Here is a 126,184-nt window from a genome sequence, read left to right as displayed (position 1 = left end):
GTAGTTAATAAGATAGCCTGTCAACTGACCATTAGCTTTGAACTAACATCAGACATATTCTAAGTAAGCTTAAATAGCCATTTCAAGTATATATTTCTTGAAGTGTGTAAATAAATATATTCACAGCAATTTTAAGGAAAGAGCCAAACCACAGGGCAGAGTGAGCCAGAATCATTCTGCATCTGTTACAACACTCAGGATAATGTTTTGGTTGATTTATAGTGGAAATATTTGTTTTTCAGCTGGAATTTTGGTAACTCAGAACAGATGTTTGCAGCAATGTTGGAATACTGTCTACCCATGCTTCGCTGCTAAATCAAGTGTCGTTACGCATTTAAACTAATCTAGGAAAAAATTAATATACTGTGAAATTACTAATCTTACGAAAGGTACATCGTAATGAGATTCCAATTTGATTATCTTTCCATTTTATCAGAATCTCAAGTCGTACAATAATACATGCAAAAAACTACCAAAGCTGCTAAATTTCAACTGTTTCATGACCCTGGATGGAGAAGTGCTTGTCTACCAATATTTTTTTCAAAGCCTTGTAGTGTTGAACCAACCTAGCTTTCCAGCTCTTTTCCACCTCCACTGAGCTAGGCAGTATTTAAACAAGGGGAGAGAAGAAGATTCTTCTTCTCTGTAATGAGAAAGTTATTTGTATCTCCTAAAAATCATTAAGAATTCAGTACAGTTTAAGAAAAGTCCTATTTCTATTGGTTAAAGACTTCTGACTACAGAGCAGCCACAAATACAATCCTCTTTTCCCCACTGCTTTACTCATGTCCCTCAACATTTAGCCAGAAAAGGAGAGGAGTGTGTCTCCACGCTCATTAAATTAGCTGGGGGAGCAGCACGTTCTGAAATCCAGAGACATCTTTGCATTCGCTTCACTGCATTCACTGAGCTCAGAAGTGAACAGCACTTCTGTCAATTTGGAGAGGCTGTCTTTTTTTTTTCTTCTTTTTTTTCCCTTTTTTCCTTAGGGAGGCAAGTTACAGTCTCTTCTCCAAGTGCAAACATCCAAAGCTATTTGCTGATGCGAATTCCAGATTGCCAGTGGAGCTCTGCCTGATGTCTTTACCTTATGAGGTCTGTTGTTTCTTCTAGGAACTTTCAGATGCTCTACTGCAATGTTCTTGCTTCCCAGGAAAGAGCCAAATAAGCTGGCACGCAGCTCTTCTATGGTTATCCCTTTTGCAGCTACCTTTCTTTCCTGGTGGCATCACTATATTCTTAATGGCTGAAAGCACTAATAACGTCAGAGAGGAGCCAGTGACTTGCTTCTGTGCGAGGCAAACATTTTGAATCGCAGTTACTGTATTATGCTCTTGAAGATGTACTCAGAGATGTTTCCTCACTGATTAGATGCACTCATGATAAGGCTTGATAATAGGGTCAGCCCTTAGTGCCATCAGCTGAGGAAAGGAGGGGCAGAGCACGGCTTCTCTTTGGGCCTCAGCTATTTTACACCAGTACCTCATCCTGAGAGATGCACTATTAACATTGGAAGAAGTGGAACCTTAGCACAAGCTTGTTATGCAAATGCGGTACAAATGCAGATTTTACTAGAATATACTCTTTGCAAGCAAGTTAGTATTTATAGTGGTGACATGAGTCACCTTCTTAGATACCATGGATACAGCATTTCATCCGCTAACTCCATTAAGCACCATCAGCTTTTCACAATATTTTGCACTTGCGCTTGTACAACGGAGTGATGGTTCCCCTCCTCGGAACGCTCCTTCCTCTCTGTCCTGGCGAGAGCTGGAGCCAACGGGCATTTGAAATCCCTCTATGGCCAAGAAGCTTCCGTGCAACAGGAACAAAACTTCAACTGCTGTAGACTTTTAGACAAGATTTTTGGAACTGATGCTTTGCTCAGACATCCAGCACCATTATTTTATCTTGGTCATTATCTAACTGACTTGTCAGCTGTTATATTATGTGATTTCTTCCTTGGAAATGCTGTCCCTTCTGCAGGCAGGGCCGGATTGTCTCATTAGCTGAGTTTCCTCGAGCAGTAGGCGTTAGACCCAGGCACCCCGAGATACCGGAGCATCCTGTACTCCTGCCCGCGGGGCTGAGAAATGTATTTACTCTCGGTCTGTTTACAATCCCTTACAATTGGGTTTTAAGCTCCAGGGCACCTCAAGGCTGAGGCCCCAACTGGGTGGGAAGAGCCTTGCAACAGCACTGAAAGGCGCAGAGCTAAATCCGATGTTTATCACACATGCTGTCCAGGAGTTTCCATCACTGGAAATGATCTTCCATGTGTTATCAGATGGAAAAGTTCTGCACCATTTTTTTTTAATACTGTGTTTGAAGAATAAAATTTTCTTCCAACTTAAACCTTTACACCTGATCTGGAGTTTTCACTCATCAACACAGTTCAGTACAGGGGTTAAAGCACCAGGCTGGTGACTAATGCTCATCTTGCCAGCCCCTGCCACCGCTTGCTGTGCGACCTTGGGCAAGTCCCTCGGTTTCTGTCAGCGTCGTCTCCCTCCTCGTTTGTCTCTGATTCCTGTAGGAGCAGGTAGGAGGATCTTAAGAGAGTAACACCTGTATCCCATGTGAATCTTTGCAGGAGTTAGCTGCGTGATTTCCTGTATAAATAAGGTAACGAGGTCTATTATGACACTGACAGATTGGAAGCCTCTCGTACACGAGAGCCCGGTACTTGTTTCCAGTAATAAGTCCTGTAGCAGTACACTATGTTTCTCTGAACCTCGCAGTAATATCCTCTTGTTGCTCTCTCAAGCCCCGTTAATGAGCTGCTCAGAGGTTGGGAGATGGCGTCTGCTTAGTAACGGAGTCAGTATTGATCTCAGTTACTGCAGATTTCTGCACTTTGCTAGGACAGACGAACAGTCTAATAATTGCTCGTCATACGAAATCTGAACTGCCTAGATCCCAGTTAGATTTTTCAGGGTTTAATCCTGCCGGGTGCTGAACGCTTGCTGGGAGCCGGGCCATCCTCAGCCCATCGGAGGGGTAAAGGCAGTCTGCCTGCTGCAGGGTCAGTCTGGCTTGGACAGGGAACCTCTGCAAGATACCGTCCCGCAAGAAAACACCTTGATTGCTCTCGGTTACTAATAGGCGAGACTGGTTTACTCTTAGGAGTTGCACTGAGGTCCTTTGGAAGTCAGTCAAAGGCTTTATTATGCTAAGATTAGTAGCTCGTGAGTAATCTCTACGAGAACAATTCACTCTCACTAGGCTGTTGAAATTTCTCAGGTGCTGTATCTCACTGCCACACAGACTGGATTTTAAAATCAAAGAAATCTGTGGAAACACTGTATTTCTGGCCTAAGGGTCAGAAAAGGGTCCATGCCACTGTCTTTTCTGGAAAGGTAACACTGGCTTTATTATAAATGTAGGATTTGGTGTCATCTGAAGGTGCTTGTAACTTTTAAGAAAAAGTAAAATATGCATGAGTTCTTGGGAGAGGATTTTGTAGCTCTAACACACATTGCAGTTACAGACACAAAATGTTGTGCTTTTGGTTCATTTAGAGAATACGCATTTCAGCACTCAGAGACAGCCTTACGATAAGGCATCAGCACAGAGGGCACTAAGGAGAGTTTGCAAATCAGCTGAGAAAAAATTAATTTTAAGCTGTCCAGTTTTATAACAGATAAAAGGAGATGTGATTTCTTTTCAATATTTATAACAGTTCCCCTCAAAATTAAAAAAAAAAATCAGTCTGATTTAGCTTTTTTCCAGGTTGTAGGGGTTCCAGGGGAGTAACTGCTATTCCTTAGCAGAGGACGTTGCATACAGAGAACCGAGCACGCTGACAGCCGGTTCCCGGCCATCCCTGCTCCCGGAGCGAGGGTGTAACAAAGGATGGCAGGAGCTATTCCAAGCTGATGCCTCCCCAAAGTCTCCTTGTTTTCATTCAGGCATGGGTTTTTTTCTGCTCCAATAGCTGCCATTCCCTGTTGCAAAAAAAGATGTCAGCCAGGTTTCCTGCAGCAGAATTTTGCTCTGACAGAGCCCTGCGTGAAAGCAGTTCACGTTTCCCTGTCCCTTGTTTTTTTTAGGTATTATTTTACAGCTGTTCACGTGGCTGCCGTAAAGACCAGAAGAACAGCCTGGCACCAAGCAAATCCATCGCAATATTGCCACTGGGTTGTTCAAGAAAGGTAAAATCTCACTCTAGCTCTGGATCGGACCAAAGTAGATTAGGTTTAGTCACTTCTCCTTGTGCCTCAGTGTCTGGACAATAAGGAGAACGTTTGCTTGCCTTGAGAACTCCAGAGGAACTGCGGCGTTCCCGTGAGTATCAGTCTTGTTATGAACGCAGGCGAGGCTTCCCTGGAAACGTGCTACCATTTCAAGTGGTGACTCCAGGGAGAAGTCTGCTGGCAGCCTTTTCATCTTCTCTGCACCCCGACTCATGAATAAACATAGGGAAAGAGGGAGCTAGATGAAAAGCAGCTAGGACCCCTGTTGCTGTAGAGCTGTGGATCTTCCCGAGCATTAGCTATAATTGGCTCCTCTCTTTCTGGGCTATCCAGTATTTTAGCAGGTGTTTCAGTGTCTCCCCGAAGGGAGGGAGAGCAGCCCAGTGTGCTAAAGCAGCTCTGACTGATTTTAGGTCACATTAGCAGCAAATCAGAGGGAACAGGCAGCCTCGGAGGGAGAGCTCTGCTCCCTCTCCTACCGCGACTCCAGACATCAGTCCGCTTGTGATCTGACTTCAAGGGAGGCTTGAATCTATTTGAATCCCACTGTTGTCTATAATCTTAACATGTACCCCACCTCCCAAAATTGTGTGAACTGGCACAGGGCTGTCACGGCTGAGGTTCTCAGCTAGAATCTGCACGTAGATGTGCAATAGTCTTAAAAATCTTGACAGGTTAACTTTCAAGAAAATCTCTTGTTAGGCAGTAGTCACTACTAGCAATTACCATGCTTCTATCTGTAGCTGTCATTGCACCGTAAAAAGTGGCTGTTATTCCCATTTTATAGAAGAAACAGATGTTCTAGGGACGTCTGAATAGATTTAATACAGAAATGGCATGCCTAAAAGGTGTTCTAGAAAATCCCATCATTATCACATGACTGATTTTATTCAGTGCACCCAGGAATTCAGCAGATCGGCTGGTTGTGCTCTGCTTCTCTTCTTATTTGTTTTAAAGCAATAGTTTTGGTTTGAAGTTTTCATTTTACTCCCCTTCTGGAGCAGGGAAAAAGCTGAAACGAGACTATCATAATTTTCTCTTTGAGGCAAACTTTCAGGTAGAGATTTATTTGAAACTTCTTGAGGTTTAATTTGGTTTTGTGATCAAGAGACACAGAAGTCACATTTGTGAAATCCAATTAGGCGCCAGCCCTGGCAGGGACACATGACATAAGGCACGTACGTCTGCCTGACTCCCTGTCCTTCCCTGCTCTTAAAGCCCTCAGCCTCCACGGCAGAGCCGTCCTTCTCATCTCAGGTATTTGGGATTACTGCAAACTCAATTTACCCGCTTGGGAGTTGTCAGAGCTGCAGTCTTTCCCTTGGAAACACGGCAGATGACAGGGAAAAGGCAGCTGAGAACTGCTTCGCTCTAGGGGCGCGAGCAGAACTGGGCAAGGCAAGAGGAGAGCTATAGACAGATGTTGTGCTGGCATCAGTACCGGGAACAACGACTAAGCGCGGTTAGTACAAAAAGAGATAGGAGGCTGTGCTGTGGCCTTGGGTTTGACAAGGCATTACAGACACTTCTGTGCATGTCTCTACTCCTTTAACCTTCCCACCTGGAGCTAGAGCTTGTCAGTACCTTTACAGAGCAATCTTTTTTTTTTTTTGATTGAGGACTTTCCACTACAATAAGCTAAAACTTGTTAGAGCAAGGAGGAACTTACCTGGTAATGATCCTTTCTCAGGAACCAGCTGCCATGCACTGCGGATTCAAGGACGTGGTGAAGCACCTGACCGCGTGCCACTGTCTTCACTCCCAGCTGCAGAGTCCCTTGGCTTGCCTTTCCCTTCTGGCTACAGCAAAGAAAGAAACTAGATACTTCTCCTTACTTGGAGAGCAGTAAGTTCTCTCAGCCCCACCAGAAACCAAATTGCTCATTATCCTGCTGTGCTGCTCGCCTCTCTGAGCGATAGCTGTCCTTTGCCTGGGGGAGCCCTCTTGTAGCACCCACTTGGGCTGTAGCAAAACTTCATTCCCGATGGCTAACAAGTTCTCTTTTAAGAAGAAATCTGTATTTTTATGAATGTGGTGAAGTTACTAAGGCCTTTTCCTTCACTTTCCTGAAATTGTATTCACTTGTAAGTAGGTTAATTTGTGTATACGTAAGAGCCAGGACAAGCAATGATAACAAACCTGAACTGAACCAGACTTCAGTTTTGTGCCAAATAACCTCTGAGCACAGCAGTAAAACAGACTTTTTCATTATCTTCAGCCAGCCACAGGACTTTCTGTTAGTGTACATTTACTATTGATTTGATTTTTGGTTTTATATCATTCACTGCGGGACTCTCAAAGGTTATTGGAACACCAGAGCCTGTATTACCGTGGTACTTCAGCATCCAAAATCAGAATGGGTTAAGGACATATATAGAGAGTTTAGGCTCAAGTGACTAGGCTACATTCCCAAAGACGAGCACACGGAGAAATGAATGAGATGAGATTAATCGCATTCACACATTTTCCTTTAATAACAAAATGATTCCTTTTGGTTGCATCTTTCAAATAGCCAAATAACAAGACAGTCATACTTTAACGCTGTTGGCGTCCTATTTGCCGTTCCTCTGTATCTTTATTATTCACAACACTTTTGTATTTAATTTGAAGGAATAACCTGATCTGAGAGTGACAGGTGGCTTTCTTAACGGGTTTCTCTGCTCCTGCTCATGCCATGACATCAGTTATGTACAGTTGTCTTTTACTTGGGACGTGTAACCCCCATGGTGACTAATTACAGTACCTAACATTAGGGTCCCCAATGGCACAGACTAGAGATGAAAAAAATGCAGTTCAGCCTGCTGCTTGGGGACTGAAAGCTTCACCATCCCTGGAGAGCTCAGTGCTCTTGGTTTTCTCAGGCCTTTGGGGTTGGAAAGGGATGGTGATGCATTCCCAGGCTTTGGAGCAAAAATGAAAACATTAGAAGGAACCCCAACGCTTTGCCTTTCCTAAGATCCTTTCTCTCTCCCATATCGGTGCTATTACTGTTATATTTTAACTTTAGGCCACAAACATAATTTTAATTCTTTTCCCATTCTAATCATACGTTTTAATGAGTTCTCTTCACGTACAAGAGCAAGGATTGTTCTTGATGATAATAATAATTAGGCCATAGGGAAATATTGACTGCTTAACAGCTAAAGAGCAGGGTACTTAAAAAGAGATTAAGACATCTCTGATCGGTGTGTGGCTTTTGGCGGTCAGGGTGAAATTGTGACTTATCCACAGCAGCGGCAAAACTACTGATTTTTCATGGTTTGCTTTTAGCCAAGAAGCCTAGCAATCGAACCGATATTCCCCATAATGACTGCCTTGAGAAACTGGATACTTCCTCGTCAAGACGAGCGATCATTTCAGCGAACTCTCTTGTTTGCTGCCCCCGGTGAATAATAAGGCATCATATAGTTGCAGTTCAGTATCTCTATTCATCAATAGCCTTCATAACTTGAAGAAAGAACATAGCTTAGGTATGTTTTGGAAAAGATGCTGGAGTAAATTCTGTGAGTCTCGAGCGCCGTTGTAACTACTAAACACATCATCATCCTTTCTGTTATGCTGAGAATAGCTGAACCCAGAAGAGATATATATATATATATATGTATGCTCTAATGCAAGAAAATATCCTTAGACAGTAGTTAACCCTATACATATTTAAGCTCAGCTAATCCTGGAAGTTGTAAATGGAGATCCTTATCACATACATCAGATCGACCATGGCCTTATGGCTTCAGGGACAGAATTTGCAGGGGACGCACTAACCTCCCAAAACATAACTGGGAGCAGGAGGGATAAAGATTTTTTTTTCATCTACTCTCTTTAAATGAACAGCTTTAACTAGTTTGGGTTTGACTCAGATACTGTACCATGGGGACAGAATCAGTGTTGGTTATCAGATTTCAACTTCCCATCCTCATATTTGGAAACATGAGGCTCTATTTGTAACAGATTTTGGCCCATTCCATTTTTTTCAACTATACGACTTAGTGATGAATGATACCAAACTCATTGCATCTTTGTGGGAAGAGAATTCAATACCATTACCTTGTAATAAAATAACTTAGCTTAAAAGAGTGTTATGAAAATACCAGTCTATTAAATCCATGGCAACATCAGCCACGGCTTGGGGAAAAAAATCCAGAATGAGCAATAAATAATGAAGCCACCAAAAATATGAACAGAATCTGGATGGGACAACCTGTGACATGGCTGGTATTTTTACTATTACCTGAAAACAATCCTCAGGGAAAGGCAAAGCTGGTTACAGAGGACAAAGGTTAGGCTTTATTCATTAGTACGTGATTTTTGGTACGCTATCATTGCAAGCAGTAAGGGGAAAGATTTACTAAGGTATTTAGGTACCTAAACATGCCTAGCAGCATTTATAGCAGCATCTAAGTAGGTTAGGTGCCTAATTCCCATTAACTCCATCAACATCTTTAAGCTGCTAAACATCTTTGCAAAGCTGCCCCCAGAGCCCGAGCTGACAGGTCTCTCTATTTGAACTGGTGGGGCTGTGCTCACCTGCAGCAGCTGAAGCTCAAGCTGATGCTCCTTGGAGCGGGGCGGTATGGACAACACACGAGGACCAGGAGCACCGAAGTGAACAAAGGCTCCTGAGCTGACTTTAAGTTTTGCTACCGACTTAAGGTAGAGCCATACAAAAGTCACTCAGAGCAGTTGTTGCAAAAAGAAAAAGGCCACTGAATTTTGGCGCTTGGTTTGGCGTAAGCATTACTGTTTCTGACTCGGTGAGTTTCTTGAGGTGAGTGTTAAGAATCCCATCAGTTCCCAGGAAAGTCAAGATGTCACAGGCCAAGTAATAACAGCAGTTCCTGAGCTTCAGGAGAGCCTTTCCCACTAGTCAGTCCTGCACAGCCTGGCCTGTTCCACAACCACAAACATTTTTCTCAAAGGGTTTTCCTTGCCTTAACTCAATGCCAGCAGACACTCTCCTGCGTGTCAGAAACAGACTTAAAGAAATCGACAAAACCATTTGTTTCAGGTTCATAAAGCAGCCTGTCACGAGAAGCATTTAAATAGATGGCGAACATTACGTGGGATAGATCAACCTGCGTTAAACACTTTGCTTGACTGAACCTGTCTCTCAATACTCCGGCTTGTCAGGTTTATCTTCCACAGCAAAACACGCGGTGAAACCCGGCTCGCTCTAGCAGCGGGTGCCCAAGGTAACTGCAACTCCGCTTTGAGGAACAGTTGAGGCCACCCAACAGATAGTGCCCACGAAGCAAATATATTCTGAAGTAAACCAAATGATAGTTAAAAGGTTAAGTTACAGGAATTACCTCTATTTTATTGTATTTCTCATTTTAGTGTAAGTAATTTCTTATTCCTTAATTTACAGTAGAGGCTAAAGCCTCCAACTGATATCTAGGTAGGATACACCATTAGCTTCTGTTCCTTAAACTACAACCATGGGGAGCGTAAGTAAAGTAGGTGAGGCTCCATAGAGACTGCACAGGAACTGTAGCAAGCCTGATTTGCTTTTTTAGCATCCTTTAAAAGTTGGGTTTTCATAATTCTGAAAAATTTTGTTAGAGCAGGAAAAGTGGGATTTGTTCTCTCTCTGTCCTTGGCCGACCATTGGGGTTTTGCCCCATTACACGCCTGTAACAGCTCTACAAAGTAAGGACGAGCTGATTCAGTAACATGCATAGCCCAGGTAGACAAAGAAGTGATTTGTACTGTTTAATTACCTAAGAAGTAAGTACTTTCTATCACTGAAATCTGTACGCTGAAGTACACAAGAGATTTCCACCACCACTAATGGTTTTGAGTACAAAGAGGAACGGTAGTCTGCATCAGTTATGGTTTTAAAGGGGATGGTATTAAACAGGGGGCTTTCTAAACAAAGGCCGAGTAGGATCATCCTTGGAGAATAACACTACTTGAGAATTACAGTGAAATTCTCTGTACAGAGTCTGGCACCACTGCAAACCCACGTGAGTCCTTAAGGCTCCAAATGAAATCGGTGTCAGAACAGATTTAGCGCCGTAAGGTTGTGTCCAAGGTGGTCCTTGCTTTGCATTAAATATCTTTGTGCAAACAGCAACTGTTGTTCCCCCCCTGCCCTGACTGATCATAAAAATCTAAAGGCTTTATGTATTTGCTCATGTAATATCTGTATCTTTTCTATAGACTTTACTGTAGAAAACTACAGCACAGCCATTATACGGCAGCGTGGCCGTGCACCTGCCAGCACATACGCCTGACCACTATGTGAATATTTAAATGGTGTTTATGGAATGGCCAGCTCACATAGGTATGTGTGCTTATATTTATCTGGCGGGGTTGATGAAAGGATCACCTAATTTATTGAGACACTGAGTAGTGTTACAAGGAAGTTATTTAGCACCTGCAAAGCTGAGTATCTAATATGCCTGTGTAGGTATTTGTGTTAAGCTATTTGCTTTGATGGGAGAATGTGCCATTTTAAATTTACTGGAATATTTGCAGTATTTGAAGGGCAGTGCGGTACAAGTATTCAGGTAAAGATTAACACCACTGTGTACCAGAACAGTATTTTTCACAATGTCACCTTTACATGGAAAATAAATTGAGGAACAGGAATCATTTATGGCCCTTATAAAGCTGCAGTTTCATTATTTTAAAGGATATAACATGCACTTTCATTACTTTTCCACTTACATTTTTTTATTCTGGAATAAAAATGAAAAGTTGTTGTTTACAGTGTTGCATAGTTTGACAACTGCTCTTTACAAAGTCTTTTTAAGTTATCCTAGAACCATCTTCTCAATATACACAGTTCAGCTTAATCAAAATAATTTCACAAACTATTTCACAGAAAGGAAGAGACAAGGGGAGATAGAGAGAAATAACCTAGGAAACAAGTATGCCAGCGTACAAAAATAGATTAGAACATTTGGAGATTGTAGGTATGAAAATGTAGTCTCAATAACGGAGAATTTGAACTAGCAGATTATCTGGAGAGGTAATGCTTACCGGAGAAGAAGCCAGATAGATGCAGAGATCTATTTCTAACACCTTTAATTTCTAGACAAATTTATAAGAGAGAGGGAGAAATAGTCTCCAAGTTTCTGAAATGTTCTCATCTGTGGGTGGAGGCAGTAAGCAGAGCAGGCAGATCGCCAACATTTTGTCTCGATTTCTCCCCCTCTCGTGCACAGCAGGCTGTGCATTGCATGCTCAGAGCCAGAGATCATCACCAGCTCCCCAGGAAGGGCAAGGAGTATGTGCATAGCTGTCCTCCTCCAGCTGATCTAACAGAAGGACAGCTTTAAATTGCTGTTAGGTGCCTATAAAGTCTCTGCTCATGAAGCCCGCCTGATCCATAGCCTCTGTCCCTAAATAGCTTCTCCTATTTGAAACGCCCAGCTAGTTGTCACAGAGCCACAAGCAGAATAAATCAAGACTGTGAGGGTCAAGTGGAGATTCAAACCTCACTTGAAGAGAATTGGAAAAATGGAATCTATATGCAATCTGGATAGCATAGAAGTATGAACAGAAAGCGCCCGTCATAAAGCATCCAAACAACTACTAAGGCTACAGCAAATACCACAAGGAATTCAGAACATTATAGATCCTCTATGGGTCATGAGTCTGTGCCATTTTCAGGAAAAAGGATTTAAATAAAAAAGCTTCTACGGTGTCCAACCCTGAAACTGAAGCACATGCTCTGTCCCGTCAAGACCGTGTTCTCTGGGAACACAAAGGAGTCTGTGAAGCACGTAGGAGCCATTGGAGCAAAATATGGCTAAAACATTTATGTGTTACTGCTCTGAGAAGTTTTCTTAGAAATATAAGTTATTGTGGGTCTGCTGAGCAAGCTCTTCTTCCTAATCCACACCACCTGGGTAGATTCATGGATAATTTGGTTCTGACCTAGTTAAAAGTACAAAACAATTTTTCCTATTTGCTTATTCAAAATATCCTGACATCTACTTCCAGCAAAGCCTGCAAAAAAAAACTTTTTTGTGAGCTGCACTTTGTTCCTCCAGGAAGAACATTTGGTGATGTGCTCTACAGCTCACAGGCCAAATGCAGTAGATTGCTGCACTGCCGTTCAAAGAGGAGACTTGACTTGGGCTTTAAAAAAAGGTATCTTATTTTTGATTCAAAGGATCAACAGCTACAGCGTGCCTGACTTGGCACAGCTCTGTAATGCTGAGGACAGAGAGTGTGGCATAGGCACCAGAGCTCCAAATAAGTCTGGTCTTTATATCCATTCCTCAGAGTACAAGGATTTTTAAATCCAAGGCCACACCTGCTGAAAACCGACCTTAAAAAAACGTGATTGCACAGCCTCATTCCTTTGTATCGGCCAATAGAGGTGAGCTGGCGTACAGCAGCGTGCCTGAACCTTTCCAGGGAGGTTCTGAATTCCTTAAGTCTGCTGCTCAGAAAAAAAACAGATTGCAGCCTGTGCCTTCCTCGCACTGTTACAATCCTGTTCTGCTTCTTGGGCTGAAGGTCAGAGATAGGGTTTTCCTTTGGCGTATTCATCAGTGCTTCCGCAAAGTTTCAGCTCTTTCTTTCATTCATTAGTCAACACCTACCATATATATTATACACATACACACACATATATATAAAGATCCTCCAGAAAAATGTAGCATAGAATCATGTATTTGACAAAGCTGACATCATACATTGTGCTGTGAATAATGAGATTTAAAATATCCTGTGCTATTGAGGTACAGTGAAACCTGTTCATTAGCTTGCACTAGCACCTCCCGTCATTTTCTTTATCCTCTTTAAATCATCGCCAATGTGTACAAAATGATTTTGTTCTACTTAAAGACCAACTTTGAGGAGGTGACTGATTTCTGCTGATCCTGGAGGTGGTTTCACAGGTTTCATTGTACTTGAAACTTCACAGCTTCCACTGAAGTATTTGATGCATGTATGTATCGGTTTAGCAGAGTACAAAAGTAGAATAATTTTCATTCTTCCCTCATATTGTTGACAGAGTATGGTGTCCTCTACCAAAACTGTTTCTTTTTGCTTGACAACTTATCAAAGACTGTTTTCTAAAACTTAACCACCAACCTTAATAAAGTATTATTTTTAAACGTCATCAGGGCTCCAATACTTGTAATAAGTTGCTAAATTTCTATTAGCAAAACTTATTTGCAAATTTCTTCCATAAAAATAAAATTTTTCAGTAGTTAAAGAAAAGGCATCTACATTACACTCGCTAGCATTGGTTAAAAAAAGGAAAAAGCTCACCTTGCATCTTTCAGTCAACCATGACCTGGAATTTGCCATGTGAAATTACAAGCAATGGTCCCATCTTAACACTCATGCTGGTCAAAGCTGTGAAAATTTCACTTCAGGTCAGGGGAGTTATGCCACTAGAGAAGTCATGAAAAGACTGGACTGGGCCCTAAGATAAGACTGATCCCTGCACACCAAACCAGGACAGAAGGGAGACTTCTGCAGCGCCTGCATCTTCTGTAGCACCCATCAATAAACCCACCTAAAAAATGGCAGAACTTCCTCTGACTTGAAGGGGAGAATTGTCATCAGGTACGATTATATTAGACTAGAAAGTACGTAGATTAAAAAGGGTGCGTCTCCTCACTAACGTGCGGAAACTAGACAAACTACTTTCTGTTAAAGACGTCCTCAGCTCTTGGACCTGGGAAGCTCTCTTATTCCATCGTCATCATCCTCAGAGCAAAGCAAGCTTAGTGCACTAGTTACGGGATGGATCCATGACGTTGTCTGTGTCACATGGCTAAAAAGAAACAAGAAGAAAAAAAAAGAGGTTTACCAATCTCAAAACAAGAAAGACCAGATGGAGTCTGGAGTTGTAACGATCATTACAACTCCTTCAAATACAGAATTCTCTTTCTCTTGCTAACTATGAGATTTTTACAAACAAAATGTGGAGTCTTCTGGGTGCCAGAACCTGGACTGAAGGTCTCATTTCCCAATACATTAGAGAGAATGCTTTTGTAAGAGACTCCTGATACAGACTGGTGACATTTCCTGTTAATTGAGCTGTAGACAATTAACCCAGCAACAGTGTACAGCCCAGACTAGCAAAGTTTTACAAAACTCCAACAAGCTAGTAAGGTATTAACATTGCCATCATACCAGTTAAAGCCTGACGCATAGTGGACAAGAGAAAGTTGACCAAATGTGGAATCACATCATAGAAATATGCTCAGTTTGTTAGAACATGAACTAATATTCTAGCATCATTAAGTCATTCCTCTTCTTGCAGAAAAAGGCTGACGAATAAACCCAAAAAACAATGTTCTTTACACGTCCTCTAGACCAAATTCTGGACGTGCTTCCACAGCCTTTACACATGTAATAAAAGGGAGTCAGTACTACTTTTTAAGGCTTAAACCCTACATTTGACATGCAGTCTAAGCTGCTTTATAGTTTTTGGTAAGCTTCTATATGAATGGAAAGAACCTGATCAAGGCTTGGTAAGGACAGATAAGTGGAATAGGCTTACTGTTTGTGGGTGAGAACGCTGTACACCTTATGATTGGTAGTATGCATGCTAACCATACTGTGTGTGGGCAAGACACAGCCTCTTCTCCCTTCTGGAATAATGTGTTCTTGGTAAAGGAAATAGCTTCTTTTCACTTAAAAAAATCTTGCTAATAAATTCACAGTTTTTATAGTCAAGTCAGTGCAAAGATGAATTTTGTAATATAAGTTCATTACAAGAACTAGCTGAAAAATATTGTACTTATAATATACGCCACAAAAGACAAACAGCTCTTCTCACAACTTCTAACATACAGTGTACCTAAAGACCATGCCTATAGTCACCTTTCAGGTGCACTGGTTTAATTAAATATGACATGCCATGATGGAACTACTCCAGATTTACTTTTTCAAGTGAAAACGGATTTTGTCTTTCTGTCTTCAGGAATGCTCTCTTGAATATCCGATTATGGAAACTGATACGTTAAAGTAGGAATTTGAGTCAATGATGTTCCACTCCACTGAGTTATGGGTATGGGGATCGCTATTTCACTCAACACGATTGTGCTCTGATCTTCTCTTGTATTCACACCTTTCACTTGAGTATATTGAGCTCAGAATGAGTTGGATATGATGAGGACAACAACACTGTTCACCAAGAGGTGCATACAATGCTAACGTAAATCGCATCTTGAGCTGCATTAGTAGATTAACCTATCTCTGAACTGGTAATCCGTGAATTTAGCCACTACTTCAATTGAAGCAACGCCTGAGTAAGAACCAAGCAAGAAAAACAAAATGTGGAAGATAAAGGCCATATCCTTAGCTCTTACCCTTAAAAAAAAAAAAAAAACAAACCCAACCCAAACACAAACCCAAAAGCTCCAGTTATGTGTAAAAACAAGTCATAAGTGCTTTTTTGGTCAGAGCAGCACTGGATGGACTCCATTCCTTCATGAGTATATTACAAAAATGTGCATCACCTTACTGGAGCTGTAGAGATCAGTTTCACAGAAGTTAAAACAGAAGTGTAACTGAATAACATGTAGCTACAGAAAATAACAACGCAGCAGATAGTAACCATTCTCAAGTACAGTAATCCTTTCATTCTAAGAAAGTGAATGTACCATTTTTACTAGGAATGAGAGCAACTTTCCAAAAGTTTCCAATGTTTACCTTTAGCAAGTCAGAAGATAGCCAACATGAAGACTATTAAGAGAGTCCTGTTACAATGTTTTATGAGAGATTTGTGAATAAAATCTGTCTAATCAAGAACATTGATTCCATTATTCCACAACACAGGGAAACATATGTATTCATATTTATGTTATGAATATATTTATATTTGTAAATATACTTAGGAAAACATCTTTGCTGTATTTTTTGCAAAGTTTTCTATAATGTCAGGAAATGCCATGGGTTTGTGTTTGTTTTTTTTTTTAATTAAAAAATTTAGTCAATATGGCTTAATACTGAAGATAGCACTCTAAATTAAAGTCCCAGCATGGGATTTCATTTATCTGCATAACGACACAGAACTCCTTCCAATACCTGCAGAATCATGGGAGCTGAATGAACTGGATTCCACCCATTCCAGCTCTGCCAATGCAAGATTTATTGCCTGCAGTACTATTTTAAGTGTTTATATTGCCTGCTTTTATCAAGCCATTTCTCAGCAATCCATTACTGAATTTAAATAAGAACAAAATTAATTTTAAATTTTATTTTTTCCCATTTGACTTCCCCATGTAGCGTGCCTTGACCTGCTGTGTACCTACCTCCTTAGCTCTTATCTTCTCATGAGCATGCAGTATCAATCCTGTGAAATGGGAGAAACTGCACAGGAGTAGAAGAGTTATGTGCAAAAGCATTCACGGGTCTTTGATGTAACCAACTAAAAAATTCTTTGTTAAGTGTTTATTCTTCAGAAGATTTTCCTCCTACATACTTTAGGACCAGGAGGCAAATGATAGCATGCCCAACTTTCTGCTAACCACTGTAAGAACTTGATTTTGTTCTCATACAAATTAAATGCAGAAATTCTGCAGATCTTTAATAGTGCAGAATTGTGGCATTGAAATCAAGATTACAGTTTTCTATATTCAATGGCATAACATTGTTCAATCACTGGTAAGAAAGGAGAGAACTAGTTTTTATCCATTGTCAAAATATACGGGGCCAAATTTTGCTCTAATGTCAATCTGCTGTAAATGCTTCTGATTTGAACTCAGTTCTCTTAAACTTGCACTAGACTTTATCCCATGAACGCTTCTACTAGGACAGTTTGTATTAAAACCTTTACCAAAATCCTTACTAGGAGAACAACTCTTATAAATAAACACTAAGTCCAGATACCATGTCTCACATTGTAGACAGACGCACACAATACGCACAGATTATTTAGGTACAGAATAAATGTATAACCCCCCCCCCCCCCGCTATTTATTTTTAGCTCTCCAAAAGTGCTGTGGCTAAAGAGCTTTGACATAATCAGTCCGAAGAGATAATCCCAGATTTACTGGTTTGCAGAACATTCTTGTATTAGAAATACATTCTCTCTGATTTGTGTGTTAGGGCCAGCAATAAAAGTGAGAGGGAATTAAAATCTACCTCTAGGTTTTGCTTAATTGATGAAACCGTTTTGAATATTAAAGGAATATTTGGAAAGCCAGCATTACAAATTCTAAATTTAAAACATTTTCTATTTGAAATGTTCCTGTTCGAAAGATTAATTTCACCTTTTCAGAGCAATTAACAATATTTAAAGATTTTTAGGTTTTCAAACACGTCATTGCTGTCAGAGGGTAGCCAAATTTATTGTTAGAAAACAGAAACCTTTGATCTGGAAATATGTCAGTAGCTTATTCTGTCTTTTTAACATTAGTAAATTGCAGGACAAATTTCAGAGCTTGGAAAAACAAAACATGAGGACACAGGGATTTTTTTGGCAGAGAAATGGTAGAGAATTATTTAAAATACCATTATAATTACAGTCCTTATGGCTCTTACTTCTTCGCATGGAAAATGATTTCTTTTAAAATGACAACTTCAGACAATCTTCTCTTTTAAGAAAAGAATAATTAAAGGAAAATTTCAAAGAAAAACTAATGGAAAAAATGTCTGCCCTTTGTTAGATTTTGAGCATTATCAAGACATGCTTTTCACCTTAAACTGTATTCTCCAACTAGGGCCAAGCTCTGGAGCCTAACAGGGAATCATGAAGAGTCTTACAGACAACACAACTGCTGCAGGTCACTGGGCAGGATGCTGAGCTACAAAGCAGTCATGCAGTATTCTTCGAATTTTTTTTTTTTTTTTTTCCCCTTTTGACATAGGACGACATTCATAACACCTGGCTGAATTTTTCCAGTGCACCAGGGTTATTTAGCTTTAAAAGGAACAATCTTGTGCAAGACCCATGTGTTTGAGATCTGTTCAGGAGACAAGAGGCAGCCTTAAACAACTGATCAGTCGAACTCTCATAATGAATAGGGACCATTACTCATTAGGGACCAAATAGGATTTAGCTGTATCTGAACTTGGAATCTGACTCGTATCTGGTCTCATATGAATCCTGTGCTTCCCTACCAAATTGAGCAGCACTGAAGATGAAAATGAAAGTAGAACTCTGCTCATATGAAGTAACACAAACCCCAAGGTAGCTATTTTCTTCCCTAAATGAACATACCCCATAACCTAAATCCAATTAATACACAGTAGTAATTTTGCTAAACTTTTAATCTTTCTTGTCTTACTTTTTGATTTCCCAAACTTCACTAGCCCTTTAAAATGCAATAATGCTCGGCTAAAGAGTATTGATGCTTGATGGAGCTTTTACCGATCTGTGCACAACTGAGAATTTTTGCAAAGCCATTGTCGCAGTGTAGTACTGCTGATAACCGTAAGGCTGAGACATAGGAAACTGCACGCTCTGAAAGCTTTACCCTTTAGTGCTTTCACTGTTGTTATTGAAATAATCATTTAAAAATGTAGCAAACAGCACTGCTAGATGTAGATGCAATGGGTTGGAAAGGGACATGCTCCATACTACCCAGAAATATATTCCATATTGTGCTTTTTCAGTTTTTAGACTTACACGCATACCCCAGTGGGAATTTCTGAAGTTACTGTGAAAGGAGTATACGCCATCTGCTAGATGACTAGCAATATGGGAGACTGCGTTCCTTTGTTACACGCTAGTACGCAGGCCCCCATGCAGTGGTGGTTGGGAGGCTAACGAGGGCCAGAGCAACAGGAAAATAAAGAACAATGCCACTGAAGGAAGATCCTGGAACTTAATACTTCATCTAGAGGTTATATCATCTTCCCTGCTTGCTCTTGCGCAGAATCCGTCTGCGTAGCTCTTTGCTGGACTACACACAGCTTTGCAAGATTTGTTTTAATTACTGCCTTTGTCTTTTGTTGCTGGGCCTTTCTGTTTCTGTTCCCCTTGTGCCTGGAACAGCCTTTTGCTTTGCAAGGATCCTCTTTCCTCTTTAAAACCCACTGTCCCAAATCTTGCGGCTTTGAGAAGGTACCCGGCTCTTTCATCTCTATTTTACTCATACTTCTCTAACTTGCTAATGCAAGTCTCTTGGGCCACGATCAACGTTCCTTATGCACCTTCTGCAACATTGCATAATAAAATATACCATCAAAAATAGATTCTGCACAAAAATGGAGTAGTCCCAGCTTGCTCCAGGCACCTGGAAGACCTTCATGTCTTGGTAGGGTGAGACAGAATTACCCTTCCTCATGCCAGCAGGTGGCAATGGAGTATCTAAAGGAGTACCAGGGAGCTGCTACTCCTCAAGGCAGGGCACAGGATCACGGTAATCACAGACCTTTTAGTTACAGCCCAGCCCCCTCCCATGATTGTGGAGTTTAGATAAATACTATACAGCAAGATTTGGTACACAGGATGGTCAAAATGCTGGAAGCATGCTAATTCTCTTGCCCTCAAATCTCTACCTGATAGTGTTTCTAAATCGCTTTACAATCAGATTGAATATAATGTGTCATTACTGCTGCTGCACCTGCCACATTTTGTGAATGCATTCCTTTTTTCTTTAGGATTGCATGATTTTTGGGAGCAGAACTATTTCTCAGCTTTCAAGAGCCAGGGCTTTTAACACTTTGTTGTTGTTGTCCCTTATGAATTTAAACTTGTTATTATTTTTTTGTTTCTTCAATGCCAATGCATATCATGAAATAAGCTCTCAGAGCTAGCACACGCTTGCAGACCCAGTCATGCTATCTGTCATGTTTGGTATCCCCTTTGAAAATGCCAGTGGTTGGAAAGCAGATGCTGTAAGGGGATACCAAGTCACGCAATGGAAAACTCTTGCTATTTTGAAGAGCAAATGCTGGGAGGATCTGCAAGGAATAACCTATTCTGAACTGTAACTAAAGGATTTTAATCTAGTAGATAAGCAATTACAACAAAATAAAACAACCGGGTGACATTGAGGCAAGTATAATCAATCAATCCTGAGAGCATCTAGGGAAGACAGTTTCCAGACATGGAACCTACAGGCAGTTTGGGAAGGGTTTTTGTATGGTATTGATCAAAATCAGATTATTTGAAATTAAACATTCTTTTTTCTTTCTCCTTTTTGTTAAAATCGGTTTCAGACTGTACCATCTTTCAAGACAACATTTCAAAAGGAACATACAACATCTAATAGTACCCCAGGAGTGCTGGGCAGGTCCTAGAAGACGGCAGGGACCTTAACTTCTATTGGCTGTAATAAGATCGAGAGCACTTGTCACCTCATGGAACCGTGTCCTAAGGCAACATAAATGTTTCTTGTATTTCCCTCAGGGATCGCAGATTTTGCCTGAGTATTAATTAAAGATTGAGGGATATAAAGTGAAACCCCAGAAGACAGTCTCGCTACTTATTCCTTGATTAAACCGATTAAACACTTGCCTACTAAGAAAAATCTATGAGCAATTTCAGAAGGCAGTAATCACTAGGAAGAAGATTTATATAGCCAAATAATGTGCTATATCATTAAAAAATTGTCAACAATAAACAAATGGCCCAATCTAAAATAAAAACAGTAGTAACAGAAGGATCTGAGCCAAGGCTGAATAAGCCCAAAGGTTTGAGTGACAGGATATGCAAACTTTTCACAGTTTTAAAGCACTACCTGAAATCCGTCTCACCCCAGTATTAGCCAACTGCTATTACTCTAAAAGTGCTGTTTTAATATATGCAGTTACTCATAATCCTGTGTCTCTAAGTGAACATAATAAAAATTCTGGTGCAGTTTATTTGCAAATGCATCAGAACACACTCAAGGCTTATGTTTAAACTACATGCATGCTAAAATGAAATAAAGCTGGAGCGATGGCTTAGGCCCATGCTTCAGATGAAGTGCATACTGAAAACCCCTTGCTGTGCATTGTTCTGCTTCCGACAGCTCTCCCAAAACCCAGGGAGATCTCAGGAGAACTGATGGTATAGCACGGTGTACACAACATTCCACAAGTGCCAAATCCTGCCCTAACAAAGAAAAATTTAGTAGGAGTCTGAACTGTCATATTTCCAGTCCTACTCATGGAAGTAATGAGACAGGTGAGAATCAGACCTTTGGTCACATCAGTGTAAGAGTAAAATTACCCAGCAGAGGTAACAAAAATCAGCACACTGATTTCAGTGGGATTTGTAGGTATAGGGCAAAAAAAATAATTTCAGCTTCATGTACTTTCTCACAGAAGAAATTTTAACAGCTGCCTTATATGATAGGCCAATACCTGGACAGAGTGTGCCATAGCTGTGGAAGCTGAAAGAATGTTTCTCCATTTTGGTTCTTGATATTAAAAAAACAACCAAGCTCTCAGGAAAAAAAAAGATTGCCCAACCAAAAGCAGCTTAAGGTCTTAACATTCTTGTATTACAAGCTCATGTCATAAAATCCAATGCCCAGTTTCCTAGTTTTACATCTGAGATTATTTTCCTTATAGTCATGCAAAATGATTTCAGTGAAAATCAGAGAAACTGAATTCCCTACAACCCAAGTATCTGGCAAGAAACCATTTCTAAACCTTAGAAATTACTTGGAATTTTCATCTTATCCTACCTATCTGTAAGTCTTCATGAATTTTTAGTTACAAATGTCTTACACTAAATCATTGCTGTGTCTTTTAATAAGAAGTCTTTCTTCATTCAACAGTGACTGTGGACAAAGAACAACTAGGGGATACAATTTTCAGAAGAGGACTGTTACTTGTGGATATATTTATACCTAGCGAACAACTTGAGACACAGCAAAGAGTCATGTACTTCAGACGGCAGGCATTAACACTTTGTGAAAATAAAAGTTCTCTGAGACGTCTCAAGTTGGTTATCCAAAAATCAAAAAGAAAAATGTCAGGATTACCCAAATTCATATGGTTACATCTGAAAGCTTTTGAACTGATGTTGAGCTGATGCATGCAGAGAGCTTTGGATCGTTACACATTAAAAAGCAGTAATAACAGTTAGCACTTGGTTAGTGCTGAGCCAGTTTTTTTAAATATTTGCAACTTCTTGTGACTATGTAACTATTCTTTCCTCTGTTTTCAGATAGGAGGACTGGAGGATGACAGGTAAGAGGAAACATTTTCAAAAGCAACCTCTATTTTTGAGTGACATGTAAAATAGGAAAGGTCCAATTTTAAGAGATGCAAAGTAATTGCATCTTTCTTTGAACTCAATGAAAATAGAGAGCACTCCATGCCTCAGAGTACCCATTCCTACTCACAAAACATCAAAGTTATTAAGATCGGGACACCTACAATGATGATTTTGATAACTGATAATTTTGGTGTAACTAAACTCACTGAAACTTGAGTGGAACATACAGAAGTTTACTTCTAGATCAGCTATGCTATGATCTGAATGTTATTGAACCTGATTTCTTCTAGGAAGGGCCAGTCCAACCACTAGTTAGATAACCTGCAGATAACCAGTATATTGTAATATACCAGTATATACTGGCATGGGACAGCCGAGGTGAAGCTGAACGCACCTCAGTATGTTGGGGTTTGGGTCCCTCCTGATAAGCAGAGTACACTTATCAAAGGAACAGCTTTGTTTTTTCAATTTAGCATGCAGTAAGTAAAATCAACTGTGATTTATCTTCCTTTTATGATGCTACCTTTGGCTCTAGTGCTATAAAACATCAATGTTTATACTACAGAAGTTCTTCATCTATCACACATGCTTTGCTATTCTTAGTTCAGTCATAAAATCATAAACAGTTTCTGTGAATGCCCAGCTTTCAGTAAAATTAATGATGGCTCCTTCCCAAGCAAAACCAAACAAAATAGAATATTATAAAATATATAAGTAGGATGTGTTGGCTTTCAAAGTGGAAGCCTGATTTGTTAGGTATGATTTCAAAAGCTACCAGAACATGTCATGTGTGGTTTTTATTAATCTGTATCCTACTTAACATGAACCAAATTCTATACTTTCCAGTTAAGGCACCTTCATGCCTACTTTGTCACACTGAAGCATCCAAAGCTTCCATGTAAAACTTCTGATTTTTAGATAAACTGCTGAAAAATAACCCTAAATCAAATATTACTGTTTCCCCTTTGTTATAAGATAGAAAACATCACAGGCCCTAAAATATCTAAGGAAAAGATCTCCAAAGTTTAAAATATTTGGGAACTTTTACTTGTCTTTCAGGAAAATTTAATTTAAGATAAATGTTCTTGAGGAAAATAACAGTTAATATGGAATAGTTGGAACCTAGTCCTATTAAAATGCTAGAAAAACAGTGTTTACAGGGGCAAAATTCACAGCTGGTCCTTACAAACTGTATACATATGCAAGGAGTGGGTGGGAGTGGGAGGGAGAATAGCAAGGCCCTACCTAATTTTAGGTGCCAGTCTCATGATACAGAGCTGCCATATGTTAAAGGTGAACATAGTGGGAGGATGGAAGAGATTAACTATAGTGGGTTTTCTGGGAAAAAAAATTAGTGTCCCAGCTATAGCTTTTTTATACTGTTCCTGTGTGATTCTAAGGCACCAGTGTATAACCATTAATTAATTAGCATATATGGTACTTCACTGTGAGAGCAGTTATGCATAGACTCTTTCTCCTACTTAAAAACCAAACCCAGAAATCACTGATTCACAAAATCTGTTCAATGATAGAATACACTTTCTGTTTGCACTGCTGCAAAATTAATTAATATTGAACTTTTTTACCTTATTATGTGGGGTCTCTTCAATACAGTGGCCCTCCAAGTTCAAGACAGACAATAGAAAAAGTGGAGAGGATCCAGTGGAGGGTCACCAAGATGATTAGAGGGTTGGAGAACTTGGCACATGAAGAAATGTGGAAGGAATTGGGTTTGTTCAGCCTAGAGAACAGAAAGCTTGGGGGGTGGAGGGTGGGTCTCTAATCAAAGTCTTCCAATACCTAAAAGGTAGTTATGAAGAAAATGGAGGCACTCTTCCCACAAAGATGTATTGCTTTTTGTCTGTTGCCATGGGCACAAGTTGCTTCAGGAGAAAATCTGTCCAGATTAAAAAAATATTCTTCACTGTGAGAACAACTAAACATTGGAATAGGGTGCCCAGATAGGTGGTGGAATCTCCCTCACTGGAAATATTCAAGACTTGGTTTGACAGGGCTCTGCATAACTTACTCTTCAACAGATGGTTAAATGAGATGACCTCCAGACATCCCTTCCAATGTAGACTTTTCTATGATTTTATTTTATGATTTTAGAACTGCAACAGACTGCTGAAAACCCCATTAGGGTACATTCAGTTGTCACTTTGAGCAAATGAGGTCAGCATCTCAATTCTTAACCAAACTGGCTGATATAAACAGTGACAGAAATACCAGACGTAAATTGGTGAGGAAACAGGCACCAGTAACGTGTTTCTATTACACATTAATTGATGGGGCATGAAGCTGGTGCTATGTACATATGACTGACTGGATTGCTACATGCAAAATAAAGTAGTGCTTGCCCTCTCCATTGCTTTAAAGTACACCAGGTTACCTTCAAACATACCTGGGGCCAAATTCAACCTTTACTCTCCAGCAGGAGGGAAGCACAGTTATACTAGCAATGAAGCTCATCCCTACCTTTTAGTCTACTGGTGTAATTTTTGTCCTTCTGATAACTGTTAATTTATATCATATTAGTAGGACGCTTGAACTTGCTTTTTTTTCCAATGCATACTGAGATGTAACTCAGAGAGGCTTACGTTACTGTTTGCTATTTCATGGTAAACCTATACACATGACCTTAATGCCTAGCACAGAATCATGTGAGTTTGACACACCAGCAGCCTAAAAGGAAGTTTTCTCACACTTGCCAGCACTTTGTGACTGATCTTAGCAACCTGGTTGATTGAAAATAATTTACTGAGAAACTGAAATGATTTCCTGAATAAAAGAGGTGATTTCAAAAATTGTCTTAAGGTGAGGCTTCATGGACAAGAGACAGCTTTCCCTGGTAGGTATAGAGAGCTGTTCAGCCCCTTAGGAATATAGCCATGTAAATGTTTTATTCATGTCAGTTATTCACATAAGTGGGTTTCACTTTAGTGTGTAACACAAGCCAGCTGGTTTGCTTCTTTTAAACTCTGATTTCTCATGCACTTCATATTGCTACACCCCCTTCAGAGATATTTATGGAAATTTCACAGCAAGCTGTCTCAAGCTTATGCGCTATTAAGATTCCATTCTGGGGTGTTTACTGCATTAGATTTATAACATATAGATTTATGGACTCAGCTACTTGATGGCCCAATAAAGCATGTTGGAACTGAAGGCGACTACTAATTAAAATAATATTTGATTGTCCTTAGCATATTGTAAAACTGCTGTGGATTTAAAGAGAGCCATTGCAGCTTCTATATAGCCTCACAGCCTAACTGCGTAATAGGAAAACTTACAATTCACATACAAGATCAGTTTAACTGTGGCTACACTTCGGGAATTATAACATGTTTTTCTAGCTGTTTGTATACATGGAAGTGGGCTAGCGTTTAAATACTCTTAAGCCCCTCATGGCTTCGGCTGCTCTAAACACCAACGAACGAAAGGATTGAAATTCACAGCCAAAGAGAAGAAGGAGGTTACAGTACTAGTATCAGGGCGGTAAAGTATCAACTATTCTGCTAATCCCCTTTTAAACAATTAGATTAAATCCTACTGAAAAGGATCAGCTGATACGATGCACCTCAAGCTAAGTTCCTCCTAGAAAAGGATATTTTCAATGTTGGGTAGAATTTTCATCTTGAAATCTCTACCATTCAGTGTTAGAAACAAGGGACTTAAGCAACCCCTGCTCCTTGCTCTAAATAGTTAACTTTCTCAGACTGACTTCATACACATTACAAAGTGTAGTAAGAGGTATGAATTTTCAAGCATGCAAAAAGCCTGGCTTATGCTCCGCAAAGGCATTTGGAGACAGTGATGAAAGCAAAATAAGGAAATAGTTAAAATTAATATTAATTACGATGACGTCTTATTGCAATGCTCAGTTAATTCCATTCTAATGAACTGCATTAAGAGCTCTTAACACCACTTCAGTGTGGTGGCTCCATTCAGAAGAATGTAAGTTTTTAGACAGTAATCATGAAGGGTGATTTCATACCCTTCTCCGCAATTAAAATGGATAGATTTTCCTCGCCCGCCACGTAAAGACTGGCATGCAGAACTTTACGGGACAGATTACAGAAGGCAACAACAATGGAAAAACTGGGGCACTACCACTTGTAATGCTAGGAGCACATTAAGAAGAAGGAAGAACATTCATGAGTCATTAACAATCAAAGATGAGATATGCAAAAATTCCTGAAAAAGCTTTTTCATGTGAACTACTCAATTCAAATCTGTAGTTTCAGCAAGTGGGGATAACATGCAAAACATCTGAAGCTTTCTGCAAATTAGGCTTCCACCACCTAGACTAGCTGAGATTCTGCTGTTGCTAATATACATCTTATTGTCACATCTGCAATAGTTCAGCATCCAAGCGCAGAACTTAAAAGAAATTTCTTGCGTGTTCAGCAAATCTAGCTTTCTGCTGAGTCATCAAGAGAAGTACTTGTATGAGAAGCACAGTAACAAAACCAGAAAAGAAAAAAAGCAGGAAAATTTTTCAAGAATGTGAGATTTCTTCTGTTCTGCTGCTAAATTTTATTTGCTATTATTGCTAGATAATACCATCTTCAGGCTCAGTTTCCAATTACACAGGGATAAACCTAGAGTACTGCAAGTGTTTTGCCCAGAACAGAATCCAGCATCCACCTTAACTTTCCAGCTGTCCTCTAATGGCTCCCTGTATCAACAGATGGAGAACAAGGGAACAGTGCTCTTTTTTAATAGTTGCTCTTGTATTTATTTCCATCGCTATGAAATTGGCTTTTAATTCACTTTCATTTCCTAAGTTATTTTTCTACAATTTTTTTTGGTATAAATTCCATGTAGTAACCTACATCTGTCTGAAAATAAAAGCTGCCCTTTGATTAGAGCTGGAATGCAGTATCATATACGGTGTGTTTGGAAACCTCTGCAGAAAAAAACCATGTCTGCTTTAATACATCTAGCTCGAGGCACCATGGGGTGAGTCAAGGACAACAGAGCAGTATGTTTGAAAAAAAGAAAAAAAAAAAAGTCCCTGCTTTTCTTGGCTAGCTAATACATAAACTTCAATGTTATTTATGTGACTTTTTATAAGAGTTTGGGATAAAAGTAATTTTACCTCACTGCAAAGATTTATTTGCTGCCCTTCCTGTCTTTTAGGAGACTGTGGAAGTCCACCTGCAAAACAGTGTCTTCATGGCACTATAAGAATTAAACAATATGCAAATTTCAGCAGCTAGAATAACTAGCTATTAATTAAACAATGATTAATGATATATATGGAATGGAAATGAATTACATTTTTCACCAGTTGTTCCAATCTTTTAGAGGAATAATAAAAAAACCTATTATATGAAATAATTTTCACTATATTCTGGAAAAAACAACAGCATACTGTCCAATTAACTTCCTGAAGTTTCTGGGACATACAGCACGAGCTACTTCTTTTTCATGCATTTTTCCTCCAGAATCAGAGAATACAACTGAAAAAAAAATCTTTCCTATAGTACACAACAAAATCCTATAGCTTTTATCAACCAAGTCTTTGTAAAAAAGCTTTCAATTCTCAACCTGCAAGACATCAGGAGGATATAAATCATATTTTGGATTTAGTTAAAAAAAAAAAAAAAAAAATCATTTTTGTAAATAATGAATTTGCACTGCATTTTTTCTTCTAGTCTTTCAGAAAAATGATCACTAAGGAAATCTTAGAGTTAAGGAAAGGCAAAAAGCAAATAACAAGGGCCCAAGATTAGTGCTTTGTTTTGTAGTGTTGTTTTTTTTAACCCAGATGATTACATCTTCAAACGATTACTGCTTTTAAAGCTTTTATAGAATTTTTCTTTATGCTTTAGACACTGTGTTATTGCAACATCTTATCAATGTCGCCTTTCCTCTAGTCTCTGAAGAGTTTTGAAAAATTGTTTGCAATATCTTCTAAAAAAAATCACAGGTAACTCCTGACATAGACATATTTTTCTGTAATTTTTTTGTGGGGGTGCATAATAACTGCTCACTGTTGCAATGTCTATCCTGAACACTGGTCAGTAAAATTCACTAGTAGTTAATATATTTCTAATAAGCCAGCTATGAAGAGTATGGCTTTATCTTTGGCAACCCCTTGCAAATGTAGAAAGCAAACCCTATGGAAACTGTAGGCATAATTTCATAGGTTAAAAATCAAGAACAAAAAATAGTATATATGCAGAATATGAGAGAAGGCTTTTCCATCTGGTGCAGCTTCAGTGGCATTATCAATGGAATAAAAGTTGCTTAACCTGCAGCCAGTGATACTGTGAAATGTCAATATTCTGTGATACTCAAGTTAGTAAGTCTCCATTTAGCATCTAAGTGTAAAGTCTAGGGTATAATGACTTTTCTTCTAAATGAATGGTATGGCAGTTGGAAATCTCTTGATTATTTTGTAAATATAACTAAATGCCTTCAGTCCTGTTCCTTCACCCTCTTGCGGCAACAGAACAACTTACTCCCACACAAGGGAGCTGGATATGACATCAACTGCCCTGCCAAACATCAGTAACTTTAGATTTAGGTGAAACCAGAGCATCACCTTCTAAAAATCTAAAAGAATTCTAAGAATTCTTCCACTTTCCCAAAATATAAGGGCATTTTTAAAAATAGATATTTATACTTGTAAACTATTTAGGGGATGAGATTTTTTTTTTTTCTTATCTCCTGGGTCCATTATTGGGTCAAACACATAACTGGGGAAGTTTTCAACATTGTAGACTAGGGTTTTCAAAGACACCTGAAGGACTGAGAGACACAGTTCTCACTGGATTTCAGTTGGATTTGTGACTAAGCCCTCTGGACAGTGAAGTCACAAAACCCAGAAAAGAATAAGTGATGTTGGCAATAAAGATGTATACAAAGCATGTAATAAAGATGTATATACAACAGCTTTTGTTATTTGACTCATTTTTCCATTAATTCTAGGTTCAAAAATGTGTTTAGTTTGATGTGCTTTTATTTCAACTCTAACCCATTTTCCCTCTTGCTGTAGGGCAGGACCGACTCCCTGTTGTGGTTTAACCCCAGCCAGCAACTAAGCACCACGCAGCCGCTCACTCACTCCCCCCGCCCCCAGTGGAACGGGGGAGAAAATTGGGAAAAGAAGTGAAACTCGTGGGTTGAGATTAGAACGGTTTAATAGAACAGAAAAGAAGAAACTAACATTCTTCTCATACCTAGCTCAAAAACACAGCACTATACCAGCTACTAGGAAGACAATTAACTCTATCCCAGCTGAAACCAGGACACCCCAGAACTACTCACTTGATAAAATATTTGATTCCATCTGCTGTATAAGCTTCTTCCCATCCATAAGGCAGACCTAAGATGAAATAAAGAAATAAGATGTCTCTCAAAGCTTAAGTGACACAAAGAACAGTTTTGAAATGGTGTTAAGTTAGAATGCTGTCATTTCAAACCATGTCATAAAAAGATTATAAATGAATTCTTACTATTTTTGTAACAGGTAATAATACAAACAATACAATTTAATAAGTATTTGCTGTGCTAGAAAGCTATAAACCATTTGATGATACTTTTATTACTAGCATTTCTTTTGTAGAAGCTAAGAGTCTGGTCAAATTAGAGTGTAGCAGTTAACTCTTTTTGAACTTTTTACTGTAATTTACACCTATATGAAGTGACCACAAAACCCCTATGCCTGTGGTCGACTGAGGTCTGTTTTTACAGCTATTACATAGAGAAGCTAATAACTATACGAGGTAGAAGCCTGGGCAGAAGGAAATACCCTGCTATTTGGTTTATCACCAACTTTTGTGTTTATATATAATTCTTTGGGAATTTACACACAAACTCCAAGCCACTTAGAGACAGATTCAGAGAAAATATGTACAGATATTTGTACGTAGACTTATCTATGTCTACATATCCTGACAAACGTTAATTTACTAAATGCATTGCTTAATTTTGTGATTTACAGTAATGTTTCCAGGAGTTAAAGTATTTAATACTGAAAAGTTTAGCAGAAATTAAAATAAATAATTCTGAAAGGGTGCCATTTTTACATGCACTAAGAAATTGTGCTCTCTTTTCCTCTTTTGTAACTATCAGTCACGCCAATCTTAAAAACTCAGTCTTGGACTTTGTTCTTAGTTTGAAAGTCCCATCCATGAGAATGGTGAGTAATACTTTTAGTAGGGCGCTATATTATATCACTTCAAATTTTCATAGGAAACCTTTAACTTTTTTATTACTATTTGTTCAAAACCAAATGTTTGTCGAGTTTGAAAGGTGCTGGAGAAAGAAGCATCCGTCAAAGTGCAAAAATGCTCCTGACGTATGCTTTTGAGATACTGTATTCTAATGCATATAAAGGAAAGTGCAAGGTCCTGAAAAACCTCTCTTTTTTGGAGACTAGAAATATATATAAAATTAAAATATGCATGAAAATTGTATTGCAAGCGCTTTAGCTTGAAAATCATCTTGAAATGTTAGTGTCTTAGGAGTTAAACTATTTTTGTTCAAGTCACAGTATATCTCAAAGACCAGCTCATTAGAACCATCTGTGAGCCTGCTTTAGATTTAAAACTTTTATTTGGAAAATGTGCTGGACTGCACGCACCATATGATCTTTGAAAGCTGCTTCATACCAAGGCATGCCCTAAGTGCACACATATTTTTTTGGAATTTCTTTCTTAAAAGGCTCATTTTCTTTTCTCCCATCATCACACCTTTGTCTAGTGTGGTCCTTACTTCTTAAAAACCTGGAAAGGGATAACTTCAGTTCTCAAAGATAAACAGAGTTCATGACAGCTACGGAATCATGACTTGGCACAGCGAAGCAGGTACAAAGCATCTGAGAAGTAATTATACCTGTAGGCACCAAGTGAAGAGCAACAAGTAAGTCTACCAAAACTCCAGAATTCAGGAACTTGAAAATTGGTAATTGTAGAACAGCACCATTGCTGTTTAGTACAGCTTGAAAAGCAAAAAGCACACTGGACTAATTTTTTTCCTTTCAGTTTTACCCCGTGTTAGTCACTTATCTCAGGCTTCTTCCATTTTCAATTTAGCATAGATCTATACAGTCTGTTCCTCAAAACATGCCACCTACTACCTTTGAGAGAGAATAATCCACAGCTACTTCCCTTTAAATACAAGGTAGTTGCTGTGTAATGGTTTTCAGGCTGTGACTCCTATGAAGGAAGGAAGAAAAGAATGTTTTAAGTTATAAATATGCTAGACATGATCACTAGTTCTTCCTTCCTCTCCCATAAAAGATGGGACCTTTATTCAACATGGCTATTTTCTAGTGATTTAAATGGCAATAGGATTCATCCTTCAATTGCTTCCATCTGCCCTGGCCTTTCCTTATTCCTGCATGCAACGTGCATATACAAAATAAATGACAATGGATTTGCTGTTATGAATAAAACCCTCAGCATCTGCTCTGTGCTCACATGGATCCCCTACATCACCTGTTTCATTCACCAGTGATAATTACACTTTTTCCACTAGTAATTTGACTGAAATGATTATTTTTTTTTTTTCCCTTCTAAATGAAGAACAGCACTTAGGTAGCAATGATAACTGATGCTCTGTATTCTTTTCTTAACCATGAAAGACTACGCTTTTCAAAAACACTGAATACATTTGTCACCTATAAATGAGACTCTGGAGATTATCTCCACAGCTTTATTTGCCTTGACTTTATATGCATTGGATTGTATATCCTATCCACTCTTTATATGCTTCAAAGTTCCACCTACATCTGTAGGGTTTTTAATGCCTTTATTTTCCACATCTTTACTCTTTCTCCATTCATTTTTCACTGCTGTTCCCTTTATTCCTTTCCTTCACGGTTAGATTTGTACTTATATTTCTTGGTATTTCCCATGGTAGCCAGGAGGCTCTCATGTTTTGCATCGTATTTCCCTAGACATCATCTTTGCTTCCTTCAAGCTCACTTTCTCCATGAATCATTCATAATTTGATCTACTTCCTAGTGCTCTATTTTTTCACACAATCCAGGGTCAGATTTGTTGCCTGCCCTAGGACTTGCTTTGAAAGACTGCTAAGCTCTCACCTGGAGTAAATGGGAGGTAAAGGAGCTCAAACAGTCAGAAATATAGTCTGACAGATACAGGATTTAGCCTATATAAACTTGGGCAGTATTAGGTTTCCTACATATTTATAATTTCTTCTGTGAATTGCTACAGTCTTTGATGAAACTTCATAAATAATATATCTTGGCTGCAGTTGTCTGCATATATCATCTTAAAAAAATTACAGATTTACAGTATTTAAAAATAATTTCTTTTCAGCAGAAAATACAGGGCTTCTTGCTATTCAAATGTTTGTGATTATTTATCTTTTGCAAGGTAAAGAAAAGGTAAAACTGCAAAAGTAATTACGCATGCAAAAGAAATGGAGACAGTCAAAAGCCCAAATAGAATAAATAGTCTCCTGAGAGAGTGCATGTTAGCCAAAATACATAACCTACCATTATTTTGTTCCGAGTATATGCATTTAATTAGGGTTAATGCAAAAGAGATTTCTATAATTCTACGCGAAAAAGAAAAACAACGAACCACTTGCTGTTGTATGTATACCAGTAGTGTTGCAGCTGGTCACAGAGCAGCAAGGCAGTATCCCTGGTGACTGCTTGCCTCCTCAGCTGCGAGATGCCTGCTGTGATAACCACTACTGTAAAGTTAACATTACATAAAGCAGAAAGGAATTAAAACCCTAGGGCAAACAGAATTTTCCTGATACTTGATAAAGTGTGCATCTCATTGATCTTTATCACCTCCTTGGGTTAACAGGACAAAGAAAATGCACCAGCATCAATACTTGGTTGGTTGCAGTAAGTAGAAAGATAAGCATCAGCCCAAATTATAAACTGGTATGAAGCGACAGACATTGAGGATTTTGCCTACTGTTTCCAAGATGGAATGCATACACTCTCCCTCAATAAAAGCAGCACATAGCATGATCAATCAAAGTATGTCCCTAAGGGAAGAAGGGGGAAAATACAGATATGAGGAAAAAGCCCCATTTTACTGGGCAGTTATCAAACCTAGAAACTGTGCAGTAATGTAGTTGGCTGGTTTTTTTCCAATAAGTTAGTTAAAAAATATTAAAGCAAAAGAAATGTGGAGATCAGCAGATGAAACTAATAAAAGCAGATACCATAGCATGAATATTCAGTTGACTCAAAACTGACAGTTATTTCCCTAATGCCTAAATACTGCAGTCCAAATACGTTTTATTTTTCTTATTTTCTGACAAAATTGCTCAAAGGAAACGAGAGATTTAGAGACTGTAGTAAGAATTATTCAAAAATTTACTGTTCACTAGGATTCGATCTAGATCTGGCTGAAGTGGGACTATTTAGATGCTTCAAGATGGGACTATTTAGATGCTTCAAGATAAGTATGTCCTTAAGTGCCTTATTTTGGCCTTCAGGCCAGACTTTAAAACCCTGCTTCCATTATAAACAGTCATACAAACATTACTGATGAATTTGGAAACACTGCTTAGGGATAGCTGCCTACCAGAGGTGGTAATCTCACCCCAAAAACTCTTTTGTGAAGCATAAGCTTATTTCCAGCAGCGTTCACAGCTTTGTCATCCACCATAAAAAGGATGTCTGGCTACAATGCGTTTCCTGTTAGGGCTAAACAATCTCATGGCTGTCATTAAACCACCTCATCTGGAATTAATATAAAGTATCAAGCTTAAGGGATGTAATATCAGCTGGAATTCAAAAGCCACATAGTACAAGTATTCAGTATCACATTGAACACATTCTTTGACCAACAACAGAAATAAGGATGTCTTTTTTACATATCCTTTTACCTAGCTTGACTTTTTCAGTTAAACATATTTTTTTAAGTAAGAAAGGATGAGCGAGCTCAGAACTACCCTTTATTTACCTCCTTGTAATTTATTTATATTTAATATTAGATTCTCAAAAATGATGAAGTCTTTTAAGAAATAGGAATTACCTTCTATAAGTATTTCTGATTTACAAGATTTCCTAAAGAACACGATAAACAGTTTTCTCCGTCACTTGGTAAATGAGGTTTTGAATTCTGGTCTCTTTTCAATATCCACCAATTCAGCTCTTACCAACACTTAAACCTTCTTCATGTGTCCTCAATAATAACGCAAAATTGGTTAGTTAAGTACCCAAATGCCTTTGGCTCTTCTCTTTGAGCTATCTCGGCAATGTAAAGAGGATGGAAAGCTGAAGATCTGAGTTGCTGCTTCTCAGTTATGTGGTCTTGGACTCCTGAGTGCTACTGGAATATGGGAATATCCCAGATATGAGACTAGACGTATCATATGATGCAAGACCACTCACTCTTCTGCAAGTTATGCAATTTGACACAGCTAAAGCAAAAATTTGTGGAGAAATAGCCAGCCTTGTTTGTTGAGGGTGTTCAATGGGGTGCAGGCATAAAATGGCCCTTTGTTTTTTGAGGCTGTCAATAATATATACTGTATTGTACTGCTTATTTGTGAATTAAGAACTCAGGTTCAGAAAAGCAGCTTTCAGAAGTGAGTAGGCACTTCTGGCATTTGCTTGTGTGCCACTATTCTTTAGCCCATTTCAAGTGCTCTTCCCACAAACAAATGTGTTTCATTTTATGAATAATACTCTGCTAAGGGGACATTCCATTCCTTTCTTTCACATATCAAATTCCATTTTAAAGAAATTGTTCTTTTTCTTTTGTTGTTGGTAATTTAATAAAACAAAGATGGAGTAAGTAGTTTTCAAGTGGAGACATCTGGGAAATACTAGCAACTGAAATGTATGCTAATTTAGAGCATGGTTGGCAGATCGGCTTGTCTCCTTTCAGTCTTGTTCCTAGAAACCATGCTTCAGGAAAAATATTTTTCTTACTTTGGGTATTCAGGGCATGGTGAAAGATGACCTTGTGTTTTCCCATTTCCTATTAATCATATGATTAATAACTGACCCATCTATGTTCAAACTCATTAATCTCTTATTAAAACAATTACACATCAAGTTACAGTTTAGAATGAGAGTTATAAAATAGTTCGCTTCTCATGCTAAAGGATTATATAATCAACTTTAAGATCTTTATGGTAATTTTGAAATTACAAACTGTTACAAATGTCTTTCTTCTAATACTTGTCTGTGAATAACTTGGTACAGTTAATTAGAAACAGTATGGATACAACAGAAATTGTAATATATGAACAATGACCCGTCAACTGACTAATTTAAGGAAATATGAATTACCTCAGTCAGTAAATGTGATCAGACATTACTGTAGACATATTGCTCTCCTACCTAACAAATAAGGAAATCCAAATTTAGAACAAACTCTGCCCAGCGTGTGGACTTAAGTTCTTCAGAAATGAGTGAGAGCTATAGTCATCTGAGCAATGAGGTTGCTGCTATGTGTCTTCAAGAATTGCCTTCCTGAAACATTACTTTAAAAACGTACCTTTTCAGAAGCTGAATATTGGAAATACAACAAAAAAACCCAAACCTACATATTCTTCAAATAAAGACTAATATTCTCCTTTCAAATAAAGTTTTAGGTACTGTAGGATCCAAGCAATTTGGACCGTTATTAAAATGAGAAGCAAACAGTCTAGCCGATGCTCATTTTTATCCATGCAGGAGGTTAGTAGTGAAAGTACAAAATAAGCACAACAGGCTTAACAAGGGCAATAAAATACTTTCTTCTGCTTAGTTGATGGCAATCAAATGTGTACAACCTATTATACAGAAATGGCAGAAGTCACCAGAGCTTGCAGTACATACTTCACAATAACGTTACTATAGAACATTCTGACTTTTAAAGGGAATAGAAAGAGTACAGCCAATTCAGTACTGAACAGTCTGCTTCAGCAAATAGAAGCTGTTCTTCTAAGGTACACTGGGAAAGACACAGACTTTTGTGAGAACAGGGAAGGTAAATAAGCCACTAGCAACCAACAAAAAAAACCCATCGACTTTTGGATAAGTCCTCCTTTTAGCCCAGAGGTAAAACAGAAGATTCATGCCGTTACCTACTGTCACAGGCTAGAATCTGAGCATCTGCACCAGCTACTGATGTGAAACTGGGAACAACTTTTAGCATACAAAAAGCTGAAGAAAGACTGCATTCCTTGATATGCTGATGTGAAAGGAATTCAAAGTACTACTAGTGATTATTATTTTTGTAATGTAATCACCTTTCAGAAAAAAGGAATTCTTTAGCAACTTACATTGAGAAAAACAAGCTTATCATTTCAATATGCTTATAATACAAACAATATGTATCACATTTGGCTTACAATGCCTTTTCACATACCACAGCTTTGATAGTCAGAAGTTCAACAATCAATTTTGAGAAAGCCAAGATACCATTAAGCAGTATGTCCTTCAACACTATAGCTATTTTAGCCATGAATGTAATACGTTTATTTAGTCATTAGGTCAGGAAAGCGTAAGCCCTCAAAGGTAAGGGATAATGAAAGCAGAGAGGAGTTTAAGACTAGCTCATTCTGACCAAATACAAAAAGTTTGCATAACCTACTGGCTCATATTATTGTCTTTTAAAAATGCATTTAGGACACTGATTATCTGACAATTATTTTTGTATTTTTCACCTACACTGCTTCTTACTAAAACGCTACCGGCCGTCCAGTGAAAAATACGTAAGAAAGCAGTGACCAATCTCCCCAAATTCTTTTGTTTATTGTGGTTGAAGAATCTGTGGATAAGGTGGAGGCAATACAGAAAATCAGAAAACTGCAGAATGCAGAAATCTACCTCTTTCACAGAGAAGGCTGCAAAGAAAAAAAAAAAAAAAAAATCATACCAGTGCTCCTTATCCTCTAGTGGCTCCCATCTGCTTTAGTTTGCCAACAAAAAGATGTTTTATTTTAATGTTAAAGGCTGCAATAACAGAGTCTCAATTAGTGACACAGCAAGAGAAATACAGCACTCTAAGATCAGATAGGTATTAGTGCTCCCTGATAAGGTCTTAAAAATGGTAAGCATGCTTCCCATTACATTTTTTTTCAGTCTTATCCAGCTTTTAAAAAAAATAAAATTCCTTTCTATGAATTAATTGCAGGCTTTTTTCTACAGTCTTCCAATATTGACTATTAACATGATGCTGTCTATTTGTGACTGGTCAAGAACACATTATTATTTCCCTTGCTGATTGAATACACTACAAGTAATTTTTGAGGGATATTTGCATAAGTTAATTTGAAATTCATTTTGTTTATACCTACAAATCTTAAACTGCTGAAGAAAAGTCAGGAAACACATTATTTTTTATAAAATTAGAGAAATGGCCCATAACTGGGGAATTCTACACAAATGCCACGTAGGCTAAAAAAAAAAGTTAAATTCATAGAAGTAAGTACTCTCTTGAGAACATTCTTGTTCTGAATTGGCACAATCCACCTTCAGCTGATTAAAAAGAATCTGGAATAACACATTCTTATTCCAGAAATAAAAGCCTCTGCACACAGGGCATTCACCACCAGGACTAGGTAATTAGGAATAGCCTAGAATACTTCACTGTATGGCCCAGCTCTAAACCATTTCTTTTCTCCTCAGTTTCCCTACTCTCTTGCTCCCCTGATTACTCTGTTCCGGAATTCATCCATCTCCTCCTTTCTTACTGGATCAACTTCTCTTGTCACCATCTATTGTGCTATCCACCCACTTCCATCACTGTCATCTCACATTACTCACTGACGCATGTGATTGTTAAATATAAGCTTAATTAGAAAGCATTCATTGGTAACGAATTAAAATGACTGTCTAAAATTAGAATTGAGCAGAAATTGTCTGAGATCTAAAAAGCAATAGTATTACATGATATGCCTTTCTTGCTAAGTAATATCTTACTTTTTTTCAGTGATGATGAAATTAAACTGCACAGGGGGCTGGCATGAACCACCTACAATTGAAAGACACAGAACTACGCTCTGCTGAGCTCATTTCTCAGTAAGTACAGACCAAGGTAATACTTTTTCCTTTTGAAGCAAGAATTGTAAAAATACATTAATGCAAGATATCCTTTTAGCCTGTTACTGTAGCTACGTGTAAATAAAAGAAGGGTTTTATTTACAGAAAGACATGACTTTAAAGTCAGCATATTTTAAAAATAGTGTCAAAAGTTCTTAGAAACTAGGATAGATACCTTTCCTTTTTTATTATAAATCTGAAGGGGGAAAAAAAAATCCGCCGTGTGCCTAAATTAGCATACTTTATTTTACCTTAGCTGTAAAGGATTCTAACGTAATACCTGTAGCAATCACCAATGCAAGGCAAAACCTCCATCCTTAACTGCCAGTTAACGATCCATATGCTTTATGGCATGAGGTAGTAGATCTAGTATGAGGCTTATGCATATTTTAAACATCATTTAGGTCTCCTTCATAAGCACCAAGCAATTATGTTTTCCTCTTGCAAATTCTCCTTAAAATATACTTTTAAAAAGCTTCCTATATCATTCTTGGCAATCAACTTTCTCTGTACTTCTTTCCATTTAAATTATCACATTTGTGCACCATATATGTCTAAGTAACTCTGCTAGCCCTCAGCTTCTCACTCCTACCTACTGAAAAAAAGTGAAAAAATGTGACAACTGAAGGAACTGACAGAAAAGCATACCAAACCTTTTAGACAAGATGAGCACTGATAGCTTTAGCATACATTGACATTCGAAACAAAGGTCTGATCACCCCCCCCACCCCCCGCCAGCTTTAATCCAGCTCTCTCATAGCTGTGTAGCCACAGAAAATTAACTCAGCATTAACTGCACAAAAGTATGCACAGCTCCTTTGGTTCAGCTCCATACTGTAATGGTTACTTTATTTTTTGGTACCTGAAATAATGAGACAGTTGCTCTGTGGCTGATGTGCAGACACACATATCCACAGAGAGACACCGGGTTACCCACCTCTCCTCGTAACCAGCTGACTATGTCTGAACTGTGCTTGCAAATCAAAACAGGGAGGGCAGCCTTGAGTTTGAGACACTGATTCGGGATTGAGACCTCAAGGTTCAATTCCTGTCTCATCTGTGTGTTTCCTCTGTGAGCAATTTGCATCTCCATGCTATAAAATTTGGAAGCTTTTTTCCTCCCCTCTTATGTCAAAACTTCATACTATAATTAAGGATTAATATACCAAAATTCTAAGCATTATGTCAACAGAAATTAATAGAGGGACAATTTAGGAAGCATTTACTATGCAGTAAAATTGTTGGTTCTGGAGAGTTTTGACTTCAGTCTCTGTAGTTACCAAGAGCAAGAACAACTTGTATGGGAAGAGGCACAAAGTCAATTAATTTTTTCATAGTGGGGACACAGTGTGAACTAAACGAGTCCATAGACTTCTAAAGGTTTGCTCTTTAATGAAGTCTTCCTTCAGAGATACTGGAAATTAAACTAACGAGACTGCAATAATCTTGTTAGCTCATCTGCATTTTAAGGTATAATAATATCACTTACTTGTTTTTCATTATTAAAATGTTTTGATTTGAAAGTCAGTACAGACAGTGCCTATTCAAAAGCTGACTCATCTTTTCTCATTAAAGGGAAGTGAATGGAGAGAGAATAAATTGCTTTCCTAGCAGCAACAACAGAGTTCTGAAATCTAGGTCACATTAAAGAACTGTCTTAAATTCAGGCTTTAGACATTGAATTGTCTTTTTCCTTGCTGTGAAACATTTGGAATAACATACATGTTCAATCACCAATAAATTAAGTAGCAACTTGTTCATCATTGATACTTTAAATATTTTTTTTTATTTGATCAGGTTATAAAATTATTCTGTCTTTATTAGTGTCACCTTTTATATAGCTTCTCTACTTGTACACAATTACTGTAATGTTCTGATTCTCAGACATCAAATTAAACAAGTGGGGTCTAATTTCTAGGTCCTGCAACACTATCCACAAGTAAGACCAGTTAGGTGAAAACAATGTCATTCCTCACTCACATTCAACAAAATGTAGTTTTAGTCCAAGTAAGGAAAGTTCAGGGGTAATTCAGGATTTAAAACCCACCTGTAAATGGACATTTCTTTGAAATGTCATTGAAAAACAGGATTATAATTTTGTAAGAGCTTGACTAACTGGATCAAATATTTGAAATAAATAGGGTGCAATTCAATAAAGACAAAAGTAAAGTACTACTCCAGGAGCAAATAATCAATCAGCTGCACAAAAGCAAGAGGGGTCTGTCTAGCTAGCCTTTCGTTCAGCAGAAAAGGCTCTGAAGTACAGGAAAGCCCAAACTTAATACGAATTGCTAACATGAAGCTATCAGAGAAAGGGAACACCATTTGGGGACATAAGAGCTGGTGTGCTATATATTAAAGCGAACAAACTTATTGTTCCATTTTTGTCTCCCACAGGAAGATCTCAACTACAGAACTCAATACAATTTTGACGAATTGGAGAGAACTCAGAGAAATACAAGGGTGATGAAATGGCTAGAAGACATGCTCTGTACGGAAAAAAAATGAGCAAACTGGTATCAGTTTATCTGGGGGAATGGAAAACGGAGTGGAGACACGATATGGTCTTCAAATATGTTAAAAGCTGCCACAAACAGGAAAGTAGTAGGGTGTTTCCAATAACTATAGGGATGAAGACAAGTAGTAATGGGCTTAAACTGCAACGAGGAGGGTGAGGAGGATTTAGGCCAAAGGAAAAGCTTTCTAATGGCAAAGATAATTAAAGAATGGAATAGCCTACAGAAGCTGTGGAATATGCTAGACAAATACATGTTTGGATTAATATAGATATAATTCATGTTGCTGGAGGCAGGTGGATGCACTACCCAATTGCTGGAGGTCCTTTCTAGCTGAATCTTTTCTGATTCCTTGGTGGGAAAGTACTAGCTGAGTGCTAGTTTTCTAAACTTTTGCATAATTTACATTACACGCAGACATTTCTTCTGCTTCCCATTTGCAAGGCATTTTTATGTCTTATGTTCACAGGAGTAATACATTTTAATTATATTATGTACTGAACAACTCTTCACTTGTCTCCTTCCAAGTATTTATTGTAAAACGAAACCAATCCTGGCCAAAGAAACAGGCTTTATAATATGGGGTTTTTTAGGCTTGTCAGATAGCACCTGAACTCACACCCCAATAATAATACTAAAACCAAACCAAAACAACAACAAAACCACAGCCAAAGGTGAAACCGTGGAAGTTTTTTTGCTGTCTACGACCTTTCTAATAAACTATTCAACCTTGATTTGGCTTCACAGGCCTTATTTATGTAACATTACAGGTACTGCTTTTAAGTACAGGTATGCACTTAAATACTGCTATTTCAGCAGTCATGATGCTATAGCTCAGTGGTCTCAAATTGTTTTCAGTCAGTCATCACTACCCACCCTCAAAAATTCTCATAGATTATCATAATGAATCTTGTAATTGAAAAGAATGTAAAAATGCTAAGTTTCTGTAGACAAGCTGTAAATCAGTTACAAGAGTTTTGTGGTTCAGTGGCTGTTGACAAACTACAGCTTGGAAACCACAGCTATAATTCTAAATTACTTTGAAATATGTGGATAACCATGCATTAAAAATTTATTTTGGATCAAGTACACAGCACTGAAATATAACATCAAACATATAGTACCAAAATATAGCAACTACAACAAAAAAAGGCAAGAAACCAAAACCAATAAAACTTTTTTCAGAAAACTTTAACGGAGCCTATGCTAGCTGTCTCTATTAAGTTGATGCTTCCTCATTAGTCATTTTCCTTTTCTAATGAAACCTTTAAGAGGGTAAGCCAGTGTAAAGGCGCTACTTGACACTGTTCCACAGTCAAGGCACCAACTGACATTTTTGTTCAGTGAAAATGCACTGCATAAATATAACGGAGAGTGATGGTAAAACAGAAACAAAGTATTTTTATAAATCACTAACAAACTTGACAGTTATCTAAGAATGTAGAAGAATATTACCTATATTGTAATAGAGTCTAGTAGCAGTAGGTTACTATCCAGGAAGAAAAAAAAAGCTGCTTTCAGGATTTCCTAGAGATATGACACCTAGTCAGAAAAAAAAATATTTAATTCAGAAGACTTCTGTTAAATCCTTGCCTCCCCACCACCACCTCACCATGAATGAGCAAGTCAGCTGCTTCATGGCTCAAATTCCTCCTTAAAATGGAAATAATAATTTTAATCAAGGTGTACAAAATGATGGAAATAAAGTAGATCACGTTAGATTCACAGATTCAAGAATGGACTTGTCTCACAGTGCTCCATTTTTAATTTAATATCCAAGCACACTCATTTTAATTTAATTTAAATTGGAAATATTTTAAGAATTATACATTATTATATTTCTCAAGTGGAACGCTTCCTTTCTGTTGGAATGAAACATTTTAAAAATCTTGGACAGATTTTCCTTTTCGAACAGTTCTTGAACACTGTCAAAATTACAACTCTTCATTCTTATTTACCATGCAGGCAAGATTGGAAATTTAAATGATTTGCAGAAAATTCAAAGTCTTTCTGCAGTAAACAGTTATGTAGAATAAGCTTTTAAATTCTAGATGGTGTCCTTGTAAAATTGTATTAAATATGCTTGGATTCTTTTCCTAGGGACTACAGAAACCATTCTGCCTGTTATGCAACTTTGAATTTTAATTTTTCTGAAAGGACATAAGTTGTTCACCTTTGGGCTTCTCACTGTGATCTGATTTGCAGTGTGTCTAAAGAGTTGGTGATAAGCTATCAATCTTTTTATGAAACATTCTCATTTTCAGAACGGGGCAAAAATTCAGCAATGTCTATATTACAGGGCAAAAGCTCATCTCGTGTATTTGATGTTATGTATTGGAACAATTAAAATTAAGTCAAGGGTTATTCTCAGTTTACACCACTGAAGATGTAAAAGGAAAATTACTAAGTTTTATTTCAATTCCCAAACTATATTCCTGTGTTGCACTAGCAAAGTTTTCAGATCAGTAAAGAAATGTGGGTACTCTGCAATTTAATCAAAAATAATATTGAAATTTCTTGCTACTTTAATTTTTGGACAAACTATCAGTTTGTGTAGTAGCCACTGTTTCTGCATAGTGTCACTCACTCACAGTGTGTGGTTGATAGCTGGGACCTACGATCCCGAGCACATGTTGAACTGGAAGACAACTGACCCTAGCTCCTACAAAGGGTTCTGCCCAGCAGAGCTGGAAACCAGAAAACCACTGCCCCGCAGAGACTAGATCAAGTGATGCATTCAGCACCAGCATGAAGCTCCTGTCTGGCTCTTGTCGTGACCTATGTTGCCTTTACAAGATGAGACTGAGCAAACAAGAAAGCAACTAAATTCCAAATCCAAGACAAACTGGGAGATGCTTCAACTACATAAGGAAGAGGTTTTATGTCTCATGTTGCCTTCAGAACTCAGTGGAGACCAGGAAGACATGCTACAGGCACACCTAAGTCCTGCTCTTGTGTATAGAAAAAAAATCAATTTTGGAGCATCGTTCTTGAGAAGTCGACAATGTTTGGTATAATGCCATGATGCTACATGAGGAATACAGTGCCAATATTCTGTGGCAAAAGACAGCAGTCCCCATGAGCTCAAAATTCAGCATGATTCTGCAAGTAAATGGAGCCACTGATGACCAGGTCATATATTAAGATTACCGGTTTTGGTAACTGATGGTGATTCTGGAATTTATCTTCTTTTTTTCAAAATGTCAACTTAGAAAAGATTCAACAGTAAGAAGTTCATTTAATAACTTTATATTATTACTTCCTAAAAAAATGAAATTACCCTCCCATTAAGTATTTTTGTTCTGAGGAAAAAAAATCTTCAACCTTCAGGGACTAGCAAAACTCTGAAATTTTCCACTGGATAAAACAGTTGATAAGCTCTCTTTTGGGAAAACTCACCTCTTCAGTTGTTGTTGAAAGTTTCAAAGGAAACAGATTTTAATTTCACCAAATTAATATTTTCTAATGGAAGTACTGTCTCAGAAAATGTTTAATTTTCAAACAAACACAACCTCTTTATCTTTAAAGCATACAGCACTGATTTTAAGATTTAATTCTTTTGCTAGTCAAAAACTATCAAAAAGGGGAGCTGTACAGATGCATTCAGGATATACATTATATAATTTAATAGGTCTCTTCTATTTCTGATTTCAGTAATTCACTGAAATATTTATGGCCTTGCCAGAACAATGAATACAAAGAGTTATCTCTCTAGTTATCCATTATGCTGCTCCTTCCCAAGCAGCTCTTCCAGTAAGGAAGAAAAGGTACAGTTCTAGTTTATTAGCTGAAAGAATATTAAAAGTATGCTATCCTCCCAGTGCAGAATTGTCCCCACAAAGATGATCTTGCAGGAAATAATTTTCTATTTCTGATACTAAAAACATAAAAAGACAGAATGAGTTTCAGCAAATGCTAGCAATCAGGCAATATCCTTGGGGTCAACGGAAGACTCATATTTTGATATTCAGCCTCTGCAAATGCAACTTTAATATCACTAGCCTAATTAACAACAATCAGTTAGCCAGGGTATGCCGACCCATCTTACAATTAAATCTGGATTTTGATGTACAGACATAAAGCAAAAAGGTGTGGGGGACAGCCCACAATTACATGTCAACTTTTTCAGAGCTCTCCTGATGAACTACAGCCAACTATCTGTACAAAATTATAGCACTGTTGCATCTTTAATTTCAAGAGCAAAATAGTAATAATGTATACAGCATTAATTCTGTTGTAATAAACAAACACACCAGGGCTGCAACAAATAAATAAAAGAAATATAAATACTTAACAATATTAGCTCTTCTCAAAATAGCAGATTGTTATTTGCAAAGACATGCTACTCTACCTTCTAACTTTGTTCCACCCACACTGTCAAAAGAATGGGAGGGGACAACTAACACTTTGCTGAATACGGAATGGTTTTGGCAACTGACCATAACTTAGTTAAAAAACACCTAAACTGAAAAAATGGATAGATTCCATATTTTAGCTTTTAATGCCCGAGATGTGGGACTTTGTCTGTGGTCCAAAAATCAAAAGCAACTTAAATATCAAGAGAACGAGCACTAATGGATGCTGATCACCAGCAGTCTCCATTGCCTTCTTTTTATAGATAGTCAGCGTGCAAGGAAAATGAATACAAAAACTGGGCAACTAAACTTCTGCCTGTAGGATCTTCATAATCAAATGTATAGTGACTAGCAAGATCAGTATCAGTAAGGTAAGTGGGATTTTTGGAAGCTATATTAATTTGGAGATCATTTTAGTGAACTTCAGCATGATTGCCATGTGTCAGATCCCAGGCTGACAACAGATTAAAGGAACATGATGGGAAAAAATAGTTCAAGGTGCACTGCTTGAGTTCCTGCTGAGCAGAGAAGCAGGCTTCATAGCATTTAATGGATACTGATGACTGGGATTATATCAACAACAGCAAGGTTGTATTTTTGGATAGAAATTTCAGAGGCAGAGTGAGGAAATTAGCAGTCAAAATACTTGAAAGCTGCATTATGCTAGTGCACATTTCAAAATGCCGATTGCCTGCTCTTTTATGAAGAGATAAGTATGTTCCAGGGTTAATCAGATTTTGGCCATTACCAGTACCAAGTGTATTTCTTTTCTAATTTTGTAACAGAAAAGAAGAAAATGCTTTCTCAATTCTTTTTAGCATGATTTGCACCATATGGCGTACTAAGTGCTATAGTTCTTTCACTAAGGCATTATTATCCTTTGTATGATGAAAGTAATTTTATGTCTTCAGGAGATGCTTGTATTCTACAAGGCAGAAAGGCCTCTCAAGACTTAGTGTCTAAAAATAGCTTACAGTCTTTCAAGAAGATGAAGGATGAATCTTTCAAGGGATGAGCTTGATTATTCTGTTTATTACTTTCTTATTTGCATTTTTGGATCTTGAGGATCTTGTAGTAGTAAGCACTGGATTTTTTTTTTTTCTTTTTTCAAACAGAGTCCTCACTTGAAGAATCGCCAAACTGACTTCACATAGCTGTCATTCAACCTACAAAGCTGAAAACCAATTTGCAGCATTATCACGAGGCAATATGTACTTAGAGATCTTCAGGAATACACTAAACTTCTTTAAACCTCTTCTCTCAGGCAAAATGTCGTGCTATTATGGAGGAACAGGACAGTTTGTGTGGCTAATTCATAAATATGTCACTTTGACCCAGTTGTCAAGGATGATCTTTAACAAGGGAAGCAGTATTCTTTTGGAAGAACACTCTACAACCTTGTCTTTGCACTGAGACTTTATTTCACATGTATTGTAAATGAACTGAAAAGATATTTTGGTTAGGGCTCCTTTACTTCATGTTGTACAAAACGAAGCAATTAATGAAAGAGAAGTTCTATTTAGAAGGTAAAATATATCATGATGGTTGCCCAGCTATATATTTTTATCCACTTAGCAATTTCAAAAATATTAACTCCAATTCTCTAAGAATTCATTAACAAATTATTATGCTGTGGACATCTTTCCAGAAAACAGGAAAACCTTCAGTCTGCAATGTAATGTCCATTATACTTTTTTCTTTGATGTATATTTACAAAATGCTACATACACGAGAGCCCCCTTTTTATGACAGCCCATCTGCAAGAAAACTGAAGATCACATGGGAAACATTTTGTGAGAATCTGGCATAGAGCACTGCAGACAGAATGCTATTAAATAGTTACTCTGCCTTAACTACTTTTTCTGAGAGAGAGAGAGAGAAAGCGAGCGAGGTTTAAAGCCTTAATCTCATACACAAGCTCGTCAGAGCCCAAATCTATCTGTAATACTCTCCAAATCAGAATGAACTCAGAAGGATGACGTTCAATCTTTAAATCCTTCTCTGCAGAGCTATTTTTAACTCTCGGGTTCATAAAATGGATCCCTGCTGTGGCTCCAGAGCTTTCTAACATGTATCCTACCTATTATGTTTGACACAACCACATGTTACAATTCAGTTGCATTTAAAACTAAAAGTTTTCCTTGCATGATTTCCCGTGTAGTGTGATAGAAACAACTCAATGTGACAGAACTGTACCATTGTCACTGGTGGAAAACCAATTATCTCCTCTCCTGGCCAGCGTTACTCTTTTCACTTCCACCAGTAACTCTAATATTCTAATATTCTGAACACTTCTGAACAATTTTTTTATCTTCTTATTTTGCTTTCTTCTCCATAGAGTGATGTAATAAATAAATGTTGCATAAATAATGTCAAATAAGACATTTTTCGTATCTTGAAACATTTCCTCAACAAATATATTTATTCAGTCCCTTTCTAAATTAATTCCCAACCAATGTAAAAAGGATATTCAAATCTTTGATTCAATTATTATTGTCAACCATGATTCACCTTTCCAAAAACTCCTGTAATGTGTCAGGCCATTTCTGTTCTATTTTTGCAAATCAGTCCATCTAAGCTGGATTAGAACTGACATGTCTGCTCAACTATAGGTAAATACGATCAAAATACACAATCATTTCAATGATCTGAATAGGGGATCATATAATAAGCCATAGTTGTTTCTTAGATTTCTAACTGCATGCAGTTTATTACAGTAACTGCTCATGAACTAGCATAATTTTTACCAATGCGAACAGATTTCTGTTAATGACCCGAGGATATACATGTATCTCCAAACGAAACTGCAGGCTACATTCACTCCCTACAGCAATAAAATCTTCATTAAGACACTTTGATACACGTTCATGTAAATTCAGAAGAATAACATTTTGTACACATTCCGGTATGAAAATAGAGCATTACAGTCAGGAAATTCTTCTAGTTTTACATGATTCTGGAAATCTTCATATTCCTCATTTTGGCATTAATTTTCTGCTTTAAGTTTTCCAGGAAAAAATGTACCCTGGACTAACTTTATATTCTAATTATAGTTTGATGAAGGTGCACACTGAACTGACACTGAACCTGCACTGTCCTCCGGTGCTATGAATGATTTATTCTGCCAGTTCGCATCCAATTTTAAATAAAAATATCTATCTTCTTTGCTAATGAACTGATACCAGATTTGAAAGCTCTGGAGGATTTGCTTCCTCAAGGGCATTTCCTGACTTCAAAACTCACATTTAAAAATCCTTAACAATAATGCCCTGATTTTCTAAAAATTTGAAGAAATCTTCTCCTTCTGATGCATCCTTCGTATCTTGGAAGAAGGATCTATATCTGTGTGGTTTAAGATACTGAGTTATTAAAGCTTATATTCCATAATCCTGTTGACTTAGACTGCTTTTGTTTAAAGCCCATCAAGGAAATGAAAATACTCCCACCAATGAGTTTCAATGAGTTTCAGGTAATGTCTTTTGAGACAAGGAAACCCAAGTCCCTAGAATCCCATGTGATGCTTACTTCTGACTTCTTCCTCCTAATGTTTAGGTCAAGATGATCTTGAACTACAAGAAAGTCCTTGGTATATTGTTTTTGGAAGAGTGATGAATGCTATTAACAGAACCAAAAATACTTTTTAATATTACACTTCCGTTTTTCCTTTCATGAGGTCTTTGCTAGAAAAAAGCCTGTTGAACCCAAAAGTAAAGAGATTGTGCAAAAGGCAAGGGAAACAGAAGAACAAAAGTGAAAAGAAAGATTGAATCCACTGAGAGATCTCTAAATGATCTGCTTTGTGGCAGCAAATCACTGAAGTCTCCAGTACCATCCACTGGCTTTACTGCACTCTGTAACAGGCAACTAATTTCAGCTTGCATAGAACTTATCACTTGTCCAGTCAGCCTTTCTAGAATGGGATGAAACGTATTGTGTATCTCTGAATTATTAGGTCTTTTCAGAAATGTCTACCTACTCCCAGGTTAAACCTCAGAAGAATAAATATTTTCTTGATTTATTAAACAACCGTATTCTTATTAAAAGCTAGTAAAAGAACAGTAAAAGAGGAACAAAATTCCTCTCTTTGGCTTAATATAAACAGAAGAAATTTTTAACTGACAATTAACAAAACAACATACATGCTATCAGATAAGGAAATATTCTTCCAGAAAAATGCATTGGGTATTTATGATCCAAAAAATATTTTGTGACTTCATTATAATTCAAAACACTGTTTGTTACAAAGATTTATTTAATTTACTTTTTTGTTCTTTGTTTACTCTATATATTTTCTGTATAAGTCTCACTATTATTTATTCCACAACCTTCAGTGAATTAGAAAATATACCGACCTTACTTAAATAAGGTCATTATTATTCCACCCATTTGACACTGGTAAAACACATGCAATAAACTATCCTGGGATATCTGCTTAAAGTTAAGGAGGAAATGCACTTACTATTTTAAGGGTATTAACAGGGAAAACAACTTCTAACTCTAAACAGATACTAGTTTTTCCTCATTCTGCATTCTATATCAGTCCTAGGAAGTACTGACTAAATCTTAAGCAGCTAGAATTAAGGCAGCTCTGTAATCTTGGAATGAAATGAAAAAAATAATACAGTGAACCAATTCTACTGGGTGAAGCATACAACAGAAAAGTGGCCAAATCACCACATGAAAACAGTCCAATTGTAGGAGAAGGTTCTGACTGTGGGTAGGGTAAGTTTAGGTTATGGTAAGGGTTAGGGTTAGAAAAACAAAGGGGATAGCCCTTAGCAGCAGCAGCCCTTTTCCTGTGTTTGTAGGTCTTCCACCATTCTGAAAGACACTGGACTCTGGATCCCCTACCTATACCACAGCCCTAACCCAAACCAAACAGAACCTCTACTCAGGATCCTTCTTCCATATTTAGGAAAAAAAACCCACATGGGTGATTACTGAAACATGCTACTCTCAGTTAGCAAGCAAGATGCTAAAGCCACAACATCTGATAGAAGAAAGGAAGTATTTATGCATGTGTATACATGCAGACACGCACACGAAGACACACACTCACTCACAATCTACTTCCAAAATGGCACGGACAGACTTAGCAAGGTCTCTCGCTTCTGCTGCAAGAGCTGTTGTGACAGTAGGTCCAATCCTTCCCAACCGTGCAAGAAGTGCTTTAGCAGACAATGTTGTTCTTCTGTCACTAAAAGAACAAAAAAGAGTGTTTATTTGTACAATTATGAAAGAAATGGTTATTTTAATAAAGTAAACTGGTATTTCTAGATTGGTTTTGGTCTCATTGTATGAACAAAAAAGATTCATATTACCAAATTGATGAGTTTGCCTTAGAAGCAGTTCTGTCTGTACAATAAAGGTATTAGGAAAGTTCAATTCAAACAACATTCATGTCTCAAAACCTAGCGTCAAGAACTCAGTGGGTGTCAGGAAAGTAACTTACAAGTAATTTTCATATTAGCATTTAAGAAGGGACACAGCTTTAGGGGACCCAATTCTTATCTTTTACGCTGTTAGTGAGTCAGTTTGTCACCTTAGCTTTGTGTTTTATATTTCAATCCATTTACTAAAATAAAGTCTGAGAACTTTATAAAACATGCAACATCGCTCTTGTGCGGTGCCAATGCAGGGAACTGCATTTAATTGATTAGGATTAGCATGTGAGAACACAGATATCTACAGTATAACAGATGATCTGATCCTGCAGGTTTTTTTTGAAATAAAGTTCCAGATAACTTCACTTAGATAAATTTGATTTCCTTGAGAGTTTTACTTTACTGTTACATAAATATTAATGGAAAGCTATCTGGGATATATAGGCACAATCATGCGGATATTCTGAAGGACCAAAGGCTGCTCTAAATCTTGTTGAATTTTCCTAGGTACATTTTTAAACAAGAAAAGTAATACAACTTAAATGGGTATACATGTTATCAATTTATTTATATGCTACTGGATTAATGATGATGCAAAATTTCTTGGGCAAATCTAAAAAAAAAAAATTAAAAAAAAAATTATAACCGACTGTTAAGGTTCCTTGCAATTCTAACTAATCCTTAGTATGTTACAATTATTTTATGGGACCATCCAGACAACCATAGCTATGTAATTACTAACAGTTTTAATTTGATTCTGAGGTTTTTAACGAAGCTGTATCTGGAAAGCCTAGTTTGTAATTCATGCCATTCCCTCTCCTCCAATAAAATGACACTCAGAAACATACAGCAAAAAATATAGGAAAAATAGCTACAAGACAGTTTTTGGAAACTTTGAAACAATCATAGACTTTTTCAACATTCATATTGCCATTTCAATATTAATAACTATGCCATTTCATTACCTTAAAACTGTCGAGGAAGTAGAGTTATCTGAAAGTATTTCATGCACAACCTGTTGGCCATAGTCAAGAAGTTAACAGCTTATAAATTGACACAGTCAAAAAGTTAACACCTTATTATTTGATGTTCTATTTGGGTGTGGGGGATTTGATTTGTAATTAAAAAGTCTAGTCTCTCCCAGCTAGAAGTGTAAAAGTAAAAACCAGAACACTATAACCCCTTTAAATGCAATAAATGTAACAACATAACATTTTTTGTTTCATAACATTTCAAAATATTATGAAATATTACTTCTTCTGCCTTTATCCTCTGGGGAGTTTCACAGAAATTGGTATGACTTTGTGAAAAATTAGATGAAAAAAATTATCCGATGAGATTCATTTTTTTCGTATACAGCAAAACTTAAAGATTAAGTAAATTCCTACATAGATCTGCACACTTACACACCATCTTTATTTCTAGCAATGAAAGGATCTCTGCAAACTGGTTTATAGTCGGTTTATTATGTTTATTGCTTAGAAACATCAACACAAAACTTTTCCAGATAAAAAAATCACTAGAAATGAAAGGCAAAGTTACCTCTACAAATTGTAGCAATTTTTCAGTAGCCACCTCAAAGGTCTTCCTAGCTGATTCTGATTTCCGCAGCTGGCAGTCAAGCACTGTAACTCTCTTTCTCAAGTCTTGGATGTTATCCTGGGAAAGATATTTTAAGGCTTTTATTCTAATCGTTTTCTCCCATGGCTCACATAGATATATGCTGTGAATTGAAATGGATTTCTGAAATGTTTAACCTGCACTCTTTTCTACATTTCTGAAAAACATAGCTGCTCCTGAGGCAGGTATGCCTGATCTGCTAGTAAATCAGCTCCCAAACTGCAACAGATTTTGGCAAATGATAAAAGGGTAAATTGAAATAGGCAGCTAACAACAGCAACAGGGCTAAAACCTAAGACACTTTGAACTGATTCATGAATGGATCAAAAACACCAACCTGACGGTGACAGTATCTGTCAGCAGGGTGGCATAAATAACCAGTATGTGAACAAACTCAGTCCATGAGTTTGCATCTGTACATCCTTTGGCCAACAGAGTAATTATGGCATATCTTGGAGAAAAATTACTCCCTAGGATTTCTCTACATGCACTTATATAACCTATTGATTAGTGTTATGCATCGTTCTGTACTTCAGCTACGGAGAAAGTGAGCCCCATTAGATCAAGTTCTGGAGGCTCAAGGTTTCAGCTTGAGTCCCTGGCACTGTTCGTGTGAGAGGAACACAAGTAAAGTATTCACATGTATATGGGCATGTTTGTTTAGCTGCTGAACAGAAGATCTAGACCAAAATACTCTCCAAAATTAAGAAAATATCACTATCAGTAAAAATAAACTTTTACATCACTGTAGGTGATCTTTTCTGAAAGCCCATTACCTACCATAAAACTCTTATAAAAAACAAGCAAAACCCACGTATTATATTTACTTGAAGCAAATGAGTACACATATTTGCTTGTATACACTGTACAAAGCAGCAGAATCACGATCACTCTGAACGTCAAAGAATCTGTTGATTAAAACACCTTTCTTTGGTAATCTCACTGTCCACTATTGGAGAAAGAGCTGGTAAACCTTCAGAGGGACCTCACTCTTTTATACTAAAAAGAGTATACTATAGAGTTGGTACCTACTTGATACTGCTTCTTTTGAATAAGAAATGCAGAGAATCAAATCTCAACTGAGATATTCGAGTGCTCACTCAGAATTTCAGGAATTCAAGCTAGCATCTCAGTAACAAATCTCTAAGAAAGCAACCCACATGCTCTGAATTTCTTTAAATTTTTATATTTATTCAAATCCTAGAAAACAGTGCTGCAAAAATACCTGACATAAAAGATGGGGCATCTCACCCAGATGTTCTGGAAGAAGAACTTCTAGGGGGTGATTCATCTCATCACACACACAATTAGATGAGAGGCATTCCTCCCTGGGAGCTACATGTACTTGCTATGTTGCTTCTTTGCAAGCTTGTATACCACAGAGCTCGGTTTTACCTTTTAATACCTTGTAATATTGAATTAATTCTAATGATGAAATAAGGCAACATTTCAGAAGGCTTTCTTCATCAATTCATATGCATATCCATTTTTCATGAGAAAAACAAGGTAAACACACAAATGCCAAACTGCTTGCACTTGTTCAAACTGTGTGGAGAAAATGGATCTGCAATTATGGGGAAAAATTTAAAAGTGCCTTAAATATTTTATTCCTTAGCATGTTTTGAAATGCTTCACTGGAGATGAAGTGGTTTTAAAATATGAGGCTCAATTAAAAAAAAAAAAAAATAGAAATTGGCAGGATACTGTTAGTACCATTTAAATGATTATCTTGATTAAATCTAAATTTACCTAAGAACATACTGGACTTTATGCCGTTACTATTTGCCTAACAGAAACATACAAATATACGTATAGTCTTTGAAGACAATGTATCTGCAGTCCAGAAAGTATTCCATGTTTTAATGCTTGAGATGTGCCATTTTGACCTATGACCCACATAAGCTTCTAGCTCCTATTTTTCCAGCCCAAAGATATCTGGATAAAGGAAGACTCACACACTTCACATTACCCCCTTCACTACACATCATTCCAGTTATTGAATAATACAAGACAAACAGTGACCTACTTTAGAAAAGCAGATGAAAAGAAAATGAAAACAAGATACATGACAACAGCAAGGAAACCATGGTAACTATGACAGGCGACTGCTTTGCTTACTTTATTTTGGCCAGAATGATCAGTGAGCTGAGCCTTCAGCTCTACAATTTCAGCTTCTAATAGGCGAATTACTTCTTCATAGTCCATCTCCATTCCACGAGCCTGCCTTTGTGCAGCTTCTGCAAGATGAATCCTACTTCGCAGGGCTCTTGTCTCTTCTACAGCTGCCTTGGCTTCCTATAGATGATAGAATTTAGCTGAAAAGTTACAACTCCAGCTAACAAAGAAGTACAGATTTAGCTCAAAAGTACTGGAGTTGGCATTAGAGCTACCTTTTAGTATTTATGGTCAGATGGTTCAATTGCTAATTTTTAAGTGTATGATGTGCAAACAAAGAACAGGTATTTACAGAGAAAGATAATTTTCCTAATAAATTAAATCATGAATTCTACAATTATTGTAAATCTAATTGAATGAAAGGTTTTACAGAAATGCACCTGATACTGTTAATCTGCCCCATCACTTCTATACTAAAAAAGTACTTTAATGAGATGTTATTTCATTTTATTATTGCCTGAATTCACACTCAATTCAGAGTTCGCACACCATGTAGAGGGACTAATGTAAGTATTCAGTCCACACTGTTCTCAAAATAAGTGCTGTTCTTTATTTTTCTGCCTAGTTCCTTCTCTCATATCATTATCTTGTATTATCACAGAAAAGTGTTATATAGAATTTATATATAAATAATGTATGGAAAACAGGAAATTAGAAACTGTTAGCTTTTAGTTCAGCTAAAGTAATCCCTCAATGTAAAATCTCATTTCAAGAAGGATATTGCTCAGTTCATTTTACTACTGAATATTAGTTCAAGTTAACTTTGATTTGTAAATTTAGAAAGTCAAACTAAAGGTCTGGACAACAGATGAGTTTACACTAGGAAAAAAACAAACTGCTCATTAAAAATGTAGACATATAGGCTCACTGGCACCAAAACCAGTAAGCCATCTTTCCCCTTAGCTTTTTATTAATCTGTGGAATAAGTCACTTTATATGAATTTCCTGAATCTTTAGTTATAAGCTTTAAGCATACAAATTCACAGAGCTAGAAATTCTTTGTACGAATTCCTCAGCTAAGGACACTTAGGTGAATATCCTATTCCTAGCCTACCTATTATACCTTATTATTATTATAAGGCTGGGAATGGGACTAGAAGGGAAACAGGTAGGGGTAGAGGAGAAACACACTATGAATCTACGATAAGTAGGAAATAACCTTCTAGAAACTAGGCTTAAAATCACTATTTCTGAAAAACCTAAATGACCAAATCTTCCTATTTTTGTGGAAGAAATTTCATATAGTATTTAACAGGTGTCATAATATAAATCTCTAGAGAGGTCAGTTAAGCTTACAAAAGCAGATTTATTTCTATTATTTCCTAACTTAGAAGCATTTGCTCTCTGCAGTCACTATCCTTCAAGTCAGGTTTTTCTATACTTTGTTATAATGTTTTTTCTGTAAAATGATCTACCAATCTCAGTTTCAGATTACTTTTAACCTGTACACTGTTACATATATATAGGGCATCATCTCCCTCGTATTTACAATGGTTTTGCAATATAATACCAATTTGGATGATTGCCAGGGACATTCTGGTCTCTTAGAAAATAAAGCATTAGAAAAAGTAACCACACGTGTAGCAAACAGCAACATCATTAGTGAATACAGATGACATTGGTGTTATATAGTTTAGAGGTTTCTGTTATAGGAACACAAGTGATAAGAGATAAATTTAAACAACCTTTAATTTGACAGCAAGTATAATGATTTTTTTTTTTTTTTCTTTTGGAAGCACAAAGCATTAGATGAGCCTGTTCTACATGATGATCACCTCCACCTGGAAACACAGACTAGTCAAAAGCTTATTGCTGCATGCCTTTCTGTTATTCGGCTAGTTCGTTTTACAGTTGTCTGTTTGCACAGCACTAAAAGCAGTACGAGAGGTCATTACTGAAAGCACTCACTGAAAGACCACCAGAACAATCCACCCCTCCTGCAAGCTGCTCATACCAGTTCTTTTTCCTAGAAACAATTTGGAGAACACAGGGCCTTCTAAGAAGTTATGAATCTACAGAAGTAGAGGTCAAAAATACTGCCTCTGTAGATGGCATTTTCTTGCCACTGTAAGAAACAATGTGACTCAACAGCCAGAAAAGCTGGCCCTACTGATACAAAGGATGATTTGGTAGTCTCCAGTAGCAAAGGTATCCCTCAGTAATAGGCTGGAGGGGGAAAAAGAGTCTTGGAGACAAAAAAGAGAAGATGCTCTGGTGTTAAGTTTGACTAATATAAAAGAACACAGAGGCTTTGACAAAGAGTGGCATCTTAAAAATGCACACATAGGAATTATTGAAATAAAAGTGACATCAGAAAAGTCATGGGAAAATTGCTATAATGAAAAGGGAGGTCTTCATTTCGAAATAAGACGTCCTTGAGATAAAGGTTTAATCTCTTATAATCCAGAATTGCCTTACTCCTCCATTGTTTTTTCAGAAACCCAATTGTTGAATATTAATTTCTCTGTAATAGCAGACTAAGTATGACCAGATTTCAACAGTGAAAGACCTAAAGGAATAATTAATGAACAATGCATTCTTACATTACAATGAAAAGATTATCTACACTAAACCAGAATTAGCAAAACTTTCTGACAAACCAGAGCTGTTTGCTAGAGCAGGGAGACACAAAGGGTAACAATACCATCAGGTTTCCCAGTTCTACAGTTACTGAAGCTGGCACTGCGGTGACTTGGTGGGTTCTCTTCCTTATATGCAGGTAAGGGGCCTCCATCAGTGAAGAACAGATGGATTACAGCATGCTTCAGCAACATTTTCTCTTGTCCCATTCAACTGCTTGTATGAAGGAAGACGCAACAGAAATGGAATCTGCAGCTGCTAATATTTAATCTATATAAATGCCTGATGGGACCATTTGTCCTAATCTGGTACGAAGCCACTACAACAAATAAGAAACTGCAGGCTGGAGGAGAGAAACTGAATCCCTAACAGAATCAATTTCAAGGTACAGGTTTCTTTCAAAGCCAGGTTTTATTTCTTCCTTGGATAAATTCAAGGGTCAGGAGAAGGTTTTATCTGAGTAATATTCCAGCCACCACAAACACAGGAACAAAGGTATTCTTTTAAACTACATGAAAAATTGTAGTTACAATTCAGTTATGTTTACTCATTAATTCTACAAAAACTGTATGCTGAAAACATCCTTTAAAAGAACTTTGAGTATCTTTACTATATATTAAAATAAAAAAGCTAATGAAATAAAAAATAAATCCAATGCTTCTTTCAGGCAGGGAGAAATAAATTACATATTGCTTCCAAAATAGCAGCCATTCAAGTCCTAGTCTGCAAAGCACTTCTCCTCCCCTTAGAAAACATAAGCATAGAATAGCAATTCTTAGCCCTATGAAATACAAGCACAGCAGTATGCGATACCACAAACAATATCCTATCTTTATGACCTTTGACATTTACTATGTTTAGCTGAGGTGCTTCAGCTGACCATAACTGCATAAAAAAACCTCTAGTAAAGAAATCATTCAGGTTGGTATGACCCAGGACTTTCAGGCAGCACAGAATACAGTCAAACTTGTCCAGGAAGATAGAAGACATCGTTACAGATCTCACATTCATGGTGTTGACAAGACTTCAGGTACTCAAAAGTGCCTTTCTATGTTTTGTGCCAATTTCAGCTTCCATATGATTTCAAGGAAGACCCAAAGATAGTGCTATATCAAAATCTCAAAGTAAAGATCTATAAATTAAGGTATTTTAATTGTCATAGACCAATAATAGAAAATAATTCCTACCTCATTTCAAATTTAGCAATATTTCTAATCTTAAGAGTTTGTTTATCCTGTTAGCTACTGATTCAAGCACTTTTTAATGAATCGGTACTAACAAAACATGTTCATTAACCAGAATATTTGTATGCCTGTCCTAATTAAGCTGTAATCTCTGTGATTCACAATTAGTAGACAATAGAAATACCACAAAAGATAGCTCAATATATGACTGGTACCCTATATCCTTATTTAAAACCTTTTTGGTTTTTTTCAGGAAAGCAGTGATTTTAAAAAAATGTTTAAATTGTATTGAATTCAGAAGACCTTAAGCACATACTTAAGTTTGTTTGTTTGTTTACTTTTAATCAGGCCATTAGGGCTCAATATTGTACTTATTCACTCATTTCACTAACTTCAGCTCAAGCAGGAATGCATCATCATAATTTAAATGGCAACTTGTACTGTAAATAGCGTATTTTTTTTAAACTTCATATCACCATGAATCTCAGCGTCAACACCGGTTCTGAACTACAGAAATATACAGAAAACACTTGAAAATGCACCAAGTACAAACAGAACTAAAATTTCCATTCAAAGCCTGCTTGTATCTCCTAAAATAGGTCACACAGCGCTGTAATTACATATAATTTATTATTTCTCTTTCATTTCACTACATGAAACCTTTTCAACAGCAGTTACTTAAAACGCTTACTAGAAAATCAGAATATTTATCCCCTGCAGGTTTACTGCAAAACTGACCTTCACTATCACGTGACAGTACTTGAGAGAAAAATAAAAGTACGAGGACCTCACGTGGTAGAAAATTGGCATTGCTGCCACTTAGAGCATTTTAAACCATCTTTGCCCAAGTCTACCTTCCCAGGAAGAGCAGGTATGTGAACTGAAACTCTCGATGCTGAGGACCTGATGTCCATACTGTTTGCATTTTGGGGTTTGTACTTTGTACTAGCTTTAGTCTAGACTGATAGACTGAACATCTGCTCTAGGCTAGAGCAACAGACTGAATACCCATTAGCGAATGGAAACATGAGGTGCACTACTGGAACATACTTCCAACTAAATTTTATCACAAAAAGAGTCCAATTTATTTCCCTGCTGTCCCACAGTGTATAGAGGGCAACATCACAATATTAATGGAAAAAGCTTTCAAGCAGTTCTCTCATAGTCAAGGAATAAAAGGTGATAAAGAAGGTGCTGAACAATCTACATATAGGAGCAAAACCATAAAACTAATCTTTATATAACAGTACACAGGAAGATTTTTAAACTGCATCTTGCATTTTTACATATGACATCTGATGGAACAGATAGCCATGAGAAACCTACATGGAATACGTGTAGCAGTACAGGAGAGAAGAAAGGCAGCCAGCTCATAAGAAGAAAAGAGCTGACAGGATGATGTTCAGTTGAAGAAGGAAACAGGAAAGTTACTTGGTTTTGAATCCAGGCTATAAATGACATGACACTTAGATTTATTTGGAAATTTCCTCTAAAAGACACAAGAAGGCTTAATTTCATAAGAAACTCTGATTTCTTCTCTCATAATTATAGATATATAATGGAGACAGAAACAAGACATTCCTCACAAAACACTACCATTTTTTTCCTGATAAATTCCAGGTATTGTCAAGTGCATCTAATTTTTCGTACTTAAAACTCTGGTTGACATATAAAGTAGCTAATGTTAGGACTGTAGATTAGGCATGCTGTTGCCTAAGAACAGCAAAATCACTTCAAGAACACTTAAGACCAGAAAGGTACTACTACATTATTATCTAACCTATCTGATCCAGCTTGTCTTATGGTTCCTACCTCAATTCAACAGCAGAGAAGTATTATTGCTCCAAAAAAACTTAAGGATCAATATTCTCCAATTCTAATCAAAAGCTGTGTAGTAACAAAAGAACCACTTTGTGTTGAAATCAGTGTGAAAGTATAGTCTATACGAGCATCAAGAAAGAAGTGCTCCCTTCTCCCTTCCACAAAAAACAGCAGAAAAAAAATTGTATTTTTAAGAAACTTCAACATACTTGCTTGACTATTTGTAGCTCCTCTGTTAACTGTTTCTGTAAATTCACAGATTCAGACAATTTTTCCTGTTTAAAAAAAAAAGGAATAAATAATTAATAATTAAGGCTGAAAGAGAAAGAGTTTTTATTCCTAAAACCCAGTTAGCTCTTTCAAAACTACAGGTAGGAATACTTAACTTCTATCAATGTACTTACTGCCTTCTGCACAACTACTATGTTTCTAGGCCACAACATATGTCTGCTAATCATGTTGTATAATCAGAAACACACCTATTAGGAAAGTTCTGGTGGAAATAATAAATAATCAACAGCTTTTATAAAATCTGTGACAAAACCAAATTTTAATCTCTAAGAGCTAGTTTTTCAGAGAGTTCATTGATACTGTTTAAGGTCCTTGAGCATCTGAGGATTATTTACTGAACATTCCTGTGATATAAGTAAAATACACATTTGAAGTCTCTTGTTACCTAGCCACCTAACAAACGAGCAGAATAAAGACATTTTTGTGGCTTTAACAGATTGCTGTACAACCTAATATTCACATCAACTTATTTTAAAGCATTGTACATTTGACCATTCTTTCAATCACCTACTGATACCAGAAGCCTGTAGGTACACCACTTTCAGAAGGTTAAAAGTTCTAACGAAGTTTAAAAAAAAAAAGTGCTCTAAAAGCATGAAGATTCTTATACTGAGTCAGACCAATGGTATTTCTCACTCAGGATCAAGTATTTGAGTGTAGATTGTTAAGGGAAGAGTATAAGAAATGAGGTAATTATAGACTGATCATTGACAGTTTTCGACATCAGCAATTTAGGGACTCATGATAAGTATTCACTACTTCAATGTTCAATGTAAATCGTGTTCTTTCTTTTCAGTGCAAAGTTTCCAGAAGAATCTTTATGCACAGAACGAAGAACAGATCTTTGGGCACGTCAACCCAATGTTTTTGTAACTGCAGCAAGAAAGATTTTTTTTTGGACCAGGAGGCAATTTCTAGAATTGCCTATATCCTGGGATCAATTTTCCAGTCCTGTGCAAAGACAAGAGTTGGGTACGCTGAATACAGAACCAGAATTTTTTATCTTTTGGCTTGTCAAAAAAGAAATTCAGGAGCATAGGACTGTGCTTGTCACCCAGGGTATTAAGAAACAATAAATATGTTTGTTGCTTTAGGGCTCGCATATTTTGTAATGTCTGTGAAAATATGTATTAATTTTGCAAACAGATTAATTTATCCTCCAGTTCCGACTTCTTTCAAAAGTATTAGCATATGCTCAGACACTGTGGTTACTAGGATCACACATTTCTAAATAAAATTGCTATGCAAATCAGTCAGTTCTCCAAATTCACTTTTGTGAAATGTCTGCTTAGTCTCATTTCTCTGTGAATCAGATTAAAAAGCAAGATTATTTAACAAATAAGATTCACTGTCTCCAGAAATATATTGTAAGCATACAATCTTCAAACATAATTAGGACTGTTTGCTCTGCCTTTTTATTTATTCATCAAAAATTGAACATAAGATTCAGAAGACAAACAGTAAATTACTATATACACTCAAAAAGAAATTCATCTCCTGAATAATTTAAAGCAAATAAAAATTAAGATTTACCTTTAATTTACTCATTTCTTTTAAAGCTTCATTTCTTTCTTCCTTAAGCCTTTCCATGTCATCCTCCAAAGAATCACAGGTTACAAACTGTGCGTATTTAAATACGTAAGGTTAAGAATGTATTGCTAACTGTATCTTCCATAATCTTTAACACCTTATCATAAAATGTACTGTTAATAAAATGAGGATAATAATTTTAAAATAACTTAAAGCACTGAAAATACTAAAAATGTTTAAGAAAATTCTGACCAACTTATCTTCCAAATGATCAATTATTTTTCCTGTTAAAAAGGATTAATACAAATATTTTTAGAAGTACCAAGAATACAACACTAATAGCCCCTGTTTTCTTCAATATTTTAAATAATAAGTAATTTTATTTTAGTATTCCTATGCTGCAAATGCTCTTTCTTAAAGTCACTTCTAGAATAAAGTGATGTACACTTTATTATTACTTTACTAGCAGTAGATCAAATCACTGGGCCCAATAATTGTTTATCACTCACACAGGTAGTAGCAATATGTATTCCATTAAGAAACCTCAGTAAATCACTGTTGTCCACTACTTAATAACAAATCACAACATAATTACGTGAATTGCTTTCTGCAAAGTAGGTTGCTTTAAAAAGCTTTACAGAAACTAGGTTATCTTAAAGAACACCATGATATGGAGCTGTTGTAAACATCTGCCCAAGATTTGGAGTAATCTTACATATAATAAACTCTCCAATAATCTCCTTCCAACAGTTAAACACTGTACAGGCACATATTTTACCTGTGAATCCAGTAAGCTGGCAATTTCATTGACCCCAAATGTTACAGATTTTTGGCCATCATCTGTTGCATTCAATTGCATAGAGAACAGATTCCTTGAAACTTCAATGAAATCTAAAAAACAGTTTAGATTTTGCTGCTGTAGTTCACAAGTTCAGTTTAGTAGCAGTATCACTAGGTGCAACACAATTACTAATATCGCAATGTATGCCTACTCTTTTATAAACGCAGCATCTGCCCTCCAGAAGCTTTCTAAAGGAAAATATGAAAATCAGACACATCTCTGAACAGAAACGTTTGGTAAAGCTGGTAAGAATTAGAGTAAAAATGTACGAAACAGGTCTTGGGATGAAATATCCCTGAATCAAGTTGTGAAGGAGAAAACAAAACAAAAGGTGGTGTGAAGTTCACCTTCAAAGTACCTGGTTAGAGATGCCCTATGTTTGGCAGACCCCCATGAAAAATTAAAAGAAATCTGCACACCTGTTATACAACTGTCCTTCCCAATGAATTGACTTTACTAGAGGAGATACAGTGTCTCTGCAGGAAAAAGAAAAAATTTCGTGCTAGCTCACACCTCATAGTTTCCTTTAAATCCCTGATAGAGACCTGGTAAAATTGAGGTTGACTGAGTTGAAAGTTTTAAATACAAGCACTACAGCATTCTCAATCAACATGGCTTGGATTACCCATTCATTCTGAATGTATTAAAAAAAAAATATTCTCTTATGTATGACAGAAAAGTGGAAATATAAAGGTCACTTTGTTTATACCACATAAAATCTGATGGAAGATCCCATATGTTTCTTGATAAGGTACTTAAAAATCCAGTGTCATTTTGGATGGTCAAGTACAAGAAATTATTTTTCATATACTAGTGTATGATGCTGTTTTTCGTAAACTTTAGGAAAAGTGAAATTTCCATCAGTTTTAGCATCAGAACCATCGTATGTCTCACATTTTATGAGAAATATTCTTAAATTGTTAGTGTCACCTACCAAAATTGTCACAACCAACAGAAGCAGCTCATTCCCATCAGAATTAGATTTAGCTAGAAGAAGAATCATGATTGTCTCCATGTAAATCTCTTCTACGTGCAACAGTTGCAACGCTCTTGCTTCTCACAAACTAAATAAGTTAATACTCTCTCAGTTTAGTTGCTTCAAGAAGTCTCTTTAACCATCAATACTCTCCCAAGTAATATTTGGAACAATTACAGTACCCTATTGTCGAGGCAAAAACTTAGGAATTTGTGAGCACAAAACCAAAACTTTCTCAAGGCTGCTCTTAATTAGATAAATTTGTGATTTGCTTTCCAATTACTTAGTTTCAGAATTCCAAGCTTATTTTTACACAGTAGAATAAGGTTCTTGCCTCAGAGTATCATTTTATTTGCAGTAGCAACCCAATGCTGACAGAAAATGTATTAATCGTTATTATCTATCATTTCTATATTTCTACATTTCATTATTTTCCATGGTAATTAACAAATTATTACCTCCAAAAGACACTGTTCCTTTAGAATCTTTCTGAAGTTGCTGCCTTAGGGCTTGCTGCTGTTCATCTGTGGGCTGAATCCCAAGATAATTCAATGCCTGGAAAGAGAAAACTTATTTTGGAGACAAAAAAGAAAGGACTAGGGATAATGACTGCAGGGACATGGGGGAGTAATTAAAGAGCTATACTTCAAAGAGCCTTTGTATCATAGTACACTCTCACTGACAACACTTTTATTCCAGAGACACTCTGTGACTTTTCCTTCTAATTGAGAGATATTCAGATATTATTTAACCTTGAATACAGATGAGTGTAATAAGCAAACCCCTTTGTCCTTAATAACTGCCTTAAAAATCCTGAGGGATGTTCAGATTCCCAGAAGAGTTAATCAGTAATTAGATTAACAAAAACAGTAATTTGCCCAATATATAAAATGAGATATTGGCCTGCAACCTGAAAGAACTATCCAAACAGAAAATTTAGTGTGTAATTTATACCTTAAAGTTTGTCCGCCTAAAAATATTCTCCAGATGTTTTACATGCATCGTGAAGGGGGAGAAAGGAAAACTCAAAAGATTTTAAGTATTTACCCTCTCCAGCTTTTCTGCTTTGAGACGAATAGTAGAGTTCCTTCCTTGTAGCTCATAATCGTCATTCTGGCTGGGGGCAATAACTAAGAAGAAAAAAAATTAAAATTAAATGTAACTACTGCTTTGAAAAATTTGTTCTGAAGCTCTGCTCATCAAACAGATGCCAGCTAAATGCCACAAATAAATGTTAATATTTAGATTGACTTTTTTTTTTTTTAAAGGACATAATTATAATAAACAAAAATCACTTAAACCATTTTTTCACATCAAAAAGTGACAAGTAGCAAATTAGCAGAAAGAAACCAGGAATAACTTTGAGCGATCCATCAAGCATATGGCTTAGACTTGTGATATTTTCTCTTCTCTCAGAGATACACAGTTACTCTGGAAACAGAAGGGGAAACACACTTGTGAATTCCGAGAAAGACCTTCAAGACACACCCTCAGCATAATCATCAGTTCCCAAAACCATATCTAGTGATCTAGAAAACACTGTGGAAAGAGAGGGAATGACCTGTTGCCAACTAAGGGCTGTGTGGAGGTAGCTTAGACTGAATTCCAGCAGGCTCCTCAGTATTTTTTCCTGGGGAGGAACTCTCTTCCAAGAACTACCATCCATTAAGCCATCATCCATCATCCCCTCCCCTCCAGTCCTTTTAGTCAGAAATACAAGTTTGCATAATTTTAGCTAGTTGCATTAATAACTTATGGTGCATCTATTTTATTTCCAACATACAGAAATAATTAAGCTGAGGAAAGGAAAAGAAGCTAGCAGTACTAAGCAGTCCATATGCAAGGTTTCAGAATAATTGCTTTTTTTTGTTCGGTGCGCTTAGTTTTAATGGAACTTGAGAAATGCAGTGACACCTTTGTCATGTTTCAGACACACCTGTGGATACAACACAAGAAGCAGCAACCTTTGGAAGCCTTTGATCACAGACAGTAGGCAAAAGGAGCAGTTAACTATCAATTTCTTTGGATTTTAGATGTATGCAAATAGAACAAATCCATTGACTTGTTTTTTGCAGAAGAAAATAGAATACTTATTTGCATTCATGATTTATAAATGTAATTTAGATCTTAATTCATTATTTCATTAATGGACTAGAGAGGTACTGAAACCAAAACCAGCATTTGAAAACTAAGGGATCTTGCAGTTTTGAGATTCTCTCTAAAGGAACAGAAGGAATCACACAGAATTCTCTCTCTCCTTTTTTTTTTTTTTTTTTTTTTTAGTTTCACAGCATATCTGTTTCCAAGCTCAAAGTAATTCACATTCTCTTTATATGCCAAAAGCATAAACCAAAACATCTTGAAAATCTCTGACACTAACACCTCTCACATGCTATATTAAATTCTGAAGACAGTGGGCTAGAACCTCAGCTGAATTGGCACACTTCCTTTCAACTCAGAATGAAAAAGCCTTGTGTATGAGTTATGGAAGAATTTCTCAAAATTATGCTCATTCTTCTTACAGCATTAAAAAAAAACCAACCCCAAAACTAAGAGCTACTTTACTTTTGCAAGGTCATCTTTGAAAGGTTATCCTTGAAAAAGGGCAGCATGAGAGAAGTGGCAGCTTTGACAAAGGATGTGCTATTAAGTATGACTAAAAAGAAAAATGACAAGAAACAGTACAAACCGGAGCTGCAAGTATTTCTCCTTTCCATTCTACTAGCTACATTATTCAGATATGTTAAGAAACTGTGGCCTTCTTGGTCTCTTTAAGCATCAGTGAAGTTCCTGTGTGTTGCATTTTATTAACCAAGAGTGTTATATTCTGAATATATTAAAAAATAGCCTTTTGTCTTGTTCCTCTGATTTAGTTGTGGTGTTTTTCATGATCAATATGAAAAAACTGTGTAATCATTAAACTCCAGCTGTATTCAATACTACAACCTTTCCAGTTTCAAAAGTTCACATTCAGTCAGCTCACCCTTCAAGCAAGGAAGCCAACTGGTCAGATTTGCAATAAGTAGACTGTTTCATTTAAAATTAGGGTATCTAATATGGGCCATTATAAACACAGGTACAATTTAAATAACATCAGTGGAGTGACATCTAGAATGAATCCGATCCTGTTATGTTTGTCCTCCCTCTTCTCAGTATATTAGACATTAAGTTGAGAAGCACAGGTTATGCTTACTTACTACCGCCTGAAGAAAAAGAATATAGTTCAGGTCTTCATACAGAAATACAGAACAGAATCAGTTATATTACTGTGTCAATTGAGACCCTCATTATTATGTCAGACTACTGCATTTTCACCGTAAATATAATGCATATTTGCTTCCCAAATGAATTACAATTGTTCAGATTTCGTTCTGACCAAATTCCACAACCTCTATTTTTCCTTAGTGTTGTTTTCAAAACATATATTTAGAGATATGATCAAAGTGACTATTCTCTTTCTTTGAATGTCATGACTCTCAAATATAAATATACACATATATATTCTATTTGTTATTAATTGAAAAACTGACTGTTAGAGGTCTGCATGTTATTTCTATGCTTCCAGTATGCTGCCCTGATTTAAAAAAAAAAAAAAGTGCAAGCAGTATACATCCACAGAATTTCATCAAATCAAGAAAGCACAGTTTCTATGGCAACCTAACCTTGATCTATATGTAAGTCTTCATTATCTGGTTTCTACTGAGTCTATTATCATTACTGCTGTATGGCAAATGTTGTGATCACTCATTTCTGTTTGGTTTCAGCTGTTTGTTAAAGACAATGTAAGTTATATTTGACAGAAGCTACTAAACAATCCATTGATCTCAATCCTTCATTTAGTACTACAAAATAGTGCAATATTCCTTTTTTTAAAGACTATTGAGTCTCACTATGTACTATTTTCTGTATGACAGTTATTGAAGAAAAAAAGGGTGGCAGGGAATTAAATCACCATTTACCAGTGGCAGACACATCAGTAGGACTGCTGTCTAGAGAAGTAATTGGAGATTGCTCTCCCATCTTGACTCCAGTTTCCATCTATGAAAGAAAATCAAAAGTCATGAAATACCATTTCTAAAGCAGATCACGAGCCAAACTAGAAATACACATTAATGTAAAAGAGTGGGAGAGGAAGGAAGACCAGAGGAGAAACAGGGCTGGAGAGATCAAAACAACCCATTTTCAGGAGAAAATGGAAGGCATGGGACAGGGGGGCACAGTGGTGAGAAGGAATGCTGTTCAAAAAACTTAGATCAGGGCCTTCTCAAAACCTTAGTTAGGTTTTGGATATCTTCACATATTAAGATAGCACAGTCTCTCCAGGCAACCTGTTTCAACGTTTATATCTCTAATAGGAAAGAAAAATGGGCAAAAATTTTAAGTACAAATGTAAGAACAACTGAGAATCACCTGTTTTGACTTTGTGTTTGACATGGAACATTTTAGTCTTCCTTGTTCAAAGACAATATTTAGTTTTAAAAATGTGATAAATTGAAAATGTTTTTTTTTAAATTGAAATAATAGAGTAGTTTTAAAATCTTCTGTCTTATGGTCAACATTACTTCTTCACACTAATGGGGTGCTGTATGAATTAAACCAACAATTGTTGCTTAGCCGAAAGAAAGGGGAAGAAACCCACATTCTTCTAGGACTCTGATTTTTAACCAAAATCTCATCATCATGGAGGAAGTGTAACTTGTGAGATTGTACTGTATTCACACATATGTGGTAATCAGAGAATAATTTATCTCTGAAATATATAACTAGGTATCTAATTCTGAAACTTTAGTCCCTAGAAAAACACTAAGGAGAACTCTGTATCTAAGAACCCGGTTAACGCTTATTTTATTTGATTTGTTTTCTTACCACAAGTCAACTAATACTCTTATTCCTCTCATCATTGTGGTTTACTCTACCGTTACACAACATGTTTTCTGGAAAAGTCTTGATATTCCAAAGAATTAATATCATGCAGGAAAAAGAGCCCGTCATTTTCTTACTAGAAGGGAAACTGAATTAAAATAACCCTATACTGAAATTTCAATAAAATTAGGAAGAACAACCATTTGCTCTCTGTATACTGAGAGGAGTAATAAGTATACTCACAGCATTTGGAATGAACGTTGAAACAAGCTTCCCATTAGGACATGCAAGAGAGTTAAGTACTGCAGCCTGTTGCTCTCCATATGCTACAGAAGATGCTAAGAGGCTGGAAGGACGTTGCAGATTCTCTGAATAACTGGGAACATTTTTTTGTCTAATAAAAGCTATCTCCCAAAAACTTTCAAACCTAAAATTAAAATTAAAAAAGTTTCAACATATTGTATACTACACTGTTCATAGGATTATAAGTTACTCTTGCAAAAATTACATTTTCCCAAACACTGTGTGTGATTTTATTTAATTATTTTTCTAAAAGGATGTTCTATTCCCCATCATTAAAAAAGGCAAATAATGTGGTTTTGGGTTTTGTTTTTTCTTTTGAAAGGAATTAAAGGATCATAATATTACAGGCCTAAAAGGTGCATTTGAGTCTTCTTCTACAAAATAATATTGCAACAGAATATTTCAAAAAAACTAATATCCCTTGCATTTCCTCTAAGTACACATGACAAGACATTTTGCATTAATCTGATCATAAATATCATATAATAAACCATTTTGGAGGGTTAGGTGTTTGACAGTAACAGATACCTCATCTTTGTTCTGTTGATTATACTTTTTGCCTCTTCATAGGAGACACCAATCATTGACTCTTTGTTTATGGACACAAGTTGATCTCCAGGCTTCAATCGTCCATCCTAACATAATAAATAAAAAAACAAACCCGCAAATTTTACATTAATTGCTGACGCTACAGAACGAAGTGTAGAATCACAACACTAACATATTCCTCTGGATCTGTTAAGACAAGAAATATCAAGAATGGCTATATATTCTGCCTGACAATCTTCAGAAATAAACAGCAGATCAAACGATCATTTAATCACCATGACAGCAGTCACTATAAAAGCTTCATCAGACAGAATGGATCTCAGGTATTGTGTAGAAGAAGAAATTTGGACCCAGATGCATTACTTCTGTTAAAAAAAACCCAAACAAACAAACCACAGATAGTAAATTTTCCATCAAGGAGTACCAATCCATCTGACTACAGGAAGCTTTCTGTATTCCTAACTCAGCTGTGAGCTGGATTAATTTGTATTTCAAAACCAAACATTCTTGGCTTCACATGGGACTCTTCAGGCACATACTAGCCATATTAATCTTAATGAGAAAACCAGATTAATCTATTAGGAATTCACCGGTCAAAACCACAATAGAAATAACATTGTCAAGTTTGTCCTTCTGTTGAATTCATTGCAAACTTTCTACCAACACAGGAACGTATCGCATTTCTGTCTCGAAGACTGTAAGACAAGACTTTAAAGGTGCTAGGTTAGATTTCTCACTAAGATAAAGCTTTCTTTACTCACATTTTAAAAGAGGCCTCAACAATTTAACTGAAAATTCACATAATTCACCTATGGTTACAACGTTAGTTATTACATTTGTCTAATGTAATACCCATCAAATTACACATAATGTCTGTGTTCTTCAGCTCTTAAGAAATTAATCACAGAATCAATCTGACCATGTGAAACAAACTGTATACAGAAAAAGATATATAGGAAACAAGTAAAATACCTTTTCAAGACCAGTATAATTTTAAATTTTTAATACCCACATACCATAATTTTAGCTGTATTATTTCAAACCTATGATAGCACTTACAACCTTTTTTTGTCACTTAGTGTTTTGGTTTTGATTAAAGAAAAAAGTTGTATATCTTTTATTGCGCTTGCATCCAGCCTATTAAAAGATACCCTTTTCAATGCTGCCCTCATGTGGCAGAGATTTAAAATATGCTTGCTATTTAGGTTTCTCAAACAGAATAACCAAGATTGGGAAATTACCTCCACTATTGCTAATATTAGAACCTACTACAAATTAATGTCTCAGTCTCAGTCTATCTATTATGTGTGTTAGGCTTTAAATTATATGTTTACAATGAGAAAAATGTTTTAGAAGCCACAACAAAATAGGAGAAAACAAAAGAAGAATGATTACCATTTATCTACTACAAGAAGTCTTGGAGAAACTTTGCATTTTTTCCCCCCATCTTGGCATTTTAGGATTAACTTTAATCTACAAAAATTCAGTCACAAATAGTTATAGATTGTTTTGGGGCAAAACTCATTGCTCGTGAAATTAACCCATACCCTCTTGCTTGGCAAGAGGCAGAAACTGGTTATCTACACATCAAAATAACCATAATAACTCAAGAAGCAGAAGATGACACTTGGATAAACAGTTTTGTGTACTTGAACCAGACAGTTCTGTATTTATTTTTTAGAACTGACAAGCCCTCCTGATTTACATATTGCATTTGTCGTAAATGAAAACAGTAATCAGTACTGATTCACACATTCTATTAGTCTGCATTATGAGAATATTTTTTTTCTAATTTGCCTACACAATGCTTTCCAACTGCAGGGACCCATCTAAATTAAGTCTAAGGGAAAAATGATTTTTTGAATGTCCCAGGGAAAAAAAAAAGAAAAAAAAAAAAAAAAAAAAAAAAAAAAGATGCAACCTGCAGCTCGGTCCCATCCTTGCTGATATACCTTGCATTATGCAACCTCTTAAAGAAGTCGATTTCTTACTTTCTCATAGGTAAATTGGGGAATAAGATCCTCATTTACCTCAAATGAACTCATGAATAATTTTCATTACCATGTAACCATGCTATGGTGCAATGCGATAATTATGTTTAAAGAGAAAGCAAGGAGAAACATAAACAAATTTTATATTTAAAATATAACTGTATTTATAAAATACTGAAGTAGGTACTAAATGAAGGCAAAAATACAGGTGACTGAAGGAGGAGGGAGGGAGGGAAGAACGATCTTTACCTTATGACAATCACCACCAGGGATAATTTCTTGAATATATACCAAAGGCCCTTCATTTCTGTTAATTCCTCCTACGATATTCAAACCTAGGCTTGTTCCTTTGCAAACAGAAATTATCTGAAATGCGCTATCCCTACGAAGAGAAAGAAAAGTACAATTACTTCACAGAACTAGATACTCAGTAAAGACTCAAGTGATATAGTATCTTTATCTTATTGATTGCACAAATACGTATTACAGCCACAAATAGAAATAGCGGACATTTAATCTCCATGTTCAAACATTACATTGCCTACTTAGTCCAAAATCAGCAACTTCAGGAGTTACTTCTGGCAATTACAAAAAGAATCAATACATTATTTTACAAGGCTCCTCTCTACTATATATATCCAGGGCTTATGGGAGTACCTAGGTACTCATGAACCAGAAGCATTAATTCATTAGGAGACACTGAGATCAAAAGTCAACCTGATTATTCTACTTCGACCATGTAAGCAATAAATAAATGAGAAAAATAACTTACTAAAACTGAAATTTTGCAACAGCAATGGTATCATAAGTTACAGGATTAAAAAAAAAAAAAAAAAAAAAAAATTGGACACTTAGCACTCAATGCAAAATTTTCCTGACCAGCCAAATACAGCATTTTCTACAGATCACACAAGAGAGTTACAGTCAGTTTTGGAAATTACTTTGCAAGCTTTGGAGATGGTGCTGGGACAGAATTATTTCTGCTGCTATTATCCTTCGGATGCAACTGAGGACTCTGTGACCTTGAGGATGACCCAGAAGAAGGGCTGTCTATAGATTTTGCTTAAGAAAAGAAATAATGAAGAAAAGAAATAAAACACACATTTAGGAAAAAGCACAAAATTTCAACTCATGTAAGTAAGTTCAGTATGACTATTTTCATGTTAGAAAACAGACAAACTATAAGCAATCAGACAACCAAAAGAAAGCTTAAGTCTACACAGCTAAGAATTGCGAGCCACCCAGGGTTCCAGGAATAATTCTTTAAAACATAACAAGTGATGATTTTTTTCAAACTGGGTGCAAAAAAAAAAAACCCCTCAACTGACTTTCATAAAATCACTCATGCTATATAAAGGCACCCTAATTAGGCAACAATTCCACAAGGATTAGAATTTATGGTATTCTAGCTCACATTTTTATTAGTACTTTGAAATCTTATGGTACGTTTAATCTACAAATACCAAATACTTTTCACATTTTTCATTAATTAAAATTGCTGAAAGTAGGTGGTATTATATTTCTTTTAAGAGCTGGGGAAAGTGACGCACAAACCACTCAAGTTACATGTTTAGACTACAAACTAAATGTTAAAGTCTAAGTAAACGTGTGTTTTGCCTGACTTTCAGTCACTTCCTCCAATACACCCTACCCCCAAATGAAAAGACTTTTAAGTTAAAGCTTCTACTCCACCAAAGTATGACTACTGTCCTGCAGGATTATGTCAGGCTGGGAAGCAATCTCTTACCAGCTAACAGTTGTGTTGGAGAACTTCTTGCAGAGTTGGTGTCACTGTGAGAGCCATACTTATCCATCAGGTCGTGAAATTCTTTCCTGTGGCAAAAAAAGATCGTCTCTGTCAGGGTTTGGCAATAGTTTAAATGCACCCTTTGAAACATGCTACTGTTTCTACCGAACAGCTACCCTTCCTCAGAGAGGGAAGCTCAACCTGAACCAAAAGAGGAAAGCCCTGTCAAACGTTTGAGAGAGGCAAGAAAAAGATAATGTAATACAGAAGGATAAGGATGGAATAGCAATAGACTATGAATGAAATGGACTACTGGTTGAAAAGCTTAATTATTACCTCTCTTTACCCTGGATTTCAAAACTTTAAAAACTTGGAATTCAAGTCAACTACAGATAAGACAGTGGTATTACTTAGGTCCAGAACAAGTTATTTATATCAGAAGGAATCAGAAAATATATCTATAGCATACTTGTCTTTTTAAAGAATGCTTTTAGTTCAACTATACTGAACAAGAACCCAGAAGAGTTTGGCAAACAAAGATGTGGCACCTCAAAAAAGAGGATAGAAGAAATATTTATTAATTATTCAAGAATGACTAAAACCGATGCAAATTCTTAACTTCTATTTAGCTTTCTCAGAAATTTACAGTCTATTGAATCTGAGGTCGATACCATTATATATTAAATATTGTATGTGCTTGGGCTTTGCTTATCTTTTTCATTACGAAATCTTTTTTTAAAAGCCCCAACAGATGAAATAAAGGGCAATTCTCGGTCAGGTACATTGTTGAGAAAAAAAAAATTGAAATATAAAAGCAGAAGTTCTTTGCAGAAACCAATCATATTGTAACAAACTGGCAAAAAAGCAGCAAAGATGTACATCCTGTATTACAGGCATTAAAGAGAAAACAAAACCTCTTGATTAATACTGAATGCAGCCTAATTTAAAAAAAAAGTTTATAATCTGAACTATGCTTAGGCCTCAGTGATAACAGATTAAAAAATCATATAAATAATCTAGAATGATGTAAGCCAGAAACATCAGCAAATTCATATTATAGAATTAGAGAGAGAGAACATAAATTAACTGATTGCAGGGAACGTAACTGCCAAGTAATTCCAGTGACTGCAGAGGGTTATTGAAACCTGCCGGATGCATTTTTTTTTTTAAATGAAAAAATTTATTGAACTAATGCCAGACCCAGGCAACACACATAAACACAGCTGAGTATAAATCAAATAATCTTTTAGCACAGGAATTTACAGTCACAAGAAATTAATTCACAGGTGTCTAAGTGAGGGACTGTATGTAGTGGCAAATTCTGCACAGGCCATTGGGCATACCACCAGAACAGTAAAAGGACTGATGGATTTTAATTATTCAAGGAGTTTAGAGGAAGTAGGTCAGTATGCTCTAGATAAAAGCAGATTAAGAGTGGACCTCGCATATATCTAGGCAGTCTGAAAAAAGGAGAGATCAGAGGCTACAGAGTGATTTAAATGTCTGTCAAATACAAAAAAATAAAGGAGCAGAAAGAGGAAGCTTAAATCGGACAAAAGGCTAAAGGAATTTAGAGAAAATTCATTTATGGGGAGATTACTCTGTAAGCGGAGCACCCCAGGAAAGGCAAGTAACAGCAGATTCTCTTGCAATGATTATCAAATATAGTTACGTAACAGCCATTTCCCTCCAGAGATTTAAGTCAAAAGGGTATACAGACCTGGATCCTAGCATTTCTGATTATTCTCTGCCAATATTGGTTTATATGCTTAATGTTAAACAGCAAGGTTAAAGCAATATTTAACATAAATGTCCTTATAATGGACGTATTTTGGACTACCTGCTGCAGTGAACAGTTTAACCTACTTATCCAAACTAATTCAAAGCTCATTAAAGATTGAAAAGTAAACTTCTGAGGGGAAACAATAACTAAATCTGCCTTTTTTTCAGAAGGCAAGACCAGCTTTAATCATACAGTTTTGTGGTACTGTAGGTCTAACGGATTTGTCATTTTTTATTATTTTAAAATGTGCAAAGTATTTAAAAAACTATCACAGCAAATAATTTTTAATAGTATTAGCTGGCAACATAACATTTCAATCCTCTTCATTACACTGAAATTGGCCTGAGCTTCCTACTTTAATTGATGCAAATGGTCTCAGAATGAATTGGTACTGAATACTACACAGAAAAATGTGACATGTGGTACGATTTTGTGATTAATCTGAAAGAAAAATACATGCAAGCCTGCCCACCCAACCTTAGATATAGTGCTGGCTTTTTATTAGTTTTGAGGCTAAAACAATGTTTTCTTTTTCTCTTACTTTGCTTCTTCATCTCTAGCAACTAGCAGAGACATGTGATTAGATGCTGATGCTGTTCGCAAGATGTCAACAGCCCTAGAACGGGGGGAAAACAACTAAATCAGTATACCAGGGTACTGTCAAGAAGTACATGGTAAGTAATGCTAAGAGAGCAGGAAAATGGACAAATTCTTAATGTAGTTAATCATTTTGACTGCCAGATACAGAGAAAAAAGCTCGCCAGCAGCTAACCCAAATTAAGCATTGGCAAACTGAGTGAGAGAGACCGATCGGACTGTGAGGCTGTAGCTGATGACAGGAATAACCTGGGATTGCCCTCTCTTTCCCTTCCCTTTTGTTCCCATCTCTCCTTGGCCCATCTTACTGCCTTCCTGGACCTCCTTCAGGATTAACAGAAGGTTACACCAGAATAAAACTACTGCTCAGGTATGCTTCATTGCTCAGGATTTCCCTCAGCAATATATACTGTAATTTTTCTTTGAATTTTAAATCCATGTCTCCAACACGAAGCTGCATTGATCTCTGGTGATTCAGCTACAGAAACCATCCAACATATTCTACAGATTTTTCTCCTTCATTGTCCCATTACAATGATACTTGTTAGCTGCATCATTTACATTCACCAGTATTGAACCAACAGATAGTTATAAAAATATTTTAGCAGCTTAATATGTTCTAATGCTATTTTCACATACATTCTATAATCTACATCATTAAGAAACTAGCTCATTCTGTCATTATAAAGGCATATAAAGGCCTGTCACTTTCCACAATAGTTTTGCTGAATTAGATTTATAGGATAAATTAATTGCCAGTTGAATTCCAAGGACCTCAGTGGAGTTCTGCTCTTTTAATCAGTGGTTGATAATGTCCAAAAAATCCCCATATAATATTCCAAGCTCTAATAAACATTTAGTAATAAGTACAAACATACCTTTCATTGGTTACTCCAATTAAGTTTTCTCCATTGACATCCAAAATGAGGTCGCCAGTGAGCAAACGGCCTTGTAATGAAATCGACAGTAATGCATGAATCAACAGGAAAATGGTGAACATATATCACAGTAATAAAACAGGGCTTTTTCTTTCACTTTTATGTGATCTACTGCAATAATCAACTTTATGACTTTAGCAGATTAGGTTCTGGTCCTAATTAAGCTAGGTTATTGTGATAAGACTTGTAACTATCAATCGGTCTTATTAACCACAGAATAGCCACTGAAAATAAGTGTTATTTAGCTCTTTGTATTATTTACACATAGCACAAATATTTGTGGGACTGGAATTTATATTTCACAGTTGTGGAATTACCTTTCAGCTGAATCTTGCTCTTAACATACATGTAAGTTACCATGTATAGATACAATCAATGTTTTATACATTAATAAAGACATCCAAAAGATTTTTTTTAAAACAAATTCTATTTTTAACCTTCTGCAAACCTCACGTTTAGGAACTATTACTTCTGAAGTAGATTTAGATTATTTTAAGTGATCGTTCTGCACAAGACCAGATGGAATCTCAAAAAACCCCATATACGGGCCTAGGACAGAAGTATATTCTGTAACTTTAGTATTGCAAACTCTACCTAGTATAATTTCTTCTTTCCACACTGCAGATCTTAACCACCATTTAAAAAAAAAAAAAAATCAGAACTCATTAAAAATACTAGTTCTGTAAAGGAAACAACACTCTCATCCCTTAAGAATTAACAGAGGTTCAGCATCTCAACACTTATTTAGCAGCTCTGAAAGATTGCCAATTGCTTTCATACCAGCCATATCTAGATTTGAACACATTTTCAAGAACTGAGAGTATTAAAATCTTTTTCTTCCATCTTCCATGAAGGGTCCAAGTTTCATTTCTCTATGTTAAAGTAAGCCACAACATCATGAACCCTGACTAAACCATGCTATTTTAAATATCCTTATCCACAAAGTAAAATAGACTTCTTTTGACAGCTTTTTATACGCAGCGTGTTTGCAAGAAAAAAATTAAAATTACTTACTATCTACAGCAGCAACCCCTCCAGGTAGAATTCTCTTTATGAAAATCCCATAATCTTCTGCTGTTTGTGCCCGATAACCTCCAATAATTTTAACTCCTGCAGAACAAACAAAAGAAACACACAAGAAATTGGTTATTCCCCCTACTGTGCTAAACAGATTTACAGTCAAATCCATAAAAGCCAGATAAATTTAACTTCTACTGATGACAGTGTGAACTGGAAAAGCTCACCAGGTGCTTTTAGATTTGGTTTACTCTGAATCAACAGAATGTGCAATCTAATTACCTAATCCATTTTGACAATCAGAAAAAGAAATGCGGTGAACAGCTCGATTGATTCCATGAGGGCCCATAATAGTCCTAAGAAATAAAATAAAAGTCATTAAATCCCTAATTACAGAAACGTATGTAGAGCTATGTTAATATCAAAGAAATTACAGTGACCGTGTTTTTAACTCTAATATAAACCAAAACCAGTTTTCTCCACTGACAACTTCATGTGGTTTGATACCTCTGCACCACCCCTTCCCCCAGTGAAAAATCAGTCTCCTCATAACAAATACAAGGTACCGAGGTAAAACAAAGTATATGTAGTTTACTTCCTTTACCCCCAAAGCATTTCAGGCTGAATTGTGAATCCCACTTTGTTTATAATAAAAGGATTATGATTAAATAGAAACAAAATCCCACAACCTGGTCCAGCTTAGCATTTAGGATAGAAAAACATGTCATAACATCTTAGATCAGGTAATGAATATTAAAACAAAACCACAGCTAAGACAGTGTATACAAAAATATTTTCTAAGATATCTAACATATAATTTTCTGGTTATTTAGGAACATAATCTCTTCCCTACAGTCTCTCATTTCTTCACTCAACGTTGCTTTCTTTCTCTGTTTTAAAAAAGGCTTCTTTCCAAACTCTGTTGCCTGCTCCCCTGTGTACCCTCCCACCCCAAGCCAAAATACCAGGATGGCACTTGAAATTGTCTGAAGGCAGATGAGTATTTTGGAGGCAGTTGATAATGCTACAGAATTAAGGAAGAATACAAAGTAAAATTAGAGTTTTGAAACCTCAATTTACGGTTCCATCGGAAACATGACCAGCATGCTGCTCTGAGAATATAAAGTGTTAAGAATTCCTATGAATCCAGATTACCCTTTACCATTTTTATTTTCATTTAGATGAATTACTATAAAAAAATCCAAGTTGTATCACAGCTCCTTTGTCCTCCCACTGTACCATTTTTGGAGAAGACTCACCAGATCCCTTCTAGAAAAAAGCAGAAGCACCACTTGGGTTTTTCTGCTTTGACCTACATATTGCTCTATATTAGATAGTGAGTTGCACTTTCTAGAGCATGATGTTAGAGTGAAGTGGAACAACTAGAATTCATTAGCAGGGGGGAAAAGAAGATCAAAGTGGAGGACATAGTGACCCAAATCCTCCCACGCAACCAAATCCAGCGCACAGCCTGAACTCCATGTCTGAAACTGGGTATTTCTGCAAAAGCCAGAGTACATGTCATTACAAGGTGCTGTGCCAGAGAGAAGAGAGAAATCCAGAAGGTCCAAATGTTCCTAAATTCTAGCACCAGGCAAGAGATCCAGCTACTAAAGAACACCCATAATTCTTTTGGTTTAGTATGAGAAAACCGGGTAACTGTATAATTTTCACTGTTGTAATTCCTGAAGGATTTGTTTCATAGGCTAAAAAGAAATGATGAAACCTAGTTAGTGTATTTGGCCACTGACAAGACTGCACATGACCTTGCTACTATGTGACAGAGCATAAGGCACACTTTGTAAGGCTAAAAGTGAGCCAAAGTGCTTTTACTTAATCACAGTCAGAAAGGAAGAATAAATCCTTAAGTCCGCTATTTCTCTAACAAAACTTTTTTGATAAACTACTTCTATACAACAGTAGAGTTTTTCGCATTACTACCTAGTACTGTCACTTCAATTATCCCCTGCATTCAAACTGTTTTGAAGCTGAAAGACAACATACAAATCATGTTCTTCATAGGTCTGTCCTGATTTGTATCGATCTTCGAAAACTTAAAGAAGGTACACTGATCTTTAAAATAAGTAGACAATTACTCTATTTTTTTCTGACTTGCCTTTTGCTACTACTGTTCTGTTTCTTGCTCTGCCATGCTCTCAGCAGTTTTCACATAGCAGTTTTTTATTAAAATACAAAAGAACAAATGTTATTTCAACCTCGCACAGAAGTCTACTTTCATGAAGTCTTAAAAGAGCAAATCTCAGACTTTAATTCTAAAGTTCAGAGTTCACCAGAAATCTTAGAACCTATTTATATACTACCATATAAAACGATCATGAAAGATGACCAAATATAGGCACAGAACACTTCACAGGAAAGGATCTACATTTCTAAAAGTAACAGGCAATACTTCCAAAAGAGAGCTCCTAACGAACATAAAATGGATTCTGACAAAGAGGATACAGAGAACATACAAAGTAGTAATTCACAATGGAGAGGACTAAGATATCTCTGAAACAGTGAAATTGTCATGATGTTGTCACCTGCAACTAGAACGAACTGACACTTTGAACAGACACCTTTACAAGGCATTCAGTTGTGCTTATGGTCTAAAGGCTACATTCCTCCAATACATGCGGTTTAAAATTACTTCATCCCATAAAAGTAAAGACAAGGCTCTTCAAATGCCCCAAATTTGCTTAGCATATCACATCTTGCTGATTTTCAGTGTTAGTTTTTCTCCCATATAACTTAGAGATGGATCTTCAAGTCAAGACACTTGTCATAGTTCTAATAAAATAAACAGGGCTTTAATAGTTTCACTATTAAAAAGACTTGGATTTAGCACGTATCCAACGTTATGTCATCATTATTTAATATTCATGAAATGTTAGAATACTTCCCCAAAAGCCTTAGAAATATGCTCAACAAAATAAATAAGGAAACAGGCTTCTAAACCAATTGGCAGTAGTAACAAAAAATAATTTAAATGTTCTTTGTAGAAAAAGATGCAAATTAAATAATGAGATGTCGCTGCTCATTCCTTGAGAAGTCATGTAAAAATACTTGTAAGCAAGCTTTTAGCACAGAGAAGAAAAGATGTGAGGCAATAAATGAAATAAACAAGCAAGACGCTACAAAATGTACAATATACGCTAAATACCAAACTCAACACTCCAACTGGAGTCCTGGAATGCTAACAGACTAAGTGCGTATAATTTTGTGTAGATGTTCTAGTAAAGGCAATTAAAATGAACTTTTAAAATACTTTTTTCTATTACTTTTTAGCAGCATACACAAGGAAGTTCAACAGCTTTATGTTTTGTATCTTCTAGAGATTTATCAGAACGTTCGGCTCCGGATATTCTTTTGATCTGTCTTCCTGAGAAATTATTAGTCATTTATGTGCAGAAAGTATTTATCTAGGTTTATCAATGGAAGAATAACACCCTTCCCTCACAAAATAGATATTACTTGACACTTAAACAAAAATCTAAATGGTAAACTCTGGCTGCTTATGAAAAGAAGCTAAAAATGTCTACAGCTTTTAAATTATCTTTACTATACTTTTCCCAATTACAGACTAGAAAAATGCTGTCAGAACCTAATGGTTAAGCATACCAGTATAAGAGAGAAAGACCATCAAAACGCTCTGGTTCTTCTTCATCTCCTGGTGAAAGTAAGGACATTCTTCAGTACAGCAGCAAAGACAATGACAAAGCAACCAAAATACACTGGAGGTTTCCAATTCAGCCGGATAAAGGTTACGTGCAGGACAATTTCTGCTACTAACTAAAAAAACCCAGACAGACAGAGCTTGAAACGAGCGTCTCTGCCTACTTAATCTTCTCTGAAACCCTCTGCGTCACATGGACTAATTCACCTATGGAGGTAATGTTTACTTTTTCTCTGTTTGAAATGGCAATTTATAGCAACTTTAAAGACTGATAAACGCAAAGGAGAGAAAATTTACTTGCATTTACCACAACTGTGATTATGCAATCTGTATCTAGCAGCCAAAGGCAAATGAAATCATTAAAATAAAATCAACTTATTTTCTCATGTTCTTCCAATAATTTACATGCTCCCTCCAAACCAGGTCAAAAGCAGTAACTCATGACCTTTCTAAAGCAATCTTCCTAGCAGACTGGATTATGTACATCCACACACGAAAGGGAAAGCTAACAAAGCAGACAGACCAAAAGCATTAATCAAACAAATGCCATTATGCTATTATTTTGCATTCTCAATCACAGTATTGACTTGTGTCATGCTTTAACTTGGTTTTTACTCTTTCAATATACAACAGTCCAAAGCTAACACAGAATTTGGGTTACATATTTTCTCTAGAAATGGAAGCTGACACATCTGTTTTTTTGTAAAAGCAAATAAAAATCATGAATTTCTATCATTACCCTGAGAATAATCTAGTTGAAAAAGTAAAAAATATACCACTGTTCCCAGAGGTAAGACTCTCTTCTGATATGAGGCTTGCTGTTGTAGAGATATGTGTATTTTCAGAACTTGTGAACACCTGACATGAGTTTGATTAACTACTGTTTTCTTCCAGGCTTGCATCAGAAGATGCACTCCTATTACTCCCACTCTTTCTAAAAGATCTTAAAAAGATTGCAGTTTAAAATTACAACCAAATATTCTGTGTTCACTGAGGGCTTTGTTTAAGCAAAAAGGTGAATCCTCTCTAGCAGGGAGTAACCTTGTGATGAGACAGCATCTGTCACAGCGTCTAGAGCTGCACAGCAGGACAGCTTGGCTATGCGAGGAATGCATATGCTTATCTCATCTCATGCACTTTTTTTTTTTTTAAAGTTGCAGTGACCGTGGTTTCGCTAGCACGTAATCGTTCTGGGGAAGGATTTTTTTGCTTATAGGCAACGCGCTATATGGTGTTCAAATATACAGAGGTCAGTCCCTAGAGCCCGCAGAGCCTGCATCTACACACACAAGAGAGGCAGAAGGGTGAAGTGACACACCACAGATTAAGGAGCAGATCAGTGATGGAAGTGGGAACATAAAGCAGCCTTCCCAGTTCCTGAAATGTGAAGAGCTCCACTGGCATCATTTGGATTGCTCACATCCATTCAGTGATGAAAATTTGGCCCTTTGTAGTCTTTTCTCGATGAGTTTAACTCTGTTGGCGTTAGCAGCATTACAGTCCGATGAAAGAAAAGCCACTGATATTTTAAGTTCCGTATCAATTAGATTTGCTCTAGGTAAGGTGAAAGAAGATAAAATATCAATAGCCTTTCTTCAACAAAATTGTCACTGTTCTTAACACCAGTGGAATTCAATTTGTGGTATCATTATCAGGAACATTTGTCAAAACAAATCACTCAGACCAGTATGGCTTGTTTCCAGTGTCATGTTTTCTGCAATAGAAACACCCACCCCCCACCCCTCCAATTAAAAGTATGGCTCAAGGCTGTGCATTTCCATTATTAAAAAACAAAAAATTATTTTTATTAAACCAGACATGACAAACTTCTTAACAATGTAAGCAGATATAAAGTAGTATGAAGCTTACTGCTCCCACCTCTTTTTATTAGTTATTATCAGTAATACATCACTTGTTCAAACAACTGCTCCTCCACCCCTTCATCAAAGAAATCTATGCATTGTTCAGCTTCCTGAACTCATCCCCAAGGCTTCTACCCCTCTTTACCTTAAAATTCTGCTGCTGTGCTGCATTTAATGTTTCTGAAGGATTCATATAGAAGAATGGTATTACTGCTTCTCTTGCAAGTTCTCTGCCTTTCAAGAACATACTCAGGGAAACACAAATTACTTTTTACTTCCAGAAAGATCTAGGAATACTGTAACCACTTAAGACTCCATAAAATCTAATTATCAGTAAGTAAGAATAAATTTTCAAGAGACATCATTTGTTATTTTACACAGCAAACAAACTAAGATTCTTTTTCAAACAGCTAGTAAACTACTCTATTCTGGCAATATTATTAATTATGACTCACCTTTCCTAAAGGAAGTTTTGTAATGCTTTAGCAACTGAGATGGATTACAGGGTAATTTAGCAGAGGACAAAAAGATTTGCAGAATCTTCGGAAGCACAACTCACAAGATCTTTTTGTTCTAAATGAAACAAAGGTCTTTTACAAAAATCCTATACAAGTCAATTATGCAACTATGGCCTTTCAGGTTCACTAACCCTAAAAGGTAAAAATTCATTATGATACTAAGGACCACAGTCAAGAGAACGCTGTATCGTATAGCATGAACAAACACTTACTTCTGATCTATCCAAACCCACTAATTATTCAAATTACATTTTGCTGATCAGGTCATAAAGATTAAAAGAAAACACATGTCATTATATGGCAACTGTTAAACATGAAAAAAAGCTTGAGCAACATTGTAATTGTGAAGAAGCATGAAAGGTTTCAGGCTAACTCCTTCTGTAGAGAAGAAAGGTATTATTTAAAGTTCAGGTAAACCTCAATTAACATATAACCAAGTACATTCTTGAAGCATTGTGCACTGATACTGTCTCCCAGAAAGAAAATAAATAAGTATAGAAAATTATAGTCTTCCACCATCATGTAGCTGAAGTGCAGTTACATGCACCTTTCATGTTCACCTCTTATGTGAAAAATTGCCTTTGGAATACAGTGATCTAGTAACTATTCATGTAATATACCTTCCACATCAATCTAGCAAGCTATAGCTGTTTTAAAGATGTATCTTTGTATTACACACCCTGTATTTCCATCAGACAAGCAGAGTGTTTGCTTCTTCAGATCCCAGTAAAAAGCAAGTTATTTTTTTATGTTTTGTGGATTTGTTTTTCCAAAAAAATCAAGTTATTTATGAGGTGGCATAGTTCAAAATCTATGCTAAATTGTCTGACAATTGATACTTTTGAATACTATTTGCTGGGTTCTATTGCACAAGCACAGCAAACATGGTAGTCCAGCAAGAGCTGTCTGTGCCTGTTTTTAATTATGGTTTTGATGACAGTGTTGGCATGGTTACTTAGCAGTTTGGGAAGGGTCTGGAGTTATGATTTTCAATCACAACTGAATCTGTGCTTGCCATTTAGAATCTGATCCAACTTACAACTTTTAAGTGGATAACATTACGGTTTATAGAATGAATATAATTATCATTATATATCCCATGGCATTAGTAAAAAAATAAGATGGTTCCAAAGCATTACATATAAAGCATTAAAGGCACACAGACATAGTATTCTGAACAAGTAACGCATTATAATACATAAACTCCATACAGTGTCTTATGTCACTGTAGGTACCCTAGATGTACAAGGAAGTAACCTGCTATATACCTCACAAGGGTGTCTTCAGAGCTGCAGAAGCATTAAGGAATTTCTGTGCGGGGTTTTATCTCTACAGAACCAGTCCAAACCAAGTGCCGATTAACTTAATGAAAAGCTTAAGAGCTATTTCTTCCCTTTATGTGTAAATTCACTGGTGTTGGTATTAGCTTTTCTAAGATGTTGCTTCAGGCTGTTTCAATATCAAAGTTATTTTTGTTTAAGACTTCATCAAAACAAGATCCTACTAAAAAAACTGCAAGAATTTTCATATTAAAATCCAGTAATTGTTGTATTCCTCAGGGGGTGGGGAAAGTACTTACTTTTTATCTGTATTTGTTAGGGGATCTGCACTGGACATCTTCTTAGGTGCACTATTTTAATAAAAGTTCGAAATGAAGAATTCTGACACATGAAGCACTGGCTCGTAACCAGGATAATAACTGCTGTAAAAAAGGAGAAACCACTTTTTGAAATTTACATGGCGATGTTTATTTTCAGACACCAACAACAATTCTTATTTATTACTGACTAGCTGAAATCAAGTGGGAAAAGGGAACTTTCACAATAAAACAGATACACTTCATTGCTGAAAACAATAAGCAGTTAACAACTCAGACTTCGCTGTATATTGTACCAAAACATCTGACATCCTAACTTCCTCTTAATTTATGAGGTAGGAATTAGGGTAAACCTGAAGCCCCCATGATTAAAACCTTCTAAAAAATGAAGTAACTGAGATTACAATTCCAGGATAAAGTAACATAACTGCTAAAGACAAAAACAATCTCATTTTTTTCCAGCAAAGGTTACTTGGGGAGGGAATGTTGTTTTGAATATCATGAGGTGTTGTGTGTGTCTCGCTTTCTCACATTTTTTTAACTTACTGTCTAGGATGCAGTGTCTATGGAATTCTCACATGAAGTATGTAAGACACAGGCCATAATGCTCACAAACTGGGGTTATGTACCACTAACACAGCAAAAACCCAGTAATTCACATTGTATTTTTATTAGCGCATACAACAGGTCAACAAGAAATACAACCCTAAAAGTACTGAGCTACAATCATTTGCAAAATTACTGCAAGAGCACTAATGCAAAAGTATCTGTTTGTATCAGTAGCAAATCTTCGTGACCTCACGAGCTGTATGGCTAAACCCTCACGTGGCCACGAACCAGAAAAGGTATTAGTGCCAAGACACGGTACAAGGGGCAGAAGGAACTCTCTGAACAATGCACAGGCAAAAATGGCCACAGGTGCTAGTGGTACCAGTGACACCCTACCAACCTGGGCTAAAATAAAGTAGGCTCCCTAGGTGCACAGTGTCAGCCTCCACAAAACCACACTGACCGATTCCTGCAGGTCCGCACTTCTGCATTAAAAAAAATGTTAAATTCACTTCGGAATACCACAAATTTTCCTGCAGTAAACGTTTTCAGGCCTCTTGCTAAAGGATCAAAAAACCCGCCATCTAAATACAGAGGAAACACCACAATATTGCTTCGCTCCAGGCTTTACCAACACAACTAAATGGCAAATGATTCGCTCTGGGCTTTATCAACAAAACTAAATGGGAAATGAAGAGCTGCCAAAGTCCTTGCGTGATTCACGTTACTGGAACCAGCACGAGAGAAGAAGAGCAGTGGTCTAAAGCAATAAATTCAAGCACTGATACAGCAAAGTTTGTTACAGTGCACGGGAGCAGTCCTGTGAAAAAAGGTTGCGTTTGTGAATTTGCCTGACCTTGCCCGTCCTGAAGTTACTGCTGTTTACAAACAGCGCTCAATCACTTTGCGGCATGTCAATATTTGTGCCTAAACAAAAACAAATCCCTACACAGTACAGTACAAAGAAATGAAACTGATCAGGAACCGAAGCACGGCTGCGAAAAAAAACCAAAACCGGTGTCCGCAGGACAGGGAGACCTGCAGGAAAACAAAGGGATGGAGAGTCTCCCCCTCTCCCTGTTCAAACACCCTGGCACCACTCGGTGCGCGGCACTGTGTGCTGCCGGCTCGCTGCCTGCAGAAGCACAACGCTACAAGATGAGGAGCACGGACTCAAAGGCGGCTTCCAAGCACCCTGTCGTGCGCTCGCAGCCCCAGAGGAACCAGCCAGGAAGGTTCTCGTGTCCGCCACCCCGTCCTGCGGCCCGTCGGTGCGCTCCTCCCCGCACACAACCCCGCTGAGGTACCTGGAGAGGATAACCACCCCCCCACACACACACACCTCGGCTTCGCTAGGTTAACCCGCTGCTCGCAGACTTTCCGGTGGTCCCGGACAAAGCCCGCTCGGTGCACGGCAGCGTCCCCGGCAGAGCCCGGGGCTGCGACCCGGCCACCAGCCCCGGCAGCGTCCCCGGCAGAGCCCGGGGCTACGACCCGCCGGCCTCACGGGCTGCGACAGTTACCTCGATACGCAAACCACCGCCCTCAGCGGTCTCGCTGGGGAGGGAGAGAACCGGCGGGGTCTGGCGGGAACCGTCCCCCCCCCGCCGCCCCACGCCTCAGCGCCGCTCTGAGGGAGCCCCCCCCCTCAGCGGCCGCGCTCCCTCGCCTCAGCGGCGCGATGGCGGCCCGCCCCGCTCCCCCGCCCCCGCGGCGCAAGCCCCACCGCCTCCTCGGGAAGGCGGACGCGGGGCGGCTGCCCCTCACACCGCGTCGGGCAGCCGGCGAGGCCAGGCCGGGCCAAGCCAAGGGAGGCCAAGGGAGAAGCACGCAGCCCCCGCGCCCCCCGCCGCTGGGCGGGGAGGGCGGCGGAGCGTTGTGAGCGCGGATCCACCCCGCCGCCATCTCGCGAGAAGAGCGGCGCTCCGCGGCCCGCCCCGCCCGGCGCCGGCAGCCGTGCGGGGTATGGGGCTGTGCGGGCGGGCTTGGGCCCGCTGCGGGGGCCCGCGGCTCCCCGGGGGTCCGGGAGTTCTCTGGGCCCTGGCGTTGGGCCGGGCCTTTCCCCGGCCGTGCCGTACCGGCGGGTGGGAGACCCCGGGGACGGCTCGGTACGGCCTCTGGGCGGCGGCGGCGGCGGGCGGAGGGGTGCCGGCCCCGCGGGGGGTCCGCGGGCTGAGGAGCTCCAACCCCTTCACCCGCAGGCAGGAGGAGGAATGGCGGCGCCGGAACCGGTCGGCGCTGGCCTACATCGCCGCCGCCGCCGTGGGGATGGTGGGCATGTCCTACGCGGCCGTGCCGCTCTACCGCCTCTACTGCCAGGTACGCGGGAGGCCGGCGTGGCTGCCAGCTCCTTCCCGCCCGCGAAGGGCGACGGAGTCGGGGGGAAAGGGCCGGCGCGGGTCGCTCACTGCCTTTCCTTTCCGTCAGGCCACGGGCCTGGGCGGAACGACGGGCGCGGGCCACAGCTCGGAGCAGATCGAGAGCATGGAGCCGGTGAGGGACCGGGTCATCAGGGTCACTTTCAACGCGGACGTGCATTCCAGCATCCAGTGGAACTTCAAACCCCAGCAGAGCGAAATCTACGTGAGTGACTTCGTTTTTGCCCTCGCGCAGAACCGCTTGCACTCGGAGCTGGAGGCGTCGGGTTTCGCCTCCTGCGTTTTTTGTCACACCTCGCACCCTGATGGCGCAGATCCATTGGTTTGCATATTTGGGCCCCGGTCTGGAAGAACACACAACGGAGGGCACGTTAGGCCAGTGTGCTCCCGCAGTCCTTCCGCGTCAGAGTTTAATTTTCAGTGCTGGTCGGGAAGGCAGGGCTGATGTCTCCTTCTGCCAGAGGGCAGAACGTTTATTGCCTCTTGGGGTGTAGTGAAAATATAGTTGCTCCCCTGCCATCCCATCAAGCTACCAAAACTGGATTGCCATCAAAAGTATGTTTATATATACCTGTGGGGTTTCACCAGACTTCCCCCCTAGTACTTTCTCTTCTTGCCCCTACCGTTGTAGGGTTGTTTCTATATTTAAAAAAAATGAACATTTTAATCTAACTTTGCTGTTTAAAATTAGTTCTTAATAGAAATGCTCAGGAGTCATTGGTTTCCGAGTCCAGTACTGAAAGAATGATAACCTCAAAAATTAAGTGTACACCATATATAAACCTGCATATTAGAAGAGCTCTGTATGACGCTAAACTGCTGCGAATAATACAAGTCTTCAGTGGCGAACTGGTTAAGGTTAAAAATGCACACAGATAACATTATTGATGCTTTTAATTTTGAATGTGGGTGAATTGTCTATAAGCGAAATATTTGTCAAGTAACCAACTTGAAACAGCAAAAGAGAAAATGAACTAATTCTAGCTAAAGTCTGAAGAACTCTGAGGGATGCAGTGGATTAAAAATGACCGTGCAACTACTTTATACAGGTGGTACCAGGAGAGACTGCACTGGCATTTTATAAAGCAAAAAATCCTACTGACAAACCAATAATTGGAATCTCTACCTACAACGTAATACCCTTTGAAGCAGGACAGTATTTCAATAAAATACAAGTAAGTGTGAACAAAGCAAAGATTGCATTTTTCTTTACATGAATGAGAATTGTTATCCATACACTAACTTTTTTCTCATTTTAATCCTGGATACCATTCTTTGTATGCCAACTTTTTAAGAAAATACCTTGATTTTTTCAAATGACAGTGCATCAGTTCATTCTTAGCCTTACTGTCTTCATAACAAGCTGCAGTACATGTCCAATTAGAGTGGCTCCCAAATTAATGATATTTAGTACCACTGACTTTGAGGGCAAGTGGTAACGAGATGAGCTAGCCTGGCCAATTTGCATGTTTGGATCCTTCATTAAGAGCCAATTTTTTTTCCCTGTAACACAAGAGAAACAGAATTGCTGTCTTGTTGCTCATATGGTTGATCCTTCCCAGGATTCTAGGAATGTACAGAGAATGAGAGTTGATTTTAAAAGATGAAGCTTTCTGTCATGTTGGCAGAGATAAAGTTTACCATAGCTATTGTCTAATTGGTTTGGGTTTTTTTCTCCTCCCCCCGTGCAGTGTTTCTGTTTTGAAGAACAGCGGCTAAATCCTCAAGAGGAAGTGGACATGCCTGTCTTTTTCTACATTGATCCAGAATTTGCGGAGGACCCAAAAATGGCTAAAGTTGACTTGATCACTCTCTCTTACACCTTTTTTGAAGCAAAGGAAGGACAGAAGTTAGCACTTCCTGGATATCAGTAATGGGCGGTCTCTGCACAATCTGACTTCTGCTACCTGACTACCAGTTTTGAAACCATTTTTCAGCAGAAGGAAAAACTGCAGGAGTACTGTGCAATACAAAATTATATCATTAAACCACCATGGGCACATGCTGCTGTTACAAAAGGATGTATTTCTATTTAAAAAAAAACCCCAAACCCAGAACTTATGTAGTTGGAATATTATTTCTTAGGGATAGTATTTTTTCATCAGACAATAGAAGGGAACATGCTGCTCCTGGAAGGGAGAGGGTTTTCTCAAGCCATCTTTTTGTAAGATGATACATGTTAACTGAACACTGTGAGGCAAATTTTTAAACCCAAGTGTAAACTGAGATCTTCATTTAAATACAGAGGAAAAAATCAGTTTAGTAAGCATCTAAAATTGCATTGCTGGCTCTGAAGAATAACTTCCATGAAAGTTATCTTTATAAAAAGGTAAAAACAGGTAATCAGTTCACAAAATCTCAAAAGCTAAACAAAGTTAGACTGTATTGCTATGTAACCCTCACATGGCACAGGGGGATATGATGATTCAGAAGATGATGCACCCTCTCGAATTATTACTGAATCAGTAGTTTGTTTGGTAAGAGCAGACTGCTCTAAAACTGTTATCATTTGAATGAGGAACAGTAATTTAAATGTAAGCACATCAAATGTGTGGTATGGTTTCCATTTTGAAATACCGTATTCAAATTTTGATGTTGTGTTCAACTCATTTTAAATATCTGTACTGCTAATGACTGCTCTTTCACTCTGAGAGGGCTGTACACCGGGCACCTCTACACAGAGACAAGCTCGGCACATGTATGAAATGCTTTGAAGGGAAAGGCAGTACGTAAACAACTGCTCTGAATTGCAGGCTAAATCAATAGCAAAGGAGTCTCCTCAAGAGCCAAAAGGAAAATCAACTCCATTCAGAGCTTAAGTCTGACAAAGCCTGCCCAGCAGCGCAGCAGTTGTTCAGAGGTACTGTTTACCATCAGAACACGTAAGCCTGTATTTATGTAACCTTTGGTCATTATCTGTGGGGTAGGCATAATAACATTTTATCATAGCTTTGCAAATGAGCAGTGAGTTGCAGAGCAAGTTTAAGTAAGTGACCCACTCATTTTCAGACAGGAATTAATCTCAGCCCAGTATCTCATCTGCTAGGCCAGTTCTTTCTACCCCTTTCAGCAGACGAGATCTAACAAAGTAGACTAATGTTGGTTTGTTTGGACTCTTAAAAAGGTAATGGGTATATCAGAAATAACTTCCAGTTACTTCAGTCTCAATTGTGTTTGCATACAATAATTTAAAAAGTGCTTTTTTGAAAATAAGTGGGTGCTACCTTTAAAATGCATTACTGCACCAATTATATGTGTTGTTTAAATAGATTCTGGATGACATGTCAGGTCTTCACTGTGTATTTATTAAAGTTTTAAAACTTTTCATCTCTCTAATGCAATTTGTCCAGCAAAACATGTAGAGCCCACAGAAGTGAAATACATCTGTATGAAGCAAGCAGCAAGCTTTATAATTCCAGTTATGCTGTGGGGGCGGGGGGGAGGGGCAGAAATCAAGACAAATCTTTGAATCCAGGCTAGAGGGAAAAAAAAAAATATTACCTGGGTTGTCTTTAGTCCATTGTCTTTTTGAAAGTTGAACTGATGATGGGAGTTTTCCACGCATTGCTTTATTGTGGCCATGTGCTTCAGAAAGAAAGGAATATCCCCCTGGCAAGTCCCAGTTTCATAAAAATGGGGGGTTTTCCCCCCCGAGTTTGAAAGCCCAAGTTTGCACAGAGACTGAGCACTTGCCAACTAAAACAAGCTCTCTAATCTCAGTAATTAGCCGGTTCCCTTTCATCTGTGACCATTTTGCTTCTTTTAAATATGGAAAAGTTCCGTTAGCAATCATCCATTATGGATTACCATACTGAAATAGCCTATTTTAATTTATTACACTTCAGCGTGCTAGGGTTTTACCAATACAATTAAGCTGTAGGGAAAAAAATCAATCCACCTCAAATCCTATTTTCAGCAGTATTCTCAGGCTGCTGTCCAGACCATTGCAAATAACGCAAGAAAAATAAGAGTAAAGCAGCTTACGTTTTCACCTGTGCTTACAAAAGCCCCCAAACTTCTTCAAGGTTGTTGTTTTGATAGAAGTAAGGTGTTCTAATGGTCACACAGCAAACTGCAAAATTGCTAACTGCAATGAAACACCCGTGATTCACACTAAAATACTTCCAATGCTATCTACAATTGGTATTTCATGGAATACACACGTTATCTGGTAAAAACTCAGAAGTGATGAGGGTTAACTTCTCAGTAAGCATTTGCTTTTATTTGGAATTTTATGCTACAAAAATTGCAAAACCGACTGAGAACTTAAACAGTTAACATAATGAACATTTAAAATGCAGTATTTCACAGAAAATTAGCTTATCAGCTATGAACATGAACTAAGTTCTCAAATTTTATATCAATTATAAATTCAGAGAACTATACCTGTTAAAGTGCACATTTTACATTCAGCATTAAAATAGATAAGGCACTTTAATTATTAAAAGATAAAACTGTTATTAACAGGGTTAAACAACTTGATTAAAATAAATGGATAACTATTGCTCATCTGCATTGTAGATGATTATTTTTTCCTTCACCAGAACAACAATCTCTGCAGGGCAGGAACATTGAAAGAAATGATTGATCCCCCTCCAATATTTACTCAGTAAAGAAAAGCAACAACAACATAGGAACAAGCAGGTTTTTTTCTGTTCTGTTAATCATGGATGACAGCACCTCATGGCCGAGCTCAGTTTCTTACCAAGACAAAAATCCAATTACATTGCAGGCTTTTAGAAAGAAAACGAAATCTGTATTCATAATATGAATGTAGGAAAGTAACACTGCATGTCTTCAGGCATCTATCAAGAGGCCCAATTTTAGAAAAGTCCTACATATCAAAACCCCCTTAATAAATTCCCAGGGAGATTAACACAGACAGCAATGAGGCCAAAATAGAAACTGGATTTTGCAGTTTCTGTAAACATAACATTCAGTTTTGTTTGCTGCATAAAGGGGTAAAGCAATACAAAGGAACCGTTAACTTGAAAGAAAACCTTTCTTCTATAGTTGCAAAAGTCCTTTTTGTTTACCTGTGTCAGGTGTCAAGTGTTACTTCATACACAGGTGAATTTGAAAATCATATTTTAAAGGCCCCTAAAATACTTTAAAAATAATCATGCAAGTCACCTTGAAGAGTCCACAGTTGAACATTTAGGATAAATTATCAAGGTGTAGATCCAAGTAATGCTTCAACTTCCACACAGCTTAGTATTCCAATACGTATTGCTTGTTGTGTCAAAATACAAAACCTGTTCTGTTATTCACTTGTACATTATTGGAAGCACAGCACAGGACCAGCATCAGAGAATAACGTGTGTTCAGTAGAAGACTTCACCTCCACCTTCAGCAGTCTGTATTCTTTTTAACTTCTGTCTTCAGCACAACATCAATTTCTTCATAAATAGCTCTGAAAGAGGAGGAACAGGGCAACTCCTACATCACAGTTGTTTCATTTTGACAAAATATACCCATGAAATCCTGCCCAAGCATGAACTGCCAAGAGTTTATAGTGTTTGCCTAATGGAGTAGCATCAGTTGCAGGATGCTCAGGGTTCCATGGAAACAAAGACCCAATCCTGTGGTGCGTCTGTGATTATACATTTAATGAGATACCTCTGGACATTGTCACTTTTGATGAAGTAAGTTTGGGAACAGGACTGCAAAACACAAATGGCAAGCGTAACCACGTGGCATGCAATTTCTGTGCTATTAAAAAAAAAAAAATTTTGTTGAGATTTTTCTACCTCAGAATTTGATGGTTCCTCAGAAGTAAGTTTTGTGTAGACGGTTCAAATTTTTTTGCAATTACTGGTAGAAAGGAGAGTTCTGCCATCTGTTTAGTTTCGTATTACTTTCTATCTGACTATTTGGCCCTCTAGAGAGCCCCAGCATCCATTCCCTTTTGTAGCTTATATTTAAATTGAGGATTTTCTTGATATGCAGTAGAACAACATTCTTAAAAATCACGATTGCTCTGAACAGGAATTACTTTGGTTACACTGTTCCAGAACTACCTGTGTTGAAGTGTCAATGAGCTTCTGCTACCAGGACCCTTATCACCTTTTCATATCACTGGATAAGATTTTAGTAGATCGTTTTTGACGCAGCATTACTCCACCATTTTTACAGATGCTGTTCAATCAACACACTATAGGAGTTTATTCCTTAATTGGTTATGCCAGAAATATTGGAAGAAGATGTACAAAATGCAGCCACTCTCATTTAATTTAGCGATCCAGTTTGTCAGCTTGCTCAAGTCTAAATAGTGTGATCTGTTTTGTCACTCAGAAGAAAAAGCCATCTCAGAAGCCTTCTTGCCTTTGACACCTAAACCGTATATTATCTATTTTAAAAGTTACTTACTCAGTGGGAGCCAAGGGATCAAATTCCATTATCTCGTAGTAATGAGGTGATTGTGACTTGTTCTTTGATGCAGCTGAAGAATAAAGACAGGCAGATAAAGCCAGATTTAAATGTAAACGAAAAGCATGCCTACGGTATGTTACTTTTTTGTATCTTCCTGAAAGTAGCAGATTATCTCCTATGTATCTAGTTGCTTTAAATGCTAAAATGGACAGACATGTTTAAGAGAAGCCATGAGCACTATAAGATTTTGGGAATGTTTGTTGCTGCCTCTAGTCTTTAACAGCTGTTATGTAAAGCCCTTAAGTTCTAACAAGAAAAATACATCTCCATGAAAGTTAGGTGGTCTGCAGTATTTGTTACCTGCTGGTGACGGTCCATTTAATGATGTAGAAGTTTGCAGATTTACTGGATTCAGAGGCACTGGGCTTAAAAGAGTCGCCAACTAAGGACATCAAGCAAAACAGTGCATGAACGATCGTTCTATGAGAACTGGTTTGAATTAACTTATATAACTGCTGACTTATCTTTAGAATCTCAGACTATAGCAGGTAAATTCTCAGGTCAATAGTTATATATCTAATCTCCATTCTCCACACAAAGTTCAAAACATCTTTTAGTGTTAACTGTAGCACATTTGTATAATTTACTTCTGCGTAATTTGTTACACTACACGGACTCAAAGACAGCAGTATTCACAATATAGGTATCTGCATTTACTTGCAGTTTTAAATAGGGAATATGCGCATGCGTTTGAGGGCTGCTTCTCATTTCATACTGCCTACCACAGAAAAGCATTCAAATTCATAACATCACCTCAAAGCCCCTTCATATTATTTGCATTCCTTCTGTCATGGGTGTTTTGCCTGCAGCATATGCCATTTGTCCTACACTGTACTTGGTTTTTAAGTGTTTGGGGTTTTTGGTGGGTTGTTTGAGGGGGAGGGTGGTTTTGGGGGTTGGGTTGTTTGTGTTTTTTTTTTAATATCTTGTTTGAGATAGGAAATACGCCAGAGTAACATAATGGCAGCAGGAGGAGACCTCAGCTTGCTTCACACAGCAACAGATTAAACACAAATAATAAAGCAACTGCTTTCTGCAAACTCCCCTGAGATTGTGCTGGACCCTAGAAAATATGCTTTCATATTAGCACCTGTGGTATCAAAAGAGGAAAGTTGGCCTGATCACCAAATATGGAGTGTTCCCTGATGTATGGAGAAGGGCCACTGAACAGATCTTTGTATCCCAATTGGACAGCAGTCGGAATACATCCAAAGAGTTCTCATTTTGACAGTTGCTAGCACAGAATAATTATTCTGAACATGAGTATTACTCACATTACTATATGAATGTCCAGCTGGGTTGCTTACACTATTGTTCTGTGCTTCAGCTGCAAATCTAGGAGAGAGTAATACATTGAAAGTAACTGAGAAACTATAAAAACTGTATATTCTGATTGTTACATTATTTTTTTTGCTGGTCTGTCTACCTTATGTCGCAACTGCGAGCAGCATGGGCAGGTGGGCCAGTGTCCCATTCTCACATAAAAGGTAGGGAACTACAAGGACACCTCTCCTATCTTAAACTCTTCTTATTAACCCGTACAATTCATCTGTTTCTCCCTTTCACCGGAGCACTGGCAACACTCAAGCAGAAAGTCATATATATCTCAAGTATGTTTTGACTGTTGAGATAAATTTATGTCTATGTCTAAACAGTGCTGCAAGGAGTAGTGTATTTTTAAGCATGTTAAGCAATGTCTAGCACACAGGTAGTTTTCACTCGTTTTACTGGACTAATGTGTAAAAGTAGTAAATTTGTGTTCTCACAGCTTTCTATAAACTCATTAGATGAATTACAGAGTACTAATACCTCTGAAGATCTTTTATCTGTTACAATTTCTTGATAAGAGATTACTCACGGGAATTGCTGAGCTTTTGTTGTAGTTGCTAAATCTAGCTGTGGATAAATTGATGGATGATGCCTGTTTTTATCTTCAGGGTGTGCAGATATGCAATCTGAAATTCAAAGTGATAATTAATGATCATTTAAACATTATTAAGCAAATGTTAGTTACTTGTACTATGAACATTGAAAGGGTAAAATTTTGTTTGGAAGGCATATAAAGAGTCTGAAATGAGTTGCTGTTTATCACATGAAAGACAAAATTTTAATAACTCTGAAAAGGTTTTAGATGCAATGTATTTATCTCCTTAAAATGTCAGAACAACATCAGTAGTGCTATACATGGTAGATACCACTTAAAACTCCTTTCGCTATTTCTAAAAGATTAAAATGGAATTACAGGCATTTATTCCTGGGGGCACATTCACATCTTTAACTTCAGTATATGGCCTCCCCTAGAGCGGATAAAGGAGGAGCTTCTGCAAACAGGAATTCTCGGTACCAAAGTCAGGAGCTTTACTCACTCCTCCGACTATGAAAGAAGTCTGAAGTTAGAGGAGATGAGTACCTTTCTCAAAGTGAACTGTTTCTAACACCAAGTGCCTCCTGAAAAAACTTAGGACATCAAGAGGGTATGAGAAAAGCGTATCTGTGTTTCTTTCTTCCAAGCCTACAGAACAAGCAACCACCAGACTGTTTTACAGTCTTCATTGTAGTAGAAAACAGAGCATGTTCTACTGTTCAAATTTACGTAATGGGGGAAAACAATTATTGCTTCTACTGTAAACAAATTACAAGGAACCTTATACTATCTTACATTTTTTTTTCCTACATACACACATCAATTCTCCTTTTAAGGAGATTTAAGGAACATCCTTAAAGTTAAGGAGTATCTTTGTTTTCTTTCTTAGAAGGAACTTCTTGATTCCTCCACCAAGCTCTTGTTGGTTTGCTTTAGGAAATCAGACGGCAAGGGAAACGTGCATTCATCACTTACTAAGGCCTGAAGGAGACACTGCAGAGTCAGTTTGCACCACTGTTGACACAGGAGATGGAGAATCTATGGAGAGGTCAAGTAGATCACTCGAGGGAGCAGATGGCTGTTTCCTGTATAGCTTAACATTTGAAAAGGAATAAAGTTGTTTGGGGTTTTTTTGTGTTTTGGTTTTTTTTTGGGGGGGGGGGGGCTTGTTTGTTTTGTTTGTTTGTCTTTTAAAGGAACTTGTATAGTTTTAAACAAATAGCTATTTTCACAGAATATAAACTTTTAAAATCATAATATTAAAAACTGGCAAGTATGAGAGAAGACCAGGATTTTTTTGTGTGTGCGTGAAACGTAGCTAATGAAACAAAAAATGCTTTCCAGAAAAGATCAGTTTCAGCAAGGTTGCTATTTCAAAAAATTAAGGAAAACAATTCCAAAGTAGGAAACAGAACCGACTCAATTCTAAAGAGCAACCGTGATCTTGTTTACATACAGGTTTGATATCGATCTTCTGATTGATCCTGCACAATTATTTTCATACTACTTATTTGTGTTATTGAGATTTGATACATACTTAGGAGATTGATTTTTTTCAGTCCTGTTTTGGATAGGAAAAGTTCAAAATCACAACAGTTTTTCCTAGGACACAGAAAAGGGTTCCATTTGTTTTGCCTGTGAACGTGTTAGAATTAAAAATGTAGCCAACCAAAGATTTTAATAAAACCACATCTTGAATTATACGGGTTTGGTCACACCAGATTAAAAATAAATAAATAATTTTTTAAAAAGATGATGCATTTTAAACCTGGAGACTCCTGACTAATATAAAAATGCACAGACTGCACCATTTGGACTATTAACTAATCCAACAGCACATCCATCAAGCAAAAACATCCACCTACATAATCAGAATGTATTAATAGTGACTTTTCAAGGAAAACAAGATCATCTTGTACCCTTTTTTAATAATTGTCAGCTGTACTTCAGCATTCACAATGCAGTCATTTTCATATTGAGGCCTAGGTGACTACACAATTATGGCTTAGCAGAAGGTGAAACATGCAAAACTACTTTGGGCAATATAATTAACAACCATAATTATCAATCAATAAAGGGTAGTCATTAAAAATTTGCTACAAGCCATCATTCACAATTCAGAAAAAGCTTTGACTCAGAAAAAAACACCAGTAATAGTGAATACTGATAGTGTAATAGTATTTCAGTCTATAAATGCTTCAAAGAGAACAAGTGAAAAGGAACATTATGGTTCCTCATTTTGTATATGGCAGATAATAGTGCTTAGCTGTCGAGGTAATAAACCAGCATTTGAATAGATATCGCTCTCATTTCTCCTCACCAAGCGTCCATCTTAGATTTGACATTATTTGCTACTTTAGGTATGTGAATTTGCATGAAATTCTGCAAGTGAGACTTTGGAAAATCAGTAAGAGTGGTATCAGCCTGTTGTCTCCTGTACCTCTCAACTAGAGAATAAAATCTGCTTATATCAGAAGTGTATTCTTCCACAATGAACAGAAAAAGGAATGTTTACAGTGCTGCAGTTCACAAGTTCATCTATAATTACTCACCTCTGTGCGTTCACGTTGTATTCTCTGATTCTCCAAAAAACGAACTCTGTTTCGAGAGAACCTGTTGAAATTGCAGAGTTAAACATTCATTCTTACATTTCTGTGACGTTCATGCCAGAGAGGTAACTATCAACATGCACTATGCCAAATCTGGCTCCCCCTGACCAGAACACTCTTCCAACTGAGTCCCAGGAAGCCTTCTGTCCTCAGAGGTCCCCACACTCCCTCACGGCTTCTCAGGACAAACCACACACCTATTCTGGCACACAGCCCTCTCATTACTTCAGGCATTTGAAATATTTTTTTTTTTAAAAAAAGGAAACCAAAAAATCCACCTGCATAAATATTTATGTACTAGGAATTATAACAGTCCTACACTGGGTCCAGAGGAGACACAGTCAAGCGCTATTCAGCATCCATAAGGTCAATCTGTTTCAGAAGTAAGAGCCCTAAGTGGTATTGACATGAGACTGTCTATACAACTGCATTTGCTGTTCAGGGTTACCATACTGGTGAGACCCACAAAGATAGTATATATGCAGGGAGAAACAGAAGAAAAAGCCTTTCCAACTGCAGAACATAAAATATTTATCTGAAATACAGGAAGAACCAAAAAGTTGCTAGAGACACTAGAGGGAGCCATCGTTACATACATGGGGCCCGTTTATTGCACAATCGTGATTGCTCCTGATTTAATTTGGACTCTACATTAATAATCAGAAACAGACAATGCAGCATGACTTGTCTTCAAACAATACATATAGTATGAAACAGATGCAGCTATTTAAAATCAGTTTGTCCTCTACACATCTCATTGTTCAGAGGGAGTTCCAAAGAACAAGTCTTATGCAACAAACATTAACCAAATACACTTTAATACTTATCAACTCTAAAGTGCAATGCATCTACACCCAGGAAGACTCATTACATATAAGCCATAACATTATAGTACTAAAATGCAGTAGTTTTCTGTCCAGTTTTACAATGGCCAATTAATTGCTCCTTCAATCATCAGGTGAGTCTTTCATAAGGAATTTGTTGAATTATACCCGCAAGCTACTATTCATAGTTCAAAAGGTTCTTGGCCTCGCCAGTATTCATCAGTCGTAACAAAAAAGTAAACCCACATCTGACTTCAGTGGATTTACAGAAGCTAAACAGAATTCCATTTTTGCTTTACTAAAATGAAAAACTTCCTAAAGCAAGAAGTGAGCACACAACTCTTTCAAGGCAGTTACTGTAAAATATGGCAACACTGCTGTAGACATAAGATTTAAGGATAAATGAAAACTAAATGTTGTCAAGATTAGGCCCAAAGTTTGTGCCATGACGCTTAGAAGAATTAGTGATATTTTCAGTGCAGCATTCAGAAGAGGATTAAAACAAAAAGATGACTAAATTCTCTAAATCTGCTAAATTTAATCACGAACCATTGCACTTGATGCACAATGACTTCTAGAACATTTCTTAGCCATGGAGGAGATCAACTACTTAACATGGAAGGCTAGTTCCTATTAAGCCAGAATACTCTCCATGAGTATACTCGTGATATTTTGGGGGACAATACTGGAATTTTGAGTTTAAAATTAATTTGTTTTGCTAGCATCTTGCCATGCTACCAATGACATAATAGACAAATACACAGGATATCAATGCAAGCACTGCAGTGCTTCCATGTGTGAAAGAAAGAAACATTTTCTGCTGTAAGACAAGTAGAACAGCATGTTTCAATCCAGCTGAGAAAAGCAAGCAACTCTCTTAAGCATGCAATGAGGCAGAATGCTATTCCATGGCTGATTTCTGCAGTAAAGCTGTCAAAGCTGTTTAGAAGGAGAACAAGTATTCTTTCCTGGAAGCATATACACTTAAGAGAGATAAGGACCATCACCAGTACCAAAGGGTCTGTAGCAGGCTGATTACAAATTCACTGTGCACTACCAAAAAGGAATGTCAAGTTCCAAAATGACTTTTGTGTGCCTCCATCTGATTTCCTGGTTATGCTGTTAACTTCTTTTACCCCATTCTAATGGTTTTCTAACTACCTTTATGAACTATTTCTGAAGTGTTTAGGAGAAGGCAAATACATAATTTTCTCTTTTTCAGTCTTGTTTCTTTTCTGGATTTAAGGATAAAATCTATCTCCTTGTGGAGGATCAACATTAGACATAGGAACCATCTGTGTCCATTAGGTACACTTATTCAGTTAGGATGAATGTGAGGAGAGAGGCCCTGTACTTACCTTTCATGTCCCAGGAGGACATTATTCAGATCTTCATTTACTTGTATTAACTCAACTATCACATCTTCATTCTCCACTGTCACCAACAATTCCATGATCCTTTCCTGCATCATTCGACAGGTCTTATACAGTTTCTGCCCAAGGCAGGGGAAGAAAAAAACATAAATCGTAACAGTGGTCTCCAAATTTGTCAGTTCTGGAGAAGAATAAGACACCTGAGCGTTGCAGACTCACAGGTAACATTCCTTAATTTACACAAACCGCATGCATACCAAACATTGCAAATAGCATAATTTTCATGTCTTTGATCTCTGCAAGCCAGGTTGACAGCTCCTATCATCACAGCCAGCACTCCTACCCAATCCCTACCTCTTGACCCACCTTTATTTCTAAAGATGTGTCTGTCTCTCAAGTCTAAACTACAAACTGCAAAATAAGTAAGATCTCTAGGTGATGCAGAACAAATTTGATCTGATCCTGTTTGAAGCTGATTAAACTCAGCAGGATACTTCACATGGATGTAATGGATGTGATCCTGCTCAACATCTGCTTGCAGAAAAGACAATAGTAGTCTAAAGGACAGAAATGCTCTGTGACACAACTCTCTAACTCTAACTATTCCTCTAAGTGGGGAAGTTTGGATGCACTTGATCTATGCACTTTTTGAGAAAGTAACACAAACCTAGCAGAATCAGCTGATAGGAGAATTATGAGAGTTTACTGAGCAGAATTTTGCATTATTGCTAGTTGAAATGAAAGATAGCTTATTTGTATTACTCTCCACTGCAGATTTTGCATGTTCAAAGAAACAAATTCTTTAGCAACAGGAACTTCGACTCAGCTAAAATTTCCCCCTGCCCCCCGCGGTACATTTGCAAATGCTGGCTCGCTCCTCTTAAGGAAAAAAAAAAAAAAGGAGGGGGAAATTACTCTATTTGCACACTGCTATTCAGAAATTGCTCTGGTATTATTTTTGAAGTGATCTGATTTTTCCTCAAAATACATATACTTCACGTAAATAAATTATTTTATTTATGTAAAAAAAAAATTTGCACCCCTTTGCCAAATCTGCATAAGGATTACAGGGTACTGTACCTTTCAGTACTGTATCTTCATAGCTGTCGTGGTTTTGGCTGGGATAGAGTTAATTTGCTTTCTAGTAGCTGGTACAGTGTTATATTTTGGATTTAGTATGAGAATAATGTTGATAACACACTGATGTTTTCAGTTGTTGTTAAGTAGTGTTTATACTAAGTCAAGGATTTTTCAGCTTCTCATACCCAGCCAGCAAGAAGGCTGGAGGGGCACAAGAAGTCGGGAGGGGACACAGCCAGGGCAGCTGACCCAAAGTAGCCAACGGGGTATTCCATACCATGTGATGTCATGTCTAGTATATAAACTGGGGGGAGTTGGCCAGACGGAGGGGGGTGGATCGCTGCTCTGGGACTAACTGGGTATTGGTCAGCAAGTGGTGAGCAATTGCATCGTGCATCACTCATTTTGTATATTCCAATTCTTTTATTATTATTATTGTCATTTTATTATCATCATTGTTATTTTCTTCCTTTCTGTCCTATTAAACTGTCTTTATCTCAGCCCATGAGTTTTACCGTTTTTCTGATTCTCTCCCCCATCCAACTGGGTGGGAGGGGAGTGAGGGAGCGGCTGTGTGGTACTTAGTTGCTGGCTGGGGTTAAACCACAACTAGCCCAGGATAAAACACACAAAAATGTATTCAGTTTAATGTCTGTAATTAAATTTAAACCTCTCCAACTCCACACTTTACTATCTGATCCGCATTTAAAAAATGTGTATTTCTTATGACTCCATTATACAGGCAGACTAGCTCCTTTGTAAGTATCAATATTCAATAGAGAAGGAAATGGAGACACTCATTTCAAGCATGGATTTGCTAGGCTTTGCTCCTACCCACAATGATGTATGCAATCTTACATTTTGAAAACTGGAGTTTTACAATGATGGACTACCAGCTGGTAAAACAATCATCAGTCATTCCAGTGAGTTTGTGCTAATTCTTACCAACTGATGATCTGGACCCAAATTCCTGCACGTCCACCAAGTATGTTTGTTACTCTTCTTGGCTGATGCTGAGTTTCAGCTATTCTTTAACTAACGTTACTGATCAGCACAACATTTCAAGTGAGATCTGCCATCTCAAAGCTTGTCCAAAACAGGGTGGAGAAAGGGAGGAGCCTAGTCACTAATGAAGCTACAGAACTGAAAATATGTTGCACTGATAAAGTTTACCCTGTTACAGTTTTCACTGAGAGACCCCAGATAATCGGAAAGACTGAAACTAATGTCTCCAAATCACTCAAAGCCTAAACAAGCAGCTCTTTTAATAAAGAACTTTGCTCTCTGACAACAAAAGCCTAATCCAAGCAACCCAGGTAGAGCCACAAACAAAAGGGAACATTAAACATTGTTAAAGGAGCAGGCTAGCCATGCTTGATGCTTTATGCCACTCAGTGCACAGGGAAAGAGAACAGAGAGAGCAACAGAGAAATTAACATAGAAGGAATGAGTTTTTAGTCACTCTCCCACAAATGAGAACTCCACACCCTGTCCTCAAACTTTTGCCAACAATTTTATTACTGGGAGTGTCAATAAGAATCCACTGGTTTACTCTGGGCAACCTGATCTGTGCATCCACATGTAGAAGGGCCATAGTAGGAGACAGGAAATGAAAGACATGCTTTTCCTGTTTCGCAACCAGAAACACTTACCTTGTCACGGACTGGACAGAGGTGGCCAAGCATATTAAACCAGCATATTCTCCTACCTGGGGTATCTTTCACTGGCTGGTTAAATCATCAAGGCCAGTTTGCACCTTGGCAACCTCCCTAGTGGCAGTAGCACTACGGAAGTCAATTATTGTGCACAGAACAGCCGCAGAGTAGCTGCTTAGGTGGTGTCCATTGCTGGAACAACCTATACTCAATCCTTTAGTGCAGGCAAAGCAAGCCCTCTGGAACCTATTGCAACAGCTATTTGCCCGTGTTTAGGGTCTACTCTGCTCAGACCCGTGCTTTGCAGGCCCCTCCTCCTTGGGCTTGTAGCTCCACAAATCTCTGCAAAAGAGACAGTGTGGGAGATGTGAGGAATTTCCAGGGGAGCAAAAACCACTGAGAGATTGCACCTGTCTCCTATCTGGTTCCCCTAGACCAGCAGCGCTGCCTGTCATTAAACATGAGAGACAGTGGCAAATTGCTGCTATCTCTCCATATCTCACTTCCAGTTGTGAACCAATCCATAAATGGACACAGCTGAACAGCATGACCTTGAAGGAAAACCAACAGCACCCAGTAAGAGTTCATTGCAAAGGAGAAACTCTCCACTGGGCAAGAGAATCACACTGAAGGCTTGTAAAAATTAGATCAGTTCTCCAACACATTTACTGCTGACAAATTACCAAAAATGCTTCCTCATCATGTAAGTTCAGAGGTAAGTTTAAAAACAGAAGGATGTCATAAAAGCTTTTTAAATTCTTGCAGACAATATGAAACAGAAAAATGTCCATTGACATAGGTCACTAGTGAAATACTAAAGTAATACTGCATTTTTAATTTCTAAAATAAAAAATACACCACAAGCAAGTAGAAGAAATGACATCACAGAAAGAAGAACGTCTGCATGTTCACTGTCAAATCTAAACTGGACTATTGCAATACACTTCCCTCAGGCTACACTTTAAGAGCACATGGATTCATCTATAGCACAGCAAACTCCCAGTCTTTGAGGTCACGCACATAAAACCAACGCTTCATATTCTTCACTGGCCTTCAGTCTGCCTTTAAGGTACTGGTAATAATAAAGAGAGCACTGAAAACTCCAGGACGGATACAAGAGAAAGGCTGTGTCATCATCTATTTTCCCACAAGGCAATTGTGTTCAAATGGAATGTTCTCGGGGCTGTTTGACAGAACATGCTTAACAGAGAACGCTCCATTATGAAATTCCTTTGCCCTTGGAATTCCCTAGAGCTTAAATTTGCATTGCAAGCTGTATTGTCCTTTCCTGACTATCTAGACATCAGGGGAAGGTGAAGGAGGCAAGAAAGCTGAGCAAAACCAGAGGTAGAAACCTGTTGTTGGATTCCATTTGGCAATCTGAATCCAGATGTTAAAAGAAAGGATACAACACATTTTAAAATCAACTTTGACCAAAGCAAACAAACACACCCTACCAATGAATTATCGCATACCTGTAAAAGATTCATATCATCCGGATTTTCAGAGCCAGGAACATTTTCTTTTAATATTGATGACATGACTCTCACGTTCATTTTTGCCATATCCAGTTCACTGTACAGTTTCCCAATCTGTTGAGTTCAACAGGACAGAATATTGTGTAAGTGAACAGAGAGAGCAGAGTAATTCTTGCCTCTAATACATACTTTCTTCCCCATTAGGTATAATATGGGCCTAATTAGCATTATTTTATTCCAGTAACATGCCATGAAAATGAATGGAATTTGCTCAGCTTTTATATGTGCAGTCAAAATAAGATCCAAATCTGATAGTACTACTCATTTTCCTTGCAGTTAATCCCTCTCACTAATGTTACTGTTACTCTTTTTAGTTACCTACAGGCCAAGCAGGAATGGAAGTGAACTGTCCTTTCCTTCCTGCTTTTTAGGATAATCTCTTCACACAAGCCTTATGCAAAAGTAAGTTTGGCTTTCGCACTTATCTTTGAAGTAACTTTTATCAATTTGTATAACAACATCGTTAGACATCATTCGAGATTCTCATGCTTGAGTAAATGATTCCACTTTCTGGTTGAGGTACAGCCTTGCATTTATTGAACCCACTTCTGCCTACTTTGCCTTGGTATACCACCATATAAAACATCTTCAGGAGAATAAACCTAAAACCATGGATATAGAGCTGTGCCACTTGAAATGATGGTCCCTCCCAGTGGTCTGGTTATTGAAATCACACATTAATGGTACGTTTCAAGTGAGCCCGCCCTCCTCTAAACCTGTAGTACTGTACCTGTTCAGGAGTCAACAATAATGTTGGGCCTGTGGGAAGAGGCAGTAAAGAACGTTTTGCAGGATTAGCAGAAGATGGTGATGACTTTGCAGAAGGCTGAGATGAAGTCTGCTGAAAAACAAAAGAGCAGAGCTTGAGTTTAACAAAAGAATTGAAGCAGACATCCAGATGAGAGAGCTACACAACATATTTGTCAGACTAGACAACTGGGCATTAGCTTTCTCATAATCAATGCTCCCAGGGAATTCGTTGAGCAAGGTCTATTTACAAGAATAAATCTAATGGATGTTTTGTAATTAAAGGAGGCTTGGAATTCAGATATCTTTTAAATGGGTTTGCAAGTAAATTCCATTACAGGATAAAGTGGGAATGGCTAAGAACAGGCTAGCTCCTTGAGCTCTTAAGCCTTCTAACAGCCAAGAGCCCTTCCCAAAGTGCCACTGCAATTTTGCAATGAAGGATAGTTTAGAATGTCATCACACCTGGAAGCAGTGGAAAGGTTGGGGCGTTAAGTCTGCGTCTCTGTAGAAGATGAACTACAAAGGCTTTTTGGATCGAAAAGCTGGAACACTTCGTCTGCAGAAAGCTTTGTTTGCATTGAATTTGAACTGACTGCTATAAAAAAAAATCCAAATCCAAAACCCAACCTGCACAAGACTATACACTTAAAGTCCCTCAATTCCTAGAGACCGAGGTAAAAATTGTGTTCAGATCTGCTGTTGCTGAGATCAACAGAAAGTTTGCCACTGATTTTAACTGGCAGATACACGTGGCAGACAGAATCATCTCTACTGTACTTGGTGAGGAAAAAAATTATTGTCTATTGAGAGCATTCTCCACACAGCTTGTTCAAACAACCTTTAAATACATAAGCTTTTGTGCACTCCACTATTCAATAATCAAATCAAACTCAGGATAAATGTGAATCAGTCCTGTCTGCACTGATTATAGACATCTAATTCTGTAATTGCAAGGTTCCGCCCAGAGGTGGATGGCTTTCACACTTCTCAAAACCCTTGTGAAAACTCTTCTAATAGAAGAAGAATTCTGGAAAGAATGGCTTTAAAACATGTACTGTACTTTCAGCTGATGTCCAGTGCTCAAGCCTTACTTATATTTAATGTCCTAGATGCTACACAATGCTACCCACGACATACGCTTAAATAACATTTATTGTGTACAGGCTGTGCAAACAGCTGGAGAGATATATAGACAATAATCTTTTCTTCTAGATTTCTACCTCTCCTGGTTTAATTTTAAAGATAGATAATGCTCATATTCTGAACAGTACGTGTTTTCTTGAAAAACTTGCTCATTTTAGTTGAGGCTTTCAGAAGTTGACCAGTTTGTAGCACTCAGCTCTCATTCATTTTGAGGTAAACAGCATGCCTGAATCCTTTACACACTTTGAAAGTCTCAAGAGAGAGAGGCTTCCTTTTTGAAAACATATCCACAACTATTATATAGGCCAGGTTTCTTTGTTGTCATCTTAGCTGTTATAATTGAAACCGATTCCTGCTCACATGCTTAAGTGGGTTGGTCATATTCTGCCCTGGAGCATTTAAATTAAAAAAAAAAACCAAAACAAACACACCTTCTTTGTCTACAGAGCTCATACAATTAACACATCCTGTTTCTGATTTACAATGGTTAATGAAGTACCCTTGTGTATCCCCACCTTAGGTCCCCCTCTGCCGGTGTCGGAAGACGGAAACTCCACTCCCTTCTTCAGCAATTCTAGATAAACTTCTTTTACTTCGCTCACATCCACCATTCCTTGGAAACCTCGGGCCCACGTCTAGTTTTGAAGTAACAGGAACAATAACAGTCACAGAAATGGACAGTCAGTGGATCAGACAAGTGCTTCTAAAACATGTGGTACTAAAGGCAGGTCATTCCCTCTATCCACTCCAGCTAACTCCATTCAAAGCAGCAGGAACCACAAAAGCTCTGAAGTTACCTCTCATCCTGCTTGCTAAGTGCAGCCACAGAGGGAGCACATACACAATCTGGGAAGGGAATATAAAAGGTGGAGGTTGACGGTTTTCCAGTTCTCTCCCTTTGTCTTCCAGTCTGTGTTACCCCTGCATGAAGGGGGAGCAGCAAGAATAAAGTCTGCTTCAGGAAGAGGTTCCCATGAGTATGTTACATCACAGAAATGGGCTGCATCATTAAAAGTTTACCATATAGCAGACACACAAATACTTACTGTTTACTCTAGGCTTACCATGATAAAGGTCAAGATTTTCTCCTGCATGTCAATTGGCAGATTGTATCTTGGATTCAGTAGTTTCACCAGCTTGTCTTTACAGAAATCTTTCTTCACAACTAAAGACTGGAATCTTGGGCCACAGTTCTCTATACACATGTCAAGCAGCTGCACACACAAAAAGCTTCTGTTACACAGATACTAGGAAAAAAACCCACCAACTTGACTGCTTTTGTTTCCTTTTGTTTAATTTTTTCCAAGGTGTTATGGGGAAGAGTACGAGTGGATATGAACAGGTCATTGCCAGCTATCTCACTAGAATGTCTGATGAGGTTACTGCAGGGAAACAGTAGCTCACTGTGTGCACTGTTATACATATACAATGCAAAATGAGATGTGTTAGCCAGAGTTATACTAGTTGTAAGAGAAGTATGGTCACACTTGTTTCCACGTCATAGCAGTTACCAAACACAGAGTACCTTAACAGCATGAAATCTGTCCATAGCTTAAAAAATTACTTGTACAGATTCAGTAATAGAATTAATTCATTGCCTGCCACATAGGTACCCTGGTCTGACAGATTCTGAAGAGCTCTACAGGAGAAGAAAATAAGCTTACTAAATGCCTCTCTTCTAATCTGCCCTGTAAGCGAAAGACTAATGAAAAAAAAGAAAAGAACAAATTCAAGAACTTGGAGTACAATTTCTCCACGCATTTTAAAGGTCACCCTGATTTGAAACAGAACAGCTGAATTGTTCCAACTGTCAGATTCATCTTCATGAAAGAAGGCTACTTCCAAAACTCTGCTTGGAATGCTTAGAGTAGGATCCCTGCAAGCAACATGTCTGCCCTATCAAATATAGCAGTATGGGATAATGACATAGTATTTCTCCGTTGTACAGCTGAAGATGGCTGACTACAATTCCCATGTTACAGAAGAGATATCAAAAGCTGTCACTATATCCCAGTCACCTGAAATCAGGCCAATACAAGTCTTGATAGGAAACTGGGGTCAGTAAGAGCAGGGGCAGAATCAGGAACAGAACGCATCTTGCCTGGCTCAAATCTGGAGATCGACCAGAGCAATATAATGCCCCATGTAATGAAAAGTGGCCATTCTTGTGCTTTTTGCTCTTCAACCATATCTTTACTTTCCCTCCCAATTTAAGAGGCAAGATGGAAAGGTGAAAGCAAAGGGTAGAAATTAACAAAATTTTGCAAAATTTCATGGGTTTTGAGACAAAACTTCCCCTGAATCATGCAACAGATAGGCTATATTCTCAAAAGGATACACAGATTTTAAGGGACACTATTGTAATCTTGATAGAAGTAGGTTAAATACACTTTCCTATTCAGAGCAGACTATATTTGACTAAGTTGAAATCATTTTAGTAACTCATTTTCTAGCCTCAGGACTTGGGGATTTTTCTCCCAGTGTGATCAGGAACTTATGGGAGAACAGGTTTAAGACCAGAAGAAAATACATTGCTGAAATGAAAACAGGGCAGAACAAAGAGACGCTGGCAGACTGCTGTGCAAAAAACTGAGAGATAATTACAAAAAAATCTTGGCTTGGATCATTATTTTTCATTTGAAAGGGTACATGAAACATATGCTAATAAGCCAAGTCATTTGCCTGTGCAGTACTTCAAAGATGGTCTGTGTAAAACATTTTCAACCCAGTGCATGGGAAATTTGGTATGCAACTCCCTATTACTAATTCCCTACTTAAGGGACTGAGTATTTACCCTCTGAATGAAAGTGCTGAACTAATGGGCTAGATCCTCTACTCAATTATGTCAATCCAGCCCACTCACTTAGAGCGAAACTAAGCTGGTGTAAGAAAAAGAAGAATTTGACTCAATTATTTTTTACTGGACTGTTCATGAACAAGCCACCTTCATGCTAATAACACCTTTCATTAGAATTTCAATATGGTTATTTATCATTGTAAATAGGACTCCACCTTCCCAAGCAGTTGCATTGGAATTAATAGATCCAAGGTGGCCAAGTCAACCACTGCTCCACATAGCACAATGGAATCTCAACAGAAACATGTTTTAATAACAGAACTGGCAAATTAACTTCAACCAAACCATTAAACTTCCTCTAAATGACAGGCAGGACCTGAGAACTGTTGGAATTGACAGCCCTGCTATGTTCCAGGCTAGCTGATACCAAACATCCAGCTGAGAAGAGATCTACACTGAGTGAAAATGGGGGCAACTTGCACAACCAAAGCCCTCTGGTTCACATGACAGCAATACAAATCTAAAATGATAAAAGGCATCTGAACAGAGGTGAAGACAAACTGTAAGGCAGAAACAAAAAGGAGAGGAGTTGGTGGGTATAACAGAAAGTCAACTACATTCCTTATCAGTAGAGACCTCACTCAGAATTCAGTAGGACTATCTGCTCCTAAAGCAGCCAGGTATGGTCCATAAAGCTGTAATGAATGGATGTAGTTTGTGACGGATACTTCTCAGACCTAAGGTGAATGCAAGAAAACACAGATGAACAGTTTGCTTATTCATATTTCTGACTCAAAGGGACCAAGTCATTAATCCATCTACAGGATTACACTCTACTAAACATATACTGATGTCCACCCAGTAAAGTTTTTGAACAGCAAGACACTGTTTCCAAGTGACAGCATTTAAAAGAAACCTGTACAAGCAGCACTCATCAAATACAGTGTAGTAGCTATGTAGACTTTACCAAGATTCTGCATTTCAAAAATATTAGTTTTTCAGAACTCTTGAATTTTTCAAATTACATATATATATATTAAAAAAACCACAGAAATATGGAAGTCTTTTGCTCCCACTCAATGTCCTTTTCTTCTCCTTTTTGCCCATATATAACAAAGTGTAATAAAATTGACTAGGACTTTTTTGATTAAGGAACTGGAGGGCGCTCTCATGTTTTTGGTTATTTAGATCCTCTGCTTTGTGAAATGTTAATTTAACAAAGGAAAATCTGAAAGCCACATTTGCCATGCTAAAATTTTCTTACATCTGAAAACTTACAGAATATTAAAAGGAAAACGAGAAAAAAGCCTAAGGCAAAAAAAAACAAACTCCAAAATTTAATTCTAACCAATGACTTCTTTTAAAATATTTTCCAACAATGCAGAAATGAAACAATAATTCCACCTGAAATTTCTGCCCGCTGCTTTGTATGTAAGAGTGTATGCGTGGACACAGGTACAGAGGGACACATTCCATAAACTACTTCCCGATGTGCTGTTCAGTTCCTAAGACCTTATAGGCACCAGAACTGGGGCACTGCAGTAAATGCTTTACAAAACCAAGGGAGATCTACAACTGAACAAGTGTCTCAGCGTTCACTACGTAAACAGTTTACGTATCCGAAGTCTGTTACTAATAAGAAGTCAAATAACACATACACACTTTGTTGGATTCCTGCCTAAAAGTTCTAATCCTCTTCACTCTGATTGCAAAATCACCACTGCCAAGCCTGATCTCTTGGCTTTATCAAAGACTGCGCATGAAGCAACTTCATGGCCTGACACATACACCTCGATCCACGTGACTTCACAAGCACCAGGTAACTTCAGTAGATCAGACTGCATGAAGCCAAGCCATAGCTAACACATTATACAGCTGGCACTCACCCTTCTTCCTCCAAGTAAGTAAATAAGCATCTATGAGCCAGAAGGAAGACGACACTGTTGAGATTTAACACGTCTCAGTGACAGGATCAGGGCTAACACGTGCAGTCGTGTTACTTCAGATGAAGACTTTCACATTTCACTCTGTGTGTAATCTCTGGGAATAAGCTCTTTAAGCATTTTCATTAGAAAGATTAAATTCCAGAATTTCAAGGTTGAGTAAATAAAAGTGGATCAAAGTACATTTCAAAAGAAAAGCTATTTGTAGATCTGGTGCCTTCTTAGTTGTATCTAATGTAGGTAGGAGAGACAATTTGATGTAGAGTGTCAAAAGCTGGAGGGCCACATTTACTGTAGGAAATACAGGCAATAATTTACAGTTCATCAAAAAAGAGCCCTTATTTTTGTAGCAATTTGGGAGAAAAACAATTTTTCAGAGATAAGAGTTGCACAGGAAGGGGGGGGCTTGTGTTTTAGGAATTGAACATTATTTCTGTTTTTCCATTTGCAACAATTTGCTGTTCCAATCTAAGCATTTCAAAATGGGAAATAGGAAAAACTTCATTAAGGCAATCAAGAACACAAAACCAGAACATATAGCACATAGAAAGACTGATTTGGGAACAAAGGAGTTAAAAGTCATACGTGGTCAGCAATAAGATCAAAGGAAAGGTTTTACACATGCCAAACTGATGGCAGTACTGGTAGAAAACCAGAAAAAAGGAGCCAGGGGCAGAGGGAGAGGCAAAAGATAGAAGACCTTACATAAGAACAAAAGCAGGAAGAGGGGGAGTTAGAGGAAAGGCTCTCGCACTTCTTTTTTGGTTTTTAAAAACCAAAAAAAAAATAAAAAATTAAGGAACTCAGGGAGAAGAAACATACAGTCAGAAAACAGAAGCTGGGCCAAAAGGATGTGATTGCCTGGCAGGCACAGTAACATGCGTACACGTGACTGGGTGAGAACAGACATGGAGAAAGGGGCCTGGAATAGTAAAGAGACTGTGAGAAAGCACTGAACTACAAGCACAACTGAAACCTAGTACACACTCCATCTGTGAGCAAATACAATGAGCTTCCAGGTCAACGCGATAAAGTTCTTCCTTGGATACACCTGAAACAAGATGTTTCTCCCACTTTTACGTTCTTAAGTGCTAAGCTATAATGTCACCTTGGGTATACCTGCAGAGTAAACATCCAAAGAAAGGCTCCTAAATGTAAGCACTGGGTTATCATAACTCCAGCTGACTGTGTCAGATATTCAGCAAAGGACCTACGTGCACAAAGACTGTAGGAGAAAGAAAGCAGATCTGATACAGGGATTGCAATTACAGCGGAAACCAAGTGTTTCTGTTATGCAAACACATAGAACACACAGAAAGGTGACTCATGAGGCAGTGGAGGAGGAAGCCAGGAAAGAAGTGTGGAAATGGAACAAGCTGAAGGTATACATCGGTATGTTTAACACGTTTACCTGTACCTCTTAACTTGTTAGGAGACACTTGGGCAATTGCTAAGTGTCCTACAATTAGACACTATCGATCACCTATCTTCCTTCATCACTTCTCAGCACATATTGATATAGATAATGATTTTGCACAACAAATACCAAACCCATGAGTAATAGTATTTAGTGTAAGGCAGACAGGCCTCTACAACCTCAAAAAAGGAAATGGTGAAGAAAATACTTCTAGACAAACAACGAAAGACACAAATCCCCAACAACTTGAAATACAAATGGTACGATACTTCTCACAGTTGCACTATTGTCAGTCAAGAGTAATTCAAGTTGGGAACTCTGGACTTATGACAGCGTTAGGAACTTCCTGTTGCTGCCTACGTTATCAGTGTAGTGGAAAGCAGAGAACTATGTTAACATACTGCAGTAAACCTTAAACTGACTGAAATCACAATGCTTCCCCAAACTGGGATAGTTCAGAAACACTGTCAGATCCTGGAGGCCAGGTTACCTCAGTTGAGGATACTCCCAGCCACTCCAAACTTCAGTCGTAACATCTGAACCTTACGTGGCTTAGCCTGTGTCTTGCTCCCTTGCTTAACTTACCATTGTTACCCTTTCATTCAAGTTTCTCATTTATACATGATAACACTTACCTTTACAAAACAGGTATTGCATGTTCCACCATGCTGCATACCACGCTCAGTTTAACTAAGATCAGTACCACAAGGCGAGTAATAGAATGGTCAAATGTCACTTTTGTGTAATATCTCAACCTCCTTATCTTTCACAAACAGGTAGGGCACTGACAGAGGGACAGTCACTGGAGTAAATAAGAACTATACTACTTTTACATAGTACAAGTTTAAAAAAAACAAAAGTGCAACAATAAATTTAAGAATTTGCGTCATCCAGGACTCTATGGAACGCCAGTAGACCATCTGATCTGCACTGGGGTAGTAATGTAACACACAGACAACAAAGAAAACATCCGGGAGAGTTGTGTCAGTGATAATTTGCATGCCACCTTATCGTTTAAAATGTTTTCCTTCTCAGTGTCTAATTAATATAAATATAGCTGTACTTACGGACAGGGTAAGCCTGATCTCCTTATGGTTACAGTTTTTTGAAAGCTTTTTCTTTAGTGCTTTAACTGCATCTTTAGGCCTGTGACAAGAAATTAAGTAGAGAAAGTTTCCAGTAAAGTTAGACTGTTTTTCTAGTTCGTAACTTCATCCAAGAGCCAAAAATGCTGGCCTGAGATATGGGACCAAATTCATCCCTGTATTTACACCCACATAAAACTAGCGCAATTGCCCCATTGATTTCAGCAAAATCACTTTGGCATTGAGCTAGAGTAACAAAGCAGTGAATCAGGTTTGTTACTGCAGACTGTGCATTACTCCAGAGACTTGTGCAGAGAAATAAAGTTATTCTCTTCTGCAAAGCCTCCTCCAAAATTATATTATTTCATTGTTGTACAACAGATTTACTTATCTAGCTTTTATTGCTATGAAAGGGAATAACTATTGCCAGCTGCATCAAGAGTTGACTGGTACCTATTTTTCACATACGATGCAATTAAAAAATATTCTTCTGGGAGTGCTGTCAGGAGTAGGGGTGTCTTGGCTAACTTCCAATCTTATAATTGCAGGATGCTTTTAAACTCATCTGAATAATCACCATGTACGGATGGACAACCCATTCCACCCCAAAGATAGTAGCATTTCTAGCCCAGTCATTTTGATTTCTATATATACACCCTATATCTTTTAACTATCTATGTAGGAGGAAAAGGGTAGAAGATGGTATCAAGCTTATCACATGTGGGAAACAGTTTTGCCTGATTAATACGGGCTATCTATAGCGTACAATTATTAGGGCCAGCTCAATGCTCATGATCAACAAAAACAAGATATCCTAAAGTCTCTTTAGGATCTCTCCAGAATCTAAGATGGAGCAATAGGCACAAATACAATGTTTCAATAAGAAAAAAAAAGAAATCTTTGTTGAAAATATGTCAAAGCCAATGAAATTAAATTAGTATTTACCATTACTGCATTTTTCAATTTGAAATGTTGTTGTACTTCATCAGAAAAAGAGATTTCTCTATTTTTCTCAATTCTGTATCATACCCAGTCATACCAGTAGGGCATCAAGTGATGGCCGGGAGCACAAGAGAGAAGAAAACTTTCCCTTGCAGAAAGCTGTACTACTACTATTCTACTCCTGCTTCTTGCTTCTCTCACTGAAGCATCTGGAAATGCTCTGGTCGGGAGCTGGATATTGCATTAAAATAACCATTTGCTTAATTAGATACAGCAGTTCTGCTGTTCCTAGTATCCTGTTACAGACTGTGACTAGTAGTAGTTGCCTAGGAGGAAGTTATAAGGAGTTCCTCTGTAAGCATAAGCTGTGCACAAGAGGAAATAGTTTATTTAAAAAAAGCTCTGTTGCATAGAAGCTTCACGTAAAAACTAACGCTGAGGGTCAAAGCGTGCTGTTGCTTACGGCAATGACCAGAAGGGAGTTATTACTGACCTTCCAAGCTCTAAGAGCCATGGGTGAGAGTGTCGGATCCGAAAAAAAAAATGAAAGGAAAGAAAAGGTAATATAAAAAAAGATACTTGTGCAAAAACTAAGGCATACCTCATTCTCCTGGAGAAAGCTCTCCAGTGTTAAAATATGCCACTGCTAGCAGTGAGTTCGTGCAGTACAATGCTGAAGCAGATCTTACATGAGAACAAATTTCCTTCTCCCCCCTTTTACAGGTAGGAACAAGGAAGCACAAGGCAGCAAGTGGCTGAACAAACCAGGATGTAGCTGTTCAGTGCAAGAGGCCACCTCTGTCCTGGGAGCCCTGGGTACATGCCTTCGTAGGATGGATCTCACTGAACAGAAACCCAGCCGTCGCTTCACTCCTGATGTAGGTCGGCTGAGAAATTGCATAGTGGGGAACTCGGCTTAAGTTAAAAGCACAGAGTTTTAAATAGTGTCGTAGGCAACCAAATGCTCAAGGTCTTTTTCCAGGCTGGGTTTTGCAGAGCACTGGGGTACCCATTTAGCCTGACAAGCGGTACAGGTTACACGAAAGACGTCAGACCCGGGTGAGAAACCCAGGTTACCACCTTTCGCTAGCGCTTGTCTATGGGGAACAGCCTACAAGTCTAATCCCTCCAACTCCTGATGGCTGACCACGAGGCACCGAGACAGGCAAAACTCTTCCCCAGGGACCAAAAAGACCTGCTCCCTGCTGCTGTTTCGTTTTGGGTAACTTTACGCACGCCGCCTTTTCGATTTTGCCCTGCCCTCGAGCAACGCCGGTGCTACCTCCGAGACGAAAAACCGGCTCTTGTCATTTCCCACCGGAGAAGGGGGCAGGTCACGGCACTGCCGGCCCCTCCGACACCGGTATGCGCCCCCCCCTCCCCGGGCCCACAGCCCCCGCTCACCCCTCCTCCGTGGCGTTGATCACGTCGCAGATGTGCATAAACTGTCCCCACTCCTCCGTCTGCAGCGCTCCAAACGTCGCCCGGTCTGAAAGGCCAAGAGCAGCCCCCGTACAGCCGGCCGCGGACCCCGAGCACCGCCAAAGCCGCGCCGGACCGGCCCGGGCGGGAAGAACGGGAAAGCACCGTCCCTCCGCACGCCTCACGGCCCTGGGCGGCGAGGCGGGAAACGGCGCCCGCCCGGCTCCCCTCAGGCGGGCTGCGGGGTAGGGCGGGAAGCGGCGCCCCCCACCCCGTTACTCACCGATCAGGCTGCCCACGGCGGTGCCGAAAGGGTCCTTCGGAGCCTTCGCGAAAGCCATGGCCGCTGCCGGCAGCGTCGCACGGCCTCTGAGGGGCGGCAGCCCCGTCCCGTCCCGTCCCGTCCCGCCGGATCCGGCCGCTCCCTTCCTGGGACTGAGGCGGAGCCGCCTCCAGGTACCATCGCGGCTCCTCGCCGCCTGATCACGTGCGGGCCGGGCAGCGCCGCCCCCGCGGGGCTCGGGGCAGGGGCTCCCGCCGGGGCAGGGGCTCCCGCCGGGCAGGGGCTCCCCGCCGGGGCAGGGGCTCCCCGCGGCACCTGCGGGGCCGCTCCGCTTCTGTCCCCGCGCAAGCGAGCGCTAACGCGGCGAGGGGAGCTGCCCCGCTCGGCCGCGGGCCGGCCTGGAGCGCGGCCCTGCCGGAGGGCTGCCCCGCCCGGGGGGGGGGGGGCTCTGGCAGGCCGGTCCCTCACGGCTGTGCCTCACGGGGCGGGGGGGGGGGGTGTGTGTCAGCCCCGCACCCCTGTCCCGGACCCAGAGCACCCCGCCGGCTTCCACGCGGGATCACGTAGCCATGTCCTCCTGTTCCTGCTGCTTGGCCAGTATTTAACATGTGGCAAAGTCGGAGGTTCCTCAGCCATCTCCTCAATGGGACTTCATAGCTGAAACCACGAGAAACTTGGCACTTCGTAAGGCGAAGCTCAGAACACCCGGGTCGAACCCACCCCGCGGCTCCAACCTGCCTGTTGGCACCTGTGACTCGGAATCCTATGTTAACTTTAGCGGAAAGGGAAAAAAAAAAAAAAAGATACCTGCCTTGCAGCACTCACCCCCACGGATCCATCTGTTCAGTGACTGCACGGAAGATGAATGGTAATTTTCTCCTTTCAGGTATTTTGAAGAACTTTTTATAGCAGAACTGGGTTTAAAGGATCAGCTTTACGATAGAAGTGTTAAGATCTTCGCTTCAGGTACGAGACCGCAGAAAATCAGGCTTTTCAAATGAAGCAAACTAGAATGTGCGCTTTTAAACGGATACCTGATGCAATTTGCTGGTTAAATTGATTACACGCAATTCATTCATTTTAAAAGAAGACCGCAAATGCAGTGAGAGTGGCAACTTCTGCTACACCATACTGCACGCTACGTGCAGACACATTTCAAACTTTAGGATCCACCACTGTGAAATCACCGGGGCTGACCACTGCTCCTGCAACATTCACACGTTTTCTCAAACCCGTACGTTCCTTTCTGTTTCACAGATTTAACAGGAACAGGTACACAGATCTCAAAGAAGCAGGGGAAAACAACTCAGTGCATGTAAGTTACATTCATAAAGTCATTCTTTGTATTATGTAGGAACCACTAACACGTTCCTCTCACCACATACATGTTTCCACATGTGGGACTTTCTTGCTACAATTACTATCAATGACTCTCATTGTGTCACTTCATCACAAGTCTGACAGTATCTCAGACCTATACAATACTTGGGGAACAAATGTGGCATGAATGAAAATTAAAACCTCAGCTGTAATTTTTGTTGACTGAGAGTTATAATTATTTCAGTATCAAACAAATACGGAATCATATTAACTAGCATTTGAGTACAGCTTAATCAGTCATACAGTCAGAACATGATATAACCAAATAAATTATTTGCCTGACATTAGAATTTCATGAATTAACAAAGCTCTATTTGCACTGATTACGATGCTCTTCCTAGGATAAACTCATTTTACTGTCTTTTGCATTTTGTGTAACTCTATGGCCCCATCTACTGGATGGCTTTAACATAAAGGCTGGAGAAGAACATACTTTTTTGTGTACCTGCGAGTATCTACAAAAAGCAAGTTATTACAAGAACTTTTAGGCAAGTTGGTCATGTACAATGAACGTAGGAGCTGAGTCTTTTTCTTACTCTTTCTACGGCAAATGGGAGGAGTTCATCACACAGCTTGGTGAGGTTCCATTTGAGACTGTTTCTAATGAACACATCTCAATTTTCCACACTTCTGTTAGTCTTGTCATTTGGTTATAAGCCAGACATCATGTCAAAACAGGAGTTTGCTTGTTTATTCTTGGTTGCAGAATTTTGAAAGACATCCTCTAAACTTAACACCAAACTTTAACACCTCTAAACTTTAACACCAAAACTGAAATAAGGGCCTGTTTAAATTAGCCCTTGTTAAACCTGCAATGTGAGTCAGATCTTGTTTCAGAAAGCATATTTTATTGAGCTACTCAGGGGAGAAAAAAATCTGATTAAGCCTTTTTTCATTGGAATTTACTGAGTAAAGTTACTCACTGAAATCAGCCACTGGTCTAGATCTATGAACTCCTACTGGGCTTCAGGTTCTGCTTGAAACAAGCCTGCCAGACTCTTCAGCCTTCTCTGGACTGGAGTCCTTGGTATTTATGGGTCGGTGGTCAAAAAGTCCCAGGAGAGTCCTACTGCACTCCTTGCAATTTTACTATTATTGCAGATATAGTATTATACTTAATTATTACTATTAAGGGACATTTTCTGTCTTTTGCAAGCACACATAGCATGTTATAAAAAGAAAGAAGGAAGAGGCTAAACAATTCCTCTTTGCAAAATGTTTTGAAAGAAAAGCATTTAGTGGCATAGTTTATATCTGCCTCTTGAGCTAACATGTATTATACCAACATAAGCAGGCTTGTCAATATAATTTTATTTGTACTAGAGATTTTGTTCATGTTGCTATGTCAATTACAAATATAAAATCACATCCCTAATTGCTATAGCTATGCAGAGATTTTCTCAATCTAGTTTTGCTGGGTTTAAAGTTCAGAGTTATATATCATCATTTTAGTTTTTTAAAACTCACACCTTTGTCTTATTTAGTCTTCAGTCCTATCTTCAAGGAATCGCATACATACACAACACATTGAGTGAAATACTTAACAGCTGTCATATTCATAAACTGATTTATGCTATTGACTTGTACCTGCTGTTATTTGTTATATGAAAATTATAAACCATGGTGATGATTTTTGGTTTAAGAATGAGAAAGATTCTTAAAGTTCATTATTCAGCAGAGATTAGGTGAGGAATTGCAAAGTATTCCCTTCTCCGTCTCCCAAGAGCTGTATTTACTCTCACAGTCTTCACCAGAAGTCTATTTTAGTGTGATTCTTCCTTGTTATCCAGTACAACAAAGATACAATCAGCGGGATTCTCACTGAAGCTCATTAGACCAGATGCTGGTTATGGCCTGTGCTGGTAGCTCAACTTGAACAAACAGCTAGAGGGCTAAATCAAATCCCTTCTGCATCATCTCCATTAGCTCATTGCCTTCAGATAACAGCAAACCTAATCGGGAGCTATTTGGGCAAATTAAATTGATGTTTGGGACACAGTCTCACTAAGAATACAGAGCTGTCCCCAAATATCTATTTAAGTAACTACTGATTTATTAAAAAAAAAAATCCAACCCCTGTTACGTTAACAGCATAATTAATTTACCTGTGTAGAAAAGAGGAAGAAATACCGCAGTGAAGGATGGAGGGGTCTGTGGCCTGCAGAGGGCAATCTTGTTCAACAAATCTCCTCATTTTTCATGCGGTGGCTACTCGGAGTGAAGGATGGTTTATCGAAAAGGCCATACCCTATCAGCCATATTGGGTTTTCTCATATACACAGTGTGGTTCAGATGCAGCTCTTTAGCATTATAATGCTTTCTTGTCATTTGAAATAAAAAAAAAAAATCTCTCTGTATATGCAATGCAAAGGTCTCAAAAGGTAGAAGAGGGTAAGGGATGTGTTATTTTTCAGGACTGACAAGTGGATGACAGTCGGGTTTTCTCACTCTCGGTTCTGTGCTGCATTTCCTGGACCACACAGCCTCAGCACACTGCCACTGCCCCAGGACTTTCACGTGAGGTTGGACAAATCTGTATTTCTCCCCCTTCTAAAACACTGAGAATTCCAAGTGAAAAAACATATTTTTTTTTAATAACATACTATGGGAGTCACAGCTAATTTGAAACTAAAACCGTGTGTACCTTGTTTTACGTAAGGCTGAGTGTAAAATCGTTCAGAAATAAGTATTTTACATCTATTCACTTTTTTTTTTTTTTTTTTTTTTTTTTTTTTAAAGATATTACTATTACCTCCCTCTGGGATTCTACCTTCATGATGTGGTGTTAATCCAAAAGCTTTCCTGCCTCTCCTCCCTTTCCTTTCAGGAAAAAAATCCTCCTTTTTCCCTGGATCAAGGCTGGAGATAAATATTCTGTTGTATGTTTAGGAAACCTACCAAAGCCTTTTCTCAAGTTCACCTTCTCAGAGACAAAGATGCATCATCCCGTTCCCCCAGCTTCTCTCCAGAGATGTCTTTTCCTGCAATGGATTCTAGATTTATAAAGAAACAATGAAATCATTATTATACTGCAGAATGTGAGTCTTGACTCAACTTTCCTGTATGAGGTTAATTATTAAATATACCTTATCCACTAGAAGGTAGAATCCTCTGCTTGAATCCCACAGGAAAACTTATAAAGAAATAAAAAATTCCCTGAATCTTAAATTACAGGAATTGTAGATAGTTTTCCCATTAATGCGATGCGATTGCTATATATATATACTGCTGTCTAAAGAGCAAGCTCAAAATGGAAAATAAGGTATGAGAAGTTGGGAACTTGCCTGCAGAGGAAAATGGCAAATAACTGGTTCGCATTTAAGCTGACAATGAAGAATATATGAATTGGCCAAAACGCTCTCTACATTAGAGGCTATTTAAAGAAGTCTATTTCATAGGGGATCCATTGTGGATTTGGATAGTAGTAAAACACAATTGTCCAATTACAATAGGAATGCTTTCTGAGTTATCATGACACTTTTTTCTCTGTGGTACACAGGACATTCAGATTACATATGGTATACATTACTGTGTGCTACAAGTTTAGTTTAATTTTGTTTTCAAATTATTGAAGTTCATGATAAAAATCTTTCATATCTCACTCTTAGCTGCAATACAAACTTCCTTGCCTTCAATGAAGAAGCTTGAAAAATTCTGTGATATTAACTGGCGCACTTTTTAAAATTAAAAAATACTTGACAAGTGATGAGGTCTTCAGATGTTTTCATCTATAGGTGTACTGAAATGTGATATAACAACAAATATATTTTTCTGCTGTTTTAAAACAAAAAGCAAAAAACCAATCCCCAAATCCTTACGTACCAAGTATGTGATAGAAGAATCCTTTCAAAAGCTGCAGGAATCAACCTGAATCAAGCTGCTATTTTCAGTACCAGGAACAACCTTGATGATTTGGACACCATTGCAATTATCAGTGTAGAAAGCAGTCCTGGAAGAAACTAAAATCCTCAACCTTTGCACATTAGCAGGAGGTATGGCCTTTACCAAGAAGGTAATTTTTCTCTTTGTGACACTCCCACTGCCACTTGGAGTGCAAAACAGCTCTAGGCAAGAGCTTAGTTCAGCACCGCTTCTTCTCATTTTCTTAGTATTTGGAGAATAGCAACAACTAAAACAAGATCCTTTCAAAATACACATTTAAAGAAAAGAGTTTTCAGGCACTGCATCCTGATTAAATGATTTCAGCAATATTTGACTGCTCACAGATAGACGTACTGGCTACTGGAACAAATATCCAAAAGCTTCATAGTTAAATTGTGGACTGATAGCTCCATGTCACCCATTGAGCCCTGGTTCAAACCCAAGCCTTCTCCAACTAATGTAATGCCATGCCGCTCACATGGCTATCTCCTGTCCTAATTAACCAGGAGTCTCAGCTGAGCTCTCTGCTGGATTTTAATTACAGAGTTATTAATTCATGGGGAAAAAATTGACAGATGTTTCAGGTTGGTCGTAGCAAATTAAAAGGCAGGTGCTTGGCATAAAAACTCAGAAATGATAGCAAATGACTCATGGATGTTGAGCTGTTTTACAGTGAGCAGTGTGCATAGTACCATTTAGTATATTGTTGCACAGGGTGACTTCTCAGGATAAAAATAACAATAGCAACAGCTTTTGCTCTAATTTTTAAAGGTAAAGAAGCTTATAAATCTGTGTTCTTAGTTTGGTTTATAGCTTTTGCTGGGTTCATTTTACTCTTTCCTCTGAAAAGAAAATCCACTATTTTCTTAGGTTATTAGTTTAAAAAAAATTGTGTGATGCCAAGGTAGATGACAGAAGTAGTTGGTTACTCTACAATTATTGCTACTCAAACTGAGCATATATATATATATATAAAACACGAAGTAAAAGACTAATTTTCATCTCTTATAAGGCACAACAAATGTTGTCATAATTTTACTAATAACTTCGATCGCTTGACAAAGCAGCTTAGAAAAACGTTAGCTCACATCAAATAAATGCATTACAGGAAACACAGACATGGCCTGAAAAGCTACCAAGGTCAATATTTTAAGGAAAGCAAGAAGAAGCCAGTGCCACGCTTCTGAGCTCTCCATCAATTATGCTGTTCCACAGGAGTCTTTATCTAAAGTCTCAGCAAGTCTCATCTATCATGATGGTATACACAGTCTCTTAGTTGAACTGAGGAAACAATCTTTCAGTAGACAGTTGGTTATTAAAGAGGGTCATTGGGATACAGGTTCTGTGTCTCTGTTTTGGTGTTTTTCTGCTAAGGAAGGAAATGTCACAGGGTTTGAGTGTTTTGGGGTTTTTTTGTTTTGTTTTTTTTTTTTTAAACTGAACACATATACACAATTTATGGTACAATCCTCTTCAGAATGAGCCATTTTTTTCATGTGTTACTACCATATAAAAAATGACAGAGTGTTTTGCCCATGTTAGGATTTCCCTAGTGGTTTTGTTTTTTCTTTAACAAAAGGACAGTTCAAACTATGCTTCTCATCCAAATCAATCAAAAAATTATTCAAAGCCAAAAAATCATTAGGTTTCATTTTGAGAATGCAGAACCAGACACATTGACGATTTCAGAACTAGAATTGAGTGAAAACAGATTCCCAGGCACAGTTTTGATTTTGACAAATCAGTATTTGCTCATCAGAGGTGTTTTGTTGGAAAAATTTCCCCCCAGCCGTAGATTTTACCACACATTAATTGCCTCAGAGCTAGGAAGTTTAAAAAACTGAAACCAAAACCACTTTCCAATAGTGGAGACAGAGCTATGGGGACCTACCAAAAGACCCCCTTCAAAGGCAGTGATTTTTCTACTGTCACAGTGGAGGATGTAGGGACAATTTTGCCAACTTGTTAAATGGAAAGAATCAGCTATATATCTGCCAGTTAACAGAAGAAACAAATAAATGGAGATTATAATGCTGTAACTCAATGAAAGCTGAAGAACATCTTTCCCTATTGCCAAGGGAGGCAAACGTTCATCCGGTTTCTTAATCTGAACACAGAAACCAAGTCTGCCCGTGTTCGGACTGAGCTCTCTTCTAAGGAAGGAAGTATTTGGATTTCTTTTACTTCCACCACAATTCTGCATGGCTAGTGACTGCTGTCCAGTGCGCGTGGCTCTGATCTACGGGGCTTCTGCACAGTTGGTGCTAATAGGTTAATGCATGTGGCCTAAATGGAGAGTTATGGCATTGTCACCTCTGTGTCATGCTAAGCCTCGAGTACTGTGGAGCAGGGGAATCACTTACATTTCTCATGGAATTCAGACTCTTACTTTTCATTGCAGTTCACTGGGTTTTGCAGCATGTGTATAAACCAAACAGGTTGTACAGCGGCCTGTCATAGCGCCTAAGCTCACTGTAATTAAGTTCAGTAAGGAGAGAAATTGCAGAAGGTACGTCCCCTGTATCAGGATGGAGCAGGGTGGAATTATTGCTGGTTGCTCCTCTGAAACTTAAGGTTAAAATCTCTGAATGTCTCTTCAGAACAGCTGTAAACCTCAAAATATACTCACTGCTTTGGCTGCATCTCCACACTGATGTTTTTGGCAAACATTTCTGCGCAGTACATTTTACCCAGGGAGCTGGAGCGCTGGCATTTGCAAGACCATGAAGCTACCAGTAATTTAATGCTGTGTGAAACAATTCTCATTATGTCTAAAAGGTACAGTTCACACACTGCAGGGATCCCACTGGTATTTCCAAAAGCAGAGAACAGTTTTGGATGCACTATGCATGCTCACTGTAACAGACAGCACATGTCCTGCAGGCAAACTGGAAATTTCAGCTTGTCCGTACTTGAGTTTTCACCACAGCTATCACCGGGTAACAATGCACCAATGTCAGCAATGTAGGAATTCTTTACTGAAATATTTAATGCAGAGTAGAGTTAGAAGAGTATCAAAATTATTTGAACTGTTTGTTGTGAAGACAGCTGTGAGGAAGAGGCTCCAAGAACTGCTTTTTGCACCGTGATCAATATGTCAGGTCTTCCCATACCAGACCGTTACACCAAGTCTGTTGCTGCTTACTAATTTGGTTAGTTCTGAAAACAAGCGAGAGTTCTTCCACCTTTTCTACTAATTCAGGACACTCATTTTGCCTTGCAATGATATTCATTTATGTGCACTCCCTACTTCTGATCTTGTGAGTAGAAAGACTGCTAAATTGTACACATAGCTCTGCTCGAAAAGACGCATGAAATTCAGAGTCAAACTATACTTTTGACCTCTCAGCTTAGAAGAATCATAATCCTTGGCCTTGCACTGATGCTTTCTGAAAACCGTTGATGAATTTCAGCATGAAAGCAGTCTTCGTGAAACCAGGCTAGGATCCAGCAAACCTAAACTTGGTTCCTGCTCTGTCATGGTCCGTTTTTTTTCTGGCTAAGCACTGAACAACAAAACAGTCCTGGCAGGGAGAAGAAGGGACATAGGTATTTGCATTGCCCATAGAAGTAGGTATCAGAGGTCATAAGGGAGAGGCAAAAGGAGCAACTCGTTACACACATGCTGGATGGTGCAAATGCCTGCTCAGGACCACCAGTTTGGACAGGAATTCCCTGCCTGAACAATCCCCCTTACAGAGACAGGGAATGCCTAGCAGACTTCATGCTGATTTTGGTAGGGACTTTGTGCAGTTTAACAGCACATACAATGAATAAGGAAAATATGCCAGGCACAGAGCAGTAACCGTTTCGGCCTTTTCTGCTTGTCTTTTACAGAAGGACCAGTTTAAGATAACTGGA

The 126,184-nt window shown here is 38.0% G+C and overlaps 3 protein-coding genes across 18 annotated transcripts; 1 reads left to right on the top strand and 2 right to left on the bottom strand.

Annotated features, from left to right (window-relative positions):
* Window positions 1–10,849: 10,849 nt before the first annotated feature.
* Window positions 10,850–87,363, bottom strand: STXBP4 (syntaxin binding protein 4). Of its 14 annotated transcripts, XM_030013286.1 has the most exons (24): window positions 87,253–87,355; window positions 85,927–86,011; window positions 84,960–85,082; window positions 77,607–77,680; window positions 77,322–77,417; window positions 76,248–76,317; window positions 75,314–75,388; window positions 72,990–73,075; window positions 72,184–72,304; window positions 71,492–71,624; window positions 69,231–69,337; window positions 68,643–68,826; window positions 67,496–67,574; window positions 64,584–64,666; window positions 63,995–64,091; window positions 62,498–62,610; window positions 61,723–61,809; window positions 60,108–60,173; window positions 54,257–54,433; window positions 52,061–52,177; window positions 51,484–51,533; window positions 50,198–50,331; window positions 29,554–29,611; window positions 10,850–13,938 (listed from the first exon to the last, which is right to left on the bottom strand). In XM_030013286.1, exons 3-24 carry the CDS (start codon window positions 84,995–84,997, stop codon window positions 13,827–13,829), a joined length of 2,157 nt encoding a protein of 718 aa, XP_029869146.1. In that variant the 5' UTR covers window positions 84,998–85,082; window positions 85,927–86,011; window positions 87,253–87,355; the 3' UTR covers window positions 10,850–13,826. The 14 variants fall into 14 exon arrangements, 13 of the variants coding, with proteins under 13 accessions (XP_029869146.1, XP_029869147.1, XP_029869150.1 ...); XM_030013287.1 differs by lacking the exon at window positions 85,927–86,011 and having other exon boundaries at window positions 87,253–87,363; XM_030013290.1 differs by lacking the exon at window positions 85,927–86,011 and having other exon boundaries at window positions 84,960–85,079; window positions 87,253–87,333.
* Window positions 87,358–91,229, top strand: LOC115341061 (cytochrome c oxidase assembly protein COX11, mitochondrial). Its single transcript, XM_030013302.2, has 4 exons — window positions 87,358–87,845; window positions 87,954–88,109; window positions 88,954–89,079; window positions 89,596–91,229. Exons 1-4 carry the CDS (start codon window positions 87,492–87,494, stop codon window positions 89,776–89,778), a joined length of 819 nt encoding a protein of 272 aa, XP_029869162.1. The 5' UTR covers window positions 87,358–87,491; the 3' UTR covers window positions 89,779–91,229.
* Window positions 91,230–92,002: 773 nt separating this feature from the next.
* On the bottom strand, window positions 92,003–117,304 carry TOM1L1 (target of myb1 like 1 membrane trafficking protein). Of its 3 annotated transcripts, none has more exons than XM_030013299.2 (15): window positions 117,062–117,301; window positions 116,761–116,845; window positions 114,397–114,475; window positions 108,237–108,386; window positions 107,688–107,807; window positions 106,010–106,120; window positions 105,217–105,333; window positions 100,992–101,125; window positions 98,753–98,813; window positions 97,176–97,293; window positions 96,195–96,291; window positions 95,611–95,671; window positions 94,637–94,718; window positions 94,274–94,346; window positions 92,003–93,317 (listed from the first exon to the last, which is right to left on the bottom strand). In XM_030013299.2, exons 1-15 carry the CDS (start codon window positions 117,117–117,119, stop codon window positions 93,254–93,256), a joined length of 1,410 nt encoding a protein of 469 aa, XP_029869159.1. In that variant the 5' UTR covers window positions 117,120–117,301; the 3' UTR covers window positions 92,003–93,253. The 3 variants fall into 3 exon arrangements, with proteins under 3 accessions (XP_029869159.1, XP_029869160.1, XP_029869161.1); XM_030013300.2 differs by having other exon boundaries at window positions 106,010–106,117; XM_030013301.2 differs by lacking the exons at window positions 94,637–94,718; window positions 95,611–95,671 and having other exon boundaries at window positions 117,062–117,304.
* Window positions 117,305–126,184: the final 8,880 nt, after the last annotated feature.

This window comes from Aquila chrysaetos, chromosome 5, assembly GCF_900496995.4.
Source record: "Aquila chrysaetos chrysaetos chromosome 5, bAquChr1.4, whole genome shotgun sequence".
Taxonomy (NCBI): domain Eukaryota; kingdom Metazoa; phylum Chordata; class Aves; order Accipitriformes; family Accipitridae; genus Aquila; species Aquila chrysaetos.
This window is presented reverse-complemented; position numbering and strand designations above follow the sequence as displayed.

Bases quoted from the DNA above. Each gene is read 5' to 3' on its own strand.
- STXBP4 (XM_030013284.1), bottom strand. From the start codon at position 77,874: ATGAGGAGACTGATTTTTCACTGGGGGAAGGGGTGGTGCAGAGGTATC. The intron at 64,667-67,495 runs GTAAATGGTGAT...TTTTCTTCTTAG, and splicing joins TACTGATGTGTCTGCCACTG to TTATTGCCCCCAGCCAGAAT. The intron at 52,178-54,256 runs GTAAGCAAAGCA...TATCTTTCCCAG, and splicing joins ATCATTCTGGCCAAAATAAA to GATAACATCCAAGACTTGAG.
- LOC115341061 (XM_030013302.2), top strand. From the start codon at position 87,492: ATGGGGCTGTGCGGGCGGGCTTGGGCCCGCTGCGGGGGCCCGCGGCTC. The intron at 88,110-88,953 runs GTGAGTGACTTC...TACTTTATACAG, and splicing joins CCCAGCAGAGCGAAATCTAC to GTGGTACCAGGAGAGACTGC. The intron at 89,080-89,595 runs GTAAGTGTGAAC...CCCCCCGTGCAG, and splicing joins AGTATTTCAATAAAATACAA to TGTTTCTGTTTTGAAGAACA.
- TOM1L1 (XM_030013299.2), bottom strand. From the start codon at position 117,119: ATGGCTTTCGCGAAGGCTCCGAAGGACCCTTTCGGCACCGCCGTGGGC. The intron at 108,387-114,396 runs GTAAGTACAGCT...TTGTGTGTGCAG, and splicing joins AGATCAGGCTTACCCTGTCC to CTGCTTGACATGTGTATAGA. The intron at 94,347-94,636 runs GTAACAAATACT...TTTATTCTTCAG, and splicing joins AAATGGACCGTCACCAGCAG to CTGCATCAAAGAACAAGTCA.